General features: G+C 43.4%; 1 protein-coding gene across 1 annotated transcript; it reads left to right on the top strand.

Annotated features, from left to right (window-relative positions):
- Positions 1-13,356: 13,356 nt before the first annotated feature.
- On the top strand, positions 13,357-73,553 carry lamtor1 (late endosomal/lysosomal adaptor, MAPK and MTOR activator 1). The gene is made up of 5 exons (XM_084334494.1): positions 13,357-13,555; positions 57,011-57,159; positions 58,296-58,373; positions 58,721-58,844; positions 68,753-73,553. The coding sequence occupies exons 1-5, from the start codon at positions 13,514-13,516 to the stop codon at positions 68,843-68,845; spliced, it is 486 nt and encodes a 161-aa protein (XP_084190620.1). The 5' UTR covers positions 13,357-13,513; the 3' UTR covers positions 68,846-73,553.
- Positions 73,554-120,252: the final 46,699 nt, after the last annotated feature.

Here is a 120,252-nt window from a genome sequence, read left to right as displayed (position 1 = left end):
TAACGATAACGCTAAGCTAACGGCTAACTAGTTAGCTTAGCCTTTTACTAGTAACATTGCTCGCATCGATTATATTGAATGTCATTGATCTACTGGTCGACCACGGCCGACTGGTTGGGCACCACTGGTCTAATAGAAATAAATGCATTCGAACAAGAAAGTATAGTAGACAGCAATGGCTAACGCTAAGCTAACGGCTAACGCTAAGCTAACGGCTAACGCTAGTTAGCTTAGCCTGTTCAGCGGCTAACATTATCCCATCGTTCGTGGCAATTATATTGAATGTCATTGATCTACCGGTCAATCACGGCCGACTGGTTGGGCACCACTGGTCTATTGAAATAAATGCAGTCGAACAAGAAAGTTTAGTAGACAGCAATAGCTAACGCTAGTTAGCTTAGCCTGTTCAGCAGCTAACATCCCATCGCTCGTGACAATTATATTACATGTCATTGATCTACTGGTCGACCACGGCCGACTGGTTGGGCACCACTGGTCTAATAGAAATAAATGCATTAGAACAAGAAACCAATGTATAGACATAGCAATGGCAAACAAAATTGCCAGGCCTAATGCGAGCCAGGGAAGTGTGTGCTTTGTGTAACGTGGCTTCATGTTTTCATCCACTGAGCTGTGAGGCTCCACATGCTTGTTCTTGGTTGAGGTCTGAACTCGCAAATTGCCCATAAATATTGTTTTTGTGGGTATTGTCCTGTTGTTGCTGTGTGGTTTTATCTGCCCAAAATTCAAGCAAGCATGAAAAGCATTACAGTAACGACGTTGTGTGTGTCACGCCCCCCGCTCCCACTGGCCCGCACCCGAGACCACCTATTTCAAGCGTCCCAGGTTCAGCGGGGGGTATTCCGAATCAGCGCCGCTTCGCACCCAAAAGGGGTGTGTCCGTCTGAGTGAGAACACCCCCCCCCTGTCCCCGGGGGCGCTGATTCGACCCCGATTGGTGAGTGAGAAAGGCCCCTAAGTCGATCAAAAGTCCCATTAGCCAGATACAATTAACACAATGATTGAAACGAGGCTATCCCTGTTCCTCGAAGGCTGATTCACTCTCGTTAATTCGAACCAGACTTGACTACTCAGGATAATTGCGCGCGGCCGCCTCACCTGAAAAGGCATCATTTGTCGATGCAGAAATCCTGATTTTCTAACGGCATTGATTGATTGATTGATTGAAAACTTTATTAAGATTGCAGAATGGGTACAATATAGTACGGTTCAATAGCCTCGCAGACAAGTTAAATGCATATATATAAGCACATTTTAAGTCCCTCATTACCCCAATCAATCAGATTATATTTCTTTAAATGTGCCTGCTGGCAGTAGGCTTAACACATTCGGGGCCATTGGGATCCGTCTAATCCCACTCTATACGGCCAGCATATCAAAACAAACTTTCAATGTGCGTGAGGCTGTTTGTAGAGCTAAATCTATACTTTATCCATTCTCATTGTCAATTGACACTATAAACTGTCCCTTCAATATGCGTTAAATAAATAATTTTTTCATCAATACGTTCCCATTTTATAGCGTCGTGAATATGAACGTTATAGCAGAATGTTCTGGGGTATTTCCTGGAACGCGAGTTATAGGGCGCTAAGCTAATAACGTTAAATCGAATGGCGTTTCGGCTATAGACAAGCTAGAGCTAAAACTCAAAATGCATATCGTCGGTATCATGGTCCACCATGAATGCATGAAAGGGGGGGGGGGGCGGGGGACGTCGTTTCTGATGATTGATTACCAATAACGGCATTAGCTTCAGTAGCCTTATTCGCTGACCGGGTGGATGGCTATGAGGGCAAGGCCTGATCTGGCTGTAATTGACGTCAAATCGCTCTTACCTGTGGCCGGTTGGATCCCAAAAAGGATTTCCCAGTTATTGATCGCCATCTGGTAGATCCATATGTCCATTGGCTGATGATATATTCCTTTACTGCATACTGAATTCAGCGTCCCAAAAACTATTCCAGGTCATCGGCTACACGCATAGCTTTAGGCTAACAGAAAAGCCCATTTATAATAAAAAATTAAAAAAAACACCGGTCTGTAACAGGGAACACTGCATTATCGAGACAGCGCCCCTATGAGGATCTGGCCGGTAATGCACTTTTCCGAATTCCAAGAGTAGGGTAAATCTGCAGTGCCGCTCGTGACATTGAGTAGGATATTACAATGGAATAAAAGCCAAAACAACCTTACCACGTATATATACGTGGTTGGCCGGCAAGCGTTGGATCCGAAACACGTATATATACACGTGGTTGGCCCCGAATGTGTTAATGGAATGAATAATCGAATGAGATCTTGCTAGCGAAAATAATTAGTTCAACTCTTTCAGAATAAGTAGATAAAAACAAGCCCAAAGAGTATCTAATTGATATGAATGAATAGATACTTATGAGGATATCTGTACTGTATGCGCTTAGGTATAATGTACTATATAAATACATGGTTCCCAAAGTTTTCAAGGCGCGACCCCCGAAATAACGGTGTCAGAGAGTCTTGGAGGCTATTAATAGTTTCACTATTAGTTAGTTAGTTGAAATTTCTTTATTGGGAATAACCCCTTGAGATGAAACCATCTCGTTTTCAAGGGGGTCCGCAAAGACAAAATACAGAGTAATTTGACAATCGTATATAACAAAAACAACAAACAACAAACAAAAAAGACAAAACAAAACAGAAACAAAAAACAACAAAACAACAGAGTAAGCAACGCCAGCCAAGAAAATAATACAAAATAAAAAAGCATACAACAGTAACATGTCAACAACAACAACACAACGACAAGAACATGAACTGCAACAACACCAGCAATGGTTCATCTATCTCTTATTATGCTATTGAGGTCCAAAGCATAAGCAGGTAGTCTCACCGTGAGAGGACAACATAGTTTTAAACAATTTAAAAGATGATGTTGAACGGATGTGGACAGGTAGATTATTCCAGTCGGATGGAGCTTTAACACTTTAATCGCCATGGGTTAAATTCATAATTTACCATCCCTCGCCAGCTCTATTTGTCTATGGAGAAGTTCCCCTTCTATGCAGGGCTATAACTTTTTAAATTCTATTGCTAAATTGCCATTATTATGGCCCATTCAATGTCCTATATGTATTGTTCAGGGTGTAGCAACGTTAAACCTTTTCATTCACATATTCATACTAAAATATGGTCTAAAGTATAAGTATGTTTTTATCGTTTTCTGCAGCTTTCTTCAGAACGTGATTTATAGCCCTAAATGCATTATATTGATGATCAAATACAGTTTGGTAGGAATCTGTGCGAGATAAAAAGTTTCAACTGGACGTGGTTCTAGAAGTTTCTACGCACCATCTGATGATGACCTGATGGGCAGGGGATCGTTTATAATTCCGTGGGCAGCGTTAGATGATTCATCCAGAGTGGGTCATATGTTCATCAGATCAGTTAGTATAGAATACGTTAGAAAATAACGCTGAATCTTACCGTGGCTTCCTCGCGCCGCTGGCAGATGAGCGTGGAACAGATTTTTTTCTATTATGGGATGTAGAAATGCCCAATCCATTTCCAGGTTGTATAATAGTATATAACGTTGTTTATTGAGTTAGGGCGAGCGATCTATTATCCAGTGTTTCAAGATGGAGTCGCGGGAGCTATAGCGAGTGGCCGGACCACATATGGATGAGTACTACCGGTTCAAAGGTTAATATCCGGTTGGCGATCTGCCGATCGGCCACCAGATGGCGCTCTTGAACCGCTAGAGAGTTGAGAGGAGATCACCAGTGTGTCTCAGGGCTCCGGAAAGGAAATATGATTTCGATGACAGATTTTTGAAATATTGACATCAAAGACGAGTTACGGCGTCTTCGGCAGAATGAGCATGGCTCGGAATGACGTGAAAACTCGTCCGCGGCGATCATAGTGTTAAACATAAAAGATTTTTTACCAGCTGATTTAAAGGTTTTTGGAACAGAAAAAAAGTGTTGAGTACAATGACGAAGTTGATCATTAGAAGTGAAAGGTACAATATACTGTTTAAGGTATTGAGGATAATTAAAATAAATGCATTTAAAAATAAACTGGAACCAATGTTGTTGTCTTCTTATTGTGAGAGAAGGGAAGTTGAGATTTTCATACATAATACAATGATGAGTGTTATATGAACAGCCAAGAACAAATCTGCATATACGATTATAGATGGTGTTAAGCGTAACAAGGGTAGTTTTAGCTGCAATCATATAGACTATCAGCATAGCCCATTATGGGTAGTATGAGTTGTGAGATTAGCTTTTTTCTAACCGTAAATGTAAAACTATTTCTATTGCGGTAAAGAACACCCATACTAAAGTTAATTAATCAGGTTTTAATCTGTTTCGTACATCATCCATACATGCATTGAATTGATTAACATTTGGTTTATACCAGTGACACCAGTCATGTTCATCATCCTCTTGTTCATCATCAGATAACAGTGCTTGAACAGATGAATGCATTTTCTCAAATTCATTCATCCAAACGTCAAAGGCTTGCAATTGCTCATTCACTTTTCTCAAGTCATGTTCATGTCATCAAATCCGTCAAACAGACGGACATTTTAATCCCAGTTACAATATCACAATAACGTGTGAGTGACAGTGATACAATTCAACAATCCACAGATTCAGATTCCTCGTATAATTCACATCCACAATCCATGCATAAAGACTATTCAATTTATGCTTGAATGAAACACAATCCGGGTGCTCCGTTAAGCAAATACATCCACAGCGGAGAATATGAAATGAATCAGAGCCAAACGCCCGATTCAAAATATCCCTGTGGGTTTCACATTAGTAATGCGCCGTTATTAAAATAATCACATGTGTGTCGCGACTGCCGCATAGCTACTGTATGATGTGCATTATTTAGGACAAAGTAAATCCATAGGCTGAATATGATTTATTATCAGCATTTTAGGTCTATTATTTTACATTTCAAAAGCCCCCTCTAGAAAAACGAAGCACAAAAACATAATTCAGAATGGTATAATGTGATCTGTGAGGAAGGGAGCTGGCATTTTTTTGCGAGGGAGTGGTCAGTTTATCCAGCTCTGGAGCAGGTTAACATTTTTCGATCTGTTGCCATAGTGATTTAGACAAACCTGCTTTGGGGAACCGAAAAGGCTGATTTATGTCAAGTTATCCTGAAGATTATCCGGCTAACTCGGTTAGCCACGTACGGGGAACGGGGCCCAATTTTACGTAGCAATGTGGGTGGGATCTCGGTGCCCTATAACCCCCAGGAAAGTGTGCATGTGGATGGAAGAACGTGCGATGGCGCATTTCTCTGGGGAAGAACAACTGTAAACTACTGACGAGTAGGGTTGGGCACCGAAAACCGGATCTAATAGGAACCGGTTCCTAACTTCCGGTTCTGGAACCGGAAGTAACATATTTGAATTTCGATTCTAAATTTCGATTTTTTTTTTTTTTTTACTTTTCTTTTTTTTTTACTTTTTTTTTTTTTTTTTCTTTAATACCCTATTTACAGTACAGCAACCAAATTAAACTGTATCAAGTCAACTGAAAATGTGAATAGTATGATTTTCTTTTTGAAAAAAAAAATAAAAAAAAATAATCTCCTTCGAAATAAGCTGTGACCTGTTTTGACCTGCACCTCAAAGAATCGGAATCGAGAATCGTTTAGAACAGGAATCGATATGGAGAATCGGAATCGGAACCGGAATCGTTCAAATCCAAACGATGCCCAACCCTACTGACGAGTCGGTTGTGGTCAACCAGCAAGTCAGCTAAAAACAGCCCAAAGGCAAAGCAGCAAAGCCCACAAGAGAAACTGTCTACCATTATGGTAAATGGCTGCTTTTTTATATAGCGCTTTTATCCAAAGCGCTTTACAATTTGTTACTTACATATTACCCACTCACACACCGACGGCGGAGGCGACCATGCAAGGTGCCAACCTGCTCATCGGGAGCAATTAGGGGTTAAGTGTCTTGCTCCAGGACACATCGACACGCTGCCCAGGAGGAGCGGGAATCGAACCGGGAACCTCCGGATTGCCAGACGACTGCTCTACCTCCTGAGCCACTGTCGCCCCTACCATTAGTATGAGGAGACTGAGTGTACAGGGGTAAAACACCACTGTGTGGGTTCAGTCATTGTAGGGAATATAGGTCAATAGGTAAAAGTGGAAAAAAGTGTAACTTAGCGTGGGGGGTGCAGTGTTTGTTTTATGTTGTATAACAATGACAGCACACCAGTGATTTCTATGAAAATCGATACACTGATTAAATATTGCTAAATTAACAACATCCCAGTTTCTATGCAACATTGAATATGCTATTTCCCACGTTATGACAAGGAATTTATAATATGCATATATATATTTTGCATTACGAGCAATGTAGCTTGGGCCAGAGGGCTTATAATAAGTTACTATATAGCTATAATAGTATATATAGCTAAGCTATATAGTTCAAGTTTGTTTATTATTTGTCACAACAAAATACAGAATACTTGAATACATGAAATGCTTGTTTCTGTATAGTAATTTATTATACTGTGATATTTCTCAAGACCTTTCTTGGCAGAGCCTGAGTTGTTGCCAGCAATAGCAACCCCTCCCCCTATCTCCACTCACTCCAACCCACATATCTGACCAAAACAAAAAATTTAAACAGCAAGTGCAAAACCAAGCAGCATGCTATAATGATAAAACATGCCACGCAGTCGGTTAAATTCTTCTGTGCGTTTGTGGTGATGTTGCCAGATACAGCTGCAAAACTAGGAATGCTCAACAATGGCAGTTTTGCGGAGCTACCACTACTGAATATCTGAGAGCACACTGTTCCCTTTCTGGTAAAAAAAAGTTCAAAGTTCCAAATGTAAAAAAAGAAACAGAATTTACAGACAAGACTCTCATGTGTGGATATAAACAGTAGGAGTGGAACTTGCTCAACTCTCTAATGTGATGATTAACAGTCTTCTTGGGTGTTCAAAATAAAAAATGATGCAGAGGTCAGCTGCTGCTCCGTTGGCTTATTGGGGTTTCCTCAGCTGCCTGTAGCTCGCAACAGCATAAAGGCTGCATCCAAGTTCCCAGACAACGTCGGGTCTAGTTTAACATTACCTGCCTAATCTTTAGTAAAGCTCCAATCCGTTTGTCATAACATTAGACAAGCATACAGCAGTCACATCTAGAGACCTCAAAACCTACTCTAGCGAGGCCTTTAACCTTGAACTGGAAAGTCTGGACTGGTCAGATGAGCTCAATGGTACACTGGTTGAAGAAACATGGCTTGGTTTCAAAACCAAATTTTCAACAATACTAAACGATATGGCCCCCCTAAGAATAACCTGGGGGTAAAAAATCGCGCTGAGCCATGGATGCACTCCGAAATATTGGCCTCTATGAAAACCAGAGACAAAAAAGGCTCTGAGTTTCGTAAAAGTCAGTCAAAGCTTACCAAAAGCTTTCTTTACAAACATAGCCACTGGTTTGTTTACCAGTGTTGTTTACCACCAACACTGGTAAACAAACTACCCTCCCACTCAGGGCATTATGGGGTAGAACACATAGTAGTAGGGATGCACCGATATGAAAATTTGCGGCCGATACCGATTGTTCAACTATCACAATCGGCCGATACCGATACCAATATTTGTGTCAATTTATTTTATTATAAATATATATATTTTTTTAATACCTTTTTTTAAATATTTTTTTAAATTAAACTACTGTATATTTGTATGTCTCTAAATGTTTTGCTGAATTGAAAATGGAGGACTGTTAAAGTTATGTGATGTATACGATTGCATGTAACTGTCTAACTGTTTCCACAAGAGGGCGCTATAGGCGGAGCTGCTAATGCTGCCGCCAGGTAAGAGGTATAAAAGGAGATGTTAACTCCCCCTCTGTCTCTTCCTCCGTCGCTCTCACAAGAGAAGGACTCTCATGTACTGTTGGGTGCAATGTGAAAATAAACCACGCCGTTTAATGGCTAAGTGAGAAGACCTTGTCGTCATGACCAACTTATTGTCGCCCCATAAGTCACTCTGTCAACAAGGACCCTTATGTAAAAAAGCCGAAAGTCTTTTTCTGGTCTTCATCCTCCAGTCCACTGTTGTTGTATTGAGCTGTACTGTATTGTACCCATTCTGCAATCTGTTAATAAAGTTTTCAATCACTCAATCAATCAAACAGAACAATTTTGATTGACAGTCAATTCTGCCAATTACGTCACACCGCTTGCACCCGCCCTGCTTTTCTTACCACCAATCGGCAAGCGCTTATTCGTTTTTTTTTTTTACTTCCGGGAACTCCGCCATTGATTTACACGAGAGATCAACAACAACCATACCGTAGCTTTTTTTTTTTTATCCACTTTTTCTCCCATTTTCTATATTTTCTCCCATCCCAATTTCATATCATCCAATTCAACCCTCCCCTGTCACGAACGCTGTTTCTTGCCTCCCACAAGCCGGCTGCAATGTGGACTAAGTCATACATAGCACAAGTCCCCTCCGGTACTTGAGGTAACAGCAGTCGCATCTTTTCACCTGCGCAGCTCGATCTCTCAGTGGCGAGGAGTAACGCGTGCCGTGGGAGGCTCACGCTGCCCCCGACACTTCCTGATTCTACTGCGCAGGCGCACCAACCGACCTGTAGGAGTCGCTGTCCACAACGCCTGATCCCCATCCATCAGTTTCCCACCCCCTAATACGGCCAATGTGTATTAGTATGAACGACCAGCTAAACTGAAAGCAATGTGGAGCGCTGGGCTCGAACAGGCGAGCCCAGCGTCTCCGCATTCGTGGCGAGCGCCTTGCCCACTACGCCACGTAGCCGCCCAACAACCATACCATAGCTAATAACGTTAGCTCCCCGCCACCCACGAGTAGGATACCAGCGTCCGCAGGAGTACCAAATGAGGCATAATGATTTTATTATAATAAAAGCTTTTCTATACATTTGTCTGATCGAAAACTTTATTAACAGATTGCAGAATGGGTACAATTCAGTACGGGCTCTTGAATGACCAACAATGCTTGCTTGCTGAACGTGTAACTATATAACAACAAATGCTCCGGCAACAGTCGAGTGCACCTTGAGTGATACTAGCTAACGTTACTGTTTAAACTAAATTACCCAGTCAACTATTCACGTTAGTTTAATACATGAGGCATTGTCTAACGTTATCTAGCTGGCTAGCTACTGATGGCTCCTGATATCATCAGTTTGGCAATAGTTTTCACAGTAGCTGGCTAGCGTTGGCTAACTAGCTATCGTTGTTGGAAAAACGTTAGCTTAACGTTACATGTATGATGCGAGTAGAACGAATAATCTAATTCAGATTCAGCTAGTGCCAGAATGCTTGTGACAGTTTTCAGAACGTCGGGGGAGTAGGCAGGGTTTTAGTTGCTTTCATTTTTTCAAAGTTTGAACGTGTGGACCAGATTGACGCGACACAAATTGATGGACATTTATCGGCCACTGGCATCGGCAAATTTGAGCTTATCGGCCGATAGGCCGATGGCAGTCAACAAGGCACTTATCGGCCGATACCGATACCCGACCGATATATCGGTGCACCCCTACATAGTAGCATACTACAAAAACCTAGGGGTCCACAAAGACGACTTCAAACTGGAAATGGTAACAACAGATGAGGTACTCAAAAAAACTGAGCGCCCTCCAACCTAATAAGGCCACTGGCCATGACAACATCCCCTCCAAATTCCTCAGAGACTCAGCAGCCGTCATCACCCCAGTCATCACACGCATAATAAACCTCTCCATAAAACAGGGACACGTCCCCAAGGACTTCAAAATTGCGAGAGTGACCCCTCTGCACAAAAAGGGCAGCAAATTAGACCCAGGCAACTACCGCCCTGTTTCTATTCTTACCTCCATCTCGAAAGTCATGGAAAAAAATTTCTACGAACAGGTCGAAAAGTACCTAGCGGAAAAAATCAAATCTACGAATTCCAATCTGGCTTCAGAACATCCCACTCCACTGACACATGCCTTCTCTATTTGAACGGCCACATCAAACAAGAGGCTGGACCTACAAAAGGCCTTCGACACTGTCAATCACTCCATTCTGATTGACAAGCTAAAAGCAATTGGTTTTGATAGTCCATCGTGAGCTGGATGCAATCCTACCTTGAGGGGAGGGAACAGATGGTGGAGGTAAACGGTATCCTATCCCCCCCCCCCCCTCACAGTGAGCTGTGGTGTTCCACAAGGAAGCATACTAGGACCGCTACTGTTCCTAATTCATGCAAATGACATGTCGTCAGCTTGTGACTGCAACTTGTTCTTGTTCGCGGACGACTCAGCCCTGCTGGTCTCTGACAAGAACAAGTTACAGGTTTAAAAAACCCTCAGCTCAGAACTCGGCAGAATCTGCACCTGGCTCACTGATAACAAACTATCATTACACCTGGGTAAAACAGAGTCCATTCTCTTCGGGTCAAATAACAAACTCAGCAAGACCGACGGCTTCTCAGTTACAGTGGGTGACAATATTGTCACAACAAGGAAAGATGAAATTACATACCTAGGTTCCATCCTAGAAGCAAATCTTTCCTGTGACAAAATGGCATCCAAGGTAATAAAAAAAGTCAACCAACAAACTAGATTCTTGTACCGGATCTCCTCTCTGGTAAACAAGAATACCCTGAAGACTCTGGCAGGAGCACTCATTCAAGGGTACTACGACTATGCTTGCACCTCATGGTACCAAAGCACCTCAAAGGCGCTAAAAACAAGATTACAAACATCACAAAACAAACTGGTCAGACTACTACTTGAACTTACTCCTAGAACCCACCTCACCCCTGCCCACTTTGACTACCTAGGATGGCTTAGACTAGTAGACGACAGAGTACAGCAACTTGCAATGGGCCTGGTCTACAAGATACACTATACGACTAAGGTACCCATGTACATGTCAAAATACTTCGCAAAGGTCAGTGAATACCACGACCACAACACCAGAGGGAGCTCAACAAATCATGTTAAACCCAAATTCGGCTCAAACAAGGGACTAAACACGTTTCGCAATTATGCCACATCAATGTGGAACGCCCTACCCAAAGCTGTAAAGGAATGTGAATCCCTACCCACATTCAAAACCGCTCTTAACACTTTGAGTGCCAACGACGAGATTTCTTGTTAGTTCATGCCAACCGTTGAGTGCCAGAGAGACGAGAGATCTCGTTTTAGATTTTTATTGGGAAAATACCGCCCCCGATCATCTCTCCGGATGGTACTGCACCCCTTTGGATTGGATTGAATGAAACGCATGGAGAAAAAAAATCCTGCTTCCACATTTTACTTATAAGCCGATCGGACTCATTGTGGACCACCAGAACAGCGGATAATGTGTGTTTCCAGTACCCAGCGTTGGATCAATAAACGTGATCGATATTTGGAATGGCGATCAGGAATTGGAATAATCTTTTTGGAGAACATCTGATCGGAGGTAAGGAATCTATTTTACCAGTCTTGGGATAATCAGAGCTTTTTTCACAGATATATCAACATGGGCCCTATGTGTATGTGTGTGTGTGTGTGTGTGTGTGCTGATCAGGAAATGAGATAATCGATTTTTAAGCCCGCTTCCCTAGCGTGCATAAGTACACATATACTATCGATAATCTAGCTAGTTATTTGAAAAACGATTCATAAATAGGCCGGAAAATGACAACGTTTTTTGTGTATTCCAGTATATTCCAGTAAAGGGCGATTATCACAGAATCTTCTGAAATTTTCTGAAACTTTCAAGAAACGAGCGTTTTTCAAAATGGTATAAAACGGAAATTAACCGATTAAAAAACAATCAGTTTCGACAATGTTGACTGCAAACAAGTCATTGATAAGCGACGGTCATATTAGACACAGCCATAATTTAAGATATAGTTTATGCGTTCGCAAATATGAGAGTTCTATCATTGAAGTGGGTGTTGGCACGCAACAGGGTTCCGGGGCACCGGACCCTTGGCACTGAAAGTGTTAAAGAGCACCTACGGGAGGCTGCAATTCGAAACTGGCCACCGTAAACGTCCAAACCCCCCCACCCCCACCTAATAGACAGTCTCCTCCCCACCGTATGTATATATTCTCTCCCCACCGTATGTATATTTCTCTCCCACCCACCCACCCCCTCCTAATGTAATCTCCTCCCCACCGTATGTATTGTCTCCCCACTGTATGTATATTTCTCTCCCACCCACCCACCCCCTCCTAATGTACAGTTACAGTCTCCTCCCCATCATATGACTCTCTGTCAGGATCTATGGGTAACAGGGGATCATCCCTATGTTCCCCGGGTCCTATGTTCCCCGGGTTCTATGTTCCCCGCTTTGATTGATTAATAGATTGAAAATTTAATACATTTTTATTATTTTATTAATTATTAATGTCCGCCTTGTTTCGAACGGTTAAGCTTAGGCCCTCGTTCGAACTGGTTAAGGTTAGAGTTTGGAATCAGGGCTGGTGGTCTAAAATTTTCAATCAATCAATCAATCAAAGCGGGGAACATAGAACCCGGGGAACATGGGACCCGGGGAACATAGACATGCTCCCGGTAACAGTACTGTATATTTGCATATCGTATATGTCACAAATGTAACAGTACTATATACCTGTTTGTCATGTATGTCCCTATGCCATAAATGTCATGATATATGTTGTGTATGTCATAAATGTCACTATGAATTGAAAATGGGGGACCCTGATGTAAACAAGACAAACGTCTTTCTCTGGTCTGCATCCCCTTAAAGCCCAACATCCAGGTTAAACCCTATAAACAAGGGACCTGTCTCAAAACCCTGCCCTCTTTTCTTGATCCTCCAATCACAGCTGTCGCTTACCTCTGACTTCGAGGGTTCGAGTCCGAGGTAAGCGACAGCTGTGATTGGAGGATCAAGAAAAGGGGCAGGGTTTGAGATAGGTGAGCCGTAGGCTACTGTAATTGTACCCATTCTGCAATCTATTAAATAAAGTTCTCATTCATTCATACAAATGTAACATCCAAATAATAAATTCAAGAACTGACATAGCTAGACATCAGAAAAACACACAAAACACCAGCCATATTGCAAAACAAAGTTGCAAAACTTTGACTTTGACTTGAAAACAACAAACTACCAGTTACTCCCTCACCCAGATCACAGCAAACACGAAGGAGTGGTCTCCCCGTTCACCACTGTCACAATGGAACAGTTCACACTGTCACGTCCATGATGCATGATGCATCCTTCTTTTTATACGTTCCTCTCACAAATACCGGAAGTCATCATCTGTGTGTTGTAGTCCCAGCTGCTGTCATGTGATATCTGTCTGTAGAGTTGCTGTTGTCAGTACAGTAGTGTGTGTGGTAGTAAAAAACACTAACAGAAACCAGTACCAGAACCCGACCCAGAGGACGGGAGACGGGGCGTCGTTTCTCCTGGTTTCTCGGTGGCCACAGAGGGAAGCTGGAGAACGGGGCCAGTGAGCTCCAGGAGCCATGGGTTGCTGTTACAGCAGCGAGAACGAGACCACAGAGCAGGTAACGACCCGTTAGCTGGCGGCTAACAGCTAACAGATAGCCTCGCGGCTAATGCTGTCTGCTATGCTGGAACCTGGAACAAATTACGCTCTTCCAAAAAAGTGATAATGTCACGCAACGGTTAGGTTAATTATATCAGGTGTCATTAATTCATTTGTAAATGTAAAGCTTAATGGGGCATGGCGTGTTGATATTTTTGCGACATAACTAACGGTTAGTCTGAGAGGTTTTGAAAGTGAAGTTGACAGCTAGCCTGGCTTTAGCTTGTCGCTGGACAGAAAGGCAGGGCCCAAAGAATGCAGCTAGCAGGTTGGTTAGGGAGAACACAGTTAGCTTGTGTATGGGGGTCAGTTACAGTTAACATTGACCATGGAACACTGGGATTGGACGTTTCCAACTGCAATGTTCTCATAGCTAACATCGCAGTTACTAGTGGAGAATATCTCCACTGTAATGCAGAGTGATGTGTAATAATAACACTCACTGCTCTGAAAGATAAACTCGTCAATCAATCAAGATGTTAGAGGATATTGACCAGAGCTAGTACTCTACTGTACTAAGGTGCTGTAAATAGTCAGTCAAACCGTCAAGGTTCACACATCCAAGTCAACTGCTGTCTGCTCACCTCTCTCCCAGATGCCTGCCTGTCATATCATATGACCTGATCAGTTGTTCCCCTATGGAGAGTAGAGATGTCAGATGTTCAAGGGGTGGTCTATTTCAAGAGCCAGGGTTACTCTGTAAGATTATTCTCCGACCTTATTATCCAATAGCTTCTCAAGAGGGAATGCTAATAATGTCTAGGGTTGTGTATGGGCAAGAATCTGCTTATATTGTGACGACCACGGACACCTAGACTCGCTAGCCCTTGGGGTCGGACCTTTTAGTTGACTGGTTAGCCCTGTGGTCTGGGCAACCTGGGTTCTATTCCCGGCTGCCCCCCCAAATTTGCTACATTGGTGTCAGAAGTGGGATGGTGGACCATGCATGAGGCCATTGGAAGTGAGTGTGCCTAGAGGTGTGAGGGAGCTGATGTGGGGACATGCTTGCTGAAGGAGGGGGGTAGTGTAACAACCATGGATGCCTACACTTTGATTGATTGAACATTTTATTAACAGATTGCAGAATGGGTACAAATACAGGACGGCTCAATACACACAATTGTTAACACTTTCCGTGCTGGAGGTCGGGTGCCCCAGAACCCTGTTGCGTGCCAGCGCCCACTTCAATGATAGAGCTCTCATATTTGCGAACGCATAAACTACATCTTAAATTATGGCTGTGTATAATATGGCCGTCGCTTATCAATGACTTGTTTGCAGTCAACATTGTCGAAACGGATTGTTTTTTAATCTGTTAATTTCCGTTTTATACCATATTTGAAAAACCTTTTTTGAAAGTTTCAGGAAAATATAAAGATTCTGTGATAAACATTTTTCGGCCTATTTATGAATCGTTTTCAAATAAACGTTATATTATCGATAGTATATGTGTACTTATGCACGCTATAGAAGCGGGCTGAAAAATCTATTATCTCATATCCTGATCAGCACACACACACACACACACGCACACACACACATAGGGCACACATTACCTCAGATCAGATGTTCGCCAAAAAGATTATTCCAATTCCTGATCGCCATTCCAAATATCGATCGCGTTTATTGATCCAACGCTGGGTGGTCGAAACACCGATTCCACGCTGTTCTAAGGCTCCACAATGAATCCGATCGTCTCGGGTGACTTGCCTGAGAAGTAAAATGTGGAAGCAGGACTTTTTTTCCCCCCACGCGTTTCATTCAGTCTAATCCAAAGGGGTGCAGTACCACAGGGAGAGACGATAGGGGGCGGTATTTTCCCAATGGAGCTCAGAGAGAGTTTGCAGTGGTAACGTGAGGCTAGATCAGGGTTGTACAGTGCGATATATATGTCGCACGTGCGACACTGACGTCAGTCTGTGCGATGAAAGGATTGACTTCAATAGCACTGGTGCGATGGCCCGCGATGGCCTGCTATCCACTTGGTACTTGTAGTCTTGTGCGATTAAATACAATGTCCCTTCTGCGTAAGACTCCATATATCAAACACCAAATCCCATAATCCCTAGCGAACAATATCCCCGCGAGTTGCGAGCTCAATGTACAGTGACTCATATCCGCTCGGCTCAGCTCACAACACGGCAGGACTCGTCTCAGCAGCAGTAGCGTTTGGAACGCGGACATTGAAACAGAGCTAGTGGATAGTCTTGTCGCGACCCAAAACAAATCCCTGCTGTTTTATTCGGCAACGGGTCAAATGCATATAACATGCTTTGCAATCCTCGCGTCATAAAGTCCGAAATGAACGTTACGTTAGCATGAGCTAACAACAAGCTGTTCATAGCCATATTTATATAGAGAGAACAGCAGACGAGCAGAGTGAGGAGGAGGGGGCAGACATTCTCCCTTCTCTGTGTGTGTGTGTGTGTGTGTGCGTTTGGAAAGATCACATGAAGTCAGACGAGTATATTATATTGATAGTAAATGTACTGAGGGTGGACAGATAATGTTGATATTTAAACATAAAAAATACAATACAAAATAAATGTATTCATGATCATGCAACATAAAACGGTTGCGTGTTGCGAGTTCCAAAACATCTAACTTAAAGTTTAAAGCTCAATATATCAAAACGTGGCACTTTACAGTGAACAGGAGGTCTATGTGTATTAAAAACAATAGATTGTTTTTCCTTTAAAAGTCTGGAAGAGGTCAAAAAAAAAATGTCAAATGATATTTCCGTTGCCTTTTTTGAGTTGATCTAAATGTTACTGATTGTGTTAAAATGGGCTTATGTTATGATATCGTCTCATATCGATTGCAGGCACCTGCATCGTATCATATCGTGGCATATATCAGCAAATATCGTATTGTTGTCCAAAGAATCTATATCGTATCGTGATGAAACTGGTGATTCCCACCCCTAGTAGAGTCCATACACCCAGGGGAGGAAACTAACTTTTTGGCTTACAAGCCAACTGGCGAGTATCTGATTTTTTTTACCAGCCAAACAGATTTTTTACCAGACAAAAAAAATCGCTAATTGTGATAATTACTTGTTTGTATGTCAAGCCGCGTCAATGTTGTGTATGCATCTGGGTAGGCACACTGTGCCTTTAAGACAGCACGGTGGTCTTATGACAGTGCTGTGAAGTACCGTCAAGTGTTGTGGTTAACGTCAGTTGGGTTGGTGTGCTGTTGTGCACAGTGCACTGGTTGAGCTAGCCCCTTTCGTGACTGCGATGTGCAAGCCAGGGGCTTTTGAGCATGAAATAAAATGTCTAACCTTACGTCGTAGTCCGGTGCTTTTTTGGAAACATTATAGTCATAACAGATACACCTAGCTGGCTGCTTTGAGCACACGGGGCTAACGTTAGCTAGCAAGCAGCTATAGCTAAAACGCTAACTAGAAGCTAACCACTGTATACAGTTCCAGTAGACTAACATTAAACCTCTGTGATTTAAATGTGTCCTTAGTAACTTATACTCGAGGGTTGTACTAGGGTTGGATGCAGTTCCCCGTTGGTCAGTCTGTCTGTTTTCCATCTTCTGCTGTGTTTAACGTTATCTGTTTGCGAGTGCTCCTGATGGCTAGCCTAGTACCGCGGGACTTTTATTATTATATGTCCGCGGGTTGGCCAGTACTGCGCAAACGTTTATTAAACATTATATGTCCGCGGGTGGTCTTGTGCAGTGCTCAGGGATTAAAGCAAAAAAAAATCTCCTGACTGAACTTTTTTTCTGGCCAAGTCATATTCTTATTTTAACCTCTACTGTATTTTTTTTTTAATAGCGTTAGCGTTTTAAGGGAGCCTACTTGTAGAGCGAGCCTACTGTCCTGACTGTGACTATAGAGACCCTACTGTTGTGTGCTGGAGAGCGTGAATGCAAGTCTTGTGGCTAGCTTCTGATTGATGGCGAGCTAGCACCCCTCCCCACTTTGAACCATGAACTAAATGGCTTGTTATCATACAAACAAGGGACTAAACACGTTTCGCAATTATGCCACAACAACAATGGACAGTCTCCTCCCCACCGTTTGTATATATTTATTTACCACCCACTCACTCACCCCCTCCTAATGTACAGTCTCCTCCTCATCATATGTATATATTTACTGTTAGGATCTCTGGGTAACAGTACTGTATATTTGCATATCGTATATGTGACAAATGTAACAGTACTATTACTATATACCTGTAAGGCATGTATGTCCCTATGTCATAAATGTCATGATGTCATGTGTATGTTGTGTATGTCATAAATGTCACTATGAATTGAAAATGGGGGACCCTGATGATGTAAACAAGACAAACGCCTTTCTCTGGTCTACATCCCCTTAACAATTGTGTGTATTGCTACTGGATTTACAAGATCCAGAGTGAATGAATGAATGAAAACTTTATTTAATACACGAGACCCTCTTCTTGGGACCAAGTAAGGTTGTCGATAATCCAATGTATAGTTACAACCCCCCCCCCATCCCACCCAACCACCTCCAATGTACAGTTTCTTCGTCAAATGTATATACTCTTTTTAGACTATTTTTGTATCACAAACAAACAATAGGCTACTGTATTTGTAAATCTGGTATGTCATAAATGTATAGATGTAGCAGTATTGTCTATCTGTATGTCATGTGTGTCATATATGTTATGATGAACTGAAAATGGGGGACCCTGATGACGTAAACAAGACGAAAGTCTTTCTCTGGTCTGCATCCCCTTAACAATTGTGTGTATTGAGCTGTACTGTACCCATTCTGCAATCTGTTAATAACAATCAATCAATATTTAACAGATTGCAGAATGGGTACAATACAGTACAGCTCAATACACACAATTGTTAAGGGGATGCAGACCAGAGAAAGACGTTCGTCTTGTTTACATCAGGGTCCCCCGTTTTCAATTCATAGTGACATACATGACATACAGGTATATAGTAATGTTACATTTGTGACATATATGATATGCAAATATACAGTACTGTTACCCAGAGATCTCCCGGACAAATGGGAGAAAGACGTTTATTGAGCTTAAAAACAATTGATACCGCAAATAACGTTCTGATTAACAAAGTCATTCGTTTTGTGGCATTAACGTTATCTAGATTTATCAACATTCATACATTTATCAGAAAGCGAGCGGCACAAGCACACACACGAAACACCACCAACAACAACAACAACGACAACAACACACTGCTTGTCGCGTAAATAACGTTCTGATTAACAAAAGGCATTCGTTTTGTGGCATTCACGTTACCTAGATTTATCAATAGCAATAGTAATATATATGTTTCTTTAGACTAGAATAAGTCAAATGAACTTACGGTCTCGTAAAAAGTTGCCGCATGGTGTTGATGAGTCAAGTTTACTCGCGAGTAGAGCTAGACGCTAGAGAGTCTCAAAATGGGCGCTTCCCATTGGTGCTGAGCACAGCGGAGGCGGGTGAAAGGGCTGTAAACTCAGAACAATCTCGCCTTCTGGTTGGTTGCATTTGCCTGAGAATTTGCCGATTGCTCGCAAATGACTGTTTGGTGCGGCCGCGGTAGGGGAAAAAAGGATATTTGACGCCTCTGATTGGCTCAGGTTAAAATCCGTCACGACTCCAAATCAAATGACGGAATCTCCAAATCAAATGGACGGATATCCGTCCCAAGACGGAACGCTTTAATGCCTGAGTGCTCTCGTGGCACTGTCAACTAAAGCGAACACTCAGAAGACGCGCACCGTTTGCCAGTGCAGTGATTGCAGAATGTTTTATTTTTTTGTATACTCGCCAGCAGGGGAGGAAACTAACTTTTTGGCTTACCAGCCAACTGGCGGGTATCTGATTTTTTTTACCAGCCAAACGTAAAAAATACTAGCATTTGGCCAGTAAAGTGGCCTAATTTCCTCCCCTGCATACACCCAACACCAAATCCCATAATTCCTTACACGTAACGTGTCTGGCTGTGTGACGTCAACTTGTCAGCATGAAAATGACAGCCAAACATGGCACTGCAACTAAATAACACAAATACAATAGGCACATTTGTGACTGTTACAAATATAACACATTTTATACTTGTGCTACAAGATTTTGGCCTGTGCTACAAAACGATCAACCTCTGTAGCACCAGTGCTATGTGCAAAAAAAGTTAACGTACAGCCCTGGGCTAGATTGATGAAATATGAATTCAAATCGCTAATAAAAAAAAAACAAGATCTCTCGTTGTTGGCACTGAACGGTCGGCATGAACAAACGAGTTATCTCGTTGTTGGCACTCAAAGTGTTTAAGGGGATGCAGACCAGAGAAAGACTTTCGTCCTGTTTACATTAGAGATGTTCCGATACCATTTTTTCCTTCCCGTTCCGATTCCGATACCTTTGGTGATTGCATAGATTAGTATTAGGCCTAAAAAAAATAATGGTTTGGTTCCGGTTGCCGACCGACCCTGCCGATTTAGGTGCGACCCAATTTATTTTAAGAGTTAAATTTATTTTTTATTTTTTTCAAAAGTTTCATACAAATCTTAGTCAAACCTTTAGTATTATGGATATTAAACATGCTGGCAGAGTACATGCATCATTTTGCTGTGAACATTTTAATTAAATAAAGAAATTCCCTATCCTAGGTTGTCGTAAAAAAAAAAAAAAAAAAAAAAAACCTACCCATGGCCTTAACTGACAACCAACAGGAACCAAACAATATTTTCTTTTATGCCTTAGTATAATTAATTGACAACTATGCTCAATGAGTTCACCCACGGAATGGTTGTTGGGACATTGGTTCCGCACGGACGTTATACGTTGTTGCACTATCCAGGTGCTCCGGTTCAGTTAGCTAGTAGCCGAGGCTCTGACTAGTAGTAACGTTCGTTTATGTTGTGATTTTTAATGCACAATAAATATTCAACATTCTCTTTTGAGACTCTGCTTCAGACTCTTATCCTTTGGCACTAAAAGCTAAACATTGTCACCGGTATGGCTGTCCGCAACATGTCATTAATTGTGTGCGAGAGGTCGATCAGTGACGACGTTAGCGTGAGCTAGGTTAGCCAGTTAGCGTGAGCTAGATGGAAAGACAATGTAACGTTACTGGTGAAAATGTGTTTTACCTTGGAATACTCCTTTGCCAACTTGCTGTACTTTGCTTGCAGGTCTGCAGCCATTATTGCTGGATTATGAATAGCCCCAACTTTAGCCAAGGTAACGTTAAAGCTAAAACTAGCTTTTCGGTTAGCTCTTCAGCTAATGCTAATAACACCAGCAACGAACACATCAGAGCTCCCCGTCAACACCGCTCTGTCGGGACGATGGCATTTAAGAAAGTATCTGCTGTTAAAATGACAAACAGCATTGACACTTTAATTCACGGTCGATTAAAAACACGTTTGTTTTATAATGCTCACTCTCAGCAGGAGGATACCGCACTGTTGTTGATAAATTACGTCATATGGGATCAGAGGCTAGACTTTCTGCGCACTCGCCGATACCGATACCAGCATTATCGTAACAACTCTAGTTTACATCAGGGTCCCCCATTTTCAATTCATAACATTTATGACATACATGATGACATACAGATACAGTACTGTTACATCCAGCCATTTATGATATAATACAAATGTTTATTTATAGACAGAGTTTCTAAAAGAGAATATACATTTGAGGGGGAGGAAACTGTACATTGGGGGGGGTTTGGACATTTACCAGGGCCAGTTTCGAATTGCGGCCTCCCGTAGGTGCTTTTTTAGAGCGGTTTTGAAGGTGGATAGGGATTCACATTATTTTACGGCTGTGTTTCAAGTTTCAAGTTTCTTTCAAAACTTGAAACTTGAAACACTGTGGGTAGGGCGTTCCACATTGTTGTGGCATAATTGCGAAACGTGTTTAGTCCCTTGTTTGAGCCGAATCTGGGTTGGACATGATTTGTGGAAATCCCTCTGGTGTTGTGGTTGTGGTATTTACTGACCTTTGAGAAGTATTTCAACATGTACATGGGGTAGTGGGTACCTTTTTAGTGGTGTAGTGTATCTTGTAGACCAGGCCCATTGCAAGTTGATGTACTCTGTCGTCTACTATAAGCCATCCTAGGTTGTCAAAATGGGCTGGGGTGAGGTGGGTTTTAGGAGTAAGGTCAAGCATAGAGCCATATGAAATCCGTTTTATTATTTTCCAAATTCCATTTTATTTTTTCCCAAATTCCGTTTTTTCCGTTTTAATATTTCAGAATTCTGTATTTTGCTTTTTATGCTCATTTTACCATCAAAAATAGTGTCTAATAAGTGGGAATGAATAAATGTCTACAATTGAATATGATATAACAGTCCATTTAATGTTTTTAAGTGCTGCAACTCAGAAATACAGTTACATTTTACACAATACTTTTCAAATAATATTGTGACAAAATAAAAATACACATTTCAAGTGTAAACAATAGATACAGCTAGCTACTACTGACATTATCACAATGTCAGTAGCCTAGCTATATCTTATTTTATTGTGATGAAATATAGTAATGCATAATTTAGGCACCTTTAGTTTAGTTTATTTCGTTTATAAAGGACAGTGTATAATGACAATCGTTTGCATTAAACAAATGGATTGCACCAGATTTAGCAAGAAGCTATCATTTCCATCTATAGTCCTATGTACTGTAAAACGTTTCATAGCTATTTAAGTTTATTTCGATTATAAAGGGCAGTGTATAATGACTCGTTTGCATTAAACAAATGGATGGGTGCACTAGATTTAGCAAGAAGCGATCATGTCCTAACGTTAAATAGTGTCGCAAGTGTTTTTGTGGCTCCAGTCCACGGAACGTTGACAGCATTAGCAAAACACCTTAGCGCCGGAGGCATAAAAGTCATTAGGATACTGCTCTGCTCTGAATTGAGGGCTTATTGGGGAATTTATTAGCTTCTTGACGATGTAAACACCGAAGCAGCGAGACGCTTGGGAGACTGCCTGTGTTGTGTGTAACCCGCTCTAGCGTCCGCCTCCCCGGTCGCGTGTGCACCAAGCGTTCCACCCAAAAACGGAATTTCAATCCAGATTAGGCCAAATTCTGCAATATTCCACGTTTTGCAGTCGATTCCATTTTTATTGGTCAATTCCGCGATTCCGTCCGCGATTCCGTGAACGCGGATTTCATATGGCTCTAGTCAAGCAGTAGTTGTAATCTTGTTTTAGTGCCTTTGAGGTGCTTTGGTACCATGAGGTGCAAGCATAGTCGTAGTACCCTTGAATAAGTGCTCCTGTTAGAGTCTTCTTTTTTTTTTTTAAACTTTGGCCATTTCCCTGGCTCTTTTATACGTTTATCGCATTTATACTTGGTCAAGTTCGACCGACAGAAGCAGGCTGAAAGGGTTCAGATGGGGGGGAAGACACTCTGGGAAAGGCACGGCTGCAGTCCGGGATTCGAACTCGCTCAGCCCCAGATCCGTGACGAGCACGGTTGTCCACGGCGCTGAAATAGCACTCGCGGTACGTGGTGAGCTACTGGAGCTCCCCTCCTGTTAGAGTCTTCAGTGTATTCTTGTTTACCAGAGAGGAGATCCGGTACAAGAATCTTGTTCGTTGGTTGACTTTTTTTTTATTACATTGGCTGCCATTTTGTCACAGGAAAGGTTTGCCTCTAGGATGTAATGTCATCTTTCCTTGTGACCAGTGTTAATTTTGTCAACTAAAATGATGACGAAAGATGTTCGTCAATGAAGGTTTTTTTCATGACGACAACGAGACGTGACGTCACGTTATTGAAGACCATGTCACGCTAACGAGACTAAATAGTTTATTAAATATCGTTGATCACAACTGAGGACACAAAAATGTAATTTACAAAAACCAAGACGAAATTTCTCTTCAATGTATGTTGATATTGTTGACTAAAACAAGACGAGACAAAATAATTATAACTTTTCTTAATGCCATCGTCCCGAGTAGAGCAGTGTGACGGGGAGCTCTCAAGTTCAAGTTCAAGTTCTTTAATAGTTGTCATACAGAAGTACAGAATACTTTCATACAAAATGCTTCTTACTGTTACGCTCCAGAGACTGTGCTAGACAAGATAGTATCAAATAACATAATAACATAATATAGCATGAATTTAGAAGAAGAAAAATGAGGTCACAGTGTTCGGTATAGACATATGTACAATGTTCTGAGTTACCATATAATATACAATACACAATACTATGCAGTGTACTAATGTACAGTACTATCTAGTGCAAAGCAGAAATGGGATGAGGTACAATTTTAGGTACAATTTACAGTAAGGTGTACGGGTTGTAGTGCAATCCTTCATCCATAAATATAAAGTGTGGGGAGTGGGTGCTACAGTGTGTTTGTTTAAAGTGGGTGTGTGCTATAAAGTGTGTGGAGTGGGTGCTACAGTGTGTTTGTTTAAAGTGAGTGTGTGCGTGTGGATGTGTGTGCTATGTGCGTTTGGTGGTTGTTGTTGTGTAGTGTTCATTCATTGTTCGTTTAGCAGCCTGATGGCCTGGGGATAGAAGCTTCTTCTGAGTCTTTCTGTGCTCGCCTTGAGACTCCGGTATCGCTTGCCTGACCGCAGCAGTTCAAAGAGGCAGTTGTTCGGTTGACTGGAGTCTTTAATGATTCTCTTAGCCTTGCCCGTGCAACGCTTGTTGTAAATGTTCTGGAGGGTGGGGAGCCCCCCTCCAATTGTGCGTTCGGCTGAACGTGTCACTCTTTGTAGTCTGCTTCGGTCTTGTGCAGTGCTATTCCCAAACCAGGAGGTGATGTTGCCGGTCAAGATGCTCTCTATTGTACATGAGTAGAAGTTCTTAAGGATCTTCTGGCTGACTTGGAACTTCCTTAGGCGCCTGAGGAAGTAGAGGCGTTGTCGTGCCTTCTTCACAACACTGTCAATGTGTGTGGTCCATGTCAAGTCCTCGGATATGTAGGCTCCGAGGTACTTAAAGCTGTTGACTCTCTCAACCGGTGCCCCGTCGATGCTGAGGGGGCTGTAGTCCTTGACCCCCGACCTCCTGAAGTCCACAATCATCTCCTTTGTTTTGCTGACGTTCAGGGAGAGGCTGTTTTCCTGGCACCATCCCGCCAGGACCTTGACCTCTTCCAGGTAGGCCCTCTCGTCGTTGGCAGAGATCAGGCCCACCACCACTGTGTCGTCAGCAAATTTGATGATTGTATTGCTACTCCGCTGAGCCACACAGTCGTGTGTGTACAGGGAGTAGAGGAGGGGACTCAGAACACAGCCCTGGGGGGCCCCTATGTTGAGGGTGATGGATGAGGAGGTGCAGTTGCCTGCTCTCACCACCTGGGGTCTGCCAGTCAGGAAGTCCAAGACCCACTGGCAGAGGTCATAGCCCAAGCCCAGGTCCCTGAGCTTGGCTATGAGTATGGAGGGGACTATGGTATTGAATGCCGAGCTGTAGTCGATGAATAGCATTCTCACATAGTTCCCCTGCCTCTTGTCCAGGTGTGATGCTGCTGTGTGCAGCACATGGGCTATGGCGTCCTCCGTGGACCTGTTGGGGCGGTATGCAAATTGCAGGGGGTCCATGTTGATGGGGAGGGAGGAGCAGATGTAGCCCTTTACTAGCTTCTCAAAGCACTTCATGGCTATGGAGGTGAGAGCTACAGGGCGGTAGTCGTTGAGGCAAGCAGGCTTGGACCTTTATTAGAATTAGCTGAAGAGCTATTTGAAAAGCTAGTTTTAGCTTAACGTTACCTTGGCTAAAGTTGGGACTATTCATAATCCAGCTGCAGACCTGCAAGCAAAGTACAGCAAGTTGGCAAAGGAGTATTCCAAGGTAAATCACTTTTTCACCAGTAACGTTACATTGTTTGTATTTCCATCTAGCTCGCGTTAACTAGTGGCTAACCTAGCTCACGCTAACGTGGTCACTGATCGACCTCTTGCACACAATTAATGACATGTTGCGGACAGCCATACCGGTGACAATGTTTAGCTTTTAGTGCCAAATGATAAGAGTCTGAGCCAGGCAGAGTCTCAAAAGAGAATGTTGAATATTTATTGTGCATAAAAAATTAGGAATGCACCGATATGAAAATTTGCCACCGATACCGATTGTTCAACTAACCGATTAGTTGAATTGAGATCGGTATCGGCCAATAGCGATACCGATACCGATATTTGTGGCAAAAAAAATATATATATATAATTTCTTTTTTTATATAATTTTTTTTAATGAAACTACTGTATATTTGTATGTCTCAATGTTTTGATGAATTGAAAATAATAAAAATAATAAAATGAATAAATAAAATATTAAATAAATAAATAGGCTACACGTCTCTCTTTTTGTGTTACAAATTGTGCTCACCGATATGAACATAGCAGGGCTCTACGCTAACCTTTTTCCCAAGGAGCACATGTGCTCCTAAATGAAAAAATGTAGGAGCACACAAAGAAATTTAGGAGCACCCAAAAATATTTAGGAGCACAGTGAAAATATTTCAAGTAACAGAGTTTCTTTTTCTTTTAAAAAATAAATGTATATTTGTACTGTGCGTGCATGTGTGTAAATTAGCTCTTGCTACAACCCTGCATGTTTACATTTTGTATTTTGTACTTGATGTTCATTAACATGTGCTGTCCCTATCAAATAAACTATCAAATCAAACTACTGCTACAAAAGGTTCAGTCACTTAACTTTAGCTTTTGCCCCTTTTATGCATACAATGCTTATGTTTTGGCTGTGTTGCTCTTCTAGAAAAATAATCCTTTCAGGGTTGCCTATTGAAATACTGTACACCTCCAGTACAGAAACATTGTTTATGAGTTTGCGTGTCAGGTAGACCATTGATTGACAGTCGAGTCTGCCAATTACATCACACCGCTTGCACTCCGGCCGTCCGGTGCTGCAGCTGGACCCTATTGCCCATCTCTGCTGTTGATAACGCTAGCCAAGTTATTATACACACAGATACACAGTGGGCCAGTGACTTTGGTGTAGGGGTGTAACAATGCATCGATCCTAAGGGGGAAATTCAACTGCATCGATTTGAAAATGTTAGAATAGATTATCGCAATTTTAATGTGTACACGTTATGTTATTGTCATGTCCGTTACAGCCAACACACCGACATACGCTACTGCATCAACATTATGATTAACAAAGCAAGGCATTCGTTTTGTTGCATTAACGTTATATTACTATTGCTATCGATAAATCTAGGTGTTCTAAAATCTATTGCTATTGGTAAGAGAGAGACTATAATAAGTTAGTGTCTCGGAAAACGAGAGCCCTGATCGCAATGGCGGAGTTTCAGGAAGTAAACAAGCAAAATGAGAGCTTCCGATTGGTCATTTGCTTTATTTCCCATGAAACCAGTCACTTCACTCTACTGTGATTGGACCGTTGGCTTGAGTGCAATGTGGGACTTGTAGTTTTTTAACGATTCTCAGCGGAGAAATAAAAAGTACGACTTAGGCTGTCATCAGCAGTTCGCACACCGTGCGCGTAATTGATTTTTGAGCTTCGCACACACATATTTTTAGGGGCATATGCGAGCAATATGGTCGCACTGTAGAGCCCTGCATAGGCCTCTTTACTCACTTAAAAAAAGGAAACATCAAGAAATATGTTTATGGTATTAATTCCACCATGCCATGTGTGTTTTTATTTTATAATGCTCATGAGTCATGATTATTGCTGAAGTCTGAGTCATACAATACTCACTGGCTTTCATAACAGACTAACTTGTCTTGCTCAAGACTTGTTTATTAGTTTTAATAAGAGAGCACTATCTCTCTCAACCAAAGCAATGCAGGTAACGTTAGATGGCAACAGAACAATTTTGATTGACAGTCGATTCTGCCAATTACGTCACACTGCTTGCACCCGCCTCTGCTGGTCTTACCACCAATCGGCAAGCGCTTATTCGTTTTTTACTTCCGGGAAGGCCGCCAATGATTTTCACTAGAGATCAACAACAAAGCTAACAAACGCTAGCTCCCCGTGGCCCACGAGTAGACTACCAGCGCTCCGCAGGAGTACTAAACGAGGCATAATGATTTTACTGCAACAAATGTTATAATAAAAGCTCTTCTATACATTTGTCTGATTGAAAACTTTATTAACAGATTGCAGAATTGGTACAATTCAGTACAGGCTCTCTGAGCAAAGGAAGGAAGTGAGAGATATGAATGAGTATTGATTGATTGATTGATTGAAAAGTTTATTAACAGATTGCAGAATGGGTACAGTACAGTACAGCTCAATACATACAATTGTTAAGGGGATGCAGACCAGAGAAAGACTTTCGTCTTGTTTACATCAGGGTCCCCCATTTTCAATTCATCATAGTAATGCTTGCTATGGTCGGGTAAATACGCTGATGTTATTGAACATGTAACTATATAACGTTAATGCCACAAAACGAATGCCTTTGTTAATCATAAGTAGTAAGGCCTAACAAAATTAATAGTTGGTTTCAGGTTGGTTGTCAGTTTGGCCATGGGTAGGTAGGGAATTTATTTTATTTTATTTTTTTATTTTATTCTTTCCCACGGCGACTATGGATAGGGAATTTCTTTATTTAATTAAAATGTTCACAACAACATGGATGCATGTACTCTGCCAGCATGTTTAATATCCATAATACTAAATGTTTGACTAAGATTTCTATGAAACTTTATTAAAAAAAAAAAAAAAAAATTATAATTTTTTCTAAAAACTCATAAAATATATTGGGTCGCACCTAAATCGGCAGGGTCGGTCGGCAACCTGAAACCAACTATTAATTTTGTTAGGCCTAACTTTGATGCAGGTCGCTTGACTGAAACTTTTTTCAAAGTTTGAACGTGTGGACCAGATTGACGCGACACAAATTGACGGATATTTATCGGCCACTGCCATCGGCACATTTGAGCTTATAGGCCGATGGCAGTCAACCAGGCACTTATCGGCCGATACCGATACCCAACCGATATATCGGTGCACGGCCGTGCACCCCTATTAAAAATCACAACAGAGCCTCTGCTACTAGCTAACCTAAACGGAGCCTTCTGGAAGCAAGTGCAACAACGTATAATGTCCGTGTGGAACCAATGTGCCAACAACCTTTCCGTGGGTGAAGCATAGTTGAGCATAGTTGTCATTTAATGATACTAATACTAATCTATACAATCACCTGTTGTTGAATAAATACCATTACTTTCTAGTTATTACTAAAAAACAGTATATATAAAACAGTAGCTGTAAAAAAGAAAAGAAAAAAAACTTTTATAATTTATATAATATAATTTTTTTTTAGTACATTAACACATTGCCCGCCGGGGGTTATGCCCATCTCATGCCCCTCTCTGCCAGCGCTGTAAGCCTATGGAGATGTTTACCTTCTTTGCAGGGCTATAACTTTTTAAATTGTATTGCTATATTGACATTACTATGGCCCATTCAACATCGATTATCTATCGTTCAGGATGTGGGAACGTTATACTTTTTCATTCATACATTGTTGTGTTAATACCTTCTACGTATGTTTTTAATCTTTTCTGCTGTAATTCCAAAAACGCTAGTTTTATAGGCCCAAACGCATTATATAGATTATCGATTGCCGTTTCCCCCCCATACACGCTACACCAAAAAACTCAAATGTATATGATCGGTATACATTATGCCTCATCATGCGCGGAGGAAAGGGGGGGGGGGGGTCGTTTATAATTCCCCGATCATCAGTAACTGCTTTATGTAGGTTGGGTGGATATATTGATCAGATGGTTTGCAAACAAGGAAATGCACAATCGGGTTGAAAATAACGTTATATTCCTCTTACCGTGGGCCAATGAGACTGGCGGTGAAAGATCCCAATTATACGACGCCGATCGCCTAGGTCCATTTCCGGTTTGTATGGCGCAATAAACGCCGAAATTATATCGATTATTAAGTTTAGAAAGCGATCCATTATGTACATAGTGTCAGGGCTCTACAGTGCGACCATATTGCTCGCATATGCCCCTAGAAATATGTGTGTGCGAACCGGAAAAATCAATTACCGGTACTCAGCCTCAGTCGTGCTTTATTTTTTCTCCGCTGATAAATCGTTAAAAAAACTACAAGTCCCACATTGCACTCAAGCCAACGGTCCAATCACAGTAGAGTGACGTGACTGGTTTCAAGGGAAATAAAGCAAATGACCAATCGGAAGCTCTCATTTGCTTTTTTACTTCCTGAAAGTCCGCCATTGCGCTATGCGAGACTTTCCCGAGACGAGTAACATTATGTTTTATGTAACTTATTCTAGTCTTACTAATAGCAATAGATTTTAGAACACCTAGATTTATCGATAGCAATAGTAATATAACGTTAATGCAACAACTAGGGATGTCCGATATTATCGGCCGTTATTGGCATTAAAATGTGATATCGGAAAATATCGGTATCTGTTTTCAATATTTTTATTTTATTTTTTTTTAAACATTTTTATAACCTTTATTTACCCAGGCAAGCAAGTAAGAACAAATTCTGATTTGATTTATTGTCAAAAGTATGCATAATGTTGTGTTAATTCCACAACAAGAGATATGTAATGTTAATTACCTGAAATTATTCCATTTTTTGGGGGGGAAACCCTGCATATATCGGTATCGGTTGAAATCGGTATCGGAAATTAAGAGTTGGACAATATCGGTATAGGTAAAAAAGCCAATATCGAGCATCCCTAAACAAAATGAATGCCTTGCTTAGGGCTGGGCGATATGGCCTAAATATGATATCACGATATTTTCTGACCTTTCGGCGATACACGATACGCATCACAATGTTTTTCTTTTTTCCCCCAAACAATTCATTATGAGGCTTACCAAGACAGTATTTGAGTTTGCAAGCTAACATTAAAGACAAAATAAAATACCCATGCATTTAGCATTTTTATATTATATATTAGATTTAGATTATTGGATTATTAGATTATATATTGCATATATTTAGCAATGAGATATTATATGATTTAGATATGAAATATGATGAATTGAAAATGGGGGACCCTGATGTAAACAAGACGAAAGTCTTTCTCTGGTCTGCATCCTCCAGTCCACTGTTGACTGTTGTTGTATTGAGCTGTACTGTATTGTACCCATGCTGCAATCTGTTAATAACGTTTTCATTCATTCAGTCGGCAAACAGAATCATTTTGATTGACAGTCGCGTCTGCCAATTACGTCACATCGCTTGCACCCGCCCTGCTGTTCTTAGCACCAATCGGCAAGCGCGTATTCATTTTTTACTTCCGCCATTGGAGAGCTCAATGATAACAACAATGGCAGCGGTAGCTCGCCGCGGCCGACGTTTAGCTTTTAGCTCCGCAGGAAGACTAAACGACTGGAGGCATAATGATTTTACTGCAACGGATGTTATAATAAAAGCCTTTCCATACATCTGTCTGATTGAAAACGTTATTAACAGACCGCAGAATGGGCACAACTGAGTCAGCACGGGCTGAGATATGAACGACTAATGCTTGCTATATCTAGGTCGACCTCGGTCGTTGCTATGTAAATACGCTGATGTTATTGAAAGTGTAACTATATAACGTTAATGCCACAAAACGAATGCCTTTGTTATCATAAGTAGTAACTTTTGATGCAGTAGTGTGTGTGTGGGGCGGCGCTGTTCAAAAGTGTCAACGTGTGGACCAGATTGACGCGACACAAGCCTCTTGGGCAAAACATCACGATATCCACGATATGTTTAAAAAGTGTATCGTTAATGAACTGTACCCGATATTTATATAATATCGTCATATCGCCCAGCCCTAGCCTTGCTTTGTTAATCATAACGTTGATGCAGTAGCGTATGTCATTGTGTTGACTGTAACGGACATGATAATAACATCGATTCTAACATTTTCAAATCGATGCAGTTGAATTTTCCCCTTAGGATCGATGCATTGCGATGCATTGTTACACCCCTACACCAAAGTCACTGGCCCACTGTGCGTGTGCTAACTTGGCTAGCGTTATCAATAGGGATGCACCGAAAATTCGGCCATCGAAAGTTTTCGGCCGAAAGAGTTTTTTCACAGAAAATATATCACCGAAACGGAAGCAACCTGTAACCTAACGCGTGTTGTTGTGATGATGTCATCAAAACGCGGATTCATTACATGCGCGCTGTGAGCTCTTCAGTCCTGCGTGATACTCCTCTTGGGACTCGGGAGCAATGCATCTCCTCGGGAGTCGCGCTGTTTCTATGTAAACTCTGCGCGCAACGAGTCCAATAAATGCGTCTTTAACATACTTTATCCTTATTTACTATATGCCCGTTGCGGTTAATCACTGAGTGATCTAATATGCATATTATTCAGAGCGAGAGGGGGAGGGATTGTGTTTCTCACATTGACGCTGGCTGTCGCGCGTCTACTGTGCCAAAGTCATCTGGGGACTAGAAAGGTGCGCTCAGTAGAGCACAGATGTCCGCGTCTCTTTCTCTTTCTCTTTCTCTTTCTCTTTCTCTTTCTCTCTCTCTCTCTCTCTCTCTCTCTCTCTCTCTCTCTCTCTCTCTGAGTTTGATAACTTTATTAACAGATTGCACAATGGGTACAGTACAGCTCAATACACACAATTGTTAAGGGGATGCAGACCAGAGAAAGACTTTCGTCTTGTTTACATCAGGGTCCCCCATTTTCAATTCATCAGGACATATATGACATACAGATAGACAGTACTGCTACATTTATGACATACCAGATTTGCAAATACTTTGTGATACAAAAAGACCCATAATAGTGATTATTTAAGTTAAGTTTTGCCATAATCATATATTTTTCCATAATCAGGTAGCTGAACAACATTGGTAAAACTTAACTTAAATAATCACTATTATGGGTCTTTTTGTATCACAAAGTATTAATCCCTAGTTATCAACAGCATAGGAGGGTGCAGGCGGTGTGACGTAACTGGCAGAATCGACTGTCAATCAATGGTCTACCTGACACGCAAACTCATAAACAATGTTTCTGTACTGGAGGTGTACAGTATTTCAATAGGCAACCCTGAAAGGATTATTTTTCTAGAAGAGCAACACTAGCCAAAACATAGGCATTGTATGCATAAAAGGGGCAAAAGCTAAAGTTAAGTGACTGTTACTTTTGTAGCAGTAGTTTGATTTGATAGTTTATTTGATAGGGACAGCACATGTTAACACTTTGAATGCCCAACCCGAGATATTTCAGGTTTACCCCCTGCGGGTTGAATGCCCATAACGAGAATATTTTTTTTTCTTTTTTTCTTTTTTTATTAGCGATCTGAATTCATATTTCATCAACCGAGTCTACCGTTGGTAAATCAGCCACCCCAGGCGCTCAGATGTGAAAAAAGCGCCCCCTATCGTCTCCCAGATGGTAATTCACCCTTTTGCATTGGACTCAATGAAAATGCATCGGGGGGGAAAAAAAACCCGGACTCCACATTTTACTTCTCACGCATGTAACCGGGGCCGATCAGCTTCATGCTGGACCCTCAGCACAGCGTGTATAAGCTGTTTTACAGTATACGCGTGGGATCAATAAAAGGATAGATTTTTGGAATGGTCGATCAGGAATTGGAATAATCCATTTGGATACCATCTGATCTCGGGTAAGGAATCTATTTTACCAGTCTTAGGATAATCAGACCTTTTTTCACGGAGATATAAGCTTTCCATTTCCTTTTCTTGACTCCTCCTTTTCTTGACTCCTTCTGTATCACAAACAGTACTGTATTTGCAAATCTGGTATGTCATAAATGTATAGATGTAGCAGTACTGACTATCTGTATGTCATGTATGTCATATATGTCCTGATGAATTGAAAATGGGGGACCCTGGTGGAAACAAGACGAAAGTCTTTCTCTGGTCTGCATCCCCTTAACAATTGTGTGTATTGAGCTGTACTGTATTGTACCCATTCTGCAATCTGTTAATAAAGTTTTCAATCAATCAATCAATCAATTCCCCCTATATGTGATGCTGTTTTGACTGTGCGAGTGATCAGGAAATAAGAGAATCGATTTACAGCTTGCGGCACCAGCGTGCATACGTACACATATACTATCGATAATCTAGCGTTTATTTGAAAACGATTCATAAATAGGCAGAACAATGACAACGTTCTAGAATATTACAGTACATTTATCAGGGATTCTTTTTTTTTCTTCTTGAAAACGAGTGCTTTTCAAAATGCTATAAAACGGAAATGAACCGATAAAAAAACAATCCGCTTCGACAATGTTGACTGGAAATGGGTCATTGATAATGCGACGGGCAGATTAGACATATAGCCATAATTTAAAACATAGATTAGGCGATATTAACGTTAACATTGAAGTGGTTGCTGGGCATTCAAGGGGGTAAAAAGGAAAACACGGCCGGCTCTGAAAGTGTTAATGAACATCAAGTACAAAATACAAAATGTAAACATGCAGGGTTGTAGCAAGAGCTAATTTACACCAGAAGACCGCAAAACTCTTTCAATAAATAAATAGCCTGCTTAGGGTAAAAGCATTGTGACAATCAATGATAAAAACAAGAAACAAGTTACATAAACTAAATCAGATTAAAAAATGATCACAGTTCTGGTTTGCCTTAAGATGAGTCTTGAACATGGAGTATGTGGGGCACTCTCTAATCACAACTGGTAGGCTATTCCAGTAGTTACCACCTTTAACAGAGAACACAGTTTTAGCAAAGGTAGTATACCGAAAAGGCACCTTACAGTCCCCTCTACTGATGGCCCTGGTGGTAATGCCAGTGTCTCCTTTTTGTTTAATGTCACTGCCTTTTTTTATTAGGCCTAGTTGTTGGCTACAATTTTGCCACAGTAGGCATTAATCACTTAATAGTTCAAATGTCTGTGTCCAATTCCCGTTTGCACACGCAGATAGATACACACACACGCACACAGTGGGCCAGTGATTTTGGTGGTATGTGCTATTGCACAGATGTGTGTCCCGTTCCCGTTTGCACATGCACGCACAGTACAAATATACATTTATTTAAAAAAATTTAAATAAACTGTTACTTGAAATATTTTCACTGTGCTCCTAAATGTATTTGTGTGCTCCTAAATTTTTTCATTTAGGAGCACATGTGCTCCTTGGGAAAAAGGTTAGTGTAGAGCCCTGAGTGTCTGTCGGGAGTCCCGTAACGAGATGTGACTGCCGGATGATTTTCATCAATGCACTGATGGCACATCCTGTTTGCGAGTGTAACTCGCCCGACCATCCACCAGGCGGCGTTATTGAGCCGTCGTTGCAGTCACATCTAAGGTCCAGCTGCAGGACCGGGGGTGGGTATATGAATTATGAATGCCATGGCGAAAAAATGAAATATTGATCGCAAACACGCTGTACAGCGATCTTGGCAGACAACGCATGGCGGCCAATAACGCTGGACAGCGTTCTTGGCGCTGGATGTGTTAACTAAAAATAGACAAAAATGTCATCCGTTTTCGTCGACTAAATCTAGACTAAAACAAAAGACAATTGAGACAAAAACTGACAGACTAAAATGCTCAGACATTTAGTTGACTAAAACTGACTGAACGAAAAATAAATTAAGATGACTAAATATGATAAACGAAAAAGGAGCACTTGACACATGACTAAGGCCCCGTTTAGACAGAAACGCTAGCAGGTGAATCCGCAAAAATATTTTTTCGGATGTGCCTTTCGTTTATACGGAAACGGCGTTTTTACGGGGTGGAATTCCTAGAAACGGTAAACCTTCGCGCTCTCATCTAAACTGTCAAACCGCATAAAACGATGACGAAAGGGTTGTCACGGCTCTGGTCGCGCGTACTGCTTACATCACAGGCATGCGCCAGCGCCGCCAGTAGCCTAGAAGCGTAAACAAAGCATGTCTGATTCTATCCATGGCGATCACCTGAAGGCTACATTGGCAGTACTTTTAACCCTTTCACTGCCACACGACAGAAGGTTAACCCTTTACTATCACACAACCGGCTGTCGTGTGGCAGTGAAAGGGTTAAATACACAAGAATCTGTCCCGCGGCGTGACTGGACCCATCTGTCTGTGAGCGACTCTGCTTTGGTCCAATCACATTCCCCATCCACAGTCTGCGAATCAGAGGCAGAGTAGGGCGGGTCTTCACAGCACGTCATGTGACATATGCGCCAATCGTGTGACAGCGGGGCTCCGTCGTTACAGCCTCGTCTGCACGGAGAATTCCACCCCAAAACGCTCGTCTAAACGCAAAATTAAAAGTGAAACCGCAAGACGACTTTTGCGGTTTCTGTTCAGACTCTCTCCGTCTAAACGTAGCCTAAGACTAAAACTAAAATAGCTGCCAAAATTAACACTGCTTGTGACTATTGTCCGTCACCCACTGTAACAGAGAAGCCGTTGGCCTTGCTGAGTTTGTTATTTGATCCAAAGAGAATGGTCTCTGTTTTACCCAGGTGTAACTAGTTTATCAGCGAGCCAGGTGCAGAGTTCAGAGCTGAGGCCTAACAAAATTAAGTTGGTTTCAGGTTGGTTGTCAGTTTGGCCATGGGTAGGTAGGGAATTTATTTTATTTTATTTTTTAATTTTATTCTTTCCCACGGCGACTATGGATAGGGAATTTCTTTATTTAATTAAAATGTTCACAACAACATGGATGCATGTACTCTGCCAGCATGTTTAATATCCATAATACTAAATGTAACTGAGGGGTACAATTCCTAGGGGTGGGAATCACCAGTTTCATCATGATACGATACAATATCGATTCTTTGGACAACGATACGATATTTGCCGATATCACAGTCTGCCACGATACGATACGATTTGATTTGATTCACGTGCCTGCGATCGATATGAGACGATATTATGTGCCCATTTAACACAATCAGTCACATTTAGATCAACTAAAAAAAGGCTACGGAAATATCAATTGACGTTTTTATTTTCGAGCTCTTCCAGACATTTAAATGAAAAACAATCTATTGTTTTTAATACAAATAGACCTCCTGTTCACTGTAAAGTGCCACGTTTTTATATATTGAGCTTTAAACTTTAAGTAAAATGTTTTGGAACTCACAACACGCAAGCTAAAACCCCTTCCTCTCCCAAACCGTTCCTACAATTGTTTTATGTTGCATGAATCATGAATTCATTTATTATTATTATTTTTATTTTTGAATATCAACATTATCTGTCCATCCTCAGTAATCCTCAGTTTACTATAATATACTCCTGACTTCATCGTCTTTCCAAACGCGCACACACACAGAGAAAGGGAGAGTGCCCCCCCCCCCCATTTCCCTTTCTCCAGTCTACACTTTCTGCTGTTCTCTATGGCTCTGCCTCTGATCAGGATTAGCTTGTTAGTTTACGCTAACGTAACGTTAATTTCGGACGATGCAAAGCATGTTGGATGAATTTGACCCGTTGTGAGAGAAAAAAACACCACTTTCGGGTCGCAAAATAGGCGCACTGCTGTGTAGCCCTGCTCTGCTTAATGCCAGCAGACAGCACGGACTGGGCGGATATGACTAGCCGAGTTGCCACGGGATTTTCAAAATAAGAGTATCGATATGAACCGAACGTTGCTAGCTGCCGGAGCCATAGATATTATAGCTCGAGCTGCGCTTGGGGCGGAAATGAGACCCGCCACAGGATTTTCAAAATAAGAGTATCGATATGAACTATTTTGTTACCAGCCAGGTGGCGGGCAGACCTCTCATTGTTACTCGCCAAACCTTAAATCTGCCCGCCATTGGCGCTTGGCGGGTACTTATTTTGTTCCCTGGGGCAACCATGCAAGGTGCCAACCTGCTCATCAGGAGCAATTAGGTCAATTAGTGTCTTGCTCAAGGTGGTCGTAGAGTGAATGCCTTCGATAGATGCCTTCAAATCGAGGCTCAAAACCCACTTCTACCTACTAGCCTTTCCCGTTCACTGACTCATGCCCTGTTTTTCTATGTGTTTGCCTGTGTGCCCTCCCATAAAACGGAGTGTGATTGTTGTCTATATGTATCTTGTGTATTTACCCTCTGTACAGCACTTTGGTTGACACGCGTCATGTGAAATGTGCTTTATAAATAAATTTGATTGATTGATTGATTGATTGAACCAGGTTCTCAGACAGTCCAGGGAGTAGGTGAGTAGAAGGGTAGTCAGACAAGTGAGGGGTCATAGACGGGATCAGGTTCTCAGACAGTCCCCCATGGAGTAAGGAGAAGAGTAGTCAGGCAGGCGGAGGTCATACATGTAATCCAGGACACGAGGACGGGAAGAGGAGCCAGGTAGTGGACTGAGGGACAAGACGGGGTTAAACACAGTTACACGGTTAAGGGAATAATATACGGACGTGCGCTATAAACTAAGACTGACTGGTAAACACAAAGTTAGGATCTGGCAGCATGATGGCAGCTACACCAGGTCTATGCAGGAGACGTATTAAATCGGCAAGCAGATGTCGATCAGCTGCTCCTCTGGTTCTCTACACCTGACTTCGTGCCTGTAATTAGCAGAGGGGGAGAGAGAGTAGAGACAGGCAGTGATAGAGTGTGACATACGTATGTGAGGGTTATGTATGGAAAACAAACAATTCAAGTAAATAAACATTGAAATAAACACAGTAAACGTACAGTAAATGTGTATTTATGCAACAAGGTTGACATTGGATTTTCAAACAAGATTAGAGTTGCAACTAGGGCAGTGTTTCCCAAAGTATCTGCTGTTAAAATGACACAAACATTTGTTTTGTGGCATTAACGTTATATAGTTAGTTACACGTTCAATTACATCAGCATAGTATTTACCCGAAGATAGCAAGCAAGCCGTTCATAGCTCGGTTCCATTCCGTACCCAACTACCCATTCTGCAATCTGTTAATAAAGTTTTCAACCAGACAAATGTATAGAAAGGCTTTGTTTATTATAATATTTGTTGCAGTAAAATCATTGTGTCTCGTTTGGCCATCCTGTGGAGCGTGCTGGTCGGCGGGCACTGCCCGGCAGCTAACGTATTAGCTTGTTGTGGTTCTGAGTTTGACTCGCATTCTCGCAAGCAGATCAATGGCGGCATGCCCCGAAGTAGAAAATGAATAAACGCTTGCCGATTGGTGGTAAGAACAGCAGGAGGTGGGTGCTAGCGGTGTGGCGTAATTGGCCGAATCGACTGTCAATCAAAATGGTTCCATTGCATTGGTTGAAAGCTCTGGTTGAGAGAATAGTATCCCGCTGCAGGCCGCCAGAATGGTTCCATTGCATTGGTTGAAAGCTCTGGTTGAGAAAATAGTATCCCTCTGCAGGCCGCCAGACGATACTGGGAGAGGGATAAGGATACCATAAACATATTTCTTGATGTTTCCTTTTTTTAAGTAAGTAAAGAGGCCTACAAATACAAACATACACATACAAATATACAGTAGTTTCATAAAAAAAATAAAAAAAAAATATTAAAAAAAATTACAAATACTTATTTTTTGCCACAAGTATCGGTATCGGTATCGGCCGATTGTGTTAGTTGAACAATCGGTATCGGTATCGGTGGCCAATTTTCATATCGGTGCACCCCTAGTTTTAGTCCACTCCTATCAGAGAGGAAGTTGACTTTGCTCCAGAGGTTCATTAATCAGACATGGGATTGGTCCAGAGGTTCATCAGACATGGGAATGGGATTGGTCCAGAGTTTCATTAATCAGACATGGGATTGGTCCAGAGGTTTATTAATCAGACATGGGATTGGTCTAGTGTTGTCTAGGGGTGGGACGATACATCGATCCAGATCGATACATCGATGTAATTATCAACGATCGAATCGGATCGATGCAATGTAATAAGATCGATTCATATCGATACTCTTATTTTGAAAATCCTGTGGCGAGTCTCATATCCGCCCAAGAACAACAGCAGTAGCTCTGTGTGTGTAGACGTTACAGCATAGCATTCTCCCTTTCTGTGTGTGTGTGTGCGCGCGTCTTTGGAAAGACCAGATGAGGTCAGAGGAGTTTGATGTTTAAATGTTATTTAAACATAAACAATATAATACATAATAAATGTAGGCCTATACATGATCATGCAACATCAACAAATTGTTGTAGGAACGGTTTGGGAGAGGGAGGTAGGGAGGGGTTTTAGGTTGTGAGTTTTGAGTTCCAAAAAATGGAGCTTAAAGTTTAAAGCTCAATATATCAAAACGTGGCACTTTACAGTGAACAGGAGGTCTATTTGTATTAAAAACAATAGATTGATTTTCCTTTAAATGTCTGGAAGAGCTCAAAAATACAAATGTCAAATGATATTTTCGTTACCGTTTTTTAGTTGATCTAAATGTTACTGATTGTGTTAAATGGGCATATGATATCATCTCATATCGATTGCAGGCACCTGAATCTAATCGAATCGTATTGTATCGTGAGAGACTTTGGTGATATCGGCAAATATTGTATCGTTGTCCAAAGAATCGATATCGTATCGTATCATGATGAAACTGGTGATTCCCACCCCTAGTGTTGTCACGATCAGGGAACAAACTTAACTTTTTGACTTACCAGCCATTTGGCTAGTAGATTTTAAAAACTACCAGCCGGGCAGATTTTTTACCAGCCAAAAATTATAAATAGCTTTTTAGTATACCCCCTCCCATTTCCCTTTCCTCAGTCCACACTGTCTGCTGTTCACTATGGCTCTGCCTCGTCTGATCAGGATTAGCTTGTTAGCTTACGTTAACGTTGTAGTGATTGGTACATAAACGTTAATTTCGGGCGATGTGGGCATAAAGGAATGGCGACGGTGCAAAGCATGTAGATGCATTTGACTCATTGTGAGAAGAAAAAAAACACCACAGACTTATTTTGAGTCTGTAGGCGCACTGCTGTGTTAACGCTGCTGTGTTTAACGCTGCTCTGTTTTCAAGAAACACGGAGTGGGCGGATATCATATGACTTGCGGAGTTGCTACAGGTTTTTCAAAATAAGAGTATCATATGAACCGAACGTTGCTGCTAGCTGCCGGAGCCCAGATATTATGACTGGAGCTGCGCTTGAAATGAGACCCGCACAGGATTTTCAAAATAAGAGTATCGATATGAACAACACGCCAGATGGCGGGCAGACCTATTATTTTTAGTCGCCAGACGTTAAATCTACAGGCCATTGGCAAATGCCGTGTGGTTATTTTGTTCCCTGGTCACGATACTGGAATTTCGAACTTCGATATGATACCTTGAAAAGTATCGATATTCGATACCATTTTCGATACCACAGGGGAAAAGATTCAATCTTAAAATGTAAAAAATAAATAAGATAAATATATATATATTTTTTAAATAAATGTTGCTTTTGTTGCTGGTTGATTCTCCTCAGCTTCTCTCTGGTACTATAAGAGAAGATAAATATAACACTTTTAAAACCCTTTGTTTAGCTTTAGATCACACATTTAAAAATAACTAAATGATATAATCTTAGAAATGAAAGTTAATAGTACTGCGTGTAACAGATTGATTGATTGCAAATTGTATTAACGGATTGCAGAATGGGTACAGTACAGCTCAATACACACAATTGTTAAGGGGATGCAGACCAGGGCCCTATTCCCCGTACCTGGCTAACTGAGTTAGCCGGATAATTTTCAGGATAGCTTGACTTAAGCCAGACCTTTCCGTTCCCCGAAGTCGGATTTTCTAAATCGCTATGGTAACAGATCAGAAAGTTTGAACCTGGTCCGGAGCAGGGTTAAGTTCAGTTAGCTGGATGAACCATGGCCACACCCTTGCAAAGAAGTGCCAGCTCGCTTCCTGAAATAATTATCACAGTGTAGATCTGCATTATACCATTCTAAATTTTGTTTTTGTGCTTCGTTTTCCTAGAGGGGTCTTTTGAAATGTATAATAATAGAACTAAATGCTGATAATAAATCATATTCAGCCTATAGATTTACTTTGTCCTAAATAAAATAATGCGCGTCATATACGGCGCTCGGAGTCGCGATACACGCTGCATGTGGTTATTTTAATAACGGCGCATTGCAAATGTGAATCCCGCGGGGATATTTTTAATGAATGAAACCTATCGGCTGTTTGGCTCTGATTAGTTTCATATATTCTCCGCTGTAGATTTGCTTAACGGAGCGCCCGGATTGTGTTTCATTCAAGCATAAAATTGAAGTGTCTATGCGTGGATTGTGGTCTTTGTGGATTATGAATTACGAGGAATCTGAGGATTGTTGAATTGTATCATCACTCACACGTTATTGTGATATTGTAACTGGGATTAAAATGTCTGAGATGCGCTGTTTGACGGATTTGAGCAATTGAATGAGCCGTTGACGTCACATTAATGCATTTGAGAATAAAGAGATAAAACTTCATTCAAAAAAAAATATTAGAAACACGGGTCTCTTGTCCATTAATGGATATATAATGGATATATTTTGTCTGGCACTGTGGTGTAATGTTTAGTGCTCATTCCTGTCAAGCGGACGACCCGAGTTCGAAACCCCTCGTTTCTAATATTATCTTTTTTGGAATATAATATTAATGACTATAGTAGCCTAGTTTTAAGTTAAAATATTATAAATCTATCCATGCATTGAGGATGTCATTCTTTATATAGCTCTCAAAGTGCACCAAATTGAAGCATTTACATCGCAAAAAAATTAGAAAAAGGGGGGATTCGAACACGGGTCGTCCGTGTGAGAGGTATAAGGACTAACCATTACACCACGGTGCCAGATAAATAAAATATCCATTATATATCCATTAATGGACAAGAGAGCCGTACGTCGGCCGTCTAATGAAGTTAGATTCACTGTTATCTGATGATGAACATGCGTCACTGGTATAAACCAAAGGTTAATCAATTCAATGCATATGGATTATGTCCGAAACAGATTAAAACCTGATTAATAGTGAAACTGTATAGCCGGCTCCAAGCCTCTCTGTTATTTCGGGGGTCGCGCCTTGAAAATTGTATTTATATATAAAGTACATGTTACCTAAGCCGAGCGCATACAGTGCAGATATCCTCATAAGCATCTATTAATTCTTATCAATTAGATACTCTTTGGGCTTGTTTGTATCTACTTATTCTGAAAGAGTTTAACAAATTATTTTTGCTAGCAAGATCTCATTTGATTATTCATTCCATAAACCTACTGCCAGCAGGTACGTTTAAAGAAATATAATCTGATTGATTGGGGTAATGAGGGACTTAAAATTAGCCTATAGATTATGCATTTAACTTGTCTGCGAGGCTATTGAGCCGTACTGCATTGTACCCATTCTGCAATCTGTTAATAAAGTTTTAAATCAATCAATCAATCAATGCCGTTAGAAAATCAGGATTTCTGCGATCGACACCTGCTGTCTTTTCTGCTGAGGAGATTATCCTGAGTCTCAAGTCTGGTTCGAATGAACGAGACTGAATCAGCGTTCGAGGAACAGGAAAATCCCGGATTCAAACATCGGGTTAATTGAATCTGGATAATGGGACTTTTGATCGACTTAGTTGAACCAGGTACGGGGAATAGGGCCCAGAGAAAGACTTTTGTCTTGTTTACATCAGGGTCCCCCATTTTCAATTCATCATAATATATGTTTTTCTTTTTCTTTTTTTTTTTATCAAATTTTATTTATTACCTTTTTTCAACTGCAAAGTAAAACTGTCAACATGTTTTATCTAATAAAATAAAGTTCAGTCTGTTCATCTCACTTCAATCATTTGTATTGAAGAACATGGTATTTTGTCAAGCAGACGGATGTAAACACTGTAATCTGTGTTACATGTACCTGACAAACTTTGTATTACAGTTAGGGCTGGGCGATATGGCCAAAAACGTTATCGCGATAAAATTATAAAATTATTTTCATATAACTCGATATCGATAATTATCGTCGATATAATGTCTGTCAAGTTTAATTAACTTATTATGCCCGGCGCCGATGGACGGGCTATTAATAGACTTGTTTTGCTGCTGTGAATGTCTCGAGAGTCGAGTTGATGTCGTCATCAGTCCGCGCACGTTAGCAGTTAGCCAAAGCAAGCGGAGTATCTCATGACAATGTACTAAAAATGAACAATGCAACTTCCTTATACAAATTCATCCTCCAGTCCACTGAGCTGTACTGTATTGTACCCATTCTGCAATCTGCCAATAAAGTTCTCAATCAATCAATCAGACAAATGCATAGAAAAGCTCCCACCATAACCATATAACAAAAAATTATATTGTTTATGAAAATGTTTTAGCCCTATGCTTGACTATTATTTTAGCCATGACAACAAATAAAATAATAATAATAAAATGAATAAATAAAATATTATGTGTTACAAATTGTGCTCACCGATATGAACATAGGCCTCTTTTACTTACTTAAAAAAAGGAAACATCAAGAAATATGTTTATGGTATTAATTCCACCATGCCATGGTGCACTATCTCTCTCTCTATGACTCTGCTCTCAACCAAAGCAATGCAACGGAACAATTTTGATTGACAGTCGATTCTGCCAATTACGTCACACCGCTTGCACCCGCCTCCTGCTGTTCTTACCACCAATCGGCAAGCACGTATTCGTTTTTTACTTCCGCTATGTCCGCCATTGATTTTGACGAGAGCTAACAACAAAGCTACTAACGTTAGCTCCCCGCGGCCGACGAGTAGATTACCAGCGCTCCGCAGGATGACTAAACGAGGCATAATGATTTTACTGCAACGAATGTTATAATAAAAGCCTTTCCATACATCTGTCTGATTGAAAACTTTATTAACAGACCGCAGAATGGGCACAACTCGGCACGGGCTGAGATATGAATGAGCAATGCTTGCTATCTATCTAGGTCGTCCTCGGACGTTGTTATGGTCCGGTAAATACGCTGATGCTATTGAACGTGTAACTATATAACGTTAATGCCACAAAACGAATGCCTTTGTTAATCATAAGTAGTAACTTTGATGCAGTAGCGTGTGTGTGGGGGCGGCGTTGTGCCTGCAGGTCGCTTGACTGAAACTTTTTTCAAAGTTTTAACGTGTGGGCCAGATTGACGCGACACAAATTGATGGATATTTATCGGCTACTGCCATCGGCACATTTGAGCTTATCAAGATGGCAGTCAACAAGGCACTTATTGGCCGATACCGATACCCGACCGATATATTGGTGCACCCCTAGTCCAGAGGTTCATTACTCAGACATGGGATTGGTCCAAAGGTTCATTAATCAGACATGGGATTGGTCCAGACTAGGTTCATTACTCAGACATGGGATTGGTTCAAGACCTGGGCCCTTATTTATCAACAATGCTTAGAAAGTGTTCTATTTTCGTTCTTAACACTTTGAGTGCCAGCCGACGAGATCTCGTTTTAATCGTTTTTTTTTTTTTTTATCGATTTGAATTCATATTTCATCAATCTAGTCTCACGTTAGTGCTGCAAACTCTCTCTGAGCTCCATTGGGAAAATACCGCCCCCTATCGTCTCTCCCTGTTGTACTGCACCCCATTGGATTAGACTGAATGAAACACATGGGGGGAGGGAAATCCAGCTTCCTCATTTTACTTCTCGGGCAAGCCACCCGAGAGGATCCAAGTCATTTCCGAGCCCCAAAACGTCGTGGAATACATATTTCCAGTATCCAGCGTTGGATCAATAAACACGATCAATATTTGGAATGGCAATCAGGAATTGGAATAATCTTTTTGGAGAACATCTGATTAGGGCTGCACGATTTTGGGAAATAATCTAATTGAAGTCTAAACTTCACAACACACAATCTAAAACCCCTTTACCTCCCTCTCCCAAACCGATCTTGTATCTCAATGGGACTTCCTGGTTAAACAAAATAAAATAAAAGTTTAAAAATTAGTTTTTTTTAATTTGCGATTTGATAATTGCATCATTCCAAATTTCGATTTAAAATCGATTAATCGTGCATCCCTACATCTGATCTGAGGTAAGGAATCTATTTTACCAGTCTTAGGATAATCAGAACTTTTTTCACAGAGATATCAGCGTGTGCCATATGTGTGCGTGTGTGTGCTGATCAGGAAATAAGTAGGGATGCTCGATATTGGCTTTTTTATCGATACCGATATTCCGATATTGTCCAACTCCAATTTCCGATACCGATACCGATACCGATATCAACCGATACCGATATATGCAGGGTTTCCCCCCCAAAAAACGGAATAATTTCAGGTAACTAATAATTTCACTGGATGCATTCAAAAGGCTTTCTAAATGTAAGCATTATCTGTGCAAAATATGATCATTAAAAAAGTAAAAATGAACATTTTAAACCAACATGCATACTTTTGACAATAAATAAAATAAGAATTGGTTCTTACTTGCTTGCCTGGGTAAATAAAGGTTAAATAAATGTTAAAAAAAAAAAAAAAAAAAAAAAAAAAAAAGATATTATTGTTTTTTTTTTTTTTTTACCAATACCGATATTTTCCGATATCACATTTTACTGCCGATATCGGCCGATAATATCGGTCGGCCGATAATATCGGACATCCCTAGAAATAAGAGATTTGATTTTTCAGCCCGCTTATATAGCGTGCATAAGTACACATATACTATCGATTATCTAGCGTTTATTTGAAAACGATTCATAAATAGGCCGAAAAATTTCAACGTTTTTTGTGTATTGCAGAATATTCCAGTAAAGGGCGTTTATCACAGAATCTTTATATTTTCCTGAAACTTTCAAAAAACTAGAGTTTTTCAAAATGGTATAAAACGGAAATGAACCGATTTAAAAATAAAAGAATATCCATTTCGACAATGTTGACTGCAAACAAGTCATTAATAAGCGACGGCCAGATTAGACACATAGGCCATAATTTAAGACATAGCAGGGCTCTACGCTAACCTTTTTCACTAGGGGCACAGGTGCTCCTAAATGAAAAAATGTAGGAGCACCCAAAAATATTTAGGAGCACAGTGAAAATATTTCAAGTAACAAAGTTTATTTTTTTTCTTTTTTTTTTAATAAATTTATATTTGTACTGTGCATGTGCAAACGGGAACGGGACACACATCTGTGCAATAGCACATACCACCAAAGTCACTGGCCCACTGTGTGCGTGTGTGTGTATCATCTGCGTGTGCAAACGGGATTGGGACACAGACATTTTAACTATTAATTAAGTGATTAATGCCTACTGTGGCAAAGTTGTAGCCAACAACTAGGCCTTATAAGAAAGGCAGTGACATTGAACAAAAAGGAGACACTGGCATTACCACCAGGGCCATCAGTAGAGGGGGGAGCTAGTGTTGCTCTTCTAGAAAAATAATCCTTTCAGGGTTGCCTATTGAAATACTGTACACCTCCAGTACAGAAACATTGTTTATGAGTTTGCGTGTCAGGTAGACCATTGATTGACAGTCGATTCTGCCAATTACGACGTCACACCGCTTGCACTCTGGCCGTCCGGCGCTGCAGCTGGACCCTATTGCCCACCTCTGCGGTTGATAACCCTAGCCAAGTTAGCTGTACACACATACACAGTGGGCCAGTTACTTTGGTGTAGGGGTGTAACAATGCATTGCAATGCATCGATCCTACTTTGCAATATTTACAAAACATGACATTGTTTTCAAACTCTAGCCATGGGAAAATGTTTAGCCAATTCACGTTAAATTTGTATGTCTTCCCTCCGGCTCCAGTGGGTGTAGCTTCGCTAGCTACAGTGGGTACATTGGGTGCTACTGTACAGTGGGGGTAGTAGTGGGTGTAGCCTCGCTAGCTTGGCCAACTTCGCTAGCATGCTGGCTAGCGTCAGTATCTTGGTTAACGTTAACTATCACCTCTGTAACATGAGCTGCGTCGCCTGACTATGGGGGTAGATTTCTATCAAAAATAAACAAACGCAAAAGTAGAATCCACAATCGTAAAAACTATCCACACACACACGCCTCAGAATCCACAATCTTAAAAACGATCCACACAAACACACCTCAATTTGTGTTTCATAAATCATAAAAACATGCTTGATTTGTTTATATTTACGTACGGAATTCTAAAAACAGCTTGATCTGCTTAGATTTACGTACGGAATTCTAAGGACACACTTGATCAACTTGGAGTTACATACGGAATTTTGAGACAAATATTTCGCTGTTTTCCCCGTGGGGATTCGTGTGTGACTCTTCTTCTTCTCAGAGGTCCATCAAAAATAAACAAACGCAGACGTAGAATCCATAATCGTAAAAATGATCCACACAAACACACCTCTCAATTTGTGTTTCATAAATCATAAAAACATGCTTGATTTGTTTATATTTACGCACGGAATTCTAAAAGTTACGGACAGAATTTTGAGACAAATATTCCACTGTTTTCCCCGGCGGGGATTCGTATGTGAAGCTTCTTCTTCTTCGGCGCTACCGAACACGGCCCGAGGTGTCTCTGGCTCATGAGCGCTACCAGTGGCCAAAATCGCACATTATCTTTAGCCATCATTAGGCATCAACATTTCATTATGAAAATGAATGCTCAAAGTATATATAGTACCATTTTGAAGATAACAAATAGGGCTTTCAAATGATATAAAATATCTATGATTATCATGATTATTATTATTAATATCTTTCATATTTGATACAGAAATTATTACAAAAATCTTGTCCGGGGCCACCACATTTCAACAAACTGCATTTTCAACCACTTTACTGACAAGCTAGCAGGAAACTTAGATGGTAAGGGATATAGACAATTATGTGGGCAATATAGAACAGCTGACAGATTAGAAATATAATTTATTGGGTTGTCACCAGCTTGGCTGGCCGTCTGCACTGATACAATTGGCTGTATCAGAGGGTGGGAGAAGCTGGCGGGGTGGGTCCGGGTCGTTGTAAACAGCGACTCCTACAGTTCGGTCGGGGCGCCTGCTAAGCGCGGATTGGACGTGAGGGGGATAGTGTGGTCCTCTTTCATATTTGATACAGAAATTATTACAAAAATCTTGTCCGGCCACCACATTTCAACAAACTGCATTCTGAATTAATTTAGCCTTGTAGTTTCTAATCCCATCGTTTATTAGTTATATTTGTATTGATTAAACATAAGTCAGTTACTGTACATGTCAAATATGCTAAGGTAATTAGCTTTAACTTATTGCTTATGGAGCAGTGTCCGCATTTATCCCAGATGAGTTGATGAACACTCACTGCAGATTTATTATCTAAGAAATACATACAGTATAATAATTGTAAAGTGTTTTTTGATGTTTTGGTGTAAATCTAATATAATATATAATCTATAAATGCTAAATGATCTGATAAAGTATACAGTATTCACATGAGGTGCTATAGGTTCCTAGTTGGAGGTCTGGTAGCAGTCCCTGGCCACTGTTGTGGAGTCTGATGGCCGCTGGTATGAAGGACTGGCCGAGGCGGTGAGTGTGGGGGGGGGGGGGGGGGGGGGGCTTCTCATCTTGACTAGCTCGTCACGGGGTGGGAGGGATTCTCCAGGATAGCAGCCAGCTTCCTTCTCATCCTCCTCTCTGTCTTTAGATTGGCAAGAGTATAGGGTTTTAGGATGAGGTGGTCATATAAGTTCCTTGGGGTACACCTGAACAATAAACTGGACTGGTCGGACAACACAGAGGCCCTCTACAGGAAGGGACAGAGCAGACTGTTCTTCCTGAGGAGACTCCGGTCCTTCAATGTTTGCAATAGACTGCTGCAGTCATTCTACCAGTCTGTAGTGGCCAGCGTCCTCTTCTATGCTGTGGGGGCTACATCAAATCGAGGGAATTTGAATACAGAAAATGATCACTAAAGTGCGATCTGTTGCAGCTGCAGTTTTCCCTAAAAATACCATATTTGGATAAGTTTGACAATTTCTCAAAACTGAAAATCATTCTTTTTAAAAGTCTTTAATATGTCTTTGGTAGCTTTTTCATTTGTTTATTGGACAAGTCCGGCAGAGAGGAAGGATGGGAGAGAGATATGGGGGAAGAAATTCAGCAAAGGTCAGGACGGCCACGTTGCACTGCAGCAGTTACATGGTGCACCACCCTGGCGCCCTGAAAATCATTATTTAATAAAACACAGAAAAGTTCAAGTTTGTTTATTATTTGTCATACAGACAGAATACCTTGCATGAAATGTTTCTTTCTGTTCTGCTCCTGAGAGTGTGCTAGACAATAACAGATACATAGAAAGTCAAGAGTCAAGTAAAACAAGTGTAAACAACAATTGTTCAGTATACCTCTATTTACAGTATGTACATCTGGTACAAAAATGGTGAGGTAGGATGCATGTTTTTATGATTTATGAAATACAGATTGAGTGGTGTGTGTGTGGATCGTTTTTACGATTGTGGATTCTAAAAGGATCACCAAGTTACTCTGGATAAAGAACCCCTTTACAGACAACATTGAGACAAAGCTTCCTGACACATCTCCATCCAAACTCTTGGAAGAACTCATTTAAATTTAAATCTCATCTGATACCACCTGGAGAGCTCGTTTCAGTGAAGTGCCCCTGGAAACAGTGTGGTGCTGAGTACCAAGTATCTCATGATGCAGCAGTTAAAAGGGGGCATGCATTGCTATTCCTTGCACTATTTGGGCAACTTTACACAATTCCTGTCAGTCTATGGAAGACATCTGTAAGGTTTATTTAAAAAATAAAATCAGTTTTATAGGCCAAGTCATATTCTTATTTTAACCTCCACTATATTTTTTTTTAATAGCGTTAGTGTTTTAAGGGAGCCTACTTGTAGAGCCTACTGTCCTGACTTATTTTTTTTCTTTTTAAGTTTTAAAGTTAAATGCATCAATCTGGTGCACTTTGAGAGCAAAATTAAATTCGATGAACGTTGTGCTCGAAACACAAAATCGACTAGAGACTACATTTGAGCCATCAAAGAAATTAAGCAAAAGTGGTTATCTGTGTTGAACTAGTTAATTTTTTAGAAAATTAAAATAGACTGGATTACTATTACGACTACTACCAATACTACTGATACATCCCTATTGTGAAACTTTATATTAAAAAAAAAAATCAAAATATTATATAAATATATATATAAAATTGACAGAAATCAGTCTCAAGACGGAACGCTTTAATGCCTGTAAATATAATATACGATGGGGAAAACATTAAACTCTGGTTACCTGATCAGCTTGTGATTTGTGTCTATGTGCACAAGGTACTTTGGACAGGGCACAGAGTATGTACACCTGATGACGCATCCCAACTGAGTCATTCTGGACAAAACCCCAACACTGTCCACACGGTACATGGATGCTCTGACTCTGTCCCATTGCAGACGGTGTCCCTGTGCCTGCAGACTCCCTTTCACAAGTCGATAGCCGACATGGGGCATCCTCGTCTTAATTTCTGTGACCATTGCATCCAGCTCTTCATCGGTACAGGTGGTGTACAATGCTCTGACTGATATGTTGTTGTCTTGCATCCTTCTGTAGAGGGTGGCATATGACATCCCCAACAAATTGGCGATGCAAGCCACAGGCAGCCCTATCTCAAGGAGATTAACCAAGCAATCCATGTCGACTACTACCCTCGGGCGTCCAGGTCCAGGTCCTCTTTCCAGGTGTATCTCTGGAGGTGGCAGTTGGTTTTGTCTGTCTCTGAATCATGTTGTGCAGCTCTGTCAAACATTCCATAAACCCCTCAGACATTTGAATGTGCTGTGATATGGCATCAATAAAAACCATTTCCTGACTGCACACAAACTCAAGATAGTCCATATCCAGTGGTGGGTGCTGGAGCACGTGTGAAAGGCGGTCTTGCAACCTCGCCATGATGTGCTGTTTTAACAATTCCTACTGAGAAAGGAAAAACCTGTGAGGGGACAATTCAACTTTGCTATATTTTACACTATATGTAAAGAAAATCTCCTTTTGTATTTACCTATATATAATCCCTTCTGCTTGAATGAGGGTAAGCTAATATTAATATGGCTCTCCAACAATAATTTACAATCTGATTAAGATAAAATAATCCTTTATTGATTCCCTTGGGGGAAATTCGGGTGTCAAAGCAACATGGGGGGGGGGGGGGGGTGGCATACAGGGTGGGGGATCCGGGGATGCATAGCTTCACAATACAAATACAATATAGTAATATAAAAAGTACAAACACAAGATAGTCCAGTGGTGAGACGTGAGAGTCCAGTGATATGAGTCTCTAGTGCAAAGAAACAAGATAGTCGGTATGGTGATGTGAGTCTCTAGTTCTCATACATATAAATAAAGTCATCCACCCCAAATATTTCCCTAAACGTGTATAAATTATTAATCTGAATCCATTTAGCCTTGTCGTTTTCTAATCCCATAGTTTATTTGTTCTATTTGTGTTGATTAAACAGTTACTGTACATGACACTGTACAGTACATGTCAAATATGCTAAGGTAATTAGCTTTAACGTATTGCATACAGTTATTGTGGGCTACACCTGCATGCTATTGATTGATTGAAAACGTTATTAACAGATTTTCAATTCATCATAACATGTGACCAGCTAGCTACACAATTAGCTAGCTGAAGCTACCAATGTAGGTATTCATATACCCTGTTTGCCCATCATATATTTACTGTACTTACCCATCCAGCTTGCTGGTTCCTGGCACCGTGCTCCATTACAGCATGGATTATATACCTGTATAGTGTATACCTGTATGCCGTGATAAGTATGTATCTTTATTATCCATTCGGATCCATTACAGATAATGTGCGATTTTGGCCACTGGTAGCGCTCATGAGCCAGAGACACCTCGGGCCATGTTCGGTAGCGCCGAAGAAGAAGAAGCTTCACACACGAATCCCCGCCGGGGAAAACAGTGGAATATTTGTCTCAAAATTCTGTCCGTAACTTTTAGAATTCCGTACGTAAATATAAACAAATCAAGCGTGTTTTTATGATTTATGAAACACAAATTGAGAGGTGTTTGTGTGGATAGTTTTTACGATTGTGGATTCTACTTCTGCGTTTGTTTATTTTTGATGGACCTCTAAGAAGAAGTGTCACACACTAATCCCCACGGGGAAAACAGCGAAATATTTGTCTCAAAATTCCGTATGTAACTCCAAGTTGATCAAGTGTGTCCTTAGAATTCCGTACGTAAATCTAAGCAGATCAAGCTGTTTTTAGAATTCCGTACGTAAATATAAACAAATCAAGCGTGTTTTTATGATTTATGAAACACAAATTGAGAGGTGTGTTTGTGTGGATCGTTTTTATGATTGTGGATTCTGAGGTGTGTGTGTGTGGATAGTTTTTACGATTGTGGATTCTACTTTTGCGTTTGTTTATTTTTGATAGAAATCTACCCCCATACCTGACTTCTCATTCTCCGGTATCTTTCGCGCAAAATAAAAATGAATGGGCTTCGACATGGGCTGTATTGTCTGACTCAGACAGACGCTGATCATTACTTTCAGTTTCCAGTCGCGTGACCACAGGAAACTCGACTGTGATTGGAACGTTTATGCGGCTGTGAACTGTGGGACTTGTAGTTTTTTTTACGATTCTCGCAGCAGAGAAAAAAAAGAACAAATGAGGCTGTAATCTGCACTCGCACGCCGTGCGAGTAATTGATTTTTCAGGTTCGCACACACATATTTTTAGGGGCATATGCGAGCAATATGGTCGCACTGTAGAGCCCTGCATAGTTTATGCGTTCACAAATATGAGAGCGCTATCATTGAAGTGGGTGGTGGCAATCAAGGGGGTAAATAGGAAAACACGGCTGGCACTCAACCTGTTAAGCACAGAATTTAGAATGTCTATGCACAGAAAAATCTGGATTTTTTTGCTCGTGCACGATTTTAAGTATTTGCATAAAGAACCGCCCGTAATTAACCATACGGTAATGAAACACCCCCATGAAATGTGGAAAAATTTACTAAACCGAGCGAACGCGTGGGAGAAATACGCGACAGGCTGACAGACGTGTACACGCTACACGGTGATGTCGGATATGATATCTATTAACTTCCTAAAGACCATTGCTGCCTGGGCAGTGCAAACACTAATAAAGACCGTTAACCACTGTTTGGCGTTGGTGTCATTAATAATAACCATGCTGGAATATGAATGGCCTTTTTCGTTTAGTTCTTTTAAAGTTCGATTACCCAGGGATTAAAGTTCTCCGTCAATTTAATTCCAAATCGCGACCGATTTTCCGTCAATTTTCTACCTGCATGGTTTAATATGATTTGTAGAGGCATACAATCTATTTTGATGTCGGTATTAGGTATAGCCTATATAAATTATATATGCATTCCTACATTATGCAACAGTAATTTGCGCATAACGCAGCATGGCACAGACATGTCACACGGAGCCCCGCGAAGCCTGCATACAGTAAACTAACTTGATCGTTAATATAACTGTTGTCCTTGTATCTTTACGCTTATGAAAACATTTAATAATATTTATAGGCTATAGGCCCTCGTTTGGCCATAATAGCCTATTCTCAAATGGCTAAATCTCCTCGCTGACGGACCCATGTATAGCCTATATCATATTCCTATGTCTCCAAGGAATCGTGGGGCTCGGGGAAGAAAGGGAACCCCTGCAGCCTATCCTCTATAATGTTATAGGCTATTTTACAGTAGTCTATTTATGATTTGTTTCCATAGCCGGTCTCAGTTATGCTGTGGCTGAGATGGGTCGGGATTAATGAAGCTGATAGGAGACTGCTTCTCAGCTATACGAATTAAAGCCACGATTGAAAAGAATGTACTTCCTTCTTGACAATAGCATATAACACTGCCATGTAGCCTACGCCATGTATAGCCTGCCTATGTGATCAATAAAAAACGCAAACTTGAATTCCATCATCATATTTATATGTTGTGTCTGTCCACTATGTTTGTTACTTTGTTATCCCCCCCCCCTATGTAAAGCGACCTTGGGTCTCTTGAAATGCGCTATATAAAATGAAGCTATTATTATTATTATTATTATTATTATTATTATTATTATTATTATTATTATCACGTCTGTGCGGGAGCTCACAAATAGACTGTGTTAGTCTCAGTGAAGTTTCAACGGAGGTCATCTATTCTAACCAACAAATTGAAGTAGAAAGCATTTCGTTGTGACCAATCTTATTTGGAAACATGACACACAAAATAATAGTATTTAGCTTTTTATTTTAAACTATTTAATCGCGTTTGGAGGTGGGTGTTCTGCGTCTGCCGTGCCAAACAAGCAAGCCAACCTCTTGTTCTCGCGTGAGCCCGTTATAATTACACTACTTAATGCACGGAAGCTTAATTCCGCGTTGCAGTATTCATATTCTACCGCTGGGCGCCAGGTACACAAGTCAAGTCAAGTCAAGAGTTTTAATTGTCACGGCATACAGGTATACAATGAAATGCGGGTGGTCTTGCCCGCAACGATGTGCAATACAGTGGTACAACATATAATAGAATCAAAAAATGAAAAAACAACATTGTGCAGTAAACAGGTAACATGGAGTGACATCTCGGTATCTGTACATAGTTATTTACAGAGCATATGGGACATTCTAGTTAGCTTTGGTAGTGCAATACACTGTTCCTGTTATTCTAATTTAAAGTGTCCTTTCCTTTGGTCATAAGTGTGCGTGTGTGCGACATGAGTGTGTGCCCGCTCATGTTAAAGTGTTAAGTGGCTGCTCGTGTGTGAGCGTGCACAGCGTGCGTGTCGTGTGTGTGTTCATGTGTGCTTGTGTGTGGATAGTTCAATGTTCTGAGCACTCAATGTTCATTGTTCATGGCTCTGATGGCCTGGGGGAAGAAGCTGAGCCGCTCTGTCCTAGTAGCTGGGGTTCGCAGGCGTCTGCCTGACCTCAGCAGCTGAAACAGGCTGTTATTGGGGTGGTGAGGGTCTTTCATTATCCTGCAGGCTCTGGATTTGCACCTCTTGTTGTATAGAACCTGCAGGGGGGTAGTGCAATACCCGTGGTACGCTCGGCTGAGCGCACCACTCTCTGTAGGGCCTTCTTGTCCTGTGCCGTGCTGTTTCCATACCAGGCAGTGATGTTTCCGGTCAGGATGCTCTCTACAGCTCCTGAGTAGAAGGACTGGAGTATCTTCCCCGATACTCTGAACTTCCTTAACTGTCTCAGGTGGTAGAGGCGCTGTTTCGCCTTCTTTACTACTGTGTCTGTGTGTTGACCATGTCAGGTCCTCTGAGATGTGGACCCCCAGGTACTTAAAGCTGCTCACCCTGTCCACGGTAGCCCCGTTAATCATCAGTGGTGTCTGGTGTGTGCGTCTCCTGCTGTCCTCTCCTATAATCCACGATCAGCTCCTTGGTTTTACCAATGTTCAGGAGCAGGCTGTTGTCCTGGCACCAGCGTTCCAGTACCTCAACCTCCTCCCGGTAGGCCTTCTCGTCGTTGTCCGAGATCAGCCCCACCACCACCGTGTCGTCTGCGAACTTCACTATGGAGTTGGAGCTGAACTTGGCCACACAGTCGTGTGTGTAGAGTGAGTACAGCAGGGGGCTTAGAACACAGCCCTGGGGGGACCCGATGCTCAGGGTGATGGTGTTGGAGGTCTGACCCCCCACCCTGACCGCCTGGGGTCTTTCACTCAGAAAGTCCAGTACCCAGGCGCTCAGGGCGGAGCTCAGACCCAGCTCGATCAGCTTGTCCACCAGTCTGGTGGGGACTATGGTGTTGAACGCTGAGCTGTAGTCAATGAACAACAGTCTCACATAGCCCCCCTTCTGACGGTCAAGGTGGGAGAGGGTGCTGTGCAGTACCTGGGAGACCGCGTCGTCAGTGGACCTGTTTGTCCTGTATGCAAATTGCACGTGGTCAGAGCTGTGCGTATATATACGCACAAAGCCAAGCACACGTTCAAATTGATAAGTCCCACACTTTGCTTAATGATAGTGCGCACGGGTTACGCACATATCTGTGCGTACGCAGTTCTACGCACCATTGATAAATGCGGGCCCTGGTCTGAAGCTGGAGTGACTTGCCCTGCCGAATATATATGTTCCAATTGTCAAATTTTGGGATGAAAATGTATTGTTTTGATGCACTGATTAATCGATAAAATAGCTGTTGAATGAATGACATATTTCCCCCGTTCTAATGACATACAACAAGGGTAAGCTAGGCTAGCGATTTGGCTAGTTGTTTTGACATCAAAATGAGAACATATTTTATTTACATTATTGAAATTGACATTCCTGATATTTAAGCAGTTGATTGTTATTCCACAGACATTGTTATTCCACAGACAATTGTAGGTGCTTCACATGTGACAGCTTCATCAATGACATGAAGGATGTGGTGTTGAGTTGTCAGTGAGGACATGGCATGGTGTTGAGTTGTCAGTGAGGACATGTGGTGTTGAGTTGTCAGTGAGAACATGTGGTGTTGAGTTGTCAGTCAGTGAGGACATGTGGTGTTGAGTTGTCAGTGAGGACATGTGGTGTTGAGTTGTCAGTGGGGATGATTGCCTTCTTCCTAAACTCTGATCTCTTTGATGCGTTTCCTGTTGTGCAGGAAAATGATGAGCGGAAGCCGCTGATCCCTCACCCCACAGAAAACAAGCCTCTGAACGGCACCGAATGGAGTGCCGTCAGCACGCCCTCCGGCTCGGCGCGTACAGACGAACAGGCCCTGCTCACCTCCATCCTCACCAAGACGGCCATGTAAGACTCCGACTTTACTACTATACCAAGACCACCATGTAAGACTCTGACACTACTATACCAAGACCACCATGTAAGACTCTGACACTACTATACCAAGACCACCATGTAAGACTCTGACCTTACTACTATACCAAGACCACCATGTAAGACTGACCTTACTACTATACCAAGACCACCATGTAAGACTCTGACCTTACTACTATACCAAGACCACCATGTAAGACTGACCTTACTACTATACCAAGACCACCATGTATGACTCTGACCGTACTACTATACCAAGACCACCATGTATGAATCTGACCTTACTACTATACCAAGACCACCATGTAAGACTCTGACCTTACTACTATACCAAGACCACCATGTAAGACTCTGACCTTACTACTATACCAAGACCACCATGTAAGACTGACCTTACTACTATACCAAGACCACCATGTAAGACTCTGACCTTACTACTATACCAAGACCACCATGTAAGACTGACCTTACTACTATACCAAGACCACCATGTATGACTCTGACCGTACTACTATACCAAGACCACCATGTATGAATCTGACCTTACTACTATACCAAGACCACCATGTAAGACTGACCTTACTACTATACCAAGACCACCATGTATGACTCTGACCTTACTACTATACCAAGACCACCATGTATGAATCTGACCTTACTACTATACCAAGACCACCATGTAAGACTGACCTTACTACTATACCAAGACCACCATGTATGACTCTGACCTTACTACTATACCAAGACCACCATGTATGAATCTGACCTTACTACTATACCAAGACCACCATGTATGACTCTGACCTTACTACTATACCAAGACCACCATGTATGACTCTGACCTTACTACTATACCAAGACCACCATGTAAGACTGACCTTACTACTATACCAAGACCACCATGTAAGACTCTGACCTTACTACTATACCAAGACCACCATGTAAGACTGACCTTACTACTATACCAAGACCACCATGTATGACTCTGACCTTACTACTATACCAAGACCACCATGTATGAATCTGACCTTACTACTATACCAAGACCACCATGTAAGACTCTGACCTTACTACTATACCAAGTACAACATGATGTGTTGTGTGTTCAGGAATATCATCGATGTGTCTGCAGCAGACTCCCAGGGTATGGAGCAGCATGAATACATGGACAAGGCTCGGCAGTACAGGTCTGTTGTTAGCTCTCTTTCTGTAAAAACAATCAGTTAATCAGACACCTGCTTTTTAACAGATAGTGGTGCTTCATCCCTCATGGATTCTACATCTTTAAAGGAACACGTCAACATTATAGGAAATGTTCTTGAATACTAAAGGTTCAGTTATTATTTGAATACAAATAATCAGTTATTCATTTAAATCATAAAGAAACAGTTGTGTACTTGAATGCTAAAGGTTCAGTTATGTATTTGAATACTAAAGAATCAAATGTATTTGAATACGAAAGAATCAGTTATATATTTGAATAGTAAAGAATCAGTTGTTGGAGACATACAGAACGTGTTGTTGTGTGTTTCAGTACTAAGCTGGCGGTGTTGAGTACCAGCGTTGCCCAGAGGAAAGCTCAGCCCCTCCCCTCCCTGACCAGCCAGCCACACCAAGTACTCGCTAACGACCTGGTGCCATATTCAGATATTCAGCAGGTAAATACAGCACCAAGTATACACACTTACTCATTCAGGGCAGAGGCCTTTCCCCATCCTGTTCTAGCCAGGCCAGGTTTCCATTACATATTTTCACTGTGCGTCACCTTGTTTGTAGAGCTATATCTATATTCTATATTATAGCTATGGATACAATACTATGGTCATTTGACAGTAACTATCTTCTGTCCAAGATGCAAAAAAGAATAAATTTTTTCATGAATACGTTGGCACGTTATGCCATGGTGAATATAAGTATAATTTCGGAATGATCCGGGCTAATTCCTGGGAGGCTGGCTATAGGCCGCAACGTGAATTCTACTAAAAGCATTGGCGTTTCGTCCCTGGACACGCTACTATTTCCAAATCAAATGTATATAATAGGTATTATGTTTCATCATGAATGCATGAAAGGGGGGGGGGTCGTTTCTGATGCTTTGATTGCCAGTAACGGCATTCGTTATTACCACAACACACGTCCATTAGCTGGATCGGTATGATAACATTGTTGGATCAAGCTGAAATTGACATCATATAGTCCTTACCTGTGGTCAGGGGTATTCCAAAAAGAATATTCCAATTGTTTGATCGCCATCTGGTCCATCTGATGTCCATCTGGTCCAAGACATAATCCAGCACAACATATCCATCGATTGTCCTGAAAACGATTCAATGCGATCGAGTGAACCCCTAGACTTCCCTGTACTAGAAAACTGCCCCCCCGAGTGGTTTAAACGTAACACCCGGTCTGGAACAGGGTTTACTGCACTCTCGATACTGCCTACTAGCAGGATCTGGCCGGTACTGCACCCTCGGTGTCCCAGTAGCCTGTAGCTGTTCCGCAACCGTTGCTATTTCCGGGGTAGGCCTGATTGGCCCCGACAGGCACGTGACCCGCCGCGGCCACGCCCCGCGGCAGTCCCAGCGGCAAGCGCGCTACTGCTGGAGTTCGCTTCGCCTTTCACATCGCTGCCGGTGGCGAAAGCAGGATGAGAGGCGAGAGCGTAGATTTCGCTGTGTATCATTTAATCATTTAACATTTGAAAGGCATACATTGTTGTCATACAGAAGTACAGAATACTTTTATCAAAAATGCTTCTTACTGTTACACTGTTAGAGACTGTGCTACTGCTAGACAAATGAATGACTAATTCGGTCAGAAATAACGTAACTAATAACGTTAGTAAGCACTGCTTATATGCTTATTATGTCTGCGGGGTACAGTAAACGTTTCTCCCGGTACATTCTGAAGAGCACACCGCTGTATGTTGGAGAACCAGCGGTCTTCCGAAGTTCCGCTCCTCCTCACTCGAGTGAGACTAAAGCCGTGCACAGCTCAGCCCTGTGAGACGCGAGCAGGAAGGAGCTGGGAGTCTTTCCAATCGGAATATGTTGTTTCTTTACACATATGTTGGATTATGAATGTCTTTATAGCTACAAATGAATGACTAATTCGGTCAGAAAGCAGTAACACAACAGTTGCAATGTTGTGTTACTGCTGTTCTCGGCATAAGCCCCAATAAGACCGTCACCAGAGCTCAGCGATGCCGCTCGCGTGAGCATATTCTCCCCGCTATTTCATTTCATACAACAATGTATGCCTTTCAAATGTTAAATGATAAATGATTGCATGACTGCCGACTGCGGCGCGACGCTGTACATATGTCTCTATACTATTTTATTTCATACAACAATGTATGCCTTTCAAATGTTAAATGATAAATGATTGCATGACTGCCGACTGCGGCGCGATTATTATGACTGATGACTGTGATGTGAAAGGCGCCGCGAACTCCTTCCTAATGTCTGCGGGCGGCGTTGAAGGCGGAAAGCGCCTGTGAACCACAGCAGCCTCGTTGCCGCGTCCTGAGGCTGCCGCGGGGCGTGGCCGCGGCGGGTCACGTGCCTGTCGGGGCCAATCAGGCCTACCCCGGAAATAGCAACGGTTGCGGAACAGCTACAGGCGTCCCAGTATGCCTTTTAGCGGCAACATACGGGTCCGTGACATCTTTTTTTATTTTTTTTTTATCTTAATCTTATCTTTTTTGTATTTTATTTTTAAATTTTTTAAACAAACGCATAAACAAACATGACAACACACGATAAGATATACAAGCATTAGTTGACAGTGCACATTAAATAGGTCCGTGACATTAAATAGAATATAGAAAAGCTAAAACGATCCAAAAACGTATATATATATATACGTTAATGGCCCTTAACACTTTGATTGCCTAAGGCTAAATTCATGATATACCATCCCTTGCCAGCTCTATTTGTCTATGGAGAAGTTCCCCTTCTTTGCAGGGCTATAACTTTTTAAATTCTATTGCTAAATTGCCATTATTAGGGCCCATTCAATGTCCTATATGTATTGTTCAGAGTGTATGAACGTTAAACTTTTTCATTCACATATTCATACTAAAATATGATCTAAAGTATAAGTATGTTTTCATCTCTTTCTGCAGCTTTCTCCAGAACGTGATTTATAGCCCCAAATGCATTATATTGATGATCAAATACAGTTTGATAGCAATCGGCGCGATATAAAAAAATCCAACTGGACGGACTTCTGGAAGTTACTACACGTCATCTGATGTTGACCGGATGGGCGAGGGGGCGTTTATAATTCCGTGGGCAGCGTTATACCATTCATCTAATGTGGGTAAAATGTTCATCATAGCAGTTAGTGTCGAACACGGTAATATTACACGCTAAAACTCACCCCAGTCTCCGCGGGCCGTTGGGCCATCAGCGTGGGGTAGACAGTTTTCCATTATGGGATGTCGAAATACCCGGTCCATTTCCAGGTTGTATAATACTATATACGTCCAAATCATGTTGTTTATCGAGTTATTTGCAACCGATCGATGTCCAGTGTATCAAGATGGAGTCCCGGGACCTATAACGAGTGCCCGGAAGTAATATGGGTGATCAGCACTTCATCCACATAACTTCCTGTTTGGCGCTTCTGCCGATCGGCCACCAGATGACGCTCTTGAACCGCTAGAGGATTGAGAGGAGCTCAGAACTGTGTGTGAAGGCTGCGGATGGAAAATATGATTCCGATCACAGATTTTTGAAATATTGATATTAAAGACTAGTTACGGCGTCCTCGGCAACTTGAGCATGGCGGGGAAGGACGCCTAAACACGTTTTCGGCACTTAAAGTGTTAACACTTTGGACGCCAGAGCGATATGCGTGATGTGTTAAAAGGCTGACGCTCTAAAGTATAGGAATACGTGGCGGTGTTTGCAGGGCTATAACTATATTCTATATTATAGCTATGGATACAATACTATGGCCCATTTGACATCACCTATCTATCGTTCAATATGAGAAAAAGAAAAAAAAATGTCATCCATACATTCCCGTTTTATACCGTGGTGAATATGACTATAGTTTTAGAATAATCCTGTCTAATTCCAGAAAACGATGCTATGCAGCAATACGTGCAATTCACTAAAAACGTTGTCATTTCTCGCCTGTACACGCTACTATTTTGAAATCGCATCTATATTATCGGTATTATGTTTCATCATGAATGCATGAAAGGGTGGGTTTCAAAGGGTGCTCGATACCGCCGTCTAGCTGGATGCGGCCGGTATTGCACTTTGGCGATCTCAGACGAATTCCCTATGGTAACACAGAGGTCCCCGGATGAATAATGAATACAAATATAGAAAAAAAGGAAAATCTATCAAATAACATATACCGTATATACGTGGTTGGTGTTCAACGGTTGTCGGCCAAACGCGTATATAAACGTTGTTGGCGGGATTGAGTTAACCGCTGGCGCCCAATAACGTATATAAACCGTGAAAGAGTTAAAGGGGCAGTTCACCCAAAATAAAAATAAAAACATACTTTCCCCCTTACCCCTTACCCGGAGTGCTATTTAACCACCCAGAATGTTTTGGAAATATCTGCCATCATTTGGCACTTGGCTTGAGACGCTCAAATGACCAAAAAATACATTTGAAAAACATAAAAGCAACGTCTCTTTCCATAAATCATGATCCGGTTACTCAAGATAATCCACAGATCTAGGAACTGTTTTCTACTGAACTACACCCGAACAATAATGAATGGAGGTGTACTTTGGTAGAAAATAGTTCCTACATGAAACTCCTCACAACAAGGTCTGCAGATTATCCTGAGTAACCGGTCATGATTTCTGGAAAGAGACATTGCTTTAGAATTTTTCAAATGTATTGTTTTGGTGTTTTTAGCACCAGAAACTGAGTGCCATTCAGCTCAAACAGGCATCTCTAGAGCAGATATTTCCAGATAATTACACCAAAACGATCTGGATGGCTAGATACTCTAGGACGGGCTTTGGGGTGAACTGCTCCTTTAACATCTTACCGTGCACCGCAACGTATACATCCCGACGTGCCCATGGGTGGAACGCACAACGTTTTCTTTTTGCGAGCGTCTCTAGCGGCTCGGGCTGCATTTTTTGCCAAACATATAAATTACTGTTTGAAAGATCTAGTTGTTGCCATTCGAACGCCACCTCACTCGACCAAATCCGTGCCTCGGTTCTCGAGTTAAATGACGATATGTCAGGCAAGCGTCTTTTTACGTGCACGTGTCAGATGACCACGCCGGATTTTTATAAAATTTTGACCTGTACTACATAAGACTTCAGGCTATGGACCCGCAGTGTTTTCCAGCTTATACCTATTTTCTTTAATAAATTGTTTATTATTTATGTATATATTGCAACCAGTACAGAAAAATGTGAGTACACAAGTTCAACTCAAGTTCAGACCTCTGTTACTCTATTTCATTAGCACTAAAAGTGATTTTCCTTTTTTGCATTAGTAACTTCAGAATGTTATCTTTCAAAAGAGACCAGGCTCATGCATGTGTATGTAAAGTATAAAGCTAAACTTTGCAAAAAAAGTATGCAGTCCTCAAGTTCAAGCAAAAAGATTGCCACTTTTCTGCCCGCCTGTTAACCCCTTCCGCCCGTGCGGTCCACGACCGGACCACAAATGACATCACGTCATAAATCAATCTCTCCAGACTGTCTGACAAAATTATCTTTTTTTTTGTCAAACGTATTCAAGTATAAACATCATAACCATGTCACAACAGCAGTTATAATGTATATTATCATACGTTAGTTTACCAATTGGTTAAAGGGTTATTAGTGCGATTTTAGTATTTGTTTTTCTATTGTTTTCATCACGAAAGTCCGCCATTTTGAAGAGGACATCCATAGCTTTCAATGAGCGTTGGAATTTTTCAGAAATACACTTCCCAGAGGTCTCTAGGTCAAAAAAAGCTAATGGGTTCTGTATGAACTTTTTTAATATCTCTTATTACTCTGGATAATATACCACAAAACTGAACGTTATTGGCATATATTAGAGCGCAGTTAGTTTGTCTCCCTTATTTTTAGCATTTAGCAACAATGAGATTTGAAATCAGTTTCAAAATGGCGGCACTCTTGCAAAAATAAGAAAGCTACTGTACATACAGTCAGGGCTCCAGAGTGCAACATTTTAGTCGCACCGAAAATCAGTTCAGTGCGACTTAATGTTTTCCCTTGTCGCACTGGTGCTCCCAGCTCCCAGCAGGTCTGTCTGTGTGTGTAGTCTTTCCCCCCGGCCCGTGGCCATGTGCGTTCTCAAAAAATAAAATAAAATAAAAGATCTCTGCCTTTGATTGGCTCTAACACATGCATTCTCCAAAGACCAGTCCCGATCTGCCTCTGATTGGCTCTGATCATCACCCTGAAATTCGTATTCGCTGAATGACGGGCTAAACAAAATGAGCATCAACTTTTGGAATTTAAACGATAAATAAGCACATCGTCTCATACTGGTTTCATAATACAATGTTTCCGAATCAACGTTTGGATTAAACAAAGTGTATGCAGTGATGCTTTCCCAGCGGAACACAAGCTGCTTAACGTTACACAGGTATGTCATGCACGTTAATTAAGCATGTAACGTTAGAGCGCAGCTAACATTAAGATAGCAGGAGCCGTCTGCCAACAAAGTTGTTTCAACAAATGTATTCACAAAATGGATTATCATTCAAACGTTATTGAAGCCTCCCGTGACCAGTAAGTAGGTACTACTACTCAACCGCAGCAATGTTCACTATGAATTGAAAATGGGGGACCCTGATGTAAACAAGACAAACGTCTTTCTCTGGTCTGCATCCCCTTAACAATTGTGTGTATTGAGCCGTACTGTATTGTACCCATTCTGCAATCTGTTAAATAAAGTTTTCATTAATTTGCTATGTGCCTAAAGTCAAGACTCGACTACTGAACTAGAAAAAAAAACTTTGAGTAAGTCGAGTACGCTGGAGTGAGGCGTGGACGGAAGTGGCCATAAAATACCAGAGGGAGGTGAATGAATGAAAACTTTATTTAACAGATTGCAGAATGCCAGAATGGGTACAATACAGTACGGCTCAATGCACACAATGCAGACCAGAGAAAAGATATATATACGGTGGGGAGAAAATATTTACATACGGTGGGGAGGAGACAGGGCTCTACAGTGCGACCACATTGCTCGCATATGCCCCTAAAAATATGTGTGCGAACCTGAAAAATCAATTACTTGCGAGTGCAGATTACAGCCTCATTCGTTCTTTTTTTTCTCCGCTGCGAGAATCGGGGGGGGGGGGGGGGGGGGGGGTTGGGTTGGACATTCACGGTGGCCAGTTTTGAATTGCAGCTTCCCGTAGGTGCTCTTTAAGAGCGGTTTTGAATGTGGGTAGGGATTCACATCTTTTTTACGGCTGTGGGTAGGGCGTTCCACATTGTTGTGGCATAATTGCGAAATGTGTTTAGTCCCTTGTTTGTGCCGAATCTGGGTTTAACATGATTTGTGGAACTCCCTCTTGTGTTGTGGGCGTGGTATTCACTGACCTTTGGGAAGTATTTCGACATGTACATGGGTACCTGTGTCGTGGTAGTGTATCTTGTAGACCAGGCCCATTGCAAGTTGCAGTACTCTGTCATCTACTCTAAGCCATCCTACGTAGTCAAAGTGGGCAGGGGTGAGGTGGGTTCTAGGAGTAAGGTCAAGTAGTAGTCTGACCAGTTTGTTTTGTGATGTTTATAATCTTGTTTTTAGCGCCTTTGAGGTGCTTTGGTACCATGAGGTGCAAGCATAGTCGTAGTACCCTTGAATGAGGTGTAGTGGTTACGTGTGATTGCTGTTTCCGGCCGGTCCACCATCTTGAAAACACAATGTATTTGCCCATTGCCCATTTCTAAATCGTCTCGTTTAAAACAAATAAAGCATCAACATTTGCATGGTGTACCTTTCTGTGCGTATTCATCCACAATCTATAGCTCAACAAGAAAATATTCGCAATTAATTGTAAAAAAATAAAAACGCCAAATTTTATTTCAACCAAAAATGCTTAACAAATAATGTTAGTGATAGAAGGGAACTCATTTTGTGCAAAAATGGAAAGCTTTCCAATGTTCATGAGGTAGAATTGTTACAATAGCTGATAATCCATTTTCCCAATGATAAATCCCTATACGGGTGGACCTCGCGGGCGGGCCAAAGTGATGTCGGACTACACCTCCCTATTTAGGAGCAAATTGTTTGCATGATTAAAAACCCTGGCGAATGTTTGAATCCCAAAAACAGGCTTGGGGACAGCTCTAACTGGAGTTGAGCTGAATGTGTTAAAATAGACATAAAAAAGTGAAGGTGGCAGTTTTTCATGTCTGGTCATTTTTAGCATGGTGTTATTCACTGTCAAAGATGCAAAGAAAAATCATAATTCATATTCTCCTTTGTTTCATCACAATTTAAGCAAGCCTAGTAATAGACACAATATTTCTGACACTGGGAATACATTCACTGAGGTCCATATATGTATGAAATATGAAATCCGCGTTCACGGAATCGTGGACGGAATCGCGGAATTAACCAATAAAAATGGAATCAACTGCAAAACGTGGAATATTGCCGAATTTGGCCTAATCTGGACTGAAATTCCGTTTTTGTGTGGAACGTTTGGTGCACACGCGACCGATGAGGTGGGGACGCTACAGCGTGTTACACACAACACAGCAGTGCACAAGCGTCTGGCTGCTTCGGTCTTAACCCTTTCTCTGCCACGCTTATATCCATCCTTATACCATCCTCTGCCAGCTCTATTTGTCCGTGGCGATGTTAAATCATGTATGTAGTATGGGTGATATGTTGATCGGAGCAGTGTGTATGTATAATAATAATCAAACACGCTGAAACTCACCGCAGCTTCCTCGTAGCGTTGGGCGATCAGCGTGGAGCAGAAAGTTCGCTATTATGGGATGTCGATTTAGTTGGTCCAGTTCCAGGTTGTATAATACTATATACGTCCAAATCATGTTGTTTATCGAGTTATTGGCAACGGATCGCTATCCAGTGTATCAAGCTGGAGTCCCGCTAGCGATAGCGAGTGGCCGGACGAAATATGGGTGAGCACCACTTCCGGCCACCCACTTCCGGTTTTGGCTATTCGCCGATCGGCCACCAGATGGCGGTCTTGAACCGTTGGAGAGTTGAGAGGAGATCAACAGCAAGTCTCAAGTCTCCGTTGGTGAAATATGATTGCCATGACAGATTTTTGAAATATTGATCTCAAAGACGCTGTACGACGTCATTGGCAGATTAAGCATGGCGAGCAATGACGTCTAAAGTCGTCCTTTGGCGATTAAAGGGTTAACATCGTCAAGAAGCTAAGAAATTCCACACTAAGCCCTAAATTCAGAGGGCTGTCATTATACACTGTCCTTTATAAACGAAATAAACGAAACTAAAGGTGCCTAAATTATGCATTACTATATTTCATCACAATATAATATATATAACTAGGCTACTGACATTGTCATTGTGATAATGTCAGTAGTAGCTAGCTGTATCTATTGTTTACACTTGAAATTTTTATTTTGTCACTATTTGAAAAATATTGTGTTAAAATTGAACTGTATTTCTCAGTTGCAGCACTTAAAAACATTAAATGGACTGTTATATATTATTCAATTGTGGACATTTATTCATTCCCACTTATTAGACACTATTTCTGATGGTAAAATGAGCATAAAAAGCAAAATACAGAATTCTGAAATATTAAAAACGGAATTTGGGAAAAAATAAAATGGAATTTGGAAAATAATAAAACTGATTTCATATGGCTCTACTACCCTAGATACCAAGAACATGCAAATAGACCATTAGACCATTCGTTTTAACAGTATAGACTTAGACCATTCAGTAATTTACGATGTATTATACTTTATACTTATAGCACATGCATGGTCTGGTCTCTTTTGAAAGGAAACATTCTGAAAGTTCTTTCACAACAAAGAAGAATCACTCTGAGTGCTAATGAAATAGAGTTAGAGGTTTGAACACACTGAAGTAAAAGTTTTGTGTATTCACATTTCTGTTTACTAGTTGCCTGATGCCTGTTTAATGCTGTCCGATGCTTAAGATTAACAGTATAGACTCGGGCCATTCATTTTAACAGTATAGACTCAGACCATTAATTTTAACAGTATAGACTCAGACCATTAATTTTAACAGTATAGACTTAGACCATTAGTTTGAACAGTACAGACCTTGACCATTAGTTTGAACAGTACAGACCTTGACCATTAGTTTGAACAGTATAGATCTACTGTAGACTAGTAGGTTGGGGTCACTCACTGGATCCATTTGATCCATTAGAGATTTAATGTATGTGTCCAAAATGCAGAAAGTGTCTTATCTGATATGTTACCCAGGGTTCTTGGTATTGGGTGTTACTTTTTGTTGGTGGTGTTGTGTTCTGTATAGTAAATTACTGTGTTGTTGTTATTGTGTTCTATATAATGAATAACTGTTTTTGTGTTGTGTTCTGTATAGTAAATTACTGTGTTGTGTTGCAGGTGTCCAAGATAGCAGCTTACGCTTATAGTGCAATCTCCCAGATCAAGGTGGATGCCAAAGAAGAGCTGGTGGTCCAGTTTGCTATACCCTGATTATTCTCCTCCCATCCCCCTGTCTCGCCCCTCGCCCCCCGCCTCTCTCTCTCTCTCTCTCTCTCTCTCTCTCTCTCTCTCTCTCTCTCTCTCTCTCTCTCTCTCTCTCTCTCTCTCTCTCTCTCTCTCTCTCCTCTCTCCTCTCTCCTCTCTCCTCTCTCCTCCCTCTCCCTCCTCCCGGCCCTCCTAGTATTATGTATCCCGGTCCATATGCTTCTTAGCTATGCTACTAGCAGCTACAGTTGGGGACGGGAGAGATGATTTAGAATTAAAACTCGAATGATACCCTATAGCCTGCCCATAGCTTACTGCCTCAGAGCTGATGGCATGCTCTCATTGGCTAGCTGTGGACCAATAATAGGGTGTGATTTAAGATCTGTACCAACCAGGCCCTTACCCCTACTGCTAAAGACTGAATCCTGGTAAAATGTCTGGAACATCACCGCTCATCTCCTGAAGTGTGTCTAGAACTCTACGGTCTGTAGAGTGAGTAGGCCTGCACTTTAACATGCTGTGTCTGTAGGACTTTAACATGCTGTTTGTAGAGTGAGTAGGCCTGTCTGGGTGTTTTAACACATCTGCAGTTAAAATATGCTCACATTTCCTTTCAGTTTGGTCCCTTGACGCACCGCCAGTGTGATCTGACCATGTGCCGTACCCAAATCTCCCTTACTGGTGACTTAGCTTATAGTCTAGGTTTAGACTGACAGCTCTGTGCTGCTGCTCGTATGGTAGACATGACATCACACTGCCAGCTATCACCCCAGCCTATGGAGGAACAGTCATACTCACCAGGGACGAGGGATATTATGGTGCGTTTCACCGGTCCTAGTAAAGTCGAACATTTACAAGTTCAACACCGGGAAATTTCACTCGAACGGCCAACCGAATGAATACCAGTGGTAAACCAGGGCAGGTTCCATGATACCCGAGTTTACAAGTTGTGACCTTTCAGTAACCTTTCACCTTTTGTCGCACAAACATACTTTATTATAAACATGGGAGTATCATGAAACATCAGAAATATGATGCTAAAAGTAGATCAAACTACCTGTATAAACTTTCTGACCCGAACGCTATCACCTCGTGTATATGACTTGGTCACGTGATAAATTCAAGACGTTACGAGTTGACTAAGACCGGCTGAACGCACCAATACGTTCCAGTGGAGATGTTTGGCTACTTGGGACGATACAGCAGTTGCCACAGGTCAGCCGGATACACTATAACAGTGGTTCTCAACGTGGGGTCTGAGGACCCCCAAGGCTCGTTGAGATTCCAGGCCCCCCCCAGGAATAATTGGGGAACAGTTTGATTTCACTATTATTCAATTGACTAGAAGTCAGAACAAGGAGAGAATGAAGAAGAATGACTTATTCACGTTTCACTCTCTCCACTGGCATCTCCTTAATGACACTATAGTTTAGTATAGTGTATAGTATAATATAGTCTTTTGTTTCTTCTGTTTTCCTTTTAATCTAATGGCTTATTATTTATTTATTGTGCATTCATTGCAAAAATTGTTAATGGGGAGTGGAATAAATTACTACTACTAGTTATGGAATTCTAGTTTAAATCATATCTAATTAAACATCTTCATGTATATCAATCTGAGGGTCCTTGACATGTAGAAGGTTTGAGAACCACTGTCCTAGCACTTCCATCCCTCATACACATTGTCTGGACACTGACACTGACCAGACACTGTTCAGATGGTGACAACAGGAAAAGTGTAGTCAATCACACCACAGCAGGCCAGAAGAGCGTATGGGTGCATAGTGTCATGTCCTGCTCACTTAGTAGGAGGAGATCAACTCACACTGACTGAGTAGCAGCCATACTGGATTATTCTCCCACTAATAGGATCTCATTAAAAGTAGAATCTGTAATGCCATCAAACAGTGCCCTCTAGGCCAAAGAGCCCTGCTTGGTTTTGTGTGTTGTTTACATGTTTTGTTTTGGTCTGATGTATGGGTTGGAGTGGAGCGAGGATAGTGGGGAGGGGTTGCTACTGCTGGCCACACCTCAGCTACCAAGAGCGATCTGGAGAAATTCACACTTTAATAAGTTACTGTATAGCTATGTATATTATACATATATCTATCATGGCTATATAGTAACTTATTATAGTTTGAATTTCTCCAGAGACATATTGGTAGTGGGATGACATATTTAGCCAATTTGTGACTATTGTTTGACGGACAAAGCAAACAAACAACAAATCCATAATGTACAGGCAGCATTTTTAGACATAAATGTGTTAGCTCAACTAATCATGAAGGATGGTGTGTTTCTATGCACATTGAGGATGCTAGGGGGGCGTGTTAGCCTCTGTTCGCTGGGAGGAACATTAATCCACTTCTTCGTCTTCTGTCTAAAATAATTTGTCCCTGTCATTCATGTTCCCAGACATCACACATGTAATAGAGGTAGAGCATGAGCCAGAGGCCTGGGGAGGTGAGGGAGATTTGGGCCAATTGCTATTTGCAAATAGTTAATTCTTAGTGTTTGTTTTAATCTGCTTGATGTCACACATAGGTGGGGTTTAGCCTTGTAGACGACCTGTGAATACACAGGAAAAACACCACTATATTGAATTGACTTTTGAAACCTCACAGGATTACATATTATTATTCAATGTGCCAATTTGCAAACCCTGCCTATTTGGGACTTCAGGTGGGTTAAAACAAACAGGGCCTGTGTTGATGATCAGTGTATTGATGCCTTTTTTGTACAGAATTGTGTTATTCCGTCAAAAACCAAGAAGCAGATTGTATGAAGCTCCACTTTGTAGAGAGTTTATCGGTCAGGATTGGCTACAGTCTCGCCTGGAATTGCAGAAACGTTTTTATGAATGAAACGCAAGAATACTTTTAACTCTCAACTGAGAGTTTGTTCGATTTTTAACTAAATGTAATGAGCAACAGACAGTAAAAATTAGTAACTTGCATTAATCAGAAACTAACCACCGCTGTAGCTTATTGTGTGGGAGAATAATTGTATCAATCTCTAAAACGTCCCACCACAGACATTAAAGATCCATGACCTTTTCTTGTGATAATTTATTTGTGTTTTAAATGTATTTATGCTGCCTGGAAAACAGCTGTGTGTGGGCAGTGAAGCAGGGTCATGGCTAGAAGGCTCAGCACTTTGTTGAAATTCATTATAACTTTGAAAATCGATGATCACAAAAATATATTATTTTCAAATCTATTTTAGGTTAAAGCAGGTTGATGTCTCCAGTCTTGGGTTCATAAACAGTGGGGTTAAGTTTAGGGTTAGGTTAATAAGCAGTGATGTTAAGGTAAGGGTTAGGTTTATGCGGTTAAGGTTAGGTTTATAAACGGTGAGGTTAAGGTAAGGGTTATGTTTATAAACAACCTTTAGAGACACTGCAGGTGAATAGGGTAAAAAGATTAACTAATAGATATCACAATGAAACTTCCCCAGTTGATTACTTATATTAAGACAAGACCTTTTTGTATTACAAGTTTTCTGAAATTGTATGTTTAAATATGCAAATGAGGCATGATCTACTTAAATATGCACTAATTTGCATATAATTCCGGGACAGAAATCTGAACATTGGATAAAGCCATTTTCAAAATTATAGTTTCATTTTGTTGACATATTAGAGCCAAAGGTTATTACTGAGGGGATTTTGGATATCTCTTTTTATCACTCCATAAATCAGAAAATACTCCATTCAGTCCATTTTTATGGTAAAATTCCATATTTCGCCATGTTTTTAGGAATAAAATGTGATATAAATCAGGGTATGAATGCGATATCAACAAACCCTTCTGTAAATACCTTCAGAACATAGATATGAATAGAACTGGAAGGTTTGGTGTATGTGTGTGCTACTGAAGTGGAGATTTCTGGCTCAGAGTATGAGAAAAAACTCTTAACTCATTTTTGGGAAAACGCCTTCAAAGTTCTGTATTGTAAAATGCCATACTTTTTTTTTTAAACAGATATTTACAAACACAATACCTAATCAAACCATTAGTAATAGACAACCTAAACATATGCCTGATAACTGAATAATAATAATAATGGTGTTATTGAACTGAACAGAACTACACACAGGCTACAAACAGTGTAGTACAGTGTAGTACCCCCTAATAGGCAAAAAATATTTGAATAGATATCACTATGAAACTTTCCCAATTTGTTATGTACATATAAACTAAGAAAAAATATATTGCAAGTTTTCTGAAATTTATGTTTATATATGCAAATGAGGCACTTCTCCATTAAATATGTGCACATTTATGGATGCAATAAGGCAAAATGATGTAAAATAAACAACTAAATGTGTGTTATTGACGTTTTATTGTCACTAGTTTCATAGAAGACATGTTTAGGAAGCAAAATATAACAATCTCAAAATCAACAAAAAAAAGTATATTTGACTATTCACCTGCAGTGTCTCGCCTTAAGGTGGAAAAATCAATGAAACATGGATGCCTTCTAGCCATAACCAGTGAGAATGGCTGTTAAAGGGATAGTCTGGGATTATTATTCTCAACCAGACATTTAATCTTGGCTTTCTGCAGTGTGATCTGTTGTTAAACATGTGTAATACTAGCTGAATGACAATGTTAATCTCATAGGCTAGCACCAAAAAGTTAGACATTCTGTTAATACGTTTTCTTGTTTTTTTTTGTTTTTTTTCTTCGAGTAATGCATTAAAGACTTTCAACATAAATGTTAACATGTGCCTTAAAAATTATGCGCACTGTTTGTGTGTGTGTACACATGTATGGCTAGCTATATTTGTGAGGACGGACTTTCCTGATATTTGTGGTTAACACAATCTGCGCCAACAACGTTTATATACGTGTTTGCTCGACAACCGTTGAACGCCAACCGCGTATATATACGTTATTTTGTCCGATTTTAATATTCTATTCAATGTCACGGACCTGTATGTTTCCGTTAACTGTTTCTGTGCCAAAAACGTAAAAAGTCGTTAATGGGCGCCAACGGTTGAGTGCCAAAAAAAACGTAAAAAGTCGATATTTTTATTCATTCATCCAGGGACCTTGGTGTTACCATAGGGAATGAGTCTGAGTGTGGTATCGAGCACCCTTCGAGCACCCTTTGAAACCTTATATCTTGGCTTGTGCAACGGTCAAATGTCACCGGGTGCAGTTTTCTGGGTCGGGCCAGTCGAGCAGTTCTCCCGGTTCCATTGAAGCGCATCAAATATCCCTGATCCATATGTTGTGGTGGGTTATGCCGTGGACCAAATGGACATCGGATGTACCAGATGGCGATCAAACAATTGGAATATTATTTTTGGAATACTCCCGATCACAGGTAAGGACTATCTGACGTCAATTTTAGCTTGATCGTGCAATGCTTTTATACCGATCAGGCTGATAAGTGTTTGAATGAGTGAATGAGTTAAAGGAGAATGCCACCCATTTAAAAAATTCACATGTTCAGTATTTGAACAGGCACCACTCCTAAAGCGTTGTGTTGTAGCATTGCTAGAAGGTATGGACCAGAATTACAACCTAATGTTGGTAAAAGAGCTCACGCAAACATTGTATAGCCCCATTCATTGTCTGGAGCAGCTCCAGATTTTACATCCCAGTGACATCACTCTGATTTCTAGCTTCAAGAGAGAGTAGTGCGTGTTCACAAACACTGACTGAACTGTCGTGGGGAACAGGAAGAACATACGTGAATTCTTAAAATGGGCTACGTTCCCCTTTTAAGGGAAGAGTTGGGGAATGGGTGTCAAGCAAAGTTGTCACAGGTAGAATTAACTAATTGTAACTAATTATAACGGCCTACCAACAAGGTCTTGGCGTAACTACTGTACTCATCGACCACAGGAAAAAAGGTACATAATGTACATAAGTAAAATATTTACTTATTGTATAAGTAACATATTTACATTTTGTATCTGTGAAAGTCCAAAACAAAAGTGCTCTCTCCACTAGACTAACCCACCAAATGTTTTCTTTTAATATATATACTTATTTGTAATATCTACACATTGTACATTTTTGTAAATGCATCAATATATTACTTATGGGTAGGCGGCTGGGTGGCGCAGCGGACATTGCACTCATCACCAACGCAAGAGACACCGGGTTCGAATCCGGCTGTCGGCGTTGCCTCGGGCTTGGGCCAGCCGTCATACTAACTCAATTTGCAGAGTTAGCGGTGGGAAGTCGAAGGGTGGTAGTCTGGTCGTTGTGAACAGCGACTCCTACAGGTCGGTTGGGGCGCCTGCACAGCAAAGTCAGGAAAATGGCGAGGGCAGTGTGAGCCTCCTCGCCAAATGAGAGTCCGCGCTGGCAGGTGAAAAGATGCGACAGGCTGCCTCCACATGTATCGGAGGGGACATGTGATGCAAGGCTTCTATCCTCCCTACAATCGGCCAGTGGGGGGCATATGCGAGCAACGATCAGGACGCGTGAATACTTTCGACAACAAATGTTTGTTTCCGCGTGCGAGTTTTGCGCTCTGATTGGCCAGTTCATGTGACATGTGCGCCAATCGTGGGACAGCAAGTTCTGCGCCTATTTCCAGGTCTAACAGCCTGCAAACTACCTGGCGTTCTATCGCCATGCTCTAAGACAAACTCTAACCTTAACCAACTTCGAAAGAGTGCCTAAGCTTAACCGTCGAAAGAAGGGCAGGCGTTCTATCGCCATGCTCTAAGACAAACTCTAACCTTAACCAACTTCGAAAGAGCGCCTAAGCTTAACCAGTGTATACACTTGCGGTCCCACGATTGGGCGTACATGTCACATGACCAGAAATGACGTGGCCAATCAGACGCGGAAACAAACATTTGTTGTCTAAAGTATTCAGGCGATCAGGATAGTGGAGGGATAATTGACAAGAGGGGTCAATTGGGATGGGGAGAAAAATCACAGAAAAAAGGAGAAAAAAAGTAGATAAAAAAAAAAAATGACGTATAGCTACAACACGTACCTTTCTCCTGTGGTCGATGCTTTGTTTACATATTTTAAGCGAGATTGGGCTGACATTACGTGCTTTTTTTGTTTTCACTTTAGATTAGATTCAAATGGATTGTCATACAGCACAAGTGCAGTACAACGAAACAATGTTGGCATCTATCCTGAGTGCAAAGGTAACAGTTAAGTGCAATGATAATATACAATGTAAAATAATAATAATAATTCATTTAATTTATATAGCGCTTCTCAATAACCCGAAGTCGCTGACAGTAGTCGGGAGCAGGAGTACAAACAAAGAAACGAAAGCAAAGAAACAAAAACAACAAAGAAAGCAAAGAAACAAAAACAAAAGGATCATGAGACCATGGGGGGAACAGGGGAGACAGCCTGATAGCACAAAAAAGACTGGAGACAGACATCAATCAGGTTGGAGGGGAGGGGGGGGTTTAGGGGTGGGGGGGGGGGTTGAAGGCAAGGGAGAACAGGTGGGTTTTGAGGCGAGCTTTGAAGGTGGAGAGTGTAGGGGAGTCTCTGATGGACTGGGGGAGGGAGTTCCAGAGTCGGGGTGCAGTGCGAGAGAAGGCCCGATCTCCGAAGTTTTTAAGCTTGGATGTCGGGACAGTGAGGGAGGCAGTGGAGGAGGACCGGAGGGAACGGGTGGGGCGGTAGGGGAGAAGGAGATCAGTCAGGTAGGGGGGGGCCAGGCTGTGGAGGGCTTTGAAGGTGAGGAGTAGTGTTTTAAAGTTAATGCGGTGTTTGATCGGGAGCCAGTGGAGGGAGTGGAGGACAGGAGTGATGTGTTCGCGGGACCGGGTGTTAGTGAGGAGGCAGGCGGCTGAATTTTGGACCATTTGCAGTTTATGGAGGGAGCGGGAGGTGATACCAGTGAGGAGGGAATTGCAGTAGTCCAGGCAGGAGGAGATGAAGGCGTGAATGAGGGATTCAGCAGCGGGGGGGGAGAGGCAGTGACGGATTTTTGCGATGTTGCGGAGGTGAAAGTAGGATATTTTTACGATGGAGCGGACGTGGGGGTCAAATGAGAGGGTGGGGTCAAGGAGGACACCAAGGTTGCGGACTAGGGGGGAGGGGGTGATGGTGGAGTCGTTGATGGTGAGTGTGATGGGTCCGGATCTGGTGAGGGTGGTTTTGGTGCCAATGATGAGAAGTTCAGTCTTGTCACTGTTCAGTTTGAGGAAGTTGTGAGTCATCCAAGTTTGGAGTTCGGTGATGCAGGATTCGTTGTGACTGAGGGGTGGGCTGTGGGGGGATTGTGTACTGATGTAGATTTGGGTGTCGTCAGCGTAACAGTGGAAGTTGAGGTGGTATTTACGGATGATGTGACCAAGGGGGAGAATGTAGCAGATGAAGAGCAGGGGGCCAAGGACTGAGCCTTGGGGGACCCCCTGTGTGACTGGGGAGGGGGAGGAGGTGTGGCCGGAGAGGGAGATGAATTGGTGTCTGTGAGGTAGGAGGAGAACCAGCCAAGTGCTGTGCCCTCAACACCCAGTTGGGGCAGCCTTTGGAGGAGGATGGAGTGACACACTGTGTCAAAGGCTGCACTGAGATCGAGTAGGATCAGGATGTTGAGGGCACCGGAGTCAGCAGAGATGAGGAGGTCGTTGATGACCTTAACCAGTGCAGTTTCGGTGCTGTGAGCGGGACGGAAGCCAGACTGAAGGGGTTCATAGAGGGTGTTGGACTGGAGATGGGAGTGGAGTTGGGAGGCAGCAATACGTTCCAGTGTTTTTGAGAAAAAAGGAAGATTGGATATGGGGCGGTAGTTGGAGAGGCTGGATGGGTCAAGAGTGGGTTTTTTGAGGACAGGGGTGACAGCGGCGAGTTTATAGGGGGAGGGGACGTGGCCTAGGGATAGTGACTGGTTGAAAAGGGTGGTGATGTGGGGGATGAGAGCAGGGAGGCAGGTTTTGGTGAGAGTAGTGGGTAGGGGGTCAAGGGAGCAGGTAGTGGTCTTGGAGGTGGTCATGAGGTCCATGATGAAGGAGGAGTCAACTGGGGCGAAGGCAGTAAAAGGGGTGGGAGGGATGGAGTCAGGTGGGGGAAAAATGTTGGTGGGGGAGGCGAGGGTGGGGGAATTGGCGATGCGGGCAGTCAGTGAGCTGTTGATTAGAGATACTTTATTATTGAAGAAGAGGAGAAACGAGTTGCAGAGGTCAGGGGAGGAGAGTGAGTTATTGTACATGTGACTGGCCAATGGTATAACTAGTAAGAGTTGGTATTGGATATATACAGATATGTAAACAGTTACAAGTCTGTGGTGTTCCGCAGGGGTCGGTTCTTGGTCCCATCCTATTCATCACCTACATGCTCCCCCTTGGTCGTGTCATCGGCAGACATGGAATCTCCTTCCACTGTTATGCCGATGACACACAACTCTACATAAAAACGGCCCCAAACCCCTCTGCAGCTCTGTCATGCCTCACCACCTGTCTTGGGGAGATAAAGGCATGGATGAACAGCAACTTCCTCCAACTAAACAGCAAAAAAACCAAGGCACTTCTAATTGGCACCCCCCACCAGGTTCAGTCTTCATCCATATCACATCTCACTTTTGACGGCCAGGTAATCCCCCTCAGTCACAAATCTGGGGGTTCGATTTGACCCCCACCTGACCATCAACATCCACATAAAACACCTCTGCAAGACCTCATTCTATCACCTAAAAAATATATCAAAACTCCGTCCCACTCTAACCCTGTTAGATGCAGAGAAGCTTGTCCATGCCTTTATCTCCTCAAGACTGGACTACTGTAACAGACTCTTCATCGGGATTCCTGGCAAGAGTATCCAAAAGCTGCAATACTGTACATCCAGAACGTTAGGTTATGACTATAACCAAGTTCTGTTAATTAGGGGTGACGCTTGGCATCACTACTGCACTATCTCGCGTACGTGCACGCGTACTGAATAAACCACAAATGTACCTCTAATACCAGTATTAGTCTGACCACACCCCTCATCAGCTTACCTTCATAAGCAGGTGTGTGGTCACCTGCTCTCCTCCTTCCCAAGCTTTCACCACAAGGTGAGGTCAAGGGCTGCAGCGGCCGTCTGATGCCAAGCGTCACCCCTAATTAACAGAACTTGGTTATAGTCATAACCTAACGTTCTGTTTCATTAGGGGCTCTGCTTGGCATCACTACTGCACAAAGGGAGGCCAAGCGGAGCCGCTGGCTGACAAATACACCCCGCTGACAGCCCCCCAAAACCATCAGAACAGGGAGGGCCGAGCCCCCCCGACCCCCCCTAATGGAGGGTATCCCCCCTATTAGAGGCTTCACGGGAAGGCGACGGACCCGACCGTGCGAAGAGGCACTCAAGCAACTTAACGCACAGGGTGAGCAGACCGTGGCTTGACCCCACGACTACACACACGCACAACCCGCATGCCACCCGGGAACGAACGGAGGAACAACCTCGTTACTGCCCCCAGAATCACGGGGTCAAGGGCAAACCCAACCCCGTGGCAAGGCCGTAGCAGCGGAGCGCGAAGGAAGACCCAGACCCACCAAAAGGACTGGACTCCCTGGAATGGGGGCCCGGAGAAGTCCATGATGCCAGCATCAAGACCCCACCAGGTGGGCACGTAGTGCCCCGCCCCCCACATCGCCAGCGTATTCGGACAAAGGCCCCCCAGTTACTGCACCTGGTAATCCCAGGCGGTATCCCAAGTACTAACCAGGCCAGAACCTGCTTAGCTTCCGAGATCGGACGAGATCGGGCGTGTTCAGGTCGGTATGGCCGTAAACCGAGCGGGCCCCGTCCCCCCAACAGTACACCGCCTGGCACACTAACCCTGCAGAACAGACAGTCAGCATGGCCGTAAGCACACAAAAAAGGTTAACCAACGGAAGCAGGCAGCGCACCGGGGAAAAACCAGGCAACAGGCTGTTAACCCTAGCCTGGAGACTGCGGACGAGACAGGCGCCAGAGGGGACAGCTGAACACAGCCGCCCCGGCGGAAGGAGCGTAAGCTGGCGGTGTTGCATGACCAAGCCTCCATTTAAAAACCCCCACCCAGAGGGGTCGAGGCAGAGAAGGCTGACACGATTGGCAGACGTCATGAACGTGCAGGGGCACCCTCAAACGGTGAACCCGGGAGTTGACACTGCTCCAACACACCAGGGAATCAACCACCTCGGTGTTACCCAATGCGGTGGTTGTTCCTATAACCCCTCAAGAAAAAACTCCAAAACACACCTGCGGGTATACACCGGCTATACCGCAGTACAAGTGTTTCAGTTTCCAAAAAGGGTTAACCCATGCCTACGGGTCGCAAACATCACTTCGGACCGGGCCTGGCGGTACGGGAAGCACAGGGTCACCAGAGGAGGTCAAAAAACCACCCCCACAGGCCCCTCTTCGCCATGCGTGAGAGAGGAGCGAAAAATAATGGAGAACCAGCCCCTAAGCACACCGTACCTGGTATTCCCCGGCGGTCTCCCAACCAAGTACTAACCAGGACCAACCTGTGTAGCGGCCGAGATCCGACGAGATCGAGCGCGTACAGAATGGCATGGCTGTAAGCCATGACGACAGTGCTGAGTAAAAACATACCCAACCAGGGTCTCCATAGCGCTTAACCCTGTGACACCCAGACCGACCTGGCATTTTTCCCCCTGAAAAAAGCCCAAGTCCCTCAGGGTACCAGAACAGCAGATCTGCATCCCCGGCGGACAACGGGTTCAACTGATCTGGACCAGCGTGACCAGAACCAGTCCCGTGCCCTAACCACGCCGACATGCCTACTCCAGGAGAAGGGCAGATATGCGTGTTGATCTTAACATGAAAAGAAGGCGCCACCCAGACGTTCGGACGAACCGCGCCTGGTGGCCCACCCCAAGGGCGTGAGACCCCACTACATATGTTCAGATCCATCCCGTCATCATCCCCCAGACATGAACGAGAATCCGTCGACAACCCACCCAGGTCATGGGATGTGGTCGTCGGAAGAGGAAAAACCCCCATCTCAGTTGCTTTATAAAAACGCTGTTTCAACCACAAGCAACCAAGGCGTGCCAGTCAATCGCCTGTTTACAGCGAGCTAGCACTATACGTGCGTCGGGACACACCCCCATCAATGAACAGGCTATTTAGACCTGTCATTGAATCCCCAAGGCGCCCAGGGGAACGACAAGAGGGGTGTGACACTCCCTAACTCCAACACTTCTGGAATAGAAAGAAGGAAGCATCAACAGTATGTATCCCAGTCTACACAGCCGGGGTAAAAAATGTTCACATTTTTACATCCCACCACCCTCCCATAGGAAAGAGACGGGGATCCCCCAGAGAGACTTCCCACGCGAGCTGTACAGATTGAAAAGAATATATTGCACCTTGAGCCATGTAAAAAACTGGTTTTAGGGCCTCCGGGGAAGAGGCACTGAACCCATACACACTCAATAAACGAATTGAATCGAATATACATACAATAGAAAAGGACCCTTCTAGAGGGTCCACTCACTTTGACAATCTGAGGAGGAAGGCTCTGTACTCTGATGGAGGCTTCCTCACATGGAAGAAGGAGTCCGAACTCACAGAAGGCCTGAATAGGCGCTTGGTGAGGAGGAGCCCTGACCACCCCCCCTGAAAACAGATCCATCACATGGACCTGAACAGCACACGGAAGTCCTACCAACAGAGACGCGCACGGTGACGTACTCTATGGCGGGGGAATTCCTGCGGTGCACACGCCCAATATACCAGGCCGTGGGACCAGGAACTCCCTCCCCCCCCCCCCCCCCCCGTAACGTGCCGAACCGCCACGTGACGGGAACCTTGAAGGACAGGGGGTGTACCCCTGACCGACAGAACAATGGGGAGAGGAAAGGTTACCAGTTCACCCCTTTACGACCCCACACCCATGATACGACGTAACGACAAAAAGAGAATATGACACAGTCATAGTCAGCTCTATGAAGCGTTTCACAGCTCCACACAGCGCATGAGCTAACCTGCTATCTGATTTTTACTAAGGAAAAACACAGAATAGAGAGGGCTCTAAGAACCCCGGTCCAACATACACATGTGCTTCTGTGGCCAGTACAACCCAGTTGTAGGTCACATGACACACACAACCCATCATCACCTACAAAAAATGGCAAAAACACTCAACAGAGGAACGCCGTTTTTTTCACAATGAGAGAATACATCATTCTTGATTAGTATCGACCACAGGCCTTGCTAAGCACACATGACAGCAACCAAACCAATTTCCCTTTAGGAAATAAGTTTCTCCAGCAGATTTAGCACAACCTCAGCAATCAAGCTAAGAGTTACATCGTATCCCTACCACACAAAAGACACAATTAATGCACAACATGTCTGATAGGAGGTGATAAAGTCCCCAGGGAACCGGGGGGGAAAACACAATCCTCCTATTTTACCCTCAATACGGCCAGTTAAAACAGGAAAACCTGTTAATGTGTGAACACACTGTTCATTGTCATTACAGTCTGAGAAAGAACATTCTTTTACTCACTTGTCACCAAGCATAGCTTCATAGGTTAGTTACCTTAGTTGTGAGTACACGGCCGTGTTACTCACACCGGAGAAGCTAACTGCCAGTGACAAAAACAGCTCACACATAACCCGCAACGTATCCTAAATGCATTGTAGCAACACACGTTTTGGGAAAAACACCGTTATCCACAATACATTTAGCAAAGTAAAACCAGAAGACGTGTTATGAGGTCTGGTCAACCCCGTTCCTACCCGGAACGCAGATCAGCGAAGTGCAGTCACAAGACACCGTAGAACACAGCCGTCCTGTGTTGTTCGATCCGGGCAGCGTCGCCGCTCCAACCAGTCGCTACAGTCCTCTTTGTTGACGCAATCCCCGTCCAGGCTCAGGGCAGGGTCGACGAACATCCCCTGTCAAGGATGACGTCGTGGTCAAGAGTGTAAAACATGTTAAAATCAAAGCACGTTCAACAGAATAGCATCAAGCTAACGGCTGCTCCAACCGTTCGGGTGCTATTGCTTCTGCTCGCGAGACGCCGATCTAACGACGCACGCGATCAGAAGCGAGCTCCCGGCGGCGCGCGAGAAGCTAAGCTACCCCGCGCCAGGCCATGGCCATAGCAGCAAGCTAACGTTACCTAGCGACCACGACATGCTAGCCCCGCAGCTAACAGCTGACTGGCTAATAGTAGGCCTTAAGCAGGCCATGCAGCGATCCAGCAGGCTAACGCAGCAGTTAACAGCTGACCGGCTAACCGTAAGCTATGAACATGTAAACAATGACATAACACTCACCCAGACAGGCCGCCGTTCTGAACCTCTCCTCACTTTTTAAGAGAAAAGAGAAAACAAGATGTCAACACCGCTTCACAACGGTGACATTACTACATCCGACGGAATCAGCACAGTACCAACTGGCCTGTGTAGCTGACTTTGAACATGAATCTGCCGCTATCGCACATTACATGCACATATCCCCTCGTGAAGGAATACTCTCATTTGGATATGAAAGATGGGGCCTTAACACGGTGACAGAGAGAATCCACTCGTCCAGAACACACAGGGATCACCAGTGTCAATGGTCGCGGCCCACTAGTTAAAACTATAATGGTCTCCAGACCAAGGCCTTCTGTCGCCTAGGTGGCCGAACAAAGGACCCTAGTCTGGGGCCGGTTTCCATAAACTTTGTCAAGTAGCCCCCATAGCACTAACAGACAAGTGGAGCCCGCCAGCAAACACTACTCACCCAACCTGGAACGCACCGCTTCTCACAACAGCGGCATGTCCGACAGTTCAGCTGTGGCCTGACAGGTTTCACCCCAACAAACACAGCAAGGAACTGCAGTTGAGAAGCATGCAGCGGCGTGCTCCCAATACGAAAACCGGTGGAGGGTTTTTAGAATGATCATCATCTTCCAGACACTCCAGTACGAAGACAATATCGCCGTATTTTCTCGAAAATAGTGAGAGAGAAAATAAAGATATGATGTCAACGTATCCTTGTTTCCCAAAGCTGCTCCTAAACCTTTCTTCCATCATGGTGTCAAGTGTGGGGATCTACCGAGGCACTTCTTCCTTGTGGTGAAAGCGAGAAGGAGGAGAGCAGGTGACCACACACCTGCTTATGAAGGTAAGCTGATGAGGGGTGTGGTCAGACTAATACTGGTATTAGAGGTACATTTGTGGTTTATTCAGTACGCGTGCACGTACGCGAGATAGTGCAGTAGTGATGCCAAGCAGAGCCCCTAATGAAACAGAACAGCGCTGCCAGGATCCTGAGTCCGTAAACACGATCACATAACCCCCATCCTCCACTCACTACACTGGCTCCCCGTCTCATCCCGGATCAATTACAAAATCCTGATGCTCACCCATAACTGCATAAACGGACACGCACCCCTCTACCTTCAGGAACTCATCACTCCACAATCCTCCACCCGCACCCTCAGATCTGCAGGTAGCCTGCTCCTTCAGGTCCCAAATACCCGGCTCTGCACCATGGGTGACCAAGCCTTCTGCACGACTGCACCATGCCTGTGGAACAGCCTCCCCATCCAGCTGAGGGCATCACAGAGCCTGGACTCTTTTAAAGCAGACCTGAAAACCTATATGTTCAAAAAGACCTTTGACTGTTAGCTTTTTATTTTTATTTTCTTGTGCTGTTTTAAAATGTTCTGTTTATACTATGTTTTTAATGAACTATGTTCTATTTTTATCTTATTTTTATTCTGTATTTTATTTGTTTGACTAATAACTATTCAACTGACCTCGCCACGAACCCTGACCCCGTCAATCTATTAATCCCGCAGGGTCGGGGTTCAGAGAAAGAGTTCGACACAATTGGCAGATGTCATAAAATATGCGGGGGCATACCCTCGAGGAGCCGGACCCGGGCTCCGTCAGAGAGTTGACTCTGCTATCGGCATGCCGGGGAGACAACCATCCCAACAGAAAAGGGTTGCTCCCTTAACCCATAAAAAAAACAGGAAACACAACTGGGCGTATATACAGGCTATATAATGCAGTTAAGGCGTTTCAGGCTTAAAAAAGGGTTAACGCAGGTCAACAGGTAACAAGGGCAAGGCCCGAGCGGGGAGGGAGGGGTGAAATGAATGAGAGAAAAAAAAATTCATCTAACAGTTTGCAGAGAAGGTACAATACAGTACGGTTCAACACACACAACTGTTAACACTATAGGGACCAGCCACGAGTTAACTCGTGTTTCGGTGCCATGCGTTGTGGACCAGAGCCACGAGTTAACTTGTGGCAAGTTGTTATTGTTTTATTCCATATTTATAACGCTATTAACGTCCCCGATCGACTTGCAGGACCTACCTGCATATTTGATTTTCGAAACATGCAATACCGGCCAGATCCGCTTAGGGGCGCCATCGCTCCACTGAGTTAGCACCACTGCTCGACCACACAAGCTTGGGGCTGATATTCCGCGACACTAAAGACAAAGGCAGAGAAAGCCTGGGAGTGTTGAGAGAGCATTATATCGGGCAAGGGAGACCCCGAATCGTGGCCCTCTACATAGCACTAACAGCACTGAAGAAGGGGCACACCGAGACTGTGACCGAATATGTCATCAGAGCTGAGCAGATCATGACGGCATTGAAGAGTGCAGGAGAAGCACCAAGCGATGGGCTAATGATGGCGATGGTGATGAGGGGACTACCGGAGCTGTACAAACCATTCACACTCCTGGTAACATACGGTTCAGTGGACATGACGCTGGGAAAGTTCAAGGCCAAGTTACGAAAATTCGAGGCCTCAGAAGATACCCACCCAGCCGCCGCGGAGGCGGGAGAGAGGGTGCTGAAGGCCCGAGCGACGCCAAGGGAGAAGACCAGGCCCACGACGGAGCTGGCGTGTTGGCGATGCGGAGAGAAAGGCCATCGGAGAGATAACTGCACAAGGACTGTCTGGTGTGGCTTCTGCAAATCCACGAGGCACACAGACAGAGCGTGCATGAAGAAACGCGACCAGAGCGTGCGATACACGCATGGACAAGATGGCGGCCATGGACAAGATGGCGGCGACGGTCGACGTGAGATGAATCGAGGCGACGCCCGGAGAGTAGCGGGACAAGAGGGCTTCATCCCCAGGGCGCAGACAGCGTACGTCACCAGGCCAACGCAGCTGCAGCAGGCCCAAAGGAAGGGACTGATCGTGGACACAGGTGCGTCGTCCCACGTCATCAACGACAGGAGTCGGTTCAAGAACTTTGACAACACTTTCCACCCGGAGAGACACAGCATGGAGCTGGCAGACGGGAAGCGCACCTACGGGTTGCCGCAAGAGAGAGGAGATGCACAGGTATGCCTCACAGACAGTGAGGGGCGCCGGCGTACAGTGACGTTAAAGAACGCTCTCTACGTACCATCGTTCCCACACGGACTATTCTCTGTAATAGCTGCTACTGCGAACAGTGCCAAAGTGTTCTTCAATGAAGGTAAAACATTTCTTGTAGAGCCCAACGGTACGCGATTTAACATAGAGGTGTACCAGAGAATGTATTATCTACAAACAGAGTGTAATGACAACGACAAGTGTAATGATGACAATGATATGTGTAACGTGACTGTCAGTCACGATATTCAGACATGGCATGAGATTATGGGTCATTGTAATTACGAGGATTTACTGAAACTGCAAGCAGTGACAGAAGGCATGCACATTGAAGGTGAAAAGCGTAGACCTGACAAAGAATGTGTAGTGTGCATAAAGGGGAAGTTTACTCAATCGAGAAACGGAAATCCCACAGAAAAAGTAAAGGTACCACTTGCGCTAGTTAACACAGATCTAGCCGGTCCAGTAAGAAACGAGTCCATAGGAGGCTTTAGATATGTACAGTATTTTACAGATGTGTGCACAGGGGCAGTGTTTGTTTACTTTCTCAAAGCAAAGAGTGACACACTCCAGGCCACAGAGAAATTCCTGGCAGACATAGCCCCTTATGGTAACATAAGATGCTTGAGGTCCGACAACGGAACCGAGTTCACAAACGGAGAGTTCCAATCACTGTTGAGGAGAAACAAGATAAGACACGAGACGTCATGTCCATATTCCCCACACCAGAACGGAGTGGCAGAGAGGGAATGGCGCACTCTTTTCAAAATGGCTAGGTGTAAGCTAGTAGACAGTAACTTATCTAAGAGTCTATGGCATTATGCGGTGCAAGAAGCCGCTTACACCAGAAACAGGTGCTTTAATAAGCACACGGGCACCACCCCGTATACAGCACTGACGGGAAAGAAGTGTAATCTAGCTAGAATGCACAAATTTGGATCAGTGTGTTATGCTTACCTGCAGGACGGAGGAAAGCTCGAGTCCAGATGTGAAAAAATACTCTTTGTAGGGCACGACAAAGGAAGCCCCGCTTTCCTAGTTTATTATCCCGGTAAAGGGGGAGTGCAGAAACACAGGCTAGTCAAGTTTGTCACAAAGACAACATGTGAGAGCGAGACACAGACAGAGGAGCCAGAGCTACAGTAGACTCCAGAGTAATGTCAATAATCCAATGTACAGTGTTGTTTTGTACAGTTGTACAGTGTCCCCCACCCACCCCTCCTACCCACCCCCCCCCCACCCACCCAACCACCTCCAATGTACAGTCCCCTCCTACCCAACCCCCCCCCCCCCCCCCACTCCTACCCCCCCCCCCCCCCCAACCACCTCCAATGTACAGTCCCACCCCCACCTACCCAATCGAATGTACAGTTTATACGCCTAATGTATATACTCTTCTCTTTCTGGACTCTTTTTGTATCACAAATACAGTACTGTAATTGCAAATCTGGTATGTCATAAATGTATAGATGTAGCAGTACTGTCTATCTGTATGTCATGTATGTCATATATGTTACGATGAATTGGAAATGGGGGACCCTGGTGTAAACAAGACGAAAGTCTTTCTCTGGTCTGCATCCCCTTAACAATTGTATGTATTGAGCTGTACTGCACTGTACCCATTCTGCAATCTGTTAATAAAGTTTTCATTCATTCATTCATTCAAGGTGTGAAGAAACAGACACCTCAGCCCAGTGTACTTAGCACGGTCGTGCAGACAGTCAGCAACCCCCAGAGGGCGATGACGAGGAGCACCCGAGGGTGACGTCACGTAGGGGTGGGCGATATATCGAGTATACTCGATGTATCGCGTATTGTTCTACCCGAGATGTTGTACTGTACTATATCGCGAACATCGAGTATTCATTTATATAGCGCTGCCCGCGGCCGAGAGACACTCAGTGCTTTCCTCGAGAAGGGACGGCGGAGCTATAGGCTAACGTTAGTGTACTGGTCCCGAGTGTAGCAGGGACGGCGGAGCTATAGGCTAACGTTAGTGTAGTCAGGGCTGTACAGTGCGATATAATGTTGCGGTTGTAATTTCATTAGACAGACCAGCGCGGACCTTTTAATAACATGCAATTTAATTGACACGAGCAATGAGCTAACGGTAGCTGCTAACCAAGGTATCCATTAGGATTATGCTAAGCTAACTAGCGATAGCTGCTAACCCTGGAAAACGGTCAAAGCGGACTCCACAAGACTAGTTCCATTCGTGAGGAAAGGGGGTGGGTTATATTGACAACGCTTGACAACAGAAGTTTAAACATAACTTCATATTTATTGGTTATTCGTTTCTGTATATCATCCAATTTCCATCTGTGTGTCTCCATCTCCATCTCTTCCTGTTTACATTCGAGTGTGACATCATCACCTACGGCAGCTTAGACGATAAAAACGCGAACCTAGAACAAAACCCGAGGGGGGGGGGGGGCTGGCTCTCTTGTTCATTCTCGCCCCCTCTCTCTCTCTACATTCAGTAGCCAAACGTTACAGACAGTATAAATACTAACTGGATAGTTGATGATATAAACATTTAATTTCATTATCTGAAATATTCTAAAATCATTAAGTCTGCTATAAGCCATTATACCTTTGTGTGTGATTATTATTTTCTCACAGTAGTGTGTGTATATATATATGTGTGTGTGTTTGGCTAAAGTGGATAGAAAACACAGTACTGTGTAAAAGCACCCAAGAGTTTTTATATAAATTGTCTTAGATGTAAATACATTTTTTTATTAGTGTGTCAGTAGACTACTCTTAGTACATTTTAAATTAAATCATCTTCATGGTTTAATAATGCAAACATATGTTGCAGGGACTTATTATAATCATCATATTGGCGTGACTGTATGCATCAAAGGGTTAAATCAAGCATTTTTAAGTGCTTTAGAGGAAATGTCAAAATATCGCGATATATATCGTGTATCACGATATCATTTAGAGGCCATATCGCCCAGCCCTACCACGTGCCCCAAGCAGTGGGAGGTATCCCTCAAGGGAACACAAACCCCCAAAGTATCTGACAGACTATGCCCGGAGAGGAAGTGACAAGGATGACAGTACACTTACCACCATTGATTACTGCTACAGGGTAGTCAGTGGGGTACCTCAGACCTTTAAAGAGGCCATAGTGTCCCCTGAATCAAGTAAATGGGAGAGAGCAATGGATGAGGAGATGAGGTCCCTAGAGGACAACCACACCTTTACTCTACCCAAGTTACCAGAGGGCAGACAAGACAGTGGGAGGGAAATGGGTGTACTCAATCAAGGAGGGTATTGAAGGCCACGACAAGTACAAAGCGAGATTTGTAGCTAAAGGTTACAGTCAGCGGGAGGGGATAGACTATGGTGAAACATTCTCCCCCTCAGCCAATCTGACCAGTGTAAGGGTAGTGATGCAGAAAGCAGCTGAGGACAATTTGATTTAACATCAGATGGACGTGAAGACAGCCTATCTGCACGCACCCATAGATAGGGAGATATGGAACAACCTGAAGGTTACGAAAAGAAAGGAGAGAAGCTAGTGTGTAAGCTAGAAAAGTCCATTTACGGCCTGAAACAGTCTGGGCGAAATTGGAACGAGATGCTTCATACATGTCTCATTTAAGATAACTTCCTACAGAACCCAGTAGACTCCTGTGTTTACTCAAGGGAGTCAAAAGAGTCAGAAAAAGTGATCATTGTCATTTGGGTGGATGATTTGATCATCGCAGCAGACAACACTAGAAACCTAGAACAGGTGAAAGGTATGCTCTCCACCAGATTCAAAATGAAAGACCTTGGACGGTTAAAGCATTTTCTAGGCATGGACTTTGAACAGTCTGCCAATTGTGTAAAAATATCCCAGAAGAGATATGTGGAAAAGATCCTGAAACGTTTTGACATGCAAGAATGTAGATCAAGGGAAACACCATGTGATCAAAAATTAGACTACCAGGAGGATGCTCAGAAACTGACAGATGTAAAAATTTACAGAGAAGCTGTGGGTAGCCTCATTTATTTGACAACATGTACTCGCCCTTACCTATGTTTTGTAGTGAGCAAATTGTCACAGCATTTTGCTGACCCCACAGAGGAGCACTGGATTACAGCAAAACATGTTTTTCGTTATCTCAAAGGTACAGCAGATAAACAGCTGTGTTTCAGAAAGAGCAGCGAGGGCTTAGGGTTTAAAGCCTACAGTGATGGAGACTGGGCAGCTGACACCACAGATAGAAGAAGTACCACAGGATACTTCACTCACTGGTTTCGTGGAAAACAAAGAAGCAGCCCACAGTGGCACTATCAACTTGTGAAGCCGAATATATGGCTCTAGCTATGACAATACAGGAATGTATTTATCTAGAACAACTGCTCGAAGGGATGGATACCTATATATATATATATAAGAAGACTGTTGTTTACGAGGACAACCAGGGAACCATTGCGATTGCTAGAAACCCTGTGTGCCGGCAGAGATGTAAACATGTCGATATAAAATATCATTTCATCAGATCTGTCATTGGAGAAGAAAGAATGACACTGATTTATTGTCCAACGGATGACATGGTAGCAGACGCTATGACGAAACCTGTTTCCAAACTGAAATTGAAGAGATTTGCAGAGGTCATGTTTGGTGTGTAAATATTGACTGCCATATTCTTTTTGATGTTCTGAACTGTATTATTTTCTTTGTAAATTGTTTTTGAAGAAGTTATACAGTGTGCTATACAACCCTAAGTGGGAGTGTTAAAGTTAGAGGTTCTATGTAGGATTGCAAGTAACTGTATAACTGTATTTAACTGTTTCCACTGACCGTACATAACTGTTTCCACTAGAGGGCGCTATAGGCGGAGCCACTAATGCTACCACCAGGTGGAGAGTATTTAAGGAGATGTCTCCTCCCTCTCTACCTCTTTCCCACCTGCCTCTCACGGAGAGGAGAACTCATGTACTGCTGCTTTACCATGCAAATAATAAACCACGCTGATTAATGGCTGAAGGTAGAAACCATGCCTCTTGACCACATTATTGTCGCCCCATAGCCAGACTCTGTCAACACTAGCCTAGTGAGCTGGCGCTCAGTAGAGAAAAAAACCCTTCCCGGCCGACCACATAAGAAATGCCGTTTATGCCGTTGGCCAGACCAGGGCACGCTGGTCCCGAAGGCTGTTTCAAATGAACACCTGAAAAACACGCCCGGGCCAGCGCTGATACCGGTCCCGTAAGACCAAGCGCTGATATCGAACAGCGTGTAGGCTCGTAAAACCAGAGAATTGGATGTTGTGGACAGTGACTCCTACAAGTCGGTTGGGTGACGCCGGTGCGGCGGAAACAGAAAGTATCGGGGGCAGCGTGAGCCTCCCACGCGTTACTCCTCGCCACTGAGAGTTCGAGCTGCTGCTGTGAAAAGATGCGACAGGCTGCCTCCTTGTGTACCGGAGGGGACACGTGATGCAAGGCTTCTGTCCTCACTACAGCCGACCAGTGGGAGGCATAGTCTAGCAACGTTCAAGACAGGGGAGGGAAGAATTGGAAATATGAAATTGGGATGGGAGAAAAATAGAAAATGGGGAGAAAAAGTCGATAAAAAAAAATTGCCAGGAACCCCAGCAAGAAGTGAAAACAGAGCGGCTACCAGCCATGCGGCATGTCATAAATGAAAGGCACATACAAGCGTATTCACTTTATTGCATTGCACGACCAAAACACAACAGCTAACCATTAACCATGGGGGCAGACCGCGTCTGTTTAAAAGACTCTTCCACCGAAAACCCATGGCTCTGTTTCATAAGCGAAAAACTTGTTGCCCGCCATGTTTTTCACTTCATCACGTAAAGCAACATACCGGCGGGATGAAGAGAGGGACAAAAGCCCTTGGCTACGTGCTAATGTTCATTGCTTTGCAAAGCTAACACAAATAGCAACACCACTCGAGGATTCAGAGTTTACGTTTGGTTAAAAAACGTGTTCCCACATGAATCGCGTAACTCTCCTCATATACAAGAAAAATCCTGCCGGACAATACTTTTGCTGCTTTTAAACAGAAAAGGACAGCAGGTCTCATTGCTTATTTCATACACATACCCAAAATACAGTGAATAATCACACGTTCGCTATAACAAAAATCGTCACGCTCAAAAGAGGGACTTTTTATTTAACATAGTGTGGCCGGATGGGGGTATTGTGGGTGTGGCTCTGTTATCAGCACGTATTTCAGCCTGGCCGGATGGCGGCTGGAATCCCCCCCTCCTCCCCGTGACAAGCAGGATACACAACGTTGAGGGAGCTGACGGGGCGGAGTCCTACGCACTTGCGTGATGACGCTAGAGTGCACGAGGGACTCCGCCTTTAGTGAGGGAGAGGTGCGCTCGTTTTGAGCCACGTCCTCCCCGTCCACAGTCAGTATTTTAGAGGACATAACCATATCCAAAGGGGAGGGTTTATCCTCACCCCCCTCAACCAACCCCACGTAAATAAGAAGCATGCAAGAAGTGAAAACAGAGAGCGGCTACCAGCCGTGCGGCGTGTCATAAATGAAAGGCACATACAAGCGTATTCACTTTATTGCATTGCACGACCAAAACACAACAGCTAACCATTAACCATGGGGGCAGACCACGTCTGTTTAAAAGACTCTTCCACCGAAAACCTATGGCTCTGTTTCATAAGCGAAAAACTTGTTGCCCGCCATGTTTTTCACTTTATCACGTAAAGCGACATACTGGCGGGGTGAAGAGAGGGACAAAATCCCTTGGCTAGGTGCTAATGTTCATTGCTTTGCAAAGCTAACACAAATAGCAACACCACTCGCGGATTCAGAGTTTACGTTTGGTTAAAAAACATGTTCCCACATGAATCGCGTAACACTCCTCATATACAAGAAAAATCCTGCCCGACAATACTTTTGCTGATTTTAAACAGAAAAGGACAGCAAGTCTCATTGCTTATTTCTTACACATACCCAAAATACAGTGAATAATCACACGTTTGTTATAACAAAAATCGTCACGCTCAAAAGAGGGACTTTTTATTTAACATAGTATTTTGAGGGGGGGGGGGGGAGTAATAGGGTGTTAAACATAAAATATGACAGCCGGAGAGGGAGAACAGAGCTGTCATCTCCCGCCACGCGTGGAACGTCCTCGCTTGCCCCCTCTGGCAGTTTGGGGGTGGTTTGGGGGTGCAGCTTGCGCTCGCAGGTCCCTACCTTTCCCCCAGGGCGCAGGGTAGCTGGTACCAGGTCTCCCCCTCTGTGGCGAGCCTTCTTGCTGGTGCTGGGGCCGGCGGCTGAGCTGGCTGTAGCCCTACGGCGCCGTTGGTGGTTGGTCGCCATGGAGCCGGGCCGGGGGAAGTGTTGGATGAGGACCGACCGATGCTCCTCTATCTTTTTACAGGCGACCGTCACCTCGTTGATGGTGGAGCCGAAGAGCCCAACGTCGGAGAGGGGGGCTCGGAGGAGGGGTAGTCTCCTTCGCTCGTCCAGCAATGCCTGCTCCAGCCACAGGTGTCGCTGAGTCAGGGTAGCCAGGGCGCGCATCTTCCCCGCAGCTATGGCCTGTAGCTGGGTTAGGTGCAGGCTGGCACCTAAAGCCTGCGCTTGGAAAAAGCACTGCTCCGGGTCCAGGTCATCCCCGCCCGCCATCAGCCCCGACTGGAAGCAGGCCAGCTGCGTGATGTTGGAGGACGCAGCCAGGCTCTGCGTCGAGGCGATGTAGGCTTGGTCGGACCAGTAGGCCAGCTGCCGGGCCGACCTCCCCTTCGGAAGAGGCTTCTTTCTGGGCTCCCACACCAGCTCGGGTTGTCAAGCCGCGGCACGCCGTCCTTCAAACCCTGGACCAGACACTCTACCTGTGTGAATGGCAGGTAGGCCATTAGCCATGTGATGCCATTAGCGTGCGCAGCTACCGCCATCAGCTCGGGGAAGAGAGCTCGCAGCTCTCCCTGCGTTCTCTCCTCCGCCTCGCTCACATCCCTCACGCACGGGTAGTCTGAACCACTTGAAATCTGGGAGCTGACGCCCGACGCTGTAGAAGGGTTGTCTCGCCACAGAGTTGGTAAGTTCAACCCAGTCTCCGAGTACGAGGCTTCCCAGTGTGAAACCAGAGCCTCGGGCTCTGATTCCGCCGGGGCGTCGAAGAGGAATTCCCCCGCCCCCTCCATATAATCCTCAGTCTCCATCGGATGGAGAGGCAACGGGGGAACCCCCCCTCGGAGCCAGCTGTTCCGCAGAACCAAATGCCTCCGGTCCTGCGTACTGAGCACTGCCTCCAGACCACCCGCCCCCGCTGCTCACCGCCACGTGACGGGAGCGAGCAGAGGCGGAGAGCTTACGCCGTAAGTCGTCACCCACCAAAGGGACCGTTGGACCAGCCGACTGTCTCTTGGTGGGGACGCTGGAACTGGAAGGCCACCTCACTGGGGAGGGGCGCTCGACGGCTGGCGGGCGGTGCGCACCCACCTCTGCGTGCCACTGAGGCTCACCTTCCTGCCACAAACGTGGAGTCAGGGAACCTCCGCGGCGCACGGAGGAGGTCGCGACAGTGAACTGCTGGTGGAGGCCTGAGCGGTAGTTCCCAGGTCCCGGTGGTGATGCCATTTTCACTTTGGAAAAGAAAAAAGGACAGCAACACAAACTAAATCTAAACGAATATGATGACTTTTCGCTGCTTGAAGTGTGCTTGTAGCCACGGACTTCCGTGAGTGAAAGATAGGGAAGGGAGTGGCCGGACAGGTGTAGGGTGCATAGCAGCAGAAAGCTTTCAAAGATCACAGTAGGTGATGGGGAATGTTCCAATATAGAGCAGAGCGCAGAGCTATTGCGAAATATAACCATAAACCTTTTAAACACAAGCTAAACCGGGGAAACACAACATGAATAGAGGCAGCACAGCATTAATCATAGTATTAATAGTATCCAGCAAACCTAGGAGGTTCAGTATCTGCAGTTGCTGCGTTTGGCCACCAGAGGGTGGCATAAAAACACTGTTCATATTGTTCAGGTAGGGTCCCTGGCTGGGACCATGACAGTTATAATTTACTATATGAAATATACAGTATTCACAGTATCACAGTATTCACATAAGGTGCAGTATTCACATAGTGTTATTGTCGTCCTTGGGTTCCTATTAGTTCTAGTTGGATGTCTGGCCGCAGTCCCTGCCCACTGTTGTGGAGCCTGATGGACGCTGGTATGAAGGACTGTCCGAGGCGGTTAGTTGAGTGTCGGGGGGGTATGAGTCTGTGGCTGAACGTGCTTCTCATCTTGACTAGCTCGTCGTAGAGGGGGTGGGAGGGATTCTCCAGGATGGCAGCCAACTTCCTTCTCATCCCCCTCTCTGCCATCACCTCTAGTCTGACCAGCTTGACTCCCACTACGGAGCTAGCCTTCCTCACCAGCTTGTTTAGCTTGTTGGTGTCCCTCGAGTTGGTGTAACCCCCCCAACATGCCACAGCATAGAAGAGGACGCTGGCCACTACAGACTGGTCAAATGACTGCAGCAGTCTATTGCAAACATAGAAGGACCTGAGTCTCCTCAGGAAGAACAGCCTGCTCTGTCCCTTCCTGTAGAGGGCCTCTGTGTTGTCCGACCAGTCCAGTTTATTGTTCAGGTGTACCCCAAGGAACTTATATGACTCCACCACCTCCACCTCCTCCCCTCGGATGGTGATGGGAATCGGGGGGGGCCTCTTCTTGCCCCTCCGGAAGTCCACCACCAGCTCCTTGGTCTTACTGGTGTTGAGTTGGAGGTGGTTGCTGTCGCTCCACCCCACAAATCTCTCCACCAGGGCTCTATACTCCTCCTCATCATCGTCGGTGATGTAGCTTACGATGGAGGAGTCGTCAGAGAACTTCTGCAGGTGGCACCCGCTTGAGTTGTGGCAGAAGTCTGAGGTATAGAGAGTGAAGAGGAAGGGTGACAGCACAGTTCCTTGGGGGGCGCCGGTGTTGCTCACCAGTACGTCAGACTGACGTACTGCGGTCTCTCAGTGAGGTAGTCCTTGATCCAGGCCACCAAGCCGTGCTCCAGCTGCATCACAGAGAGCTTCTCCGCTAGCAGTGACGGCTGGATGGTGTTGAGGGTAGGGATGTCCCGATCCGATCACATGATCGGGATCGGGGGCAGATCACATGATTTTTCAGAAGATCGGGATCGGGGGAAAAAATCGGGAGTAAAAAAAATATGAATTTTATTTTATTTTATTCAACAAACATGACCATGTTCACATCTTAAACTCATACTGAGGCCTTAGTTTTGGTTTTAAATTACATATCATTCATTTATTTATTGTCGCACAGAGCAATTTGCCAAAACAAACGCATTTCCTTTGATTTACACCGTCGCACGACAGTGACGTATGCCGAAAATAGCAGACCTCACAACGCGTCGCTCCCGCAACACCGGCAGGTCCACCTGATGACTCGGAGCAGCTAGACAAAATGTCAGAAGTTTGGAAGCATTTTAAAATTGAAACCGAAGCCAGTCCAATAGCCAGTTGCAATGTTTGCAAGGCGGACGTTCCGCGTAGAGGAAAGAATAGAGCTGCGTTCAACACGACCAATCTAATACATCACGTTATGTTGACTAGAGCGAGCAAAGGAATGGGGGATGCGGCTGTTGCTTTGCCAAACAGCTGTATTGATTGCAATGCCTTGCTTGAATGAAGTTGACGTTCACCTGGATAACGTCAACATTCAAAGGATTATTGTCTGTGTTTCAGGCCAAAATGGAGCAAATCATTATGTAAGTCGAACACTGTGAATGTATACTAATGTGCAAACAGATTGAAACTTTGAATATTTCTCGTATGAAGCACATTCTCAGGGGCTCAGGGTGAATGTAATGTGAGCCGCCGCGCTTGACTATTGAGGCAACAGAGGGGCTTGTCTCGCTTTGCCAGTTTCTGACAAAAATGCTTCAAATTGGTTACTAATGTGAAAGATCGGATTGGGAAAGATCGGTATCGGCAGATACTCAAAATCACGGGATCGGATCGAGAGCAAAAAAGTGCGGTCGGGACATCCCTAGTTGAAGGCACTGGAGAAATCAAAGAACATAATCCTCAATGAGCTGTGCGGCTTCTCCAGGTGTCTACGCTCTGTGGAGCATGTAGATCAGACCTGGGCATTGTACATTCTGACCGGCCCGCGAAAGATTACATGATAATTAAAAAAAGAAAATTGCTTTTTTTTTTAATAAAAAAAAAAAAATGTCAACGTTCACACGCACAATATACGCTTAGGATACATGCTCAGAAGATGTTGGTTCTCTTTGGATCCACCTACATATGTGAACAGACATTCTCAGTCATGACGTTTACCAAGTCCAGGTACAGATCCTCTCTCACTGATGAACATCTGGCAGCTGTGCTTCGCATCTCCACCTCAGACATGCAACCTGACTTTGATGGACTTGTTAAAGCTCAACAGAGACTGGATTTCTCACACTGAATGAAAAATAAAGAACTGAAGAACACTAAAATGTGGAAATATAACAAGTGAAATGGGACACTTGATATTTTGTTTTCTTTTTTTTGCACAGTTCTGAAAACATTAAATGTTTAATATAGGCATGTAAAGTAAAAAAGGCTACAAAACTGGGACACTTTTCTTTACACAGTTCAGTGACATGTCTTGTTTATTTTTGCTATAAGATGATGTGATGTCTTTAGAAAGCTAAGAAAATCCTTGTTTCAATAGTATATGAAACTCAAAATGCCCTTTGTTATTAATGTTTCACATTTTGTTTATCATTTTGGAAATAAATTCTATTTGAATAAATGATATTTTTGAAAGCTAACCTCACCTTTTAATTGCCAAATAATAACATACACTCTTACCAGGGGTCAAAACAATGCAATTTACTGATTTTTTATATAGAAATAAAATGTATATTATGCATAATTGAGTTTGGAATTTTGGCCCGGCCCCCCAACATATTTTCAGTTGCTCATTCGGCCCCCTGGGAAAAATAATTGCCCACCCCTGATGTAGATGATGGCGTCCTCTACCCCGATGTTTGCCTGGTATGCAAATTGCAGGGGTTCGAGGGAGTCACACACCAGGGGCTTGAGGTGTTGCAGCACCAGTCTCTCGAATGTCTTCATGACGTGTGACGTCAGAGCGACTGGCCTGTAGTCGTTAAGGGTCCTGGGTCGTCCCTTCTTAGGCACCGGGACGATGCAGGAGGTCTTCCAGAGCTGGGGCACTCTCTCCAGCCTCAGGGAGAGGTTGAAGAGATGTTGGAGCGGTGCTGCCAGCTGCTCCGCACATGCTTTGAGCACCCTGGGATTGGTGTTATCCGGTCCTCTGGCCTTATTCACACTAATCTTGGAGAGCTGCCTCCTGACCTGGCTGTCAGTGATGGTCAGGGTTCGGGCTGGTCTCCGTAGGTAGTGTGTTGTTGGCTGGGGTGATGGGGTTGGTGTTTGTGGGTGATGAGCAGGCTGCTGCTGCTGTTGGGGGTGGGGTGCCGGTGCTGATGGGTGTGGGTGGGTGGGGGGGAGTACTTGATAGGTGGGAAGCGGTGCTGGTGTTGATGGGTGGGGGGAGGGGTGTGGGTAGGCCACTCTGGTCAAAGCGGTTGAAGAACGTGTTGAACTCGTTTGCACGCTCTGGGGGGCCCTCAACAGCCGTGCCCTGCTGTTTGAACCCGGTGATCTTCCTGACACCCGCCCACACCTCCCTGGTGTTGTTGGCCTGTAGTCTGCCCTCCAGCCTGTCCTTGTAGTTGTCCTTGGCTGCCCTTAGCTCTTTTTTGGCTGTGGGTAGGGCGTTCCACATTATTGTGGCATAATTGCGAAACGTGTTTAGTCCCTTTGAGCCGAATCGAAGGTTATCCTATAACCCTAGTTACATGAGTTCTTGCGAGCGTTCTGCTCTATGGGATATACCACGTTACCTTGAAAGATTCCGCTACATGCACTTTACACTGCCAGAGAGTTGACTCCACTACCGGCATACCGGGGAGACAACCACCCCAAAAACAGAAAGGTTGCTCCCTTAACCCATTGAATCCGGGAAACACATTTGCGTGTGTATACAGGCTATATAATGCATTATGGTGTTTCAGTTCTAAAATGGGTTAACCCAGGCTGACAGGTAACAAGAGCAAGGCTCGACCTGCGCCTGGAGAACCGGGAACTACACAGGAGTGCTTAGAGGGGCTGACTGCTAATAAACAGCACCCTAACGCCGAGCGGGGAGAGGGGGGTGAATGAATGAGTGAATGAAAACTTTATTTAAAGGGGACATGTCTTGCTATTCCTTTCACTATTTGGGGAACTTTACACAATTCCTGTGAGTCTATGGAACACATCTGTAAAGTTGTTTTCAAAAAAAATTCATTGTTTTGTATTTCTAATCAAGTACTCTAAAGCAGCATTTTTCCACTTCAAGATTTCAAGCTGTTTTGTGCTAAGCGCTTTGACTGGCAGACAGAGAGAGATATAGAGAGATTGAGGGGGATACTAATACATTTCGCCACGGGGGCATAATCCCACGGGACAATGCATTGGTAACTTGTTTCAAATGACAATATATACCCCTGTGAATGTTATTGCATGGATCGGAATACGGGCGCGCACATGGGAGTCAAAGATATTTTGACGGTGATATGCGAGTGGAGAAGCTCCATCCCCGCCCGCACACACATTTACACACACTTCATGCTCTGTAAATAACTATGTACAAATACCGTGATGTCCCACTATGTTACCTGTTTATTGCACAATGTTGTCTATTGGATTCTATTATATGTTGTACTACTGTATTGCACATCGTTGCGGGCAAGACCACCCGCATTTCATTGTATACTTGTATGCCGTGACAAATAAAACTCTTGACTTGACACTCCCGCACGCGGTCGGGAGGTTGTGTGTGAGTGTGTGTGGGTTGTGTGTGTGTGTGTGTGTGTGTGTGTTTCCCCGAGAGAAGCTGCTGTCCCTATCGCGTCTATGCTTTTACCAAACGGTTCGTGTTTCCGCGTTCCCGTTTTGCGCTCTGATTGGCCACTGACTTATGCTAGTACGCCCCCCTCGCTATGAGCGTAGGAATAATGCGTGGACAGGCACGTGCACACATAGAGGCCAAGGGGTGCCTGAGCACCTGCCTTTTTGAGCCTCGTCAAAAAAGTGCCCTTCTTGATTTTTTATTTTTTTTTTTACCGTTACGCATATGCCCTTCCAACTGAAAAATGTCAGGATAGAATAAAAATATTAGGTAAAGAGAGAGAGATGCCCCATATTCCATTGCAGTTTGCACGGCCTCCTCAGCGTGCCTCTCCGCGGACCTATATATTTTATGCATAGCGTGGGTGGTGATGATGATGATGATAGAAACCGCTGTTGAATGCTGGTATTACACTCATTGAGGGACACGAAGAAATCAAGTCCGATGGGATTTGGAATCTCAAATACAAATCTGGATTGGAATAAAAAATGCCTTTATATTAAACAATACAGAATATACAGCACTTCTTGGGGTCTTTAGGGTAAGCACTTATTCCCTCCCCCCTGAACATTTATGGAGACGTATGGGCCTTTTAAGTCAGTGATAAAAGTGTCTTTCAAGGATAAGTGAGCTCCTGCACTGATTATTATAGTTCAATATTCAATCACCAAAACCCCCCAAAAAGCATAAAAAGGGGGCCCCCCGCCCGAAAAGGGCCCTTAAAAATCGTTCTTGCGCGCTGCGCGCGCTCTGTTAATATATACACACAAGTGTAGTGCCCTTTTCAGCCTTTGAGCACCTGCCCCTCTAAAGTCCTGTGCACGTCCCTGTGCGTGGACACTTAAAATGGGTATCACAGTAGTACGCCCCTACTGCCTCCAGGAACAGCTGTTTCCGCTAAAGTTCAAGCTTGCGCTAAAGTTCAAGTTTAAAGTGCTTAGAAATGCCGGTAAATGCCGGTTCATTCATGCTTTGAGGCACGCTTCCTGACAGGATTTTATAATATTGTATTTTATAATATTGTAGCTTGACAATTTTAAGAAACTACGCTCTCAGCTGAGAGTCAAGAATAGCAGTGATCCTCCATCTTCCAGCACGAGGGTGGGTGGGACGTAGGACGTGTAAAAGCATGTGTCCTTCCTTGAAACGAAGGAAGGATTCAAGGATGAGTCATGTTGGCGTGTCATGTTGAGGACCAACACAGGATGATTCAAATGAATTAATTAAATGTGCTGCCCATGAAATTGGCATTCATAGTCCCATGAATTCAGAGGTGCTTCACACTACTGACCGACGCAGCTGAGAGAGCGGCGTTTCGCGACTCAGCTGAGAGTGTCGTTTCTTAAAATTGTATATTATAAAATCCTGTCAATACAATATTATAAAATCCTGTCAGGAAGCGTGCCTCAAAGCATGAATGAACCGGCATTTACCGGCATTTCTAAGCACTTTAAACTTACCAGAACTGTAGCGCACATAAAGTCACGCAGAAACAGCTGTTCCTGGAGGCAGTGATACCCATTTCAAATGTCCACGCATTATTCTACACTCATAGCGAGGGGGGCGTACTAGCGTAGGTCAGTGACCAATCAGAGCGCAAAACGGGAATGCGGAAACACGAACCGCTTGGTAAAAGCATAGACGCGTCCCTATCTCTCCCTCTCTATCTCTCTCTCCCTCTCTCTCGCTAGCTCGTTCTCTGCCTCTCTCTGTCTGCACCCGCTTGAGGAAGTGTCGGTATTTCCACTCGCTCTGTTGTTGAGCGAATGGTTGCGCTACAACCATAGAGGGGGCGTTACTGCAGATCAGCTCCTTGCTACGTAGGATAGCGAGTCAAATCAGAATAGCTTAGTTTACTGGGGGAGGATATTGTCTCAACTGAATTGGAGCAATCCGCCAAAATGAGAATTAGAGACACAGACCCCATTGATACAAACCCCCATTGCTAGGAAACAATGCTAAACACTGGAAAAGGCCATTTATAAGACACGGGACCTTTAACAGATTGCAGAATGGGTACAATACAGTACGGCTCAATACACACAATTGCTAACTCAATGTACGCCAGACCTGAATAAAGTCGGGTTAACTCGTCGACGCTTGAGCGCCAAACCCGAGAAAAGTCAGGTTTTCATCGTTATTTTTTTTATTCGATATTTACATTCATTATCCATCCAGTGAGCCTGGGGTTATCATTGGGAATGGGTCTGAGATCACAAAAGTCCAATACCGCCACCTGGTAGGTTGTGGCCGGTATTGCACATCCTTTGAAACTCTGTGTATTTGGGTGTGCATCGATTATATAGGTCCGGGTGGACTTTTCCTTGTCGGGCATGACGACCGGTTATAACGCATGGATTTATAAGAATCAAACACTCCCGATTCATGTTCTTTGGTGGATTATGTTGACGACACGATTGACATCAATACTTGGAATGGCGATCAGATCATTGGAATATTCTTTTTGGGGTACATCCTAGTCAAGGTAAGGGCTATATGGTATCAATCTTGCGTTGATCCAAGAATTCCTTCATTGCGATCGGAGCGTATGTGTGTAACGTATTCCGTTGGTGACTATCAAAGCATAAAAAACCTACCCCCCCCCCTTTCATGCATTCATGATTAAACATAATGCCTATAATCTAGATTTGATTTGAGAATAGTAGCTAGTCCAGGCAAGAAACGACAACGCTTTTAGTAGAATACATGCATATGGCTATTACACAGCCTTTTGGGAATTACCCTAGACCACTCTAAAACTATTCTTATATTCACCACGGTATAAAACGGGAATGTATAAAATTATTTCTTTTTCACATATTGAACGATAGATACTCTATGTCAAATGGGCAATAGTATTATATGTGACCAGCCGTGGATAGTAGGGACTTGTTGAGGCAACGTCCAATTTATTAAATTTTTTTTACATATTATGAAAGTACAGATTCATACCTTCAAAATAAGCCATCACTTGAAAATGTTGGTGGGATACTTTTCAAGCTACTTCCTATGAATCATGGTGATATCACAAAACGTATTCAGAGAAAAGGGCCTTGAAAGTTTCACACTTACAGTGTTAAACAACTACAACCCTAACCAGAATGCATTGTAATCCTGCATAGCCCCCCTCTCTCTCTATGGGTGCAATTAACACCTGGCACGTTCTAGTGCAGACTCTTTTGTTATGACAACGACTCTGTCTTGTGGCACTGCAAACACACACAAATCATGATAGTTTATGTAATTTAGTGCTGTGATGTGTGCTAATTTACCTAAGGGACGCCTTACTGTACCCGCTGTTATTCTCTGGTTCTGCTAACCCTGTCATATTCTGGGGGTCATGCTCATGTGTTTTAACCAATAAACCTTGTATCTTTTGTAACCTGGTTGTGCTGCAAAAAGAGCAGCTTCCCCTGCTAATGAGCAGTTTCTCCTGCTCATAGTATAACTCACGTTTTTATTGTGATGTGATGTCTTGGGCTTCATAAATAATAATAATAATCATCATCATCATCACAGAATGTCGCCAGCGCGTTATTGTCCTCGGCGCAGTGTCCACCGAATTCACCAAACCAAGCTGATAGAGTTGTGCCCTTCCTGATGACTTGTCGTACAGACCTTGTAAGTCTAAAAGCTAAATGACTAAATGTAAATGTATTATAAGGAAAATGGGGGACCCTGATGTAAACAAGACAAATCAAGTTTTAAGATTTTATTATTTAAAATAACACAAGATCTATTCACATACACACCAGGGCATACAGTGAAATGCGGGTGGCCATGTGTTAAGAGCTACAGGTAGTCTCTATATATCTCAATCACCTACTCGAGATATAAACCCGTGGCCGCTCGATATCCCCCGGCGAGGTGCTAAACTCGCCAAGTTCTCGAGTCAATTACTATTTCTGTCTAGATTACTTCAAGTCACTGGTCTAGTTATATCCAGTTGATATGAAATGTAATCATGAAGAGTTGTTAATCTCTTCTTGTTTGAAATAAACCGAATGTATGTCTTAGGAGAACTCTTATAGCATATAAAAACTATTATTTTGTTATTATCATCATCATCATTATTATTTTACGAAAGGGCTTGTAATACTGCTCAATTGAAAGCTTGGTTGTATTACTACTTTGTTAATAAGTTTTACCACTGTACTAACTCGTAATCATTGTTTGCACGCCCCAGCATCTCCTGTTTCCCCCCTCCTCCTCCGTCAGCGGAACCGACCGTCTAACCCTGCAGTGATTTAGACTGTCGAGGTCCCACATAACTCGACAGAGTCCGTCTGGACACAGAGATACCGGAACCCGCAAACAACACACATTTCCATGTATAGTATTTATACAGTACATAGCATATACATATATATATATATATATATATATATATATATATATATATATATATATAATATATATCTTTTAGCTGAAAAGCATTAACCAGTCAGTTGATTCAATCTGTATTAAGTTACAGTACATGTATAGTCACCCTTCATTGGAACTCAGGGCGTCGGCTGGCATCGGAGCACATTGCTACTGGAAATCAGTCCAAGGACTCAAAAGATATATTATAAAAAGCTGTTTTTATTTAGAAAAAGCAAGTTACAAATGAGACTTCATTGGAAATATCCAACTCAGTTAAAAGAAGTATAAAACAAAAACATCTCTTCTCTTAAGATCGGCTTGTGGCTGCCAAAGCCAAAACCTGCATCTTGTCTTCCAAAGTAACACAATGGTAAAATCTTCAAAATCTCTCAAAATCTCTCTGTGATCTGGCAAGTTGGCCTTTATAAAGGGCCCCAGATCTCTTCGCTTATTGGTCCAAATACAGTGATGTCATAGCTATGTCATTTCACTAGCCAACCAACGTACACTACATAGTAAGGATGGACTCCTCCCCTTCTAGTCATTACATCTACTGGAGAAGTAACAGATTACCTTGTGTTGGAAAATACCTATCTGTTACTTAGCAGAGGCCAGAGGCCCCAAGGTTGTTTTTACATTCCTTAGTGGCCAAACAGTATTGAAGTGAAAGCAATTCACACTTCTAGCATGAGTATATAGTACATAGCCCAACACATACTTCAGATATATACAGATACACTGATTGATCACACATCATATATGTATTTTGTAGTTTAAAGTATAATATGTATGTATATTTTTGTATTATAATGTATAAAGGGTTAACTCTTGTAGGCAGAGATTCACTCCTCTGCTCACATCCCAGCCTGTGTGTGGGTCACTCCCTTTTTTTTGCACATTCCAGAGAAATGGACTCTGTGCAGCTCCATGCATTATCAAAAGGTTTCTGTTTCCCGTCTGACTGCATATTCCATTAACTGTAGTGTAGTTTTAAAGTGTATAAAGAATATACAGGTCACATACATAGCTCCAATCATACACAACAAACACAAGAACACTATACAAAGTGTCACTCGTTGACTTGTGGCACTTAACATGTGTTTACACATAACGTGTTTCTACTCAATTCCTTTCTGACTGGGCGTTTACCAGCCAGAAGGCATATCACATCTAGACACATATAGTAACATATGCCTAGATTTAAAACAAATATATACAATAAACCTATTGTATTGATTCCATTGTCCAGGAAGAATCTACAGACATTCCCCATAATCATATATAAGATCAGGATGTCATACTACGCAGTGTCACTTAGTTGGCTGTGACACTTTACACCCCCTCTGTCATCCTGGTCGGTCATTTTCCATTGTCTTAGTAGCGTCTATACTGGGGGACGAGATGGCGACTGCGGGGTCACGTGGCTGTGACTCTCCACACCCCCTCTGCCATCTTGGTACCTTGTTACCCTGGTAGCCGGCGGGAAGACTTGCATATGTTGTTCCCTGGCTGGACGGCTGGACAGGATAGGGGTCTCGTTGTTGCTTGGTATCCGGCGGGAAGACTTGCATCTGTTGTTCCCGGCCAACGCACCTGAAGACAACACCTGATGGTCATCTTGTGGTCATCTTGGTCATCTTGGTCATCTTGGTCATCGTGGTCATCTTGGTCATCTTGGTCATCTTGGTCATCTTGGTCATCGTGGGGTCACCCCCTCTGACCTCTTGGATCTCTCCCATAGTTTGAGGTAGGTTGAATTGTCACTTCTCGGGCGACCCCACGGGTCCCCGAGAATTGTAGCAGCAGTCCTCTATTGAAGTGTGGTTGGCCTGGTCGTGTGACCCTGTCCGTAGGCCTCGCAGGACATCACAGATACAGTCCACAGAGGACTCATTTCTTTTCTCTCTTTCAGGTCCATTCAGGGCTCTCGTCGCCCTGTAACCTGGGTCCAGGCCGATGTCTCTCTGTCCGGTCTAGGAGGTCTAGGAGGTCTGGGAGGTCTAGGAGGTCTGGGAGGTCTAGGTGAGGACCTTGAGGATGCTCTGGAGCTTGACCTATCCCGGTCTTCCTCCATTTCCGAGTTCTGACCTGGGACAGTATATTCCTTCTTGCCATTCGCTGCGTCGTCCACTGACTCCGGGGACAGCCCCCCCCGTCTAAGAGTGTGGCACTGGTTCAGGTTTTGTCCCTTTACCAGCGCACATTGTTCACAGGCCTTTCGGACTGTTATCGCTCTTTGTTTGGCTTTAGGTATGAGAATGTTGTTAGTTCTCAGGTATACCAACATCCTCTTACTTCCGGCATGTCCAAGGTTATCATATACCTGTCTGATCATGTGAGTAGCCTCGTCCTGTTAGCAATGGCTAGTTAGCCTGCTATTCGCTCCTATTCGCAATGGCTATTTCAGCCTGCTATTCACAAAGTAGAGTTTTTTCTACTTAAGTTCTGACTTTAAGTAAGCATTTAGTTACTTCAAGTTCAAGTGACTTTAGGGCTCCCTAGCCCTGTTAGTCGCGAGTAAACGCCACTTCAAGTGGTTTCTTATGAACCCTCTCTTGTTCCTGATAGATTTTTTACCTCTTAGGCTGTCTGCTGCGCTTTGCAGACCTCTACGTCACTCATTGTTCCAGATCTCGAGCACTTAGGAGGAGTCTTGGTTGGAGAGGATTGCTTGCTGATAAGATCAATCTTGAGTAAGGTTTTAACTCAAATCTGTAATAAATTTTACTCCAGAGGCACCTGACCGCAGTTATTTCAGTTCATATTCTTTCGGTTTTTGATACCTATTCAATTAGTATAAAGCCCAACTCACGGATGTTCTAAGCCCCAGAACCTCCAATCCGTTTTGACAGACCTATAAACCAGTGACTCGGCCGCCCAAGCACTACAGCGTCCTGCATGCTGAAGCTTCCGAGTCCCCACAAATCTGATAGGCCCGTCGGATATAGAGATCCTGATGCTCGCTCTGTCCCCCCGCGCCAAGGTGCTAAGCTTGATGAGAGTTTGCAGAGTCTCAATTTTTATCCATAGGCGCTGGTGAGTGTACATCTCACGCAGCTGATATGGTTGGTACAGGTGCTAACCTACCAGATGGTAGCTGTCAGGAAATCCCCTTTGCATGAAATAGATTACAAATTCTTTCGTCCTCTTTACTCTGGTTTAGAGAAAAGATGGACATCTTTACATTATTTGTGTTGAGAAAACATTTTGACTTGGTCATACAGCATGCATTCCGTCCGTAACTGGTCTCGGGACCATGCTGCGCATTTGGCAAGACGGTTACCCCCTGGTACACCTATGAATAGCTTTTCAAGCAGTAAGCCTGATCTTTGCCTAGGTGTTCCACGTATGACTGATTCTGCTGCAACAGTGAGAGACAAGCTCCCGTCTCGCACCTGTGGGATTAGTTTCTCCACCATATTTTCCCCTGGATCTTGACCGGGGATTCTTACTTCCATTTCCATCATTTGGGCCATTGAAGCCCCTTCGGGGATCTCCAGTCCTTTGAGGTGTCTCAAAATGCGAGCGGCCTCCGGGTCATCATAGAGAGGTGACCCATGGAAAATCTGAGCACACTTATGGATATAAGCAGCCTGGGTCTCCCCTCGAAGCATTTCTGGGGCTAGTTTTTTGAGCACTTGGGTTTTGCTTAACAATTCTTGTGCTTTGTTGCTTTCTCCATATTGGGTGCTGTCATGCAGACTCCTGCCTGTATGTGAACTCTTTCCTCTCGGTCGGTAAATGTCTCCGGGAGATTGGGCTAGTATGGAGTGAGGGCTCACTTCCGGTCGCTGTTCCTCTGTGCTGTGTCTCAGGGCTCGGATTGGGCTTATGGACGGGGCCTCGTTCAACCAGTTTCTTTCTCTCCTGGCTATTTCAGCCATGGCCCTGTCTAGCTTGTACACCTGTTCACGTAGTATGTCATAGCCTGCATGTAAGTGTGCATGCTCGTATGGTTCTGTTACTCCAGGGTGAGACAACACTTTTTCTGCCACGGGTGACCGGGCTAAGGCCTGAGCCGTTCCCCATCTCACGGGATATGCTGGCATAATATCCCCTGTTTCCTTTCCTTCCAAGTCTCCTTCACTCTCTTCGGAGACGTCCTCCAATCCTGAGCTCCAGGTCAAGCCCGAGGGTGACTGAAAGGTGGTGCCTTTCAGAGTAGGCCCCTTGCCTATAGGTCTCAGTTTGACCGGTTTCGCTCTCTTGTTTCGAGGTCTAGGAGGTTCGCCCCTCGGGTACCAAACTCTCTCCCTAGATCTTGACCGAGATGAAGACCTGGAGGATGCTCTGGAGCTTGACCTATCCCGGTCTCCCTCCATTCCTGAGTCCTGATCTAGATCAGTATACTCCTGTTCGCTACTTGCTGGGTCGTCCCCTGACTCCGGGGGACGGCCTAGAAGTCTATGGATACTCCTGACCTGAGATCGCGCAGGTTCCGCCTTTTCAGGTTCGAACTGTACTGTCGGTCTCCTGGGTGTGGATGATCTCCCTCTCTCCGCTGCTCGGGAGGAGTTCTGGGAGTTGGACCTTTCTTTCCTGGGTACGGGTCCCGACACCTTAGGGTTCGGAGGGGGAGTGAGAGGTACCAATGCAGGCTCATCGTCCTCGTCTTCCTCACCCTCCCCGGCTCTATCCACGGCCAGGGTTATTGCCTCATGGTCCCTAGGTTCCACCATGAGACGGATCTCCGTGTGCTCTGCACTCCTTAGGCTTGAGATCGCGCTGATTACGGCTTTCCCCAACCATATGCCTCTTTGGCCATATCCTCGAGACCTGCCCCACATCAGGTTTATGGCTAGTCGGTAGGGCATGTCCTTAGTACCATGGCCAGCATAGATTTCCCTTTTCTGCAGTAGTTCCTTTATACGGGACACCAGTCTGTCCCAGTTTATGTGTGAGGACTTTATCTCCTTGTATTGGTCTTGGCTTAGTGTCACATGGACAATTTTCTCCGCGTGAAACACCTCATAATCACACTCTGTGATTACTGCCTTGCCTGGTTTCAGGGGCTTTTTGGTCCTTTTTTCCATTACCCGTTTCCTCAGGTTCCGGTAGTAAGAGCCTCCTGCCGTTACCATGCTTGTTTCCCATCTACCATAGTTCGTCAATGACGGTCCAGTGAAGGTGAGGATTGACCATGGTGTATCAGAGTTATCGGTCCAGACTGGGTAGTTAGTGACTGTTATGTTTGGTGATTGTCTGTGAGACCTTGTAGATGTCACTCTCACCCCTGAGTGTTCACCACGGGGAGATATATAGGTTGCTCTCGCTTGCCTCACTTCCTCGTGAACATGTGGTCCTGGGCTTATGCACTGCAGGGAGTGATCTCGCCCTGGTGTGGTTGATTCCCCCAGTGTCGGGAGGTGTCCCCTGAGTGTATATTCTCCCATTTCGTGTCCAGAGGGGGCTCTCATTGAGGGCGGAGCCCTCTTATCCATATACATGGAAGTGGGAGCAGGCAGTGTTCGGCCTGTTTCCTCATATATCCTTCCTTGTCCTGACCGGGGCCACGTAATTTGAGCCCTCTGGTCTGAGTGACTCACTGCTCCCCTTGGTGTTCCCGAGGGACAGACTGTCCGGTTTCTGTACGCCAGCTCCTCCTGAGCTAGCGTCTCTAGCATCTGTTGTGCTAGCGTCTTCTGTGCTAGCATTTCTTGTGCTAGCTTCTCTTGAGCTAGCATCAGCTGCGCCAGCTCCTCCTGAGCTAGCGTCTCTTGCACTAGCATCTGCTGTGCTAGCGTCTTCCGTGCTAGCATCTGTTGTGCTAGCTTCTCTTGAGCTAGCATCAGATGTGCTAGCATCTGTTGTGCTAGCTCCTCTTGAGCTAGCGTCTGATGTGCTAGCATCTGTTGTGCTAGCTTCTCTTGAGCTAACTCCTTCTGCGCCATCTTCTTCTGAGCTAGCGTCTGCTGTGCTAGCTTCTCTTGTGCTAGCTTCTCTTGAGCTAGCGTTGGTTGCTAGCTCCGGCTATTTAGCCTGCTGTTAGCTCCTGGCTTTGTTAGCCTGTGGTGAGCTAGTTAGTTTTTGGCTAGTTAGCCATCAATCAGCTCCTGGCTTTGTTAGCCTGTGGTTGGCTAGTTAGCTCTTGGCTAGTTAGCCATCAATTCACTCCTGGCTTTGTTGCAACTATTATTATAAATAATATACATTTTCTTTCAGACTCATAAAGTAAAATATAATACACACACATAGTTAATTGGTAATAACGTTTTGTCTTATTTGTTTTATTTTTCTTTATTGACAATGAAAGTGCAATGCTTGTTCGCCAACAAAACTAATGCAGTTTGTCTTTCAGCACCACGCAAGAGTGGACAGCTCCTGCCAACGTGTTCCAAAACACTGCAGCTGAGCTGAATTGTTTTTGATTGCTATTAGAACCAGCTGTGTAATATAGGTGGCGTGCTCTTCGAGCACACAGCATGAAATGAAATGGAAATGAAATGTAATAGGACTTTGAACTGAACTGAACTGAACTGAAAGAATGCAAAGAGACTTTGAATTGAACTGAACTGAACTGAAAGAAAAGGAACTGAACTGAATTAGAATTTGTAACTAATAGAAAATAAAGGACCTTAAGATTTGATTAAAAAGAAAAGCAACGATTGGACATTCCTGATTTCATTCTTTGTAACAGGCTTGTTAGCCTGTTGGGAGCTCCTGTCTGGCTAGGGCCAGTTAATTTGTGTTAGCACTGGCTCGTTAGCCCATGGTGAGCTAGTTAGCTCTCGTCTGGCTAGTTCCAGCTCATCTCCAGTTAGCATTCAGTTAGCTTGTGGCTAGTTAGCCTGCATTCCAGTGAACGCGCCGTTTTAGCTAGCTCACGTAGCCTCTGGCTAGGTAGCCATCCAGTTAGCATTTAGCTCGTTTGTGGCTAGTTAGCCTGCATTCCTGTGAACGCGCCGTTTTAGCTAGCGTCACGTAGCCTCGGGCTAGGTAGCCATCCAGTTAGCATTTAGCTCGTTTGTGGCTAGTTAGCCTGCATTCCAGTGAACGCGCCGTTTTAGCTAGCGTCACGTAGCCTTGGGCTAGGTAGCCATCCAGTTAGCATTTAGCTCGTTTGTGGCTAGTTAGCCTGCATTCCAGTGAACGCGCCGTTTTAGCTAGCGTCACGTAGCCTTGGGCTAGGTAGCCATCCAGTTAGCATTTAGCTCGTTTGTGGCTAGTTAGCCTGCATTCCAGTGAACGCGCCGTTTTAGCTAGCGTCACGTAGCCTTGGGCTAGGTAGCCATCCAGTTAGCATTTAGCTCGTTTGTGGCTAGTTAGCCTGCATTCCAGTGAACGCGCCGTTTTAGCTAGCGTCACGTAGCCTCGGGCTAGGTAGCCATCCAGTTAGCATTTAGCTCGTTTGTGGCTAGTTAGCCTGCATTCCAGTGAACGCGCCGTTTTAGCTAGCGTCACGTAGCCTCGGGCTAGGTAGCCATCCAGTTAGCATTTAGCTCGTTTGTGGCTAGTTAGCCTGCATTCCAGTGAACGCGCCGTTTTAGCTAGCGTCACGTAGCCTCGGGCTAGGTAGCCATCCAGTTAGCATTTAGTTCACTCCTGGCTTGTCAGCCCGTGTTCCAGTGGGCTAGGGCTATGTAGCCTCCTGTAGCCTCCAGTTAGCACCAGCTTATTAGCCGGCGCTGCCAGCCTGTATGGCTGCGCTGATGTCTCTCTAAACTACCAGACATTTTAGAGAGAGGGTTTTCTTTACTTTCTTTTTCTTTAATCCAATTTTGCGGCCTCAACCGCTCCACCAGCAATGCCCCCACTATGCAGATGCCTTTAATTTGCCACTGCTTTCCACCGAGGGCCATACAGATCAATATCCTTTGACTGGTGTATTCTAAAGCTCGGTTCTCCGTTTTTTCAATATTTCTATTTTATTTTATTTTGGCTGTTATCTTACCGATCTTAGCCCTACGCCAGGGACGCCATGTTAAGAGCTACAGGTAGTCTCTATATATCTCAATCACCTACTCGAGATATAAACCCGTGGCCGCTCGATATCCCCCGGCGAGGTGCTAAACTCGCCAAGTTCTCGAGTCAATTACTATTTCTGTCTAGATTACTTCAAGTCACTGGTCTAGTTATATCCAGTTGATATGAAATGTAATCATGAAGAGTTGTTAATCTCTTCTTGTTTGAAATAAACCGAATGTATGTCTTAGGAGAACTCTTATAGCATATAAAAACAATTATTTTATCATCATCATCATCATCGTCATCGTCGTCGTCGTCGTCGTCGTCGTCGTCGTCGTCGTCGTCGTCATTTTACGAAAGGGCTTGTAATACTGCTCAATTGAAAGCTTGGTTGTATTACTACTTTGTTAATAAGTTTTACCACTGTACTAACTCGTAATCATTGTTTGCACGCCCCAGCATCTCCTGTCTCCCCCCTCCTCCTCCGTCAGCGGAACCGACCGTCTAACCCTGCAGTGATTTAGACGGTCGAGGTCCCACATAACTCGACAGAGTCCGTCTGGACACAGAGATACCGGAACCCGCAAACAACACACATTTCCATGTATAGTATTTATACAGTACATAGCATATACATATATATATATATATATATATAATATATATCTTTTAGCTGAAAAGCATTAACCAGTCAGTTGATTCAATCTGTATTAAGTTACAGTACATGTATAGTCACCCTCCATTGGAACTCAGGGCGTCGGCTGGCATCGGAGCACATTGCTACTGGAAATCAGTCCAAGGACTCAAAAGATATATTATAAAAAGCTGTTTTTATTTAGAAAAAGCAAGTTACAAATGAGACTTCATTGGAAATATCCAACTCAGTTAAAAGAAGTATAAAACAAAAACATCTCTTCTCTTAAGATCGGCTTGTGGCTGCCAAAGCCAAAACCTGCATCTTGTCTTCCAAAGTAACACAATGGTAAAATCTTCAAAATCTCTCAAAATCTCTCCGTGATCTGGCAAGTTGGCCTTTATAAAGGGCCCCAGATCTCTTCGCTTATTGGTCCAAATACAGTGATGTCATAGCTATGTCATTTCACTAGCCAACCAACGTACACTACATAGTAAGGATGGACTCCTCCCCTTCTAGTCATTACATCTACTGGAGAAGTAACAGATTACCTTGTGTTGGAAAATACCTATCTGTTACTTAGCAGAGGCCAGAGGCCCCAAGGTTGTTTTTACATTCCTTAGTGGCCAAACAGTATTGAAGTGAAAGCAATTCACACTTCTAGCATGAGTATATAGTACATAGCCCAACACATACTTCAGATATATACAGATACACTGATTGATCACACATCATATATGTATTTTGTAGTTTAAAGTATAATATGTATGTATATTTTTGTATTATAATGTATAAAGGGTTAACTCTTGTAGGCAGAGATTCACTCTTCTGCTCACATCCCAGCCTGTGTGTGGGTCACTCCCTTTTTTTTGCACATTCCAGAGAAATGGACAGAGAAATGGACTCTGTGCAGCTCCATGCATTATCAAAAGGTTTCTGTTTCCCGTCTGACTGCATATTCCATTAACTGTAGTGTAGTTTTAAAGTGTATAAAGAATATACAGGTCACATACATAGCTCCAATCATACACAACAAACACAAGAACACTATACAAAGTGTCACTCGTTGACTTGTGGCACTTAACATGTGTTTACACATAACGTGTTTCTACTCAATTCCTTTCTGACTGGGCGTTTACCAGCCAGAAGGCATATCACATCTAGACACATATAGTAACATATGCCTAGATTTAAAACAAATATATACAATAAACCTATTGTATTGATTCCATTGTCCAGGAAGAATCTACAGACATTCCCCATAATCATATATAAGATCAGGATGTCATACTACCCAGTGTCACTTAGTTGGCTGTGACACTTTACACCATGCCTGCTTTGATTGTGCAGTAATACTAATAAACTAATAAAATAGACATAATAAACAGGTAAAAAAATAGGCATGCTAAAATAGACATGCTAAAGTGAATTTTCAATGTTCTGATGGCCTCTCCAGAGTGATCACTGTGGTCTTTTTGGTGGTGGTGGTGTAACGGAAGTGCTGCCCGTGTATCCTGCTGCGTTGTGTTCTGGTGTGATGCTTAGGGACGAGTCGGCACACGTGGACACTGTTCAATCATTTATTGGATGGTCTGCAATGGAGGCCACCTGCATGGAACGGGTGGTCAATACCACAAAAGGAAACAGCGTCACACAATGTTCACTCGTCAAGTCTCTCACGTTGAGTTCTCGTTGCAAACTCGATAAACAATTATATTTGCACAATAAATCACATATTAAGGCACATACCTGCATGGAACGGGTGGTCAATACCACAAAAGGAAACAGCGTCACACAATGTTCACTCGTCAAGTCTGTTGACAGAGAACAATAGTTGACTATATTGCCTCGGTGAAATACACCGACTAAAACCTATTATATAACCACACCGTTCGTCACAACACTATCGAGTAATTATTATCTATCAACATTCAATTCTTATACAAAATATATATACAACAGTGTGAAACACAATAGTGCGGCGCGCCACAGTAATCACACATACCTCTCACGTTGAGTTCTCGTTGCAAACTGAACTCAACACGGAAGGTTGCTTCTAACACGCGCGAATATTTGACCTGGAAGTGCTAAACTCTTGAACGTGAACTTTCCAAGTTACGTTCAGATAAAAGTGCCCTTGGTATAAAGAAATAATAAATAATAATAACCACTTGTAAACAATTGTAAACAGGATTTGGTAACATTTCAATCCTTAATAAAATAATAAACAATAAACAATAGTAACCACTTGTAGACATTTGTAAACAGGATTTGGTGACATTTCAAACCTTAATAATAATAATAAACAATGTTCAATTGACACTTGTTACAGTGGCAGCACTCTGGGCGCATTTACAAGTGAATCGCAAAAGTCTTTCCATTTCGTGTTCGTGGCTCGTGTCAGATTCAACTCCAACAAAGCTCATTATGTTGTTATAATATTTTGAGTGTGTGTGTATATATACATATATAATATACAAATTTTTTATTTCTATTTAGTATTATTGTATATTCCTTCAACGTAGACATAACTTATAAGTGGATTGTCTTCTAACTATGTCAAGTTGAGAATGTGCTTTGCCTTCATTCATTTGGGACCAGCTGTCCCCCATTGTAATTAGTCTCTCCCAGAGTTCTGTTTTTTCCTTTTTTCTTTATTTAGTCACAGTATTGTTTTGTCACAGCTACAACACCCTGAAGAAGGCCATGTGTAGGCCGAAACGTAGTTTTTTTTTTTTTTTTTTTTTTTTAAATAATGTAAGCCAACAAATAAAGGCTTTTTAAAATTTGTAGAGCTGCCTTGGATCTCAACTTTTCTTCTATAAACGAATCCTACCCCGGATTTAATCCAAAGAGCACCTACCGAAACAAAACAAGAACGATCAAAGCTCATTATGTGTTCGACCTCGTCTGCAAATCCGTTATCTAGCGGTTCATCACCATCATCTGGCTCTTCAGCGTTGCTGTCAGTGACAGTGATTATAGCCCGAAGAACTTTGTCGCCATCGTCTTCGTTGTCTTCAGAATCTGAACCAGAATCTGAGTTTTTATCTGAGTTTTTATCCGGCTCCATGAAATCCGTGATGATTGTTGCCAGTGCGTGTTTGTCCTCGACACAGTGTCCACCGAAGTGAGCAAACCGGTTTAACGCATCAGCAACGGCTCTCGCTGTAGTTTCCATGGTGACTGTCAGAAGAGCACTGTCTACACGCTGTTTATAATACCCATCAATGGCAATCAACTTAATGACGTCACCTCCGTGGCTGCCTGACCAATAAGCATTTAGATGTAAATACATGTAAAAGAAAAAGATAGCCACTTTCTGAGAATATACTTCATCTATAATGTAATGTAATGCAATAGCGCATCTTGAATAAACGATCTATCTACCCATAGAAGGAAAAGTCATGATAGACCGTCTGTAGTGTGGTAGTGAAAGGGTTAACCTGTAGTGTGGTAGTGAAAGGTTAACCGTCTGTAGTGTGGTAGTGAAAGGTTAACCTTCTGTAGTGTGGTAGTGAAAGGGTTAAACTTCTGTAGTGTGATAATAATAATAACAATAACAACTTCATTTTATATAGCGCCTTTCAGGGGATCCAAGGTCGCTTTACATAGGGGGGGGGGGGATTACAAAGTAACTAGACAATGGACAGACACAACATATACATATACATAATATATATAGTGAGAGATTAGGGGTTAAATAGTGAAGGGATTATGTCTGTTTTCATTCAACATGCGCATGGAGCACAGCTCGCTGCTCGCACACACACCATCCCTCCCCCTCTCTCGCTTTGAATGACACGGAATGCATTGGTATCACTCCGCGGCCTGTCCTGACCTGATAATACATAAGTTGTTTGTTATTTTCTTTGAGTTTCCCTATTGAATTAATTTACTTTCTTATGCCATTAGGTTGCAATAAATTCACTCAAACGAAATTCGTTTGCTCATAAAATTTGTGACATTCTAAATGTGTTTTAATGTTGTTTAATGACAATACACCCGAGTCCCGACTTGCGTTTTATGATGAAGGTGTCATGATCACGGCGGGAGCATACTTCACTCCCCCTCCTTTTCCTCTCACATTCACCACGCACTCCTCTTCATCCTCCCTTCCATCCACCACGCACTCCTCTTCATCCTCCCTTCCTCCCACCACGCACTCCTCTTCATCCTTCCTTCCTTCCATCCACCACGCACTCCTCTTCATCCTCCCTTCCACCACAGAAGCCTGGAGCATATGTGTGTAGGGTTTTAGAAAATAGGTATTAGGGGTATGTCCTATATAAGCATTTGTATAATTGTTAATTTCGCTGGATATACACTGTATACGGTTAAAATATTATTATAGACTTTTTTTTTTTTGTCTTGTTTCTGTACTTGTATGACATTTTAACCACCTTGACTGTTAGTTTCATTATGCATTATGTGTTGAGTACTGACTTTTAATAATTTTTGTTTTGCAATAATAAAAAAAAAAAAAAAAAAAAAAGCCTCACGCCCTTATATGGCCAGCGTCCCTTCACCTCCCGTCACTCAACCCGGCTGCACTTCATCCCCCTGATTCACACGCTGTCAGGCACCTCACTCCTCACAGCTGTATCTCATCCCCTGATGATGAGGACCCTACTTCAGCCGGACGACGCTGACCAGAAGTCGTCGTGGTGTTAGTATCATTACCTAGGTACGACGCCTCAGTCTGAAGACCTGCTAGGCATCCCTGTGTGATCATCCTTGTACTAACTTCCCTCTCTTGTGCCCAGGACCTCCGTGCCAGCGTGTTCCTGTCTGGTCCCCCCTGGAGCATACCGAGGAGTTCCAGCTCTCTCTCTCTCAGACACAAGACCGTGTCTCCCGTCTGCAGTGGCACTGGAGTGCGCCTGCCCCCCATTATCCCCCCATTCATACCTGTTGTACATTTCTGGATGTAATACTTGTCTGCTTGGGAATACCATTAAAACCCCTTGAAACGCTCCATTCTCCTCTCCTGTGTTCAGCGATTGGGCTGTGCTTAAGACCCACTTCTCACAGAAGGTCTTTTTAATATAGACACTGCGTTGGTCACAAGTTAAGTTGCTATAACTTATAACATTAAGATAAGTGTATTAACATTTTCCTTCTCTCTGCTAAGAAAGGAGAGCGTGTGTCCTTGTGTGTGTTTTAACACCTCGTTAAGTACCTGTGATTAATGCATGAAGCACACGCAGACAGACCACACCCAGCGTAAAGCCCTCGCTTGTAGTTTTTGCCACAGTATGAGAGACAATACTGTCGAACTATCTAACAATAATTAACTCATTTACAAGTTGTATTTAAGTTTGCAAATAACGGAACAGAGCAATGACATTTCAAAGCAGTCAGAAAAGCAAGATTTCGATTTTCTGAAGTGCAAGACATTTTCGCATTTTCTGACACTTGTATCTCGCCGCACTAAGTCTGGTTTGGTCACGTCGGGCCACATATTTCATAGCTATAATATATAATATAGTTTTAGCCCTGCAAACACTGCCACGTATTCCTATACTTTAAAGCGTTGGCCTTTTAACCAACACAGTACACAGCACCCTCTGGCGCTGATTGAGTTAAGGGGATGCAGACCAGAGAAAGACGTTTGTCTTGTTTACATCGGGGTCCCCCATTTTCAACTCATAATGACATTTACGACACACACAACATTCATGACATCAGGGGCGGCTAGGTGGTGCAGTGGGCAAGGCACTCACCACCAATGCTGGAGACGCTGGGTTCGAGCCCAGCTCTCCACATTGTTTTCAGTTTGGCTGGTCGTCCGTACTAATACAATTGGCAGTATTAGGGGGAGGGAAAACTGAGGGGTGGGGATCGGACATTGTGGACAGCGACTCCTACAGGTCGGTTGGTGCGCCTGCGCAGTAGAATCAAGAAGCGATGGGGGCGGTGTCCCTCCAAAGCACAGACCCCTGACGCTGAAAGATGCGACGGCTGCTACCTCGAGTATCGGAGGGGACTCGTGCTATGTATGGCTTCGTCCACATTGCAGCCGGCTTGTGGGAGGCAAGAAACAGCGTTCGAGACAGGGGAGGGTTGAATTCGACGATACGAAATTGGGATGGGAGAGAAATAGAAAATGGGAGAAAAAGTGGATAAAAACAAACATTCATGACATCAGCCCCTCTGGCGTCCGATCCGCCCTGGCATTTCCCCCCCAAAAAAGCACAGGGCCCTTCGGGTTAACAGAATATATTGCACAAGCAATCCTCACCTGTGACCCGGCGGACACTGGGTTGAACTGATCTGTGTTGTAATGGGGTGTTTAAGAGAGGTGTAGGATTCAAGCGCAGGACAGTGGAGGGTGAGAGAGACGAGGCACGAGTCGACGTTGCAATTGACAAGCTTTACTTGAGTAGCAGTAAACAAGGAAACGTTACAAGGGAAAAACAAAACCGAACTTCAAAACACGGAAAACCAAAACCTCAGCAAAGCTGGAAAACGTGGACTAGATATACAGGAACGGACTCACGGGGAAATACAGGGTAACAAGGCAATTCCGCGAATGGCAGAAATGGCATGGAACACGAGAGGATAACGGGGAGCATGACAGAATAGCAAGAGACTGGGAATACAGGGTAAACAGAACAATGGCGCTGGTAACAGGGGAGCGGCACGTATATACAGACACTAATTATGACAAGAAACAGCTGGGGGTTGACAGACTAGGACACATGAATATCAATAGACACACAGGGAACACAGGTAAACAAAGGGTGGTTGCCTGTAGTACCGCCGACAGGCCGCCGGATGGCAGGAGAGGATTGTCTATGTTCAAAAAGTTCATGAGTCCATAGGGAGGCTGAGGCAGATTGTGACAATCCGGTCCGGCGCGACCAGGATGAGTCCTATGTCCTTCCACGCTGGGATAGGTACATGTTTCGATCAAAACACCACAGGAGGCGCCACCGAGACGGTCTGTATACGCGAATGCACAGCTCTCGGTGGCCCACCTAACGGGCGCGAAACGCCCCTGTCGACCCCCCTGATCTGCCCCGCCATTTCCTCCCGGAAATGCATGCGAACCCTCGAGCTGGCAGTGACCTGGCGCTCGGTAGAGATAAAACTCCTTCCCGGCCGACCACATAAACGCTGTTATGCCGTTGGACAGACCAGGGTGCGGCGGCCCCTAAAAAGGCTGTTTCAAATAAACACTTGAGAACATGCCCGGGGCCAGGCGCTGACATCTGTCCCGTAAGACCAAGCGCTGATATCGAACAGCGTGTAGGCTTGTGAGACCCGCGAACGGTGG

Source organism: Notolepis coatsorum (genome assembly GCF_963971535.1).
Source record: "Notolepis coatsorum genome assembly, chromosome: 1".
Classification (NCBI taxonomy): Eukaryota; Metazoa; Chordata; class Actinopteri; order Aulopiformes; family Paralepididae; genus Notolepis; species Notolepis coatsorum.
The sequence above is the reverse complement of the archived record's forward strand: the minus strand, read 5'-3'. Positions and strand labels throughout refer to the sequence as shown.

Bases quoted from the DNA above. Each gene is read 5' to 3' on its own strand.
- lamtor1 (XM_084334494.1), top strand. From the start codon at position 13,514: ATGGGTTGCTGTTACAGCAGCGAGAACGAGACCACAGAGCAG. The intron at 13,556-57,010 runs GTAACGACCCGT...CCTGTTGTGCAG, and splicing joins AGAACGAGACCACAGAGCAG to GAAAATGATGAGCGGAAGCC. The intron at 58,845-68,752 runs GTAAATACAGCA...GTTGTGTTGCAG, and splicing joins CATATTCAGATATTCAGCAG to GTGTCCAAGATAGCAGCTTA.